A 144,179-nucleotide genomic window follows, 5' to 3' on the forward strand; every position below is an offset into this window, starting at 1 on the left:
CATTTAAATCCTACCCTAAAAATCCATTTCAAAATCTAAGCATATTTTGGGGTTGGGACCAAAAGCAAAAGTGTAGAGCTTGGCAAGTTAAGCAAAGTTTATCTTTAGAGTTTTTCAAGTTGTTTAGAAAAATTTCGAGTAATTCAAAAAGGCGTAATTCGTTAAATTTCCCGATTCAAATTCAAAAGTTCATTTCAAAATCTAGACTGAATTAGGAGATGGTTATAAAAGCAAAGTTGTACAACTTTTGATTTTGAACAACTTTTATTTTTGGAGATTTTTGAGTTGTTATGAAAATTTGGGAGTAATTTGTGAATTTTGGCGAATGGCAAACTTGTAATTACTATGAACAGTGTTCACCGCTTGCGCTACACCGCCGGCGAGCTTCGGCTTGCTTCCAGTCGTGCGCGTGGCTGTTTGGGCGTCGCGTTGGCACGCTGAAGGCTTCGTCGTGGCTTCCTTGAGCTTCCTGGCCATCCTTTTTAGCCTGAGCCGCCATCGTCGTTGCCCTTCTCCCTTGCTCTGTTTTCCCGTCGCCGCTGCTCCACTCCGGCAAGCCCGTGCCGTCGTTGTCGTGCTCCACCATCGCTGATAAGCTAGTCCCAGCTCCGCCTTAACCCTACGTGTCCAACCGACCCACCAATTCAGTTTATCTCCACTGGAAACTCGCTGTCCATGTCTTTCTTCTTCTTCACGGCCGGCGACCTTCCTGTCGCACGCGCATCTCCGTGGCCAGCGCCCTTCGGTGAGCTGCTGTCCTTGCTCTATGTTCCTATGGCTTCGTCTCGATGCTATGGTGCTTACTCCATAGTTGGTTGTTCATTTTGACCACTGCAGTCACCGGTACACCATCACCGACGACGTTTTGCTCCGCTGTGTTCGCGCTGAACGTCGAACCCCCTTGCTGTTGCTCCTCCGGCTCGGTCTTTGGCTCCAACGCGTTCGGGGTGAGCTCCTGATGCTTTCTGTGTCCTTTGTTTAATCACTACCACACTGGTGTCGCCGGCGTAGCATGGCCGTGCCATCGTGTCCGCCATGGCCGTCGTGGTGCTTGGTCCAGTTAGTGTCGAGGCTCGATTGTGCCACCAATCGACGCGTAGGGGTGTAGGGATCATTTCAGTACCTTGGTCATCGCCGTTGAGCTCGCCGTCGGCGAGTTTTCGCCGGTCAGCGCGCGTGTCGCCGTGGTCAAAGCGCGAGGTAGAAGATGACAAGTAGGACCCGTTGTCAGTGACTCAGCGTTCAAATGGATTTTTCTATTTTCAGATTTGAATGAATAGTGTTTGTTTTTGTTATTTTTGTGTAGATTTATTTAGAGCTCCAAAAATTATGAAAATTTTTGTGTGACTTCTCTATGATGTATATTATTTAAGAAAAATATGAAATAATGTTTGTAAGTAATTTTTGAATGTGATAAAAATTACTCAATTTATTAATAAATGGATTTCCATGATTTTTCTAGGCTTATTTATTTATCCAAAAATTATGAAATTTGTTTTGCCACTTAGTTAACATGTACTGAACATTTACAAAAATTTTGAGCTCAATTGGAATAAGTTGATTTATTTCATAATTTTTAATTAAATAATTAATTCATAAAAGCAAATAGTAACCTTTAATGATTTAGGTTTTGTTTGAAATTTTGGATTGAGTGATGACCTTGGATCATTTGTTGATAATGATCCTTGGCAATTAATGTATGTATTACGAAAAAGATTTAGTTTGCTTGACTTGCAACTGTACCACGAAGGAAAGTTGTATTCAAATTCTTAATTTTGTATCCATCATCGAGCATCATGTTAAACATGGCATTGTTATTACATGTAGTGAACGAAGGTGAACACGTGGTAGTTAATCAAGTGATTGAGGAAGTTAATCCGTCTGTTGAGGTCGGATCGAAATCCTTGTGTAACGTCACAGGAACCGAACTTTTCTATCAACGAAGGCAAGCCCCGGATGCATACAACCCTACCTTGTGTTTTATAAATTAATTTTGCTTTTGCTTTCCGTTACTGCATTAAGTGATTAGGAGTTAAGTAAAAGCCTAATTGGTGCATTACCATCCTTGTTATTCCATATTTACCATATTACCAGTTTTAAACTCGTATATGCCTAGTTTTGCTTAGCTATGCGTAGAACGAATGAAAGTCGGATGACTACTTGTTACCTGCAAGTTTTAAACGGAACATTGGTTAACTATGTTAGCATGTGATATGGGAATGTGGAGTAATAAATCTAGACCTGAGCGGACTCGGTGTGTGTGAGCCACAAGACATGGAGGTCTTGTGAGCGGGTTCTTTCCTGCCTGTGTCGATTAAGGCACGTCCGTTGTTGAATTGCATGAGGTGAGAATTTGTAGTACTAACCACATACTCCTGGTAAGCCTGAACTTGGCAATTCTATTACGAGAATGGCTACTCGCGCACTAGGAGTGGAGAGATGGCGGGAATAGCATGTACCCACGTGGCCATGGGCTGGAATGGTGGAGTACTGTGTTCTCGGGTGGCGTGGACCCGTTCTTGTTTTAGAGGATCCGAGGGTAGGTTGGTATATGTAGGTCGGGGACCTGCATATGTCGTGTGGTCTGGAATCCCCAGCTAGGTTTAATCGGTTCGAATCGTCGTTGCTCCTCGGTTATGGAGACTCAACTCACTATTCATCATCGTAGTATTAATAACTAGAACTTGAATAAGGCTTGTGAAAGTGTTGGATATGAAGTTTCATGATATCAGTGCGGATCATGTCAGTTTTGTATATAATTCTTAAAGAAGTCTTCTATACAAAGAATTTTATTAAAAGAGCTTTTACGCAAAAGAACTTTGATCATTGTTATAGCTATACTTTGAATCCCTAAGCCTGCATTCCTAAGTTATCAGTTAATATTTCGGTTAAGTCTTGTTGAGTACTTTTGTACTTAGGGTTCGTTGACCCTTGTTGCAGGTGAGCCTCATGAGCAGATCTGTTTTGGATCGTGCTGCATGACTATCATTCGATCTGACGATGAGAAGTAAATGTGTGATCCTTGGGCAGGATATTTATTTTGCGTGTTATATATATGTTAATTATGCCACTCCACTACTACTATGGTTTGTAATAATTATCGAAATTAGTTTGTAAGGTTTGAAACAACTAGTTTGTAAACTATGTTACCGTAAGACTTCCGCTGTTTTTACTCTGGTTTTGATATTTGAATAAATGTTGTAATACTGCAATGACTCTGTAACGTGATCCTGCTTGGAAATCGTGGATGATTCGGGGTTCCCCGAGGACACCCGACAGTCTTTTTAAGTTCATGGAAACATATGCATAGATGTCAAAGGTCGTCGGACAGTGACAGGTGCATGTGGGCCCTATAACTTAGGAGGTTCTGCCACAGAATGGTATCAGAGCGATCGTTACAAGGTTTTTGTTGTATTGTTTTACAAAAATTTCAAAATGATTTGGGATGACTAAATCTAACTCTGATAATTTGGTCTAAATTGCTTCTGACTTATCTTATTTCTTTCTCACCATTCCATATTTGATTAAAAAGGTTTTGTGTGGTGGAGTAGTAATCTTACTATGCCCTATATAAAAATAAATGCTGTTTATGTGCATTATAAACCTTGATGTTTTTGTTCGTAAGAACGATTCATGCATCATGAATAATTCACTTGTTACTTCCTTCACCTCTTAGTCTGGAGTTGAGTAGTGAGTCTGGTTTGAGTAATGTAATCCATCATAGCTGCTCTTTAGACTTTGATCAAATGGTCTTACTTGGATTAAATTGGTTTCCTACAGTATGGCTCGTGCCAAGATGATGCCCCATAAGTCCACTAGACCCAAAGGAGTTCCTCGTCACCAACTTGCCCCTAGAAATGATGGTGCTAGTAGTAGCAGTTCTAGGCCTGATCCCCAACAGAGATACTAAGGATTTCTGCAGAATTAGCACAAGCTACTAGAGATAGGGCTCTAGATGCTATACAGGTAGGAGAATTATAGGATCAATTGAGGCGTCTCACCACCACGCACAGGAACTGCGAAAGTATGTTAGTTTGTACGGTGGAGGGACGAAATGAAGCTTGGCATAGGGAAAATATAGCTAGAGCTAGAACTCATGAGCTAGAATTCTATGTAGAAGATTTAGAAGAACATAATACTTATCTGCATGAGGAAGTTCATAGGCTTAGCAATCTACTAAACCCGAATCATGAGCCTCAAGCTGATGCCATGGACCCCGGTGTCATCCTTGCGATGATGATGAATCGGGAGAGGAAGAAGAAGAAGATCCTGAAGAATTAGTAATGATCGATGAAAGTGATGAAGAAGGCGGTAATAATTCCGGAATGGATACCGAGCCTGAAGTTTGAGGAAATTGAGGAAAAGAGTAGAGTTGTATAATAGTAGCTCTAGTTAAGTTATGTAGTTCTGTTTTCGTACTCGTGGGTTTGTTTGTACATTAGTAAACTCTATGTAATGTGTCTAGAGTAAGCTTTGGTACAATTCAATAAAGACATGTGAATAAAGTTTGGTTTGTTATGAGCAGATGCGTCGTACGCGGGGTTCGTATGTTCCTGGAACTTCACAAGATGAGGATGGTATTCCAGATCCGCCACCAGTTCCAACAAATTTAGCTGATGCTATAACCGCACTTGTCAATGTGATGGCTGAAAATTCTCGTTTGCTTCATGAGATGGCTCAGAGTAATCAGAATCAGATGTATGGAAACCGTGGATGCCACCATAACCGACAGGAGGCTACATATGTTGATTTCACAGACACAAGACCCCCGGTGTTCACCAAGGCAGATGAACCATTGGAGGCTGATGACTGGCTTCGAACCATGGAGCAGAAATTTGACCTTATCCCATGCACGGAGTATCAGAAACCTACGTTTGCCGCCCAACAACTTAGAGGAGCAGCAAGTGCTTGGTGGGCAAACTTAGTGGCTATGCAACCTGCTGGCATTCCAATAACTTGGGCTGAGTTCCGTACTGCCTTCAGAGCCCATTATATCCCTGAAGGAGTGATGGCTATGAAGCTAGATGAATTCCTTGCTTTGAAACAAGGAGATCAAACCATGATGCAGTATGTGGGAAGATTTAATCATCTATCCCAATATGCATCCGAACATGTCAATACTGATGCCAAGAAGAAGAGGTGGTTTATGAGAGGCCTGAATACCAAGTTGCAGACTATGATGACCACTTGCACCAATGTTACTTACCATGAGGCCGTAAATATTGCAATTGCTTCAGAGTCAAAGTATCGGCAGCATAAGGAGCTCAAAAAGAAAAAGAGTGTGCCGTCTGGATCTTTTGGAGGAAATCAGAAGAGGCAGAGGGTGATTTATCATCTAGTACATCATAATCGTCCTCCTTATCGTCCGCCGCAGTTCCAAGCCGGAGCAACAGTCAAATGTCCATCCTGCTATAACATATCCGAGTTCACAGTCAACCAATGCTCCTGGTGGCAATGCTCCAACATCCCAGGGTCACAACTATCCGTGCTACAATTGTGGAAGGACTGGTCATTTCTCTAGGGAATGTCCATATCCTAGGCAGGCTAATCAAAATTATCAGAAGGCCCCTGCTAATCAACTACAGGGTCAGGCACCGAATAAGAACCCCAATCAGAATGCTCAGAAGGGCAAAGATGAGAGGAAGACAGGACGGGTGTTCTATATTCAAGCTAGAGAAATTCTAGAAGGGGAGCCAATGATGATGGGTATGTTTCCTGTTGCCAATTACCCTATCAGTCATACTTTTTGATTCTGGCGCATCGCATTCATTCATCAATAGAACATTTGTCGTGAAGCATGAAATTTCAATTGGGGCAACAAAGGAAAGTTTCTTTATACAGTCGCCCGGGGGACGTCTGTGTACTAAGGAAATGGTATACCAGGTACCCGTAAACCTGGGTGGGCATATTTTTCCCACTACCATGATTATCCTTAAGGATCAGGATATAGATGTAATCTTGGGAATGAATTGGATGTATTAGCATAAGGCTGTTATAGATGCTTTGAATAGGACATTAAGAGTGAGTTTGCCTGATAGTAATTCTCAACTTCTCATCCAACTTCCAATCCTAAGAAGATCAGTGGGCAAGATTTGTGCAACTGCTGTCAAGGAGATTAGAGATATTCCGGTAGTGTGTGAATTTCCGGATGTGTTTCCTGAAGATTTACCCGGTCTACCACCTGATAGGGATGTACAGTTTAACATAGAGTTACAACCTAGAACAGCTCCGATTTCTCGGAGAGCTTATAGGATGCCACCTAAGGAATTGGCCGAGTTGAAGACTCAGTTACAAGAATTGATTGAGAAAGGGTTTATCCAACCTAGTTCCTCACCTTGGGGATGTCCGACAATTTTTGTGAAAAAGAAAGATGAGACCCTAAGGTTATGTGTCGACTATCATCCATTGAATGAAGTGACCATCAAGAATAAGTATCCATTACCTTGGATAGATCTGCTTTTTGATCAATTGGCCAGAGCCAAAGTTTTCTCCAAGATAGATTTGAGATCAGGGTATCACCAAATTAAGATAAAGCCTGAAGATATTCCCAAAATGGCATTTACCACAAGATATGGATTATATGAATACTTGGTGATGTCTTTTGGTTTAACAAATGCTCCCGCTCATTTCATGTATCTGATGAATTCAGTATTCATGCCTGAGCTAGACAAGTTTGTAGTGGTGTTTATTGATGACATTCTAGTGTATTCCAAGAATAAGAAAGAACATGCAAACATCTCAGAATTGTTCTGACCCGCTTGAGAGAACATCAACTATATGCCAAGTTCAGCAAGTGTGATTTTTGGCTTAAGGAAGTGCAATTTCTTGGACATGTCTTGTCAACCGAAGGAGTTGCAGTTGATCCTAGCAAAGTGAAAGATGTGCTTGATTGGAAACTGCCAGCCACAGTTCATCAAGTTCAGAGTTTTCTGGGATTGGCAGGGTATTACTGTCGGTTTATTCTAGATTTCTCAAAAATATCAATGTCCATAACTGAATTGTTGAAGAATCAAGTTAAGTTTGTCTGGTCATCAGATTGTGAGGAGGCTTTCCAGACTTTGAAGAGACTGTTGACTACTACACTAGTGTTAGCCCAACCTGACATCGAGAAGCCGTTTGATGTTTATTGTGATGCTTTAGGTATTGGTATTGGGTGTGTGTTGATGCAAGAAGGCCGAGTCATTGCCTATGCATCCAGGCAACTTAAGCAACATGAAGAACACTATCCGACTCATGACTTGGAGTTAGCAGCTGTGGTTCATGCTCTGAAGATTTGGCGGCATTACCTGCTTGGTAATACGTGTCATATGTATACAGACCACAAAAGCTTAAAGTATATCTTTACTCAGTCAGAATTGAACATGCGACAAAGAAGATGGTTAGAACTGATTAAGGATTATGATTTGGAAGTACATTATCACCCTGGTAAAGCAAATGTAGTTGCAGATGCCCTCAGTCGCAAAAGTTATTGCAATTGTCTAACAGTGAGAACAATGGGTTTAAATTTATGTCAAGAAATGGAAAAGTTGAATGTAGAAGTAATTCAATAAGGAAGTTTGACCAACATAATTGTTGAAGCCACTATTCGAGATCAAGTTATTGCTACTCAGAAGGAAAACAAGGGTATAGCCCATATTAAGGAAAGAGTCAAGAATGGAAAGGCGGAATGCTTCCGCATAGATGATGAAGATGTGTTATGGTTCAAGGATCACCTGGTGGTACCAAAAGTTCCTGAGTTGCGGCAGTCAATTCTAGAAGAGGCACATGCTACTAGGTTATCAATCCATCTGGGAAGCAACAAGATGTACCATGACTTGAAGCAAAGATTCTGGTGGACTAAAATGAAAATAGAGATTGCTAGATACATAGCAAAGTGTGATACTTGTCAAAAGGTGAAAGCTATACATTTGAGGTCTGCTGGTAAGTTACAACCATTACCTATTCCATCTTGGAAGTGGGAGGACATAAGTATGGACTTTATTATTGGTCTACCCAAGACATCAAAGGGATTTGACTCAGTATGGGTTATTGTAGATCGACTCACTAAGTCAGCACATTTTCTTCCAGTCAAGACAATATATCCTATGATCCAATATGCCAAGATGTATTTAGCAAGAATCATGAGTCTCCATGGAGTACCCAAGACTATTGTGTCAGATAGGGGTACACAGTTTGTCTCCAACTTTTGGAAACAATTGCATTCTTCATTGGGTACCAAACTTCTGTATAGTACAGCTTATCATCCGCAGACTGATGGACAAACTGAAAGAGTTAATCAAGTACTTGAAGATATGTTAAGGTGTTGTGTCCTTAACTATTCCAATAAGTGGGATGAATGCTTACCTTTGGCCGAGTTCTCATACAACAATAGTTATCAGGAAAGCATTAGAATGGCTCCATTTGAAGCACTCTATGGTCGTAGATGCAGGACATCATTGAGTTGGTCTGAGCCTGGAGAAAGAAGATTCTTTGGAGTTGACCTTGTAAAAGAAACAGAAGACAAGGTTAGACAAATACAAAGAAATTTGAAGATAGCTCAGTCCCGTCAAAAGAGTTATGCGGATAAAAGACGGAGACCATTGGTATTTAACAAAGGAGATTTTGTATATCTAAAAGTATCACCAATGAAGGGAGTTAACCGTTTTGGTGTTAAAGGAAAGTTGGCACCCCGATACATTGGACCATATCAAATTTTGGAGAGATATGGAAAAGTGGCATATCAGTTTGAAGTTACCTGAACATCTCGCAGCTATGCATGATGTGTTCCATGTTTCTCAATTGAAGAAGTGTCTCCGAGTGCCTGAACAGAATGTTGAAGTCGAAGGAGTAGAACTAGAACCGGATTTAACTTATTCCGAATATCCTATCCGAGTGTTGGATCAAAAAGATCATGTTACTCGAAGACAGACAATCAAGTTCTATAAAATACAAAGGAATCAACATTCAGAAGAGGAAGCTACTTGGGAATCAGAAGATTACTTGTTAGAAAAGTTTCCAGAATTTCTAGCGTCAATATAGAATAGAGTAATATTAGTTGAGCTAGGTTGTATTTTGTAAAATAGGGACCTCAGCTGTTTTATGGACAGAGTTTGTATGTGTTCTTGCGACACATTTCCTTTTCCATTACTTACCCTATGGCTTTGAATCTCGGGGCGAGATTTCTTTTAGGGGGAAGGATTGTAACACCTCGGGTGTTTAAATATTAAAATCTGACATGTCATCATATGCATTGCAAAGCATTTGGCATCTGGTGAAAACTTTGATGTGCATTTACTAAAACAAGTTTACATTTGTGTAATGAGTGTTGAATTGTATTGTTTGACTCAGGTTCAAAGTTTGTCTGGGTTTTGAATTTTTCGAGAAAACCCCGCTTTTCAACATTTAAATCCCACCCTGAAAATCCATTTCAAAATCTAAGCATATTTTGGGGTTGGGCCCAAAAGAAAAAGTGTAGAGCTTGGCAAGTTAAGCAAAGTTTATCTTTGGAGTTTTTCAAGTTGTTTAGAAAAATTTCGAGTAATTCAAAAAGGCGTAATTCGTTAAATTTCCCGATTCAAATTCAAAAGTTCATTTCAAAATCTAGACTGAATTAGGAGATGGTTATAAAGCAAAGTTGTAGAACTTTTGATTTTGAACAACTTTTATTTTTGGAGATTTTTGAGTTGTTATGAAAATTTGGGAGTAATTTGTGAATTTTGGCGAATGGCAAACTTGTAATTACTGTGAACAGTGTTCACCGCTTGCGCTACACCACCGGCGAGCTTCGGCTTGCTTCCAGTCACGCGCGTGGCCGTCTGGGCATCGCGTTGGCGCGCTGAAGGCTTTGTCGTGGCTTCCTTGAGCTTCCTGGCCATCCTTTTTAGCCTGAGCCGCCATCGTCGTTGCCCTTCTCCCTTGCTCTGTTTTCTCGTCGCCGCTGCTCCACTCCGGCAAGCCCGTGCCGTCGTTGTCGTGCTCCACCATCGCTGATAAGCTAGTCCTAGCTCTGCCTTAACCTTATGCATCCAACCAACCCACCAATTCAGTTTATCTCCACTGGAAATTCGCTGTCCACGTTTTTCTTCTTCACGGCCGGCGACCTTCCTGTCGCAAGCGCATCTCCGTGGCCAGCGCCCTCCGGTGAGCTGCTGTCCTTGCTCTGTGTACCTATGGCTTCGTCTCGATGCTGTGGTGCTTACTCCATAGTTGGTTGTTCATTTTGACCACTGCAGTCGCCGGTACACCATCACCGACGATGTTTTGCTCCGCCGTGTTCGCGCTGAACGTCGAACCCCCTTGCTGTTGCTCCTCTGGCTCGGTCTTTGGCTCCAACACGTTCGGGGTGAGCTCCTGATGCTTCCTGTGTCCTTTGTTTAATCACTACCACACTGGTGTCGCCGGCGTAGCATGGCCGTGCCATCGTGTCCGCCATGGCCGTCGTGGTGCTTGGTCCAGTTAGTGTCGAGGCTCGATTGTGCCACCAATCGACGCGTAGGGGTGTAGGGATCATTTCAGTACCTTGGTCATCGCCGTTGAGCTCGCCGTCGACGAGTTTTCGCCAGTCAGCGCGCGTGTCGCCGTGGTCAAAGCACGAGGTAGAAGATGACAAGTAGGACCCGTTGTCAGTGACTCAGCGTTCAAATGGATTTTTCTATTTTCAGATTTGAATGAATAGTGTTTGTTTTTGTTATTTTTGTGTAGATTTATTTAGAGCTCCAAAAATTATGAAAATTTTTGTGTGACTTCTCTATGATGTATATTATTTAAGAAAAATATGAAATAATGTTTTTCAGTAATTTTTGAATGTGATAAAAATTGCTCAATTTATTAATAAATGGATTTCCATGATTTTTCTAGGCTTATTTATTTATCCAAAAATTATGAAATTTGTTTTGCCACTTAGTTAACATGTACTGAACATTTACAAAAATTTTGAGCTCAATTGGAATAAGTTGATTTATTTCATAATTTTTAATTAAATAATTAATTCATAAAAGCAAATAGTAACCTTTAATGATTTAGGTTTTGTTTGAAATTTTGGATTGAGTGATGACCTTGGATCATTTGTTGATAATGATCCTTGGCAATTAATGTATGTGTTATGAAAAAGATTTAGTTTGCTTGACTTGCAACTGTACCACGAAGGAAAGTTGTATTCAAATTCTTAATTTTGTATCCATCATCAAGCATCATGTTAAACATGGCATTGTTATTACATGTAGTGAACGAAGGTGAACACAGTGGTAGTTAATCAAGTGATTGAGGAAGTTAATCCGTCTGTTGAGGTCAGATCGAATCCTTGTGTAACGTCGCAGGAACCAGGACTTTTCCGTCAACTGAAGGCAAGCCCCGGATGCATACAACCCTACCTTGTGTTTTATAAATTAATTTTGCTTTTGCTTTCTGTTACTGCATTAAGTGATTAGGAGTTAAGTAAAAGCCTAATTGGTGCATTACCACCCTTGTTATTCCATATTTACCATATTACCAGTTTTAAACTCGTATATGCCTAGTTTTGCTTAGCTATGCATAGAACGATGAAAGTCGGATGACTACCTGTTACCTGCAAGTTTTAAACGGAACATTGGTTAACTATGTTAGCATGTGATATGGGAATGATGGAGTAATAAATCTAGACCGGGCGGACTCGGTGTGTGTGAGCCACAAGACATGGAGGCCTGTGTCGATTAAGGCACGTCCGTTGTTGAATTGCATGAGGTGAGAATTTATAGTACTAACCACATACTCCGGTAAGCCTAAACTTGGCAATTCTATTACGAGAATGGCTACTCGTGCACTGGAGTGGAGAGATGGCGGGAATAGTGTGTACCCACGTGGCCATGGGGTGGAATGGTGGAGTACAGTGTTCTCGGGTGGCGCGGACCCGTTCTTGTTTTAGAGGATCTGAGGGTAGGTTGGTATATGTAGGTCGGGGACCTACATATGTCGTGTGGTCTGGAATCCCTAGCTAGGTTTAATTGGTTCGAATCGTCGTTGCTCCTCGGTTATGGAGACTCAACTCACTATTCATCATCGTAGTATTAATAACTGGAACTTGAATAAGGCTTGTGAAAGTGTTGGATATGAAGTTTCATGATATCAGTGCGGATCATGTCAGTTTTGTATATAATTATTAAAGAAGTCTTCTATACAAAGAATTTTATTAAAAGAGCTTTTACGCAAAAGAACTTTGATCATTGTTATAGCTATACCTTGAATCCCTAAGCCTGCATTCCTAAGTTATCAGTTAATATTTCGGTTAAGTCTTGTTGAGTACTTTTGTACTCAGGGTTCATTGACCCTTGTTGCAGGTGAGCCTCATGAGCAGATCTGTTTTGGATCGTGCTGCATGACTATCATTCGATCTGACGATGAGAAGTAAATGTGTGATCCTTGGGTAGGATGTTTATTTTGCGTGTTATGTATATGTTAATTATACCACTCCACTACTACTATGGTTTGTAATAATTATTGAAATTAGTTTGTAAGGTTTGAAATAACTAGTTTGTAAACTATGTTACCGTAAGACTTCCGCTGTTTTTACTCTGGTTTTGATATTTGAATAAATATTGTAATACTGCAATGACTCTGTAACGTGATCCTGCTCGGAAATCGTGGATGATTCAGGGTTCCCCGAGGACACCCAACAGTCTTTTTAAGTTCATGGAAACATATGCATAGATTTCAAAGGTCGTCGGATAGTGACAGGTGCATGTGGGCCCTATAACTTAGGAGGTTCTGCCACATCAGCGTCCGGTCATGTGATACACGCCATGTGTCCCCTCTCTTTGAATACTGTTTGTCCAATCTCAACGATCAACAATCGACCAGACGCAGCAGCTAACAGTGACTGGACGCTGACCCCCCAGCGTCTGGTCATTTCCAGTAAGCTTCCAAAAATGATTTTTTCTTACCAAACGCGTTCGATCATGCTTGACCGGACACAGCCAGTGTCCGGTCATATGGTGTCTTCCTCTATGCTGCCACGTCAGCATGACCGGACGCAACCTTCCAGCGTTCCGATCACTGAGGCGACCCAGCGTCCAGTCAAGAGACCGAAATGCATGCCCTCTGCTGCCACTGACCGGATGTGTCGGTCCAATCAAGACCAGCGTCCGGTCACTTATAGTGACCTCCGTCTTTTCTGTCTAGGGCGCCGGTGGCACCGTTGGATTGTCCACACTCTACGGGCGGACACTTCGCCTGGTGAAGTTTCTAACCCTTGCTCAAATGTGCCAACCACCAAGTGTATCACCTTGTGCACATATGTTAGCATATTTTCACAAACATTTTCAAGGGTGTTAGCACTCCACTAGATCCTAAATGCATATGCAATGAGTTAGAGCATCTAGTGGCACTTTGACAACCACATTTCGATGAGTTTCACCTCTCTTAATAGTACGGCTATCAAACCTAAATGTGATCACACTCTCTAAGTGTCTTGATCACCAAAACAAAATAGCTCCTACTATTTATACCTTTGCCTTGAGCCTTTTGTTTTTCTCCTTCTTCTTTTCAAGTCCAAGCACTTGATCATCACCATGGCATCACCATCATCATGTCATGATCTTTATTTGCTTCACCACTTGGAATGTGCTACCTATCTCATGATCACTTGATAAACTAGGTTAGCACTTAGGGTTTCATCAATTCACTAAAACCAAACTAGAGCTTTCACTCTCTCTGCCACCCAAGCATGTGATGCCATTTTCCCAAGAACTCTAACTCTAGAAGCACAATTGTGTATTCCTTCATTTATTTGAACCTACAAATTCACACCACACAAGCATTATAGGTAATCAATTGATAAAACAGTGAACAATTAGAGAATCAAACAGTGAATAACATAGCCAAAAAAATGTACCCTGACACTCCCATCATGTTGTGCCCTAGCTCTAATCATCCAGGGGCAGCCAAGAGACCCATAGTGACTCCTAAACCTTTGAGTGTCTGAATGAGCTAGTAGCAAGTTCAAACTCCTTTACTATGACATGCTGCCTCACTATTAGCCTAAAATCATCCATACTAGGGTAACAAACACTAACACACATGTTAGGATTGTCCCTGTCCCACTAAAACATTGGCTCCTTAGGCACATTGTCATCAACTAGAACAGCAGATTCACCCATATCCTTTTGCATCTTAGCTATCATGGTAGGGATAGGCACTGCTTCCCTAGCTGCTTCCTCTGCCCTATCATCTACAGCCTTAAATCCCATTGCCTTAGCAGCTGCATTGGCACAACCATCATCATTGTCAATTGGTAGTATGGTCAGATTAGCCCAATCAACTGGCTCAGCTATATCAGCAGCCATAGAGGGAGGAGTACTGCAAGTATCACCAGTGCCCTCTACATTCTCAGGGGCAGCATTAGAAGCTCTACCACCTCCATTACCATGAATTCCACTGCCTTCACCAGTTATCACACCAGTGCCCTCTACATTCTCAGGGGCAGCATTAGAAGCTCTGCCACCTACATTACCATGAATTCCACTACCTTCACCAGTTGTCACACTAGAAACACACCTTCTACCAGAACTAGCATTAATAGACTCTCCATGTTTACTGACCACATCAACTACAAGAAAAGCAACCCTGTTAGCCCATCTGTCCTTTATCAACTACTGAAAATGCTCATCCATTCTGACTTTCCATTCAGAACCACTGTCAGTGTCAAAAACCCAGACTGCTAGAGTTTGTGATGGACCACAAATGATCTTTGTGGCCATCTCCTCACGAAATTTCTCTAGACTATACTGCAAGTTTCTATCCAGCCATAGTTCATGCTCTTGATCAACCATTTCTACTAGCCCATACTCCCCAACAGCGACAAACTTAGAAACCTTAACAACTAATCTAAATGCGTTGCTAGGATTAATCCTGATAGAATGTAGCCACAAAAAATAAATCGAGTTAGACAACATCCTACACGCCACTGGTTCGTACACAACATCTACCATTTCAAATGCAATGAGATGGAGTGATTGATCTTACCAAATGGGACATCCGATCCTATCCATCGTTTGAGGAACTAGGAAATAGATCACCAGCCTAAGCAGAGATGGACAAAAACCAAATCAAATCAACAAACCCTAACCCTAATCCCTAAATCAAGGCAACAATGTAGACCGTGGATAGGGTTGCAAGTAGGCACATACCTTTACACCATCGCCAAAGTGCTCAGGGAGGACATGTCTCACTGGTGGGGGGCGACGTTGTGCGCGGCGACGGCGGCGGCTGTCGAGCGTCGCGCATGGACCAGAGAAAGGAGAAAGGGTAGCGGATGGGAGAGAGTGGAGTGGGCTACGGGGTAATACAGACACTCGGGGTAGGGCGGTCATTTTACATTGGCCTACTGACTCAAATCCGAGCTAGACAGTGGACCTGGCGTGCCACGTAAGCAAAAGTGGCAAATGTGTATCATTTTCCCTCTCCTGATGCTAAAAATGTATCACCAAACCTAAAGATGCTATCTCAGGAGTTGCCATTGGTAATAATGGTAAAAAGTTAAATATCCCGCCCACTTCACCCTGTCCATCTTTCTTACGGGTTGGGGTCACCCTAAGCCACTCCCCAAATTGCTTCCCCTCACGCCAAACCCCCTCATCACACTCCTTTTCCACATGCCCAAGGTGACCACACACATAGCAAAAGTTTGGCAAGAACTCATATTTGAAACTACACCATCCCTCCCCCTTTCCTTCTCCATCCTCCAAAGTAATTCCCCTAAATAGAGGTTTACGGACATCCAACAACACTTTGATTCGAAGGAACTCTCCCACAGCCATACCATCCTCATCCATATCCACCTCCAAGAACTGACCCACTTTGTTTCCAATCCGCCACACTGTCTCCTCATTCATCAAACCCAATGGTAGATCAAAAACCCTGATCCATAACAGAACAGAGATAAACTCCAGGTCCTTCAACCTTTTGGAGTCATCAAAATCCACCACTATCAGTAAGTCACCTCCAAACTCCCATGGCCCCTCCGTGATTGCTCTATGCTTCCCTTCCGGCTACAGAAAGGTGAAGAGGAACAAGTTGTTGCCAAGCTCCTTGCACCGAATCCCCTCCCTAGGGGCACCAAATTCTCCCCAATGTTTGCACCAAACCATTTGCATACCCTAACTTTGAGGCGAAAAGCTTGCCTACCGCCTGAGGAAGTCGACCCGCCTCACTCAACGCCGTCTGCCGAGCACCCTTAACGGCCCTCTGCTCCTCCTCAGATAGCTTCAAACCTCCCAATAGTCTCTCCAAATCCTACACCCCCTTCTTCCTCCCTCTCTCCATTGGAACACAACTCTCCTCCGAAGCCTCCAACACCTTCACCACCCCTGGACCACCAAGAACCAACTGCTGACTTTACCAGCCCCTAACCACCACCTCTATCCCCTGCTGAAACACCACCATCGCACCAGGTCCACCACCCCCACCTCCACCTCCTCCACTAGCCCATGCCCTCTACTACACACCAGCCCCACCTCGCCTTAAGACCCCACCACTGCACCAGAGCACCTTCAAGCAAACCAAGGGCGGAGCACGTCACCAAGCAGCGTCAGGCCAGTCACAAATGCACCTGATGCTCACCCCTGCCGCCCCTTCAGACCCACGTAGACCACCTGTAGATCTAGTCCTCCGCCGGCCCACCCCTAGCACCTCCTCCGACAAAACCGAAGAAGTCAGTGCCGACAGCGCTGAGCACCCAGCCACCACCTCGATCGCCGGGCATGGGTCATCTGCGCCACCCCTTGCCTTTCCGCCGACTGCAACCATCCAAATAGACCTTCAAATCACCCTCCACCCCGCTGGAGCTGCAGCTGAGCACCCAGACCTGCTTCTCCAGCCTTGCGAGATTGGAGAGACGCACGAGTGTGCGTGGATCTATGGAATTTGGGGGGGGAGCTGATATGCCTGGGAGAGTCCTTGGTGGCCTCCCTGACTGCAGGCAGGGGCATCGGCAGCCAGACGTTGGAAAATGGTCGCCTAGCCTAGGCAACTGGTTTTGCCTGTACTAATTAAGTATTAAACTATTTTTATTGTTAATGGTCACTTAATTAAGTCCATAAAATAATGTTTACCATAGTAATTCAGTTTGCCTTTACCCTTTATTTCTTTTTTCCATGAACAGGATTACTGTATGGTGTAAAAACTATTCTGTATATTTTAGATTTTCGATTCTAACTCCCTTCCGTTGATCATGTTCCCGTTAAAATTAGCATCGTGTTATAATTATATTTCTTTCTCGCAGTACGTTCTTTCCTTATGACATTTTTTAAATAGCTCGGGAATCTATTAAATTTATTTGTAATTTCAAATATACTGTTATTAATAATTGAGAAAATATGTGGATGTTATTTATTTATTTATTGCTTGTACATTTAACAGTACTGTGTATGTTTTAAATATGGCATTATATCTCTTTTTAGACATAAACTCCCAACCAAACGTAGCATCTTCTAATTTGCCTAGGCCATGCAGATTCCAACAAATTTTCAGGCAACATTTTCTGCCAGGCAAACATGCCCTGGTTGCGGTACACGCCCCTGAGCTGAGATGGCAGGGTAGTGTAGGTCCAAATTAGCTAGGACGGTCTCATACAGGTGATCTTGTTTGGTTGTTCTTTGCTACATGTCTGTATGGGTTATTTGGATGCATGCAACATCAAAGTGACAAATGATATATGCAATAAACATTTAAACATGACTTTTTAGCAAAATGAAAATAGGGGGCTAGAGTGTTTAGCTACTTTCTAAATGCTCTAGATTCCTCTCCCTAAGGACTTATCAATAAGTGATCATCCGAGACTTACAGTACAACTATGAGGGCTATATGGCTCTGGCTTTAGCTAAGTATGAGGACCTTTTCTAGCTTGTTAGTGGTTACGTTTATGGCACAAGAGTGGCTCCGATAGTATGATCTTGGCCTACCAAGAGGGTGCACTTTGTTAGTCACTCCTTGGAGGGGGGTTTATGCTTATTGATGGGGAAACCTTAATGCCCCTAACTTGTTAGATGAACCTTTGAAAGGCTTCATAGTGAACCCTGCCGACCTTCCTCGGTAGTGGGTCAAGGGGCTGATCACCCTGGGCTAAAGGGTAAATCATGACTCACAGTGAAAGTGTACAACCTCTGTAGAGTGTAAAACTATTATAACAGCCGTGCTTACAGACACAAGCGGCCTTGGAACCCTTATGGAATAGAGATGATCACTAATGGTTAATTGTTTATGCTATTCACTATTCATGTTTACCTGATCATGTGTTTATAGGCTTATGATAAATTCGTTTCTACTCAACTACTTAAAAAGATGACCTATTAAAAGCTAATCACTAGTAAACCAGTGTCAACCTTTTGAGCCTCATAAACCCCATGTTATATGCTGAGTACGATATGTACTTACGCTTGCTTTACTTTTCTATACTTTGGATAAAAATCTCAGATGGGTACCAGATTGCTAGTCTAGAGAGGTTAGGCTTGTGGTCAACTAGTTAGTCATCCCTATGGATTTGGAGTCTTCACCTAAAGATCAGAGTTGTCTTTCCGCTGTCTATACTTTGAGGTTATATTCCTTATACTAATATGTTATGTAATAAGTGTTGTCTTTTGATATTACCCTTATTTGTGTCTATATATGAGATTTGACTTCCTAGGCTCACATATAGTGTGTATTTGGTTTTGTCTTTAAAACCGGGTGCTACAATATGGTATCAGAGCAATGCTGACTATAGGACATAAGCCTAGTTAGAACTGGACATCTTAGCATGCTTTCATCTCTGCTTAGTTCTTGCTTTCTCTCTAACTTTATTATTTACTAAAAGTTATGCTTACTTCGGCCTCTATTCTATTATGAAAACCTTGTCTCTATTCTAAATCCTCTATTTTCATCTAAATAGATTTGGCGTAATGAAGAAACCACTAGCATCAGAGATCAAGAGGATCAAGCTACGTTGTCCTTGACTGCATTCGAACAAGGAGAAGCTTGTAGCTATGCAACAACAAGTACTAGAAGGAATAACTCAACATAGGAGTTTTCAATAGTGCTTGTTACAAGGTCAAACCAACATACCAAAGGGACTAGTGAAGAGACAAGTGGCAGAAGCTTGGAAGAAGATGAAGTCCAATGAGGGTGTTCATAGCAAGACTCTTGGAAGTCAGGATCCATGTCAGTGTTGTAAACATTATGGTTTTCCCTGTCTTGAGGACAAGTCTAATAAGAGGGAAGTTAAGGTGAACTTGAGTTGTGAAGCTAATGTGGATAAGAAGAGAAAGGAGGTCTCAACAGAGCAAGTATTGGGAAGCAATCAACATTTAGATTTGTCATATCTAGCTCTAATCCCTAGTCAGATGAATCTAAACCATAAAGAGTTAGAAGCTTCTCAAGCTAAAACTACTTCACATGAGATATGCATAGATGGGTGGACTATCACCTATAAGGAGTTTCAACCTTGAAGGACCAAGCAAGCAAGAAAATAGACTAGTCAAATCAAGATGAATCTTCAGAGTCAGAAAGCTAACAAAACACCAAGCAACAATTCCATCGAGTATGACATCATAAAAGACCTAGCTAAGAGAAGGTGCCATCATTGCCAACAAGAAGGACATTATGCTAAATCTTGTCCACGAAAGAATCAACAATTGTACTATGGAAGTAGCCAGAGTCAGATCACTACCAGACTGCCACCAAGAAGTGTCAGTGATACCCAACCTGAAAGAAGCATTTGGTAAAATTGACGAATGAAGAAGTTGTGCTAGACTACCCAAGATCCTTAGTTAAGGAATATGAGGTTGTGCCCTTTATGTAATAAAAATGATAGTATCACAAGTTGAGTCAATGATTGAGTTGTGCATCTTTAGTGCTTTGTTGATTTGTCATCATGTTTATGCTTGTTTTGAATCTTTGTAATGATTGCAATGATCTTGTTGGGTGTTCCCACAATTTCATTTAGTTTATAGGCCTAAGGTATAAGGATCAGTGCAATAAATAGTTAGGTTATGGATTCTTTCTATTTCCTCTATCATGTCTTTTTGGAGCAGTCTGCACTCTTTTACTTATATCTCTGATTTTGAATGATCATAAATCATGAGAAAATTTTGGACAATAGTAGACTTCAATATCTTTCTCTAAGCGCAAGAGTCAGCCTGATAGCTATTTTGGTTATGCAGATATGAAAATCTCAAGGCAATGCATCTATGCTGTTTAGAACTTGGAACTGTTTCTCTTATGCACTATTTTCGACCAACTAAACTGCGAAATATAGAAAAATGTTCTACATGGAAGTTGTAGAGGAATTGATGAGATTTCCAATGGTATGAGTTAAAACTCTATTGGATTAATGGAATGAGAGTTACAACTATTTTATTGCACTACTATTTTCCTACTCTTGAGAATTCTTAGACTAGATGTCCTTGCTTATGTAGAGGAGTTTCTCTAGAATGTCAGAACATCTTTATGTTAGTTAGCTCATTTTTAAGGAAGCGCAAGCTACCCTTTTGTGTGCCCTAGTTGACTTTTCTTAAGGGGGGTAGCCAAGTTGAAGGGTTGCAAGATGAAGTTTTCTTGCGTTCTAGTGTTTCATGTGGAAGAATTGGATATCTCGATGATTGTGGTTTTCTCTAGTCTTTCATACTATCAATCCTATATTGTCATCTCTTAAAACTACAGTAAAGAATGCTATGAATGACTGAACCCTAATGCATATATGTTGGAAACAGATGGCCTCTACCAGGAGAAGTGCTTCACAAGATGTTGGAAGGAATGTTCCCTACTTCTAACCCATCGCCATCAAGTCCCCCAACTATAGAGCAAGCTTTGATGACGCAGACTCAGCTATTACAGACCATTGCTCAGAGTGTGTTGAACAATCCACAAGAAACACCACCTATTGACAAGCATGGTGAATTTCTGATAGGACACCCACCGACATTCTCTCATGCAAGTGACCCACTAGAAGCTGATGACTGGCTTAGAGCTGTTGAGCGACAACTAGACATAGCCCATTGTGATGACCAGGAGAAGGTGCTTTTTGCATCTGGACAACTTCAGGGTGCAGCACAAGACTGGTGGGAGTCCTACCAGTATAAACATCCCAACAATGCTGGATAGATCACCTGGTAGGAATTCACGGAGAATTTCGAGATGTACCACATTCCCGTAGGTGAGGTAAAACTCAAGCAAGATGAGTTTTAGGCTCTCAAGCAAGGATCCATATCAGTGTGTGAGTATTGTAATCAGTTCACTCAGTTGTCACGCTATGCTCCAGGAGAGGTAGATAGTGATGCTAAGAAACAGAAATGCTTTTTGAAAGGACTAAATGATGATTTGCAACTATGTCGAGAGAGGGAGAGAAGAAAAGAAAACACGATCTTCAATGCTAGTTAAGAGACACTCATCCTCGGTTCGCTACGCAACTAGAATATCTATCACATCCTATGAATCTACTTGCGAGTATAGATCAGAAGTAGCATCAGGAACCCGATGATGAAGTGCAACAGGTTAGCTCTCAAGAGCCATGTTTGTCATCTCCTACTATCACCTTCATGAAGACAAATACACCTACTAGTGAGAAAGGTTATGATTGTGGTGAGATTGAACATTATGAGAACAATTATCTTGAGAAGTTTGTTGAAAACAATCAAGGCCAGAATCAACCGCAACAAGAGCCAGAACAGAACGTCCATAGGAAGTAGGTGCATGGAAATAAGTTAATGTGAAATTACATCCTTAGAAGTTTGAACAATGTGGATATGATTACCACTCATGGAGCTAAGGAGGTCGTTTATGGATTGATTGCAGTAAGCTCAGCCACTGCTATGGTGATGTTTGACCCTAGCGTGTCACATTTATTTATCTCTAGTGCATACGTAAAAGATCATAAGGTAACTATGCTTCTAATGTGGAAGCCAGCGATAGTTAAGTCCCTAGGAGGACAAATGAAGGCAAACCGCATATGCCCAAGAGTTAGTCTTGACATAAAGGGGGTAAAATTTGAAGCAAACCTTATTGTATTAGAGTTAGTGGACATTGATGTTTCTTGGAATGGGATGGATGTCTACATGTAAAGGAGTGATCAAGTATGCCTAGCATTCGGTGCTTCTAACCACACCATCAGGAGAAAGAATTGAGTATGAGGGTATTCAACCTTCACCTGAGGAATATGACAATGGGAATGATCTATTAGAAGGTGTGAACACTGAAGATAGTAAAGTGGACTGTGAGTTTTTAGATGTTGGTGTAGAGGAACAAATGCCCTTGGAGGAGCTCTATCTGATAGATGATTATACTTATGATGATTATCCAGTTAGGATCTTAGAAAGAGCCAAGGAACTCTTATAGGAAGAGTGTTTAAAGTGTGTAAAGTTCAATGGAGTAACCAATTAGAGGAAAATGTAACTTAGGAAAATGAGGATCAAGTGAAGATAGATTTTCCTCATCTCTTTGAGGTGTAACACAATCACGTTAGGAGTCAAGATGGGCTTTGGACAATCAAGAAAGACTATCATATGAAGTTTGGTTATGCCCTTGAGTTTAAAGTTTCTGTATTCAAGACAGTTGTATCCCTCAACTTAAGGGGGTAGTCCATGCAGCCAAATCTTTTTGTTCTTGAGCTTTGGAGATGAGACATGTGTAACTTGTAAGCTGGTTTACAATGCAAGTTGAGATGTTGTAATGTTTATCTGAGTTCTATTCCTAGTTCTGTCTCCCTTCCTTGTCCCTAGCCTTTTTTCAAATCTTGGGACGAGATTCATCTTAAGCGGGGTAGAATTGTAACACCCTAAAATTTGAATTTCTGGAAATGGACCTAAAAAGATTCAATTTGGAATTTTTGTGCACATGAAATATAGGAAAATAAAATTTTTCATTAAATTAAAATTCATCATAAGGTAGCAACATGTTTGAGCATACATGCCATTGCATTTGATTTATTTGGTTGAGTGGTTTTGATTAAAAATTCAAAATGGTTAAAATTGCTTTTGCAAATAAAATAAAGATAGCTTTGAAATAAAAGAAAAGAAAATTAGAAAAATGAAAGAATTTAAAAAGTTATTCTCAGAAAACTTACCCAAAAATTGGTTCATTTATGTTTGAATTAAAAAAAGTATATTGTAAATCATATTTATACTCGATTCAGTTCATATTTGAATTTGTTTTGAATTAAGAAAAGAAAAAGGATTTGGAAAAATAAAAAGAAGCAAAACCTCCTCTCTCTCATTTTGGCCCGAAGGCCCATGCTTCCTCTGGCCTGCTCTGTGCCCCTTCCTGGCCTTAGCCCGCTGGAGGCCAAGTCCCGCACATGCTCTCTCCCTTCTCTCTCACTACGCTGCGGCCTCACCCGTCAGCCGCCCCCGCTCTCTTCCTTCCCCTTCCTTTATTTCCCCCACTCCCTTCCTTTCTTCACTGCCAGTGATGGCACACGCCATGCACGGCAAGCCGCCAGGCCACCGCGCCCACTTGGCAGGTGTACAAAATCACTGCGCCTCGCTCCCCTTCCATCTACCATAGCACCCACCACCTACAAAACCCGAATTGAGCATCTCCCTCTCTCCTTTTTCCTAGTCCGCGCTCAAGCTCGCCACCGCCGCTGGCAATCCACCACTCCCTGGCCTCAATCGCCGTCGCCGATGCCACCCTGGAGCTCCGCCGTGACCCGACTCAGCCATAGGTACCATCAATTCTTGGTTTTGGTCATGGATTGCTTGGATTCACCCTCACCCACGTGCCACTTCTCTCTCTAGCCACCGTCGTCGTCGACCCATGCCCTCGGAGCCCTCCTGGACGCCGCGACCACTGCCGTTGGACTCATGGTGAGCTCCCGAACCTTCTCGTCCCCTTCTTGTTGTGTTTGATGCCCTAGGAGCGCCGTACTAGCAAGCTCCCTGAGCCACCAACCATGGCACTGCCATAGGGCTGTCAGTCCCAACATGCTTACCCACCACTCCTTTGGGTTGTATTAGACTCGCATGGATGCACTCATTGTTCTCGTGTCCCTCGTCTTGGTCTAGGTGGCCAGGAATCACCCGTACCAGCGTCATCAGTGAGCTCGGGCCACCGGCACCCATGGCACCTGCCATCATGAGTTTCTTCTCTAGTGGCCTGCTGCCCCTATCATGCTAGCGCCATTGGATGCATGGTGGATGGCCGAGATCACGTACCCCTTTGGGGTTACATAATCGGTCCACCGTGGACCGTGGACATGGTGCACCACACTGATGTCAGTGAGTCCACCGCACACATGGTGCACCACGCCAACCAGCGGCTACCGTGTGGCACCTGGTCAGCCATGACGAGTCAACCCTTGGTCAGCTACATGCCTTTTTGCACTTAGGTCCCTATAGTTTTTAGAAATCATTAAAACATGGGTTATTGCATTGGGTAGTTTTTGCTAGTGCACAACCAAAACCATGATCATGTAACTAGACTAGTGGTATATGCAATAAACATTAAAACATGAGTTTTTAGCAACATGGAAATAGGGGGCTAGACTAGTTTAGCTACTTCCTAAATGCTCTAGATTCATCTCCCCAAGGACTTATATGTAAGTGATCATCTAGGACTTACAGTACAGCTGTGAGGGCTATATGGCTCTGGCTTTAGCTAAGTATGAGGACCTTTTCTAGCTTGTTAGTGGTTACCTTTTGGTGCAAGAGGGGCTCCAACAGGTATGATCTCAGCCTGCCAAGAGGGTGCACTTTGTTAGTCACTCCTTGGAGGGGGTTTATGCTTATTGATGGGGAAACCTTAGCAGCCCTAACTTGTTAGATGAACCTTTGAAAAGGCTTCATAGTGAACCCTACCGACCTTCCTTGGTAGTGGGTCAAGGGGCTGATCACCCTGGGCAAAAGGGTAAATCATGACTCACAGTGAAAGTGTACAACCTCTATAGAGTGTAAAATTGTTATAACAGCCGGGCTCATGGACACGAGCGACCTTGGAACCCTTATGGAATAGAGATAGTCACTAATGGTTAATTGTTTATGCTATTCGCTATTCATGTTTACCTAATCATGTGTTTATGGGCTTATGATAAATTTGTTGCTACTCAACTACTTAAAAAGATGACCTATTAAGAGCTAATCGTAGTAAACCAATGTCAACCTTTTGAGCCTCATGAACCCCATGTTATATTGCTGAGTACAATATGTACTTACGCTTGCTTTACTTTTCTATACTTTGGATAAAAATCCCGGATGGGTACCAGATTGCTTGTCTGAAGGAGTTAGGCTTATGGTCAACCAGTCAGTCATCCCTATGAATTTGGAGTCCTCACCTAAAGATCAGAGTTGTCTTTCCACTATCTATACTCTAAGGTTATATTCCTTATACGAATATGTTAAGTAATAAGTATTATCTTTTGATATTACCCTTATTTGTGGCTATATGTGAGATTTGACTTCCTAGGCTCACATATAATGTGTATCTAGTTTTGTCTTTAAAACTAGGTGCTACACCTTCCCCTTGTTTGCTTCATCAAATGCCTATTGGGAAAACCATAGACTTCTTTCCCACGATTTCCCAGCCACCGAGAAATGAGCATCTTTTAGTAGGCGACTTTCTTTCCCATTGTTTCCTAGTCACTGAGAAATCGGTTGGGTATATGGGCATCTTTTAAGCAGGCGGCCTTTCCTCTTCCCCTGATGTAATTTTATCAATGGAGATATGACTTGGTCCATGATGTCCTTTGGTCTTGTGGGGATCCAGACTCCCTTCAATCCAAAGAAACCCTAGTGGATTGATCATCAATCAATGTAAACCTTTTGTATCAATCTCATGATATTTTGTAATTATGGGAAGCAATAAGTCTTAATCTGTTATCCCTTCATGATTCGTCCGCTGAATTTCTAGAGTGTCGATCTGTTTCTATATCTGATTTTAATTCCACAACCCCGATGAAGCCTATCTTCTCACCTGCTGGGCTATATATAAGAGCCACGGTTGTGGATCGAAAAACAACCTGCTTCATCCCAAACCTTTCATGTCTTTGGTGTGATTCTACTTTCCCATAGGTTTGAAGTCATGGAGAATGGCAAGAGGTCTGCTGAGGAGGCCTTTAACGGGTCTGTGTCTCCATGCCAGCGTCTTCATCATCAGGAGGGTGCAACCCAGGATGCTCCCATTGCCCTAGAGCATAGGGCCGATTCCACTCAACTTCTGGGGTCATCCTCATCAACAATTTGCCGCCAGCTCCCCTGCTACCCAAGGAGGCAGATCGACAACGATGATCTAATTGCCTCCATCGATCGAGCTGGCTAGAAGCTCGCCAACTGCCTCTCCATTATGGAATCAGCTCTGGCTATGGCTCAGCAGCCGATCACCCTCTGAGGTTGACTAGGTGGAGGAGAGGTTGGCCAAGGCCGAGGCCAGAATCATGGGTGAGATGCCTACCATAGTTTTCTGTCTCTTCTTAGTTTTTGTCTTTAAGATCTTGATCATCCCTTCCTCGAATCTTTTTAGATCTACCAACCTAGCTAGAAAGCCTCCGATCAGCTGTGTAGCACGCGATAGGATTTGTCAACACCAGGGGTGCCATGCTGGTAGGATTTGTTAACACCAGGGGTGCCATGCCAGGTGGTATACTTGTATGATATCCTAAACCATGTCAGGGAGGTCGCTCTTCACAGGTGTTTGTCATGGTGCTGCTATGGTATTGGCTGCTGCGCAAGCTCATTCTGGCCATGAGCTTCGACTTCTTCCCCATGGTTTTTGAGCCATCGAACACCCTTGGGGATCATGAGCGCCTAGTCAAGGATTTCTTCGATGCTGCCAACTCTATAGCCCTTGCTACCTAGGCCAAGGACATAGTGAATAAAGTGTTCCCTAGCCTTTAGTTTGTAATAGGAGAAGCTGGCAAATATTTTCTTTGTTTTAATTGGTTTCTTATATTCATATTCCATGTACCAATCTATGTTTGTTCTTGCTCTATGGGCGATACATGTCGTACCATCTTTTACTCCTTTGGGTTTATTTTTGAACTAGAGATGATACCCTTCTGGTATCGGCTATTAGAGCCGATGACCAAACAAATTGATTGTCAAGTATTAATCCAAACGCTAGGATAATATTTCTTTAGATATTTCCCATTGATTACTCTGTCAAACTCTTCTTCTCCTCCTAGTGTTTCCAAAATATAAGCATCGCTAGGCGCACTAATGTTTAATTCGATAAGGTCCTTCCCAATTAGGTGACCATTTGGTGAACTTGATGTCTTTTGACCCGATCGACAATTTCACTTTCTAGACTAAGTCTCCTTCTGAAAATTATTTGATCTTGACCTTTTTATTGTAATACTTTACAATCCTCAGTTTATTAGCTTCGATATTCTCAAGAGGACGTAGCCAATGGCAACTCAATCCCTCTAAGTCATCGATCATAATATTCTTGTAGACTTCGGCCAACAAATCATTTTATAATGTGACATGCCTCGATCTAGTTTGAATCTCCTAAGGAAGGACTACATTATGACCATATGCATGTTCATAAGGTGACCTTTTAATCAATCCATGACATGCCATCCTATATGCCCACAGTGCCTCATTAAGCGTTGAATGCCACTTTCTTGGCTACTCTTCAATCTTTTTCTTGATCAGCTTAATCATAATCTGATTGAATGCCTCTACCTGGCCATTAGCCTGAGCATAATAAGGAGAAGAATTTAACAACTTAATTCCCATACTGGCAGCAAAATCTCCAAACTCTTCTGATGTGAACATTGTCCCTTGATCGGTAGTGATAGTCTGAGGAATCCCAAAATGATACACAATATGCTCCTTGACAAAATCAACATGTTCTTCGAGGTTACCGTCTTCAAAGGAATTGCCTCAACCCACTTAGTGAAGTAATCTATTGCTACCAATATGAACTTATGTCCTTTACTTGAAGGCGGAAAAATCTAGCCAATTAAATCAATTCCCCAACCTTGAAACGGCCATGGTTTGATTATTGGATTCATAGCCGATGCGGGCAATTTCTAAATATTACCAAAATGTTGACAATTTTGACACCCCTTATAATATTCAAAACAATCTTCTGTATTGTTGGCCAGAAATATCCAGTCCTATGAATAATCCACTTTATCTTATAAGCCGACTGATGAGCTCCACATATCCCTTCATGTACTTCATCCATCAACACCTTGGCTTCTTCTTGATTTAAGCATTTAAGCAACACCCTATCGACTGTTTTGTAATATAACTGATCATCTAGCAAAACATACTTAGTTGATTTGTACCTTATGATGAGGACATCACTACTTCATCACATACAAGCCAAGTAGAGGAGGAGGTCCAGCATGGGCATCCAATTCATCTTTTTCATGGTGGAAGCCCCAGTCCAACTCAAGTTCGAGTCCGGCTCGGGCTCCAGGACCAGTCTACCTTAAACTGGTCACCCAGGACGCATCTGGACTCCGTTTTCAACGATCCACATATGGTTGGAAAGCTAATTTGATAAGGAAGCCAATTCAAGTGGTTCCATGTCAAAAGACCTTCGGAATCAACTGGAATCATCGAAAGAAGTCAGCAGTCCAGAATCTATCAGGGTGCTGCGACACCCTCTTTTGGTCCATTGGACCGTGTATCATGTTTGGGCCCATTAAGGGGTGTGTCCAAGGGGGGGTGATGCTCAAGACTCTATAAATAGCAGCCGTTGCTCTCCTTAGGGTTTGGGTTTTGTTTAGTTCTTGATTTCCTCATAAAACAGACATCATTTTGCTACAACTATCACCGCCAAGGCCGCTTGCTGTGAACCAGGGCCCCTAGTTCTTGATCTTAGTTTGCCTGTGGTGATTAGTCCTTTCGAATAAAGACTTGAACTCCTTATTTTCATAAGCCTCATATTTATTTGCAATTTCAGATTGCGTTCATCCCGTTCTTGCTTGTGTTCTCGATTCGCTTGCAGGAAAGCCTTCTCGGCGAGGTCAATCACGTTCGCGTGGTTGATAACCAATGGAGCAGTGGTGTAACGGTTGCGGGGGTCCAAATCAGTCTTGGTTCAAAGCCTAGATTGTGAACATCGAGTCTCCACCAATCGACACTATCATACCTTTCAGAAGATCAGGCCTAGTCTACTCCACCTTAGCCTCCTGGCAACCCTCTATGATGGATTCTTAAGGTAATCGGCTATTTCACCTCTCCAATCATTATTTGAGGTCTCGCTACTTAAGATCTCTTAAAACACTTGATAACCTGATGCACTTTGAGCTAAACGATTAGCCTCTCGATTCTGTGCTCTCCACCAATCGACGCTATCATACCTTTCGGAAATGGACTAGATTTTCCTAATTATATGATTATGCTATTAAAGCTAAAAGGGAAGTATAGGGATGACAACCTAGGCGATCCACGACTCCATCTCCATCCATTCCTTCACGTCCAACCGAGGTGAGTAAATTTTCTAATGTGCAGACACCACCAGCGCCTATAAAGAAGAGTTCTCCTATCACACCTCCTTCCAGTGGATCTGCTACACCTTCCTCTAGCAGCTCTTCTAAAGTTGTGTGCCACCACTGCAAGGGCATGGGACATATTGCTAAAGAATGCCCTAGCAAACACGCATATATTGCTACTGATGATGGTGGGTATGCTAGTGCTAGTGATGAAGAGAATGAATTTGCACTTGCAACTAATCTTTATGCAGATAAATTTGCGGATAGTGCTGACGACCCTGATGAGGTAATTGATAGTGTGGCATGCACTGCAGACTATAAATCAATCCTTGTTCAGCGTGTTTTAAGTACATAAGTTGAGCTAGTAGACAAGCTACAACGCCATAATTTGTTTCAAATGTTCCTCATTGTCAATAATTTCTGTGTTCGTGCTATAACTGATGGAGGGAGCAGCAATAACTTGGTAAGTTCTGAGCTTGTCAAGACTCTTGGTTTATCTACATGTGCTCTTCCATATTCATACCATGTTCAGTGGTTCAATAATAGTGGTAAGGCAAAGGTAACACAATCTGCTTGTGTGCATTTTTCTATCGGGTCATACCATGATTATGCCGATTTTGATGTTGTGCCTATGCAAGCTTGTTCACTTTTGTTAGGCCGCCCTTGGCAATATGATAATAATGCTCTACATTATGGTAGGCAAAATAGATGTACTTTTATATTTAAGGGAAAGACCATTGCTTTACTTCCTTTAACTCCTGCTGAAATTGTGCAATATGAAAAGGAACTTGCTGAAAAGAAAAAGAAAGGCCATGATAAAGACTTTAGCAAACCAACAAATGAACCATCAAGTAACATGAAAGAAGTTTTATTTGCTCTTAAATCTGTTCTTGCTGATCATGATGAACCATGTTATGCTCTAACTTGTACATTGCCTATATGTCCCACTTGGTCCTATTCCTAGTGCTATGCCTCTTGTTGGTACTAACCTTTTGTAGGAGAAGGAGGATGAATTCCCAACAGGGAAGCCACCATGGTAGCCGCCTTTGCGAAGGATGGGGCACCAAGATGAACGTCTTCTTTCGGGACCATTGTTGCTGTCATCCAATGGAGGAGACGATCTACTTCAGTCGAGGACGACTTCAATTCAAGAAAGGGAGGATGATGAGGACATCACTACTTCATCGCATACAAGACAAGTAGAGGAGGAGGTCTAGCATGGGCGTCCAATTCATCTTTTTCATGGTGGAAGCCCAGTCCAACTCAAGTTCGAGTCCAGCTTGGGCTCTAGGACCAGTCTACCTTAAACTGGTCACCCAGGATGCATCTAGACTCTGTTTTTGACGATCCACATATGGTTGGAAAACTAATTTGATAAGGAAGCCAATCCAAGTGGTTTCATGTCAAAAGACCTTCAGAATCAATGGGAATCTTCAAAACAAGTCAGCGTCCAGAATCTGTCAGGGTGCTGCGACACCCTCTTTTGGTCCATTGGACCATGTATCGTGTTTGGGCCCATTAGGGGGCGCGTCCAGGGGGGTGATGCCTAAGACTCTATAAATAACAGCCGTCGCTCTCCTTAGGGTTTGGGTTTTATTTAGTTCTTGATTTCCTCATGAAACAGACATTGTTTTGCTGCAACTGTCACCGCCAAGGCCGCTTGCTGTGAACCAGGGCCCTAATTCTTGATCTTGTTTGCCTATGGTGATTAGTCCTTTCAAATAAAGACTTGAACTCCTTATTTTCATAAGCCTCATATTTATTTGCAATTTAGATTGCGTTCATCCCGTTCTTGCTTGTGTTCTCGATTCGCTTGTAGGAAAGCCTTCTCGGTGAGGTCAATTGCATTCGCGTGGTTGATAACCAACGGAGCAATGGTGTAACGGTTGCGGGGGTCCGAATGAGTCTTGGTTCAAAGCCTAGATTGTGAACGTTAAGTCTCCACCAATCGACGCTATCATACCTTTCGGAATTTCAGGCCTAGTCTACACCACCTTAGCCTCCTAGCAACCCTCTATGATGGATTCTTAAGGTAATCGGCTATTTCACCTCTCCAATCATTATTCGAGGTCTCGCTACTTAAGATCTCTTAAAACACTCGATAACCTAATGCACTTTGAGCTAAACGATTAGCCTCTCAATTCTGTGCTCTCAAAATATGCTAAAGGGAGACATGAGGAAATTCCTTGAGCAACCTTTGGCACTCATCATAATATCCCCTCAGAGTGTCTTCTTTGCACTCATATAGGCCTATCAACTGATTAATAATTAACTATGAATCTCTAAATACTTCAATTGCTTTGGCCTTTACTTCATGAAGAAGTTGAAGCCCCTTAAGAATAGCTTCATATTCTGCCTGATTGTTGGTAATCATTGGCTCAGTTGGAAAAGCAAACTCAAAACTTGCCCCCCTGGGGCAAAATAATAACAATACCAACACCACCACCTTGCTTGCATGATGACCCATCGAAGAATAGCGCCCAAGGTACCAGCTCTATGTAGCCAATACTAGGCTTGTGATGCTGGGTGACAAAATCAGCTATTACCTACCCTTTGACTGCTTTAGCCGATTCGTATCTCAAGTCAAATTCCGATAACGCAAGAATCCACTTTCCCATTCTTCCATTTAATATTGGCATCGATAGCATGTGCTTGATCACATCAGCCTTGGAAACAACTGTACACTCAACCAATAACAAGTAATGTCGCAACTTAGTGCAAGAGAAATATAAGCACAAGCATAACTTTTTGTTGGGAGAATATCTTATTTCTGGATCCAAAAGTCTTCTACTTAGATAGAAAACAACTCGTTCTTTTCCTTCAAACTCTTGCATCAAGGCTGATCTAATTGTTTAGTCATTGACCGATATGTACAACTTAAAAGGCTTACCTTGCTGAGGAGGGACCAGCACAGGTGGACATTTCATATATTCTTTTATTTCCTCAAACACCTTTTAACAAGGGAGAAAACGACAGAACTCTTTTCCGACAAATTTGAAATAAACCTCCTCATAAAATTAATCTTACCAAGCAAAGATTATAACTTGGTTTTCGTAGTCGGGGGCTCTGCTTCATCAATTGCTTTCATACTTTTTTGACCAATTTTAGTTCCTATCTCGTGGACCATGAAACCTAAGAATTGTCCAACGGATACCCCAAAGGCACATTTATTAGGATTCATCTTTAGACCATGTTTTCTTGTGCACTCCAAAGTCTCCCGCAAATCAGCTAGATGTTCCTTGTACCCCTTGGATTTTATCATCACATCGTCAATGTAGATTTCAACAATCCTGCCGATCAACTTATGAAAAATATAATTCATTGCCCTCTAATAAGTTGCACCAGCATTCTTCAAACCAAAGGTCATCATGACCCATTCAAATAAACCGATTGCGCCAGGGCATCTGAAAGCTGTTTTTGCTATGTCTTCCTCAACCATAAAAATTTGGTTATATCCTACATTGCCAGTCCATGAAACTAATAACCTTGTGCCCGGCTGCTGCATCCACTAACATATCGGCTGTCGGCATCGGATAACCATCCATGGGTGTAGCTTTGTTTAGATCTCTGAACTTCCCATTTTTCTTGTACACAGGAACAACATTTGATATCCATTCTAGGCACGGTTGGATAAATTTTGCTTCTAGCATCCTCTTAGTCTCCTTTTTGATATCATCAAGAATGTTTGGGTTGAATCTCCTTGGAGCTTGTTTAAACGGCCAATATCTAGGTTTGATTGGCAACCGATGTTCAACAATCGATCGGTCTAGACCAGGCATCTCATAGTATTCCTAAGCAAAACAATCTTTAAATTCCTTTAATAAATCCACTAACTCTTATTTATACTCAGGATCCAACTTGGCACTTACATACATCGGCCTAGGCCTATCTCAAGAACCAATATCTATTTCTTCTAATTCATCTACCGACGTAAAGCCATGTCCTAGTTTACCATCTGTACTATCTATTGGATTATCCATTAAAACAAATTCTCAAAGCCGACTGCTTGGATTGGCTATTGGCTTTCATCATTGACTTTAATGAAGCCTCCTTCCCATAGCTTGCTAGAAAACACTCGAAGTCTTCTAGCTCCCAATATACTGGATCGGTTGTTGTGATACTCATAGATTCATCAGTGCAAACCAGCTGGTCATCATCTCCATGCCATTGAATCAAACACTGATGCATGGTTCATGGCACACAACATTTTGCAAGAATCCAATCATGACAAAGGAGTAGACTGTATGACCCTTTTCCATCAATGACGAAGAATGTAGTGAGCAAAGGTTTACTTCCGATTGTCAATTCGATGTTCATTGCCCCCTAGTCTTAGATGCATTACCTCTGAAATCCTTAAGCATCATGTTAGTCTTAATCAATTCTCTTGGTCCCTTGCCAAGTTTACAAAAAGTGGTATAAGGCATAAGGTTGACAGAAGCACCTTCGTCCACCAACATCTTGCTCATCGGCTTCCCATCAACAAAAGCTTTTACATATAAAGCCTTTAAGTGCCGATGCTTGTCTGGCTTATCGAATATTGCCTACTATATAACTATGAACTTGGCAACTATTTCCTCATACTCTAATTCATCAAAATCTGAATAGACCTCTTGATCTGTTGGAGCCCTGAATTCTGATGGCAACAGAAAAGCCATTTGAATATTAGCCGATGGTTGTCCCCTATCGGCTGTTTGCTTAGCACGCCACACCAGATGTCTACCAGATGCCTAAGCCTGTTCCTGCTCTCCATTCCTTAGGTGTTGTACCCTTCTTTTCTGGCTTCTTGTCAAATCTCCTAGACACAATTGGCCTTCCTACCAAACGTATTCTTCTTCATTGTCTTCTTCTCTATAATCAGCCTAGTTTTGATCAACAACCCATTTTCCAAGCCGATCATGAACACTTCTATTTTTTAAGCGCCGATCCATGTTACTATGATGATACTCATCTTGAGCATGGATAGACTGGCGGTTGGCTTGAGATTGCCTAAACTCCCAATATTGCTCGCTACACTCTGGACAGTTATTTCTGGTAGGCAATTTCAAACCTTTAATCTAGCAATGTCTAAAGAAAGGACAATTCCAATGTGATTCAGCTTGCTTTCTTTCATACCTCTTTTTTTCCTATTGATGCTGGTATTCTTACTCTTCTAACCAACGCTGATAATCCTTTTCCTTCTGCCACTGCCATTTATTCAACAAAATTCGAGATGTAACACGCGGCTTTGTTGCCACATCCATCGATGTCTCTCCCTACCCATATTGGCTCTTTTGTTGGTCACGACGCCTTCTAACCTCTCTATATTCATCAACCAATATTTGCATCTCAGGATCGACTATTCTAGTTTCTCTTGCTCTGGTTGATGTCATGACCTTAGTCTTTCGTTTGAGTAGCCTAGCATCAACCATGTTCTAATCTCTTGGGAAAGGATTATCATCAACTTTCATCTTTTGAGGTGTATCGAACTTGAGCCTTCCTTGCTGAATAGCCCTCTGTATATGTTGCTAGAGAACTCTGCACTCATTAGTGGAATGAGAAGTGGCATTATGAAATTTTATAGAACTTCTTGTTCTTCAACTAATCAGGGGGCAACATAACATGATTATCGGGCAACTTGATCTGTCCCTTCTCGAGCAAGAAATCAAAGAGCTTGTTTGATTTTGTGATGTTGAAATCATAGCTCTCTTCGACTCCTCTTCCCAAGGATTTAGCACCATTACTATCTTCGTACCCCAATTCCATTCAGCCACAATAACCTCTTCTTCTTCATCATCTTTGTAGCCACCATCAATCAAATATGGATTATAGGTTTCAGCAATTGCAACATTCTTCTAGAATCGGAAATCTCTGTGCATGTTCTAAAATTGGCTATTGAGTGCTGCTACTCATTGAGCCAACTGACCCAAGTTGTCAAATTCTTGTTCTAGCAGCTTCTCTCTCCATGTTGGCAACATTCCTAGAATGGCCAAAGTAGCTAGCTGATCATCGGTTAAGTTTAATGAGAAGTATAAATTTCTAGTCTCTTAGAACCTCTAAAGAAACTTGGTGCCCGATTCATTAATTCTCTGCCTTATAGTTGTCAAATCAGTAATCTTCTTTTCTCCTATCCTAGTGTAAAAATATATATGAAACTTCTTCTCTAGGTCAGCCTAATTAGCAATGGAGTTAACTGGCAGTGATGAAAACCAAGTAAAGGCTGGCCTTGATAGAGACAAGAAGAAGAAACGAACTCGATGGGCCTCTTCAATGGATGCTTTGCCCAACTATGTAACATACCGACTAACATGTTCTATTGTGCTTGTGCTATCTTGGCCATTGAACTTAGCAAACTCTAGGAGCCTATAATTTGTAGGAAGAGCGACAAAATCATACCATTCTGGATATGGGCATTTATATGAGAAGGTCTGCCCTTTTGGCTTCAAACCAAACTGATTCTTCATCATCTTGGTCACTCTAAGCAACAATTCATCAGCATTTGAATTTGGATTTCTCTGTAACTGCTGACCCATCTGTGGATTAAAATTTCGAGTACCTTGATACCCTAGATTTGGAATCATGTGAAGGATGTTGTAATCTATGCCATAATGATAACCCTATGGAATTTCTATCTGCTGGGTCCTTTGTTGGTTTGCTGCTTGAAGTCTCTAGTTATAGATATTAGGATCTATATCTCTATGAATCCTTTGAACTAATGGCGCTATTCTTTGAGCCGACGATGGTATCTGGCCTGATGTGCCAAAATTGACCATTGGATTCTGAACTTGCCCCATCGGCCGTTGCACATGCTGTTATGACGATCCAGGATTATACTGTATCTGATTAGTAGTAGCACCCTAAACTTGCTCAGATGAGCTCTGAACCACCTGAACATCATCATTACCAGCTGGTGCTGCTTCTTGATGGGTAGTACTAGCTTGATTAGTCCCCTGAGTTAATGAATGTGGAATGTTGTAATAAGCCAGCCCAACCTGATCAATTGGATATCCATGAAACACCTCTTTCATGGTGTTGTGGAATGTGTTCAAGAAAACTTTATTCTAGTTCGACATGGAATCATGAACAAACTTGTTTACGGCCTCTATAAACAAACACCTATCTTCAGCTTCATCTGCATCTGTGTGCCTATGCAATAGAACTCTCAGTAGTGGATATTTCTAAACAATTTTGTGGTCATGTTTCATGGTGTAGAGCAACAAACATTTGTTCTAAAATTCTTCTATAGCTTTGCTGATGACATCTTTATCTTCATTAGGTAGGTCTTCATAAGGCTACATAAGGATGTCATTGTTGTTGTAGGTCGCCATGACAATTGAGGGTCCCACTAGGCATGCCACAACGTGTGTCGACATGAAAATGTCGACACATAGCAAGCCAGAGGGATCTGCTTAGGATGAGCCCATAGATCCGCTTGGCTTCAACATAGGGTCAACCGATCCTATGAATTGTTCCTGAGGCGTGCCAGTCAATTTGACCTGCAATTGACAAGGAGAGAAAGTTTATCAGTAATTTAAGGTGGAACATGCCGGTCTTTGCCCAGACAATTCCAACTATGCCGCTTTGAGAGCAGCCAGACTAGAAAATCGACTAAATAGCCGATACATGAAGAAATTGGCTGTTATGGACAGTAAAGCTTATGGATCGCGATTGATTTTATGTTGATAAGTACAATGCTCGTAGATGTAAGTGAAATAATTAGCTAGGTGGATATTACTAGTGTGAATCATTGAGCCGATGAATCTAATTGAGAAAGGATATAACATGTAAACAAATCGACTATCTAGTACAAATGGATCTACAAACGCTTTGAATCTAATCTATTACCATCAATAGTGAGGTTCGACCAGATCAATGGTAGCTATGATGATAATAACAAACTAAAACCTTAGAATTCATAAAACTATCTACACATCGACATGCTTTCCTAAATACACACTATATATGTGAAAGCTCAAAGCAGATCGACTGAAATAGCCGATTCGGGTGAAAAGGGACTACAACGTGTGAACAATAGAATATTTCACGTGGACAAACCTATGAACTCATCAGACCTAACCTGCTATCACTAACAGTGGGGTTCGATCGGATCGATGCAGGCATGATAAAGATAACAAATCAAACCTTTAAAGTAAACAGATCTATTCACGTTTAACAGAATCATAGAGACACATCGTAGGCATTAAAGCGTAGGCGATCGGCTATTTAGCCGATGCAGGCATAGCAAACAGTTAAGGTCACGCCTAATCGAGAACAAATCTATTGACTAGCATCCTCCAATCTACAGTGCCATTAGTGGGGATCGACCAGATCGTTACAGCCATAATAGCGAACTATAGACTATATTTAACTAACCAGCAAACCTCTTCAAGATCATACATGCCTTAACCGCGTACTATGCACGATCAAGATCGAAATAGAATAGCCGATGAAACATAACCCATCGCTTAGAGTAAGAAACATCATGTTGTGACAAAGTAAACGACGAACTAAAAGGATATGAGGCTGATCTAGATCGATCTCGATCGGGCTAATTGAGGTTGCTGCAAACTAATAACAATATTAACATCAACAAGATTGGTAACTTAATGAATCTACCCGAAGGATGTCACCCTTAGGTAGAGCCGATAACTTGACCTTAATCTAATTCGAGCAGTAGAGGTCGACCGGATCGATGCAACCATACTTGAACTAGACAAGTGTCGATAACTAGCTTATACTAGAGTTCACAGTGGAGGTCAAACTTAACTAATGTAGCCATACAAACAGAAGTATAAGCCATGACGATGCTTACAAACAAGCCAGAGGTCGGCCGGACCAATGTAGCCTAGCTTGTTGAAGAACTCACTGCGATCTACTCTACTCCTACTCCTAAGGCTTGGCATGGAGCCAAAAAACTAAATTGTATTTGATTGATTGGATGTCCTTTACAATAGTCGGGGTCCAATATTTATACCCAAAACCTAAGCATGAATCCTACTTAAGTACGACTCATTACAATCTTTAGCATAAGAGAAAACATTCCTAATTTAAGATAACTTGGACCCTAATCTTCCCCTTTTTATAGAGTCCGACATGTTTTTCCTGACGCTAACCATAGCTTTTTGTCTTTATCTACCGGCGTCATCTAAAGAGAGCTGATTCTAGTGTTGCATTTGAATCAATGGATATCGACTTTTATGCAATCGATTCCTTGATGACATGATCTTGGGAGTTTCAAGTTCCCACATTCTTCTTCCCAAATTTTGGTGTAAATAGATACAAATTGCAAACGGCTATGCCGATGCTAAGGAAGCCGAACGGGCTACCCATCCTGATCACCACTCATGCTGCAATGACGATCGCCACGAGGAGAGATGCTATGATGATCGTAACCACCGTCATGATGATCACGACTGCCACCATGATGATCGTGAATGCTATGAAGATGACCTCGAGCACTGGTGCGACGACCGCTTGAGGGCTCAAGAGGCAAACAAGGCTGCCGCCACCGGCCTGACAACTCCATCAATGCCATCAATGCCCGCGCTAAGCGCACTTATGACGCTGACTATGCCAAGCCCATGGATGGTCTGTGTCCTATCCAAAAGGATGCCAAGCACATAATGGGTGAGTGTAGAGGCCTAAAAAAGCATTCCACAACAAACCAGCAAAAAGGCAATGACTCAACAATGATGAGACCGAAGACGGACAGGGTAGAGATCAAGATAAGAGCAAGGGCCCTCCTTACCAGGATGCCACCAAGACTGTCACCACTATCTTTGATGGGAGAGCCATCTCCGAGGACAAGCACGAGCAGAAGCTTGTAGCTTGACATGTCATGTTGGTCGCTGCATATGACGGTCCTATTGCTGATCCCACGTACCTTGACTGGTCAGAGCACCCGATCACCTCCTCTAGGGCTAACCTATGGTCGGGCATCCCATATCAAGGGTGTTTTCCGCTCGTCTTGGATCCCATCATCAAGGACGTGCGCTTCCAGAAGGTCCTCATCGACGGAGGGAGCACCCTCAACATCCTATTCGCTAGGTCCCTAGAGGAGCTAGGGCTCAAGAAGGAAGATCTCACCCCCATGGACTCTCCATTCTAGGGGATCATTCCCAGAAAAGCATCTCTACCTCTAGGACATATTACATTATCGGTACAATTTGGCACCGCCAAGCACTTTTGCATTGACTATGTCAACTTCCTGGTTGTTGATTTCAACACGGCGTACCATGCCATCCTTGGCTGACCTGCTCTCATGAAGTTTATGGCTATGCCGCACAACATGTACTTGGTGCTAAAGATGCCGATGGAGTAGGGGGTCCTCTCCCTACGCGCTAACCTCGATTTCACCTAATTCTATGAAAAGGGAAGCTTCACGCTCGCTGAGGCTACCAACATCTCCATCCACAGGCAGGACTGCCTTGCGACTTCATAGCAGATTTCCTAGAAGACCTAGAGATCCCAACCATGGAGACCACCCGAGCATCAACCAAGTCCAAGGAGGTGAAGGAAGTGGTCCTTGTCCTCGGCAATCAGTCTAAGACTGCTCGGATCAGGGCCGACCTTGATCCTAAATAGAAAGATGTGCTCATCAACATCCTTAGGGGGCATGTTGACATGTTCACATGGAAACCTATGGACATGCTTAGCGTGCCTCAGGAGCTAATCAAGCACTCCTTTAATGTCTTGATGACCGCCAAGCCAATCAAGCAAAAGCTTCGACAATTCACATAGGACAAAAAGGAGGCCGTTAGGGTAGAAATAACCCAGCTCTTAGCTGTCGATTTTATAAAAGAGGTGTATCATCTAGAGTGGTTAGCCAACCCAGTTCATATAAGAAAAAAGAATAAAGAATGGAGAATATGCATTGATTACACCAATCTCAATAAACACTGCCCTAAAGACCCATTCGGCCAACCTTGCATTGACGAGGTCATAGATTCCATGGCTAGCTATGAGCTCCTATGCTTTTTAGATTGCTACTCTGGTTATCACCAAATCATGCTAAAGGAACAAGACCAGATCAAGACGTCATTCATCACGCCCTTCGGTGCCTACTGCTACACGACCATGTCCTTCAGGCTCAAGAACGCGGGAGCGACTTAACAAAGAGGCATCTAGCATTGCCTCAAGGACCAAATCGGGAAGAACATCGAGGCTTATGTCGATGATGTGGTGGTTAAGTCTAAGACTACCGACACCCTCATCATCGACCTCACCAAAGTTTTCAAAGCCCTAGAAGTATACCAATGGAAGCTAAATCTCACTAAGTGCATTTTCGACATTGCATCTGGTATCCTGCTAGGGAACATCATCAGTCACTATAGCATCGAAGCCAACCCAGAGAAGATCACAGTGGTGACCAACATGAAGCCGCCGTCCTGCATTAAGGACGTCTAGAAGCTAATGGGGTTCATGGCGGCTTTAAGTCATTTCATATCCCATCTAGGTGGAAAGGGACTCCCCTTCTTCTAGCTACTCAAAGCTCGAGAGAAATTTGTCTAGTCAGAGAACGCTAACAAGGCATTCACCGATCTCAAACGGTTCCTCACCACACCTCCAATCATGACCGCTCCCCAAAAGGATGAAACCTTGCTAATCTACATCACAATGACCAACCGGGTAGTCAGCACCGCCATTGTTGTCGAACAAGAAGAGACAGGACATGCATACAAAGTCTAGTGCCTAGTCTACTTCATCAGTGAGGTCCTAAATGGGTCTAAGACTCGCTACCCCTAGGTCTAGAAGCTACTATACGCCATCCTGATCACCTCTCGGAAGCTTCCCCACTACTTTGATGCCTACCACATAGCAGTGGTTACTGAGTACCCACTCGACAACATCCTCCATAACAAGGAAGTCAGTGGCCACATCATTAAATGGGCAATCGAGCTCGACACCTATACCATCAACTTTAGGCCTCACCACACGATCAAGTCATAGGCGCTCACCGATTTCATTACTAAGTGGACGGATATGCAGACTCCTATCCCGGTTGACCACCCCAAGCACTAGATCATGTACTTTGATGGGTCTCTCAACCTTGATGGTGCTAGGGTAGGCATATATTTCATCTCTCCATCAGGGGATAAGCTTTGCTACGTCCTCCACCTACACTTTCGAGCATCCAATAATACCTCTGAATACGAGGCGGCCCTTCATGGTCTCCGTATAGCTGCTAAGCTCGGCGTGAAATGCCTCTAGGTGTATGGTGATTCCTCTCTCATGATCAATCAGCTCAATAAGGATTGGAATTGCACCAACAAAAAGATGGACGCTTACTGCGCCGCGATAAGAAAGTGAGAAGATAAGTTCTACGGCATTGAGTAACACCACATGGTTTAGGCTAACAACCAAGCAGCTGATGAGCTATTAAAGTTTGGGTTGACCTGAGTTGAAGTTCTAGCTAGAGTGTTCATCCAGGACCTTGTGACACTATCTATCAAGCTGGGGCAAGAAGGCGTTGAAGAAAAGCCACCTACCGAGCAGTTAGTTGCAGTGGTCCCTAGGCCAAGCAGTGATTGGAGGGAACCCTTCATCAAATACCTCACCACTATAGATGTCCTAGCTAACAACACAGAGAGAGAATGCCTCACCCATAGGAGCAAGCATTACATCATCATTGAAGGAAAGCTATATCGCAAGAACGCAAAGGAGGAGCTACTATAGAAGTGTGTTTTCGTGGAAAAGGGCAATAAGATCCTCAAGGAGATCCACGATGACACTTGCGGCAACCATGCAGCCTCTAGAACACTAGTCAGCAAAGCTTTTTGAGCTAGTTTCTTTTGTCCTTCAGCAGTCATTGATGCGGAGGCACTCGTTCACCGGTGTGAGAACTGTTAGTTTTTTGCTACGCAAATCCACATCCCAGACGAGGCCCTACAAACAATTCCTGCATCCTAGCCCTTCGCATGACGGGGACTAGATATGATCATGCCCTTCAAGCCCACCCTAGGAGGATTCCACTGGGTCTATGTCTGCATCGACATATTTTCCAAGTGGATTGAGTACAAACCCCTAGTCCAAGCTATAACAAAGAAGGCAGCCGAGCTGCTCAATGACATCATTCATCGGTTCGCCCTTCCGAAAAGCATCATCACCGACCTAGGGTCTATGTTCACCAGCACTGATTTCTAGGACTTCTATGATGAAAGGTGCATCTTTGTCAAGTATGTCTCAGTGGCACACCCCAGGGCTAATGGCCAGGTTGAGCGCGCCAATGGTATGATCTTAGAGGCGTTGAAGAAGAGGCTCTATGAGAGGGAGCAGAAACACCTAGGCAAATGGCTCAAGGAACTGCCAGCCGTGGTCTTGGGACTAAGGACCTAGCCTAGTCACAACATTGGTGTCTCTTCGTACTTCATGGTTTTTGGCTCTAAGGCCATTCTACCTACTAACATTGCCTTCTGAGCACCCAGGGTGGAGAACTGCAATGAGGAGAACTCTGATCAAGCTCGGCTCAATGAAGTGGATAGCTTAGAAGAGGAGTGCTTGGTCTTGTGTGTTTAGATGGCAAAGTACCTACACAGCATGCAAAGATACTATAACCACAATGTCAATGATTGATTTTTCATGGTTGGAGACTTAGTACTCTACAAGAAGCAGAAGACTGATGGGATGCACAAGCTTTCCTCACCCTGGGAGGGCCCCTTTATCATCAAGGTGGTCACCTGACCAGGATCCTATAGATTATGTGACATGAATGAGAGATATATCCCAAACTCTTAGCACATCAACCTCCTTAGGTGTTTCTACCCATGAAGCTTTCATTTCAAAGATATGTACCTTTCATATTTGCGTGTTCAATAAAGTTTTTTGCCCTGATGTTTCTCCATATTGTTTTCTCAATCCATTTTCGCTAAGAGAATCTTTTTTTGTGTACAACATCTTAAAGATGACATGCAAACTATGCCTAAGGCAAATCCCTAAATAGTCATGTTGACGCTCGGATGTTTCTAGAGATGGCTCTTTCTCTGGCTTTGCCCTACACATGCACGAGCGTCTGCCCTCTATGTTATGGGTGGTCAGCAGTAGCTCCTTGGTGATGCTTTGTTCTTCCTACACACACACAAGCTCCGTGCTCCGTGTTATGGTTAACGGGCTAGCTAAAGCTAGAGGTTCAGCTACACACAAACTACTTGGATGTTTTATATTAAATATAAACACAAAACCCACCATAACACTAAGTGTTCACCAAAAGTTGCTAAGCACTTTTACACAATGTTGCAACATAAGTTTTTCCTAATCTAGTGGGTACCACTCCCTCCTTCACTGAGAAGGTCGATGTCTCAAGCCAACCTCTTCGTTGGTTCTTCTACCTTGTCCTCTAGCCTAGCGATCTTCATCACATCTGTTCCTCGGGCATAGCCAGTCACCACCCACTAGAGATCCACCACAGGGTAGTGCGACCATAGCTGGGCAAGTGCATGGATGATGGCTCCATGGGTGGCGCTGCATGTGAACTCTTTGAAGTCCGACCATGCCATACGGCACCGGTCCAGGATCGACCAAGGTGGCGGGTATCCAAGTAGTAGCTCTCTACCTTTGGATGGTTCAAAGCCAATGTAGTCAACATGGGCTTGATCCCTACTATGATTGCTTCAATGTCTTCATCCTGTACTTTCACTTGGTGTCCAAAGACCTTGAACTGCGTTTACGCCTAGTGCCGATACTCTACAAAAAATAGCCATATGCTAAGCATGTGTTCAACACTGCATAGGTAAAAATAAAGTGCCAAGCACTAATGTCAAAGATCTTCAGTGACCCTCTTGGCCTTCTCGTCTGTCTACTCCTTCCCTATAGTCAGTTGCATGATGGTCTCTCAGGAAAGGCCGAGCTCCACTTCCAGCGCTGCATATCACAGCTAGACATCAAACAACGCTGAGCATTAACAAAACAAGATCCAAAATCATACCTTTCTACTGGTCGGTACTATGGCTAATCTGCTTGGCTAGCAACTGATTATCCGTCTCCATCTACTGGCACTCCATCTCCAACACCAGGACTTTCACCTCCAAATCTTCTCTGTAGTGGTGTTCTTGGAGTAGGCACGTTTGGAGGTCATTCACCAACGCCTGAAGATTCTTATTCACCTCCAGCACCAAGGCAATCTCCTTCAATTACCGCCAGCGCTGCTCGAACACTTTCATGACATTCTATAAAGAGCAAGAGGTCAAAAGATTGTGATTTTCAAGGGATTCAATAGAAGGATTTTTTAGGCTTACCTTAATACGGCCGATCATTGCCGCCAGGTCATTTCTCAGCCTCTTCGTCTCTATGCTCGCCTCCTCCTCCTCTAGTATTTCAAACTCTTTACCTATTGAGCTAGAATTCAAGGCTCATTGGGCTATCAAATGATGGAACATGGACTTTGAAGCTGCAGGAACCAAGAGGAAGATGTAACTCTCTGAGCTTGATGAATGGCATGAAAAAGCATATCACAACGCCAAGATATACAAAGAGAGAACCAAGAGATGGCATGATAAGAGGATCAAGAAGGAGTTTGCCCAAGGAGATAAGGTATTACTTTTTAATTCCAAGGTAAAATTATTTGGGCACAGAAAACTTCGAAGCAAATGGGAAGGACCATTCAAGGTTATAAGCACCTCGTTGCATGGATCGGTAACACTTCAAAATGATGAAGGTACATTATTCAAGGTAAATGGTCATCGTCTCAAGATCTTTCTAGAACCTAAAAACCACCTGAGAATTTGGATGAGGTATATTTTATTATTTTGCCATAGATTTACACCTCTGCCCTCCACCTTACAATTCGTAATGCAGGAATATATTTTTTGGGATTAGACAAACATTAGAAATTGTCATGTGAAAAATATCTATAAGGTGATGACATTGGAGGCTAGCTAGCCCCACCTATAGGCCAGCCGACCCACTTGCCCATCACCTCACCACTGCTCGATTGTCTCATGAACATTCTAGAGATTTCTCACAAGACGATTTCTAATTTTCCAATGCCATTTGGTTTTGCCTTGTTATGTGTCGGGTATCGATATTAGGGATACCCAAAGCAAGGAAGTTAGCGCCCACACTGACTTCCTCGGATGGCTCGAGACATATTAAAAGGTCTCACTTGACCCCAAGGCCATGGGGTCTGTCTCGCCCGACCTCAAGGCCATGGGCTCCATCTTGCCCCTTGGGTGTGGACTCCATCTTGCCTGACCCCAAGGACGCGGGTTCCATCTCGCTGGACGCCTTGGGTACGAACTCCATCTTGCCCGACCGCTTTGGTGCAGGCTCCGTCTCGCTTAACCCCAAGGACACGGGTTTTGTCTCGCCCGACCCCTTGGGTACAGGCTCCGTCTCACTTGACCCCATTGACGTGGGTTCCGTCTCATCCGACGGGGACCCATACCGCTGCCAACCACTCTAGGTCCAAGCGTATGGGCCTAGGTCAAAACTCTGATGCAAGGGAACAGGGCCACAACATGGAGCTGTCCCTGTTGACATCTACAGGATCAGTGGGACCCATATGGAGGAGAAGGACTCAGTGACCCTGAAAGCCTTCTTCTCTCTCTCGTTCTTCTCCTTTTCCTCCTCTATAACCCATGCTTTCCCTTTGTTTATAAAAGGGAAAGCAGGGCATCCCATGTTGGAGGGATCAGAACACAAGAGCATGACATGAGCACACGGCTAAGCGGCAAGCGAGCTCTCAGCACCTGTTCACTCCTTCCACCAAAGACTTTGGATCCTCTCCCACTCTCACCTATTTGTAACCCCTACTGCAACCCAAGTGCTGGTAACACGAGCAATAGCGAACTGGACATAGGGGCATTCCGCTCAAACCAGTATAAACCCTTGTGTCCTCTGAGCACACCATTCGAGCCAGACATGCAAATACAAATTTACTTATCGATGGTCCAAAAACACCGACATTATGAGACCTCTAATAGATAGATCTTGACCCCTGCTGCAAGTTCCCCCCCTATATAAACAAACCCCTGCCGGCCTCCATAGCCATTCCAATAAAGCCTTCCATCTCCAGCAGCACCCAAGCTCTCCTCCTCTCAAGTTCCATTAGATGGTAGAGAGATCATCCCCTATAGAGTTGAAGAAGACATTCCACTAAGCATCATACCACCATGAGAAGTAGCACATGTCCCCTCCAACCAATCCTACTTTGCCTAAGCCATCCATCATTCGGTGATCGTTCTGTCGCCACCGCGTCTACTTCTTTAACACAAGCCACACTAGCTGGAGGTGCCAAAGATCATGGTCCCGAAGGAGATTGTCAGGTTCATAAACCCGGGGTCCCTCATGGACCGGCTTCCCAACAAAGGCTCGGTCTAGCAGGCAACATTGCAAACAACACACAACTCATGGGCCGGCCCAAGTACCTAAACAACAGGCCAGAAGGGCGATCCAATCACCGACTAGAAGGCCTAGCTAAGGAGGAATGGTGCCCGTTTCTGACTTTGGCCCACCTCTCTGACTAGAGCGCTCGCTTCGGTCTCCAGCCCACCTTCGGATGGACCCTCCGACTAGAAGGCCTGGCCAAAACACTACTTTTGACTCTGACTCGTCTCTTCGACTAGGGATGCACCAAGCCCCTGCTCACTGCTCTTCTTTGACTGGCATGATCAGAGCCGACTGGGACCAACCGACCGGGGCCGCCCGCTCGGTAAGGACCAGGGAATGAATGAAGAAAACAAGGCAGGGCGCATAAGTCAAACCACAATACCAAAGACAATACCCTATGCACCTACTAGGTGGTACCCTACAACCCTCCTAGCATGATAGAACTTAAGCAGTATTGTAGGCACTGACATTTTCCCCTATAGTGTTGTGGGTGCCATTAACTCCCATACGGTATGGCTCCCCCCACATGCCTTTGGGCATCAACAGTGTTGTGGGCACTAGCATTTACCATACCAGGCAAACATGGTAAAACCCCTCGCTTGTCTCTAGGTATCAAATAGTGTGGCAGGCGCCGACGTCTGCCATACCCAAAGAAGACAACACACCCTCCCATGTGCATCTAACATTCAATAGTGTTGTGGGCGCCTACCATCATCCTATACCCACTGGCGTGGGCAACAAGGCTTAGTAGCAAACATACTCCTTCCCTCTCACTTGTAAAGCTATCCCCTTCATCTATAAAAGGGGATGCACTCTCTCCCAAAAGACTAAGTTGATTCAGATTCATTAGATCGATCAAGTTTACTAGTACACAATAGCAGAACCACCAAGTTTAAACCACAAGCACACACTTGAACACTTAGCTCATAGCGGAGCTCCTGTCGCCCTCGGCCCTTCTGACCAGAGTCTGACTAGACCTCTTGTACCCCCATCTTTCTCCTTCTCGTTTGTAACCCCACTGCAAACTTCGAGCACCTAGGCTTAGGAATAAAGTCACCGACCGACTCAAACTGGACGTAGGGCACATTGCCTAAACTAGTATAAACCCTATGTCATTGAGTGCTAGCCCACCTCCGATCACAACGTACGGTAAAACTACAAATATTTATGTGTTGGTCACTTTCTGCACTGACAGTTGGCATCGTCCGTGGGGAAGACGCTATATGTTCAACACTTTTTGGTCATCGGATGACCCCATTTTCTGCCACCTTTGCCATGGCGGGCTCAGGCGATATGACTTGTTTTGGCTCACTAGAGTTTCCCTCACTCCCACCTATTGGGATGTGGGTTCCACCCATCTCCAAGCCATCCTAGGCCTTCCTCTTTGGAAGCCTAGACTTCATCGCTGACTGGCTTGACGTACTACACCTCCGCGAGGAGGCACTCATTCTAGCGCCCATCGGAGGGGCACCCTCCATCGGCTCCAGGACGCATGACAACTTCAACGACAAGGCATCTATGCTTCATTCCAAGCAAACTCTTTGCTCAAACCCTGCTGTGAGTAATATACATGCTGTTATTTACTTGCTATTCTCTATCTTTCGCTGATTATCTAGAGGGACCCCATTGTTCCCACTACAACCGCCATGCAACTGGTTCCCCTCCAACCTCGCATCTCCCGCGGATGCGTATGCCTGGGGGCTCCGAAGGGTGTCGGTGCCACCCCCTCTCACGTCTGAATTCATGGGGATGGCGAGCTATGCTCCCACCTATTTCCTTGACCTCTTGGATGGTGATGTTGAGAGTGATGGCTCCAGCATCGATGACATAGCGCCCAGCCACCGTCCGTCTTGAGAGTGCGCTATGGCAGATGCTCTGGGATAGCCGCCAGTGGTAATGGAGTCCTTGTAGACTCACACCCCTCTAGACCCTCATGTGGAGACCCCCATGCTCACACGGGAGCACGATGAGGAGATATGACAACAGCGGCTGAACCAGCCGCTGACTACGCTAGTGCACTCAGTGCATCACACTATGCCCCAAGCGCATAAACCTGCGAACGGCGCCCAAGGTCAGGCCCATCGGGTCCAGCGCAACACCATGGACAGGGGGAATGATCCCCCATAGTTCGTTTGGGCCAATCAGAACATTGCCGCTGCGGCAATGCTTCTGCGTGGCCTTCCCAAGCTGAACAACCCTAGGAACAGGTGATCCACCGAAACCTCCGGGCACTAGTGGAGGCCACCACCATTCAATAGGTGGAGAGCTCCACATCGCGACACCAAATCGTGGCCTCTCTCCCCACCAGGGGATTGGGGACGCACCAGACGAATCGCTCCACCCGGTCACCGCTACAGCTACCAAGCACAGCACAAGAGGCCACATCTTCACATCGTCTTGACTTGGTAACCGCTCCGCACCGACTGCCTGTACACGAGCAGCTTAGTCCAAACTAAGACGCTCACAGTAGCAGTCGGAGTCCCAACCCAGATGGCCCGAGACCACGGGCATTTGTCCAACACATCCAGCGAGCGCCACTCTCGTAGTGCTCCAATGGAAGCCAAGGCAAAGGCAAAGCTAAGCACCAGGATCAGGACGAGGGCCCCTCCATGCAGAGGGGAAAAAAGAATAGAAAAGATCACCGCCAACCGGCCAACTACGCGTTGGTCGCCACGGCTGACTGTATGGGCAAGCAGCCCCAGCAGGACCTTCCAGGCCACTTCCATGAGCTCATGGAGAGCCCGTGCACCAATGTAGCACCCGGTTTTAAAGACAAAACCAGATACACACTATATGTGAGCCTAGGAAGTCAAATCTCACATATAGCCACAAATGAGGGTAATATCAATAGACAATGCTTAAATACATAATGTATAAGTATAAAGGATATAACCTCAGAGTATAGGTAGCGAAAAGACAACTCCAATCTTTAGGTAAAGACTTCAAATCCACAGGGATGACTGACTAGTTGGCAACAAGCCTAACTCCTCCAGATTAGCAATCTAGTACCCATCCGGGATTTTCATTCTATGTGAAGCAAGTGTAAGCTCACCGTGCTTAGCAAGTATATCAAAGGGATCTATGAGGCTCAAAAGGCTTGACATTGTTTGACTATGGTTCGCAATTTTAGTTGATCAAGTTTTAGCATCCTGTATCACTACTTTAGTGAACAATCGCAATTCCTAAGTAATATTAAAGTATAGTCAAGTTCATCTCAATTCCTAGCCATCCACCATCCATAGTAACCACTAATCTTGAAGGATCCAGACCGCTCGTATCCATGAGCACGGCTGTTATAACAGGTCAAATATTTCTATAGAAATTGTACATCTTTACCCACCGAGCCGTGAATCCCAATGTCGGGGTTTGTAAGGCCCACTACACTTCTACCCAGGAAGTGTGGCAGGGTTTCACTATGAAACCCTTAGCTAGTTGCACTAACAAGTCATAGCTACTAAGGAGTGGCACACGTGGGCATCGCAACACAGTACACACATCCTAGCAGAAAAAGGAAAGATACCCTCTTACCCTTACTAGAAGCTACAAATGAGCTAGTACAATCTAGTTAATAGGTTAAAGTCAGAGCCATATGACACTCGGGGTTGTACGGAACCTCCTAGGTTGCCGCTTTAGGATTAAGTCCTTATGGAGAGGCACTAGAGTACTCAACCTCATACTCTAGCTCCTATCTATTGCTAAAAAGCTTCACGTTATCATATTGCATAATGTCTTTAGTCATGTTTAACTATTATTCTATATTCAGCGCTGCAACATCTATCCAAAATGCATACCCAAACCATAGGTAACAAGGATATGTGGTACAAGAATTCATCTAGGTAAAGTCCTTAAGGGTATATCAAATTAAACACATGCATGAATATGAATGGTAATAGTTCATAGGTAACTAGGGGCCTTTGGTACACTTGCCTTAAATACCGATCCTTCGGTAAGCTTTAATCTTCAATGTCCTTCTTCTGGATCACCACGTATATCTCACCGACTGGACGTAATCGTAGAACACCACACAACATCCATACACATACATGCATAGCATATAATTGCATCTATATCAGAACAATACACCAATCATAGAAAAATAAGTAAAAGAGTATGAAATACGATTCTACGCATCGCTATGAATACATAGTCGTAAGAGGCACGCTAATCGAAGCTACAGTTGAAAAGATACATCTATCGGAAGATTTTGTTTATAAAACGGAAAATCATAAGCTTCAAAACAATATACTAAAAGAGTGGGATCGTCGCTACAATCACGGAACGCAAGAATCAACGATAACGGGACTATCGTTAAAACGAAATGACTACCGAACCATTTTATATATATTACAAAAGAAACATTTACGAGCTTGATTCATGTTAATTAAGAAAAACTATGTGAGTAGCACCCACTCAGGTTACTCAGAACGTATTCAATTTGAAAAGTTGAGTTAAAGCTAATTATATTTTATTTATAACAATATCTCAGATCATTTAAGTCATTTAAACATTTAACTAGAAATATTAAAGGACATGTGACAAAAGCCATATGAAAGCATCATGTGTTGAAGTTAAACTAAGCATGTTATAAATTAAAAATGTATTAATGTCGACATTAATGACAGTGATTTATGAAAACTGATGCATTCACCTAAGTTGCTTTTAATTATAAACCTAGTTGCATAACTATTAAATAAATTAACATTTAACTTATAAAATTATGAACATGTGACATGATAAATGTTACTACTTAACGCGTACCTTACATTGACATGATTTAACATGACAAGAACGAAGTTAACCCTAAGTAGTTGCTTTTAATTAAAAGCTATTGAATAAATACAAATTAAATTAATACCTTATATTAAAATTGAGGGGCGCTCAGCCGACTGAGGGGCGCTCGGCTAGACAGCCAGCCGGCGACAGCGTAGTGCCGGGTGCGGTGGCTAGTCGGTGGCACGGTCTGGTGGAGCAGCGACGACTGCTGGCCTAGACGCGGGGCTATGGGCCCAGGATGCACAGCGCACCAGGGGGCGGCGGCGCCGTGGGCCGAGTGACGCATGGCGCACTAGGGGGCGGTGGCAGTGGGGCTAGGTTGGCTGAGGAAGGGCCCCAAATGACAAAGAATGCAGGGAAACGAGGTCAACCTCACCGGCAATGGAGGTTTCTCGCCGGAGATGAAACTGGGAGATTTGGAAAATGATGAGTGGATCATGTATTTGCGAAAATGAAGGCATGACGGCGTAGAGGAGATCGAGACAAACCTCATGGTGGTGATGATTTCCATGGAGGATGCCAGAGATGGCCGCAAACGCTCGCCGAAGGTTCGCCAGAAAATTTCATCGGAAACGAGATGCAGAACTTCGGGTTTAGATCTAGGACAATAGGAGTGGCGGCTGGGAAAATGGATCATACTTCTAGAACCAGTGTTTCAAGGGCTACGTCGGCATATATATATACATAGGGTTGGAAGATTTTGGAAAGTTGAGATATTTTAGGAATTATTGATTTTCAAAATTAAAATAATTACAGAAAATTGGAAAGTACTATTTAGGCTCCGAAAAATATCTCTGAGCTCCGAAAAATTCCATAAAAATTCCTAGGGATAGATGGAATGATAAGGAACCTAACTAAAGTGGTTTTAGCTCTCAGAAATGACTTTTGGATTGATCGAGGAAAAAGACAAAGCTCCAAGAAATAGGAATTTAATCCCAAAAAAGGTCGAAAAGATTCCTAGAAAGAGAGACATCGTTCTAACGCGTCTTAAAACCTTTTCCAAGCCTTTGGATTTTGAAAACAAGGCATCTTATGTCACTTTTGTTTTTGCAAGTTTTCAAATTCTTTTTAAACCACTACATGAAAATAATATTTTGAAGATGGAGATTTGAATTTATTTTCCAAACCACTCATCACAAAAGTACCAATGCAACGACATGTATGCGCAAATATGTTGCTACCCTTATGTTGGATTTTAATTTTCTGTTACCTATATTTTTATGAGCACAAACAATTAACAGAAATCATTTTACTCTTTTTAGAAAGTAGCTAATTTTAGGGTGTTACAATTCTACCCCCTTAAGATGAATCTCATCCCCGAGATTCGGAGAAGAAGAGCAAAGAAGAGAGGGATACTTCAACTTGAGATCTTCTTCACTTCCTTGAGAAACACCATCTTGATACTCACCTTGTGTTGTATGATAATTCATCACATGGTTACTCTTGCAGATTCTTATTTCATCTTATTCCAAGTCCGATCTTGTTGCTTCTCTTAATCTGTTCCAATGAATCTTATTATCCATATGTTAAGCTTCCAAAAGATCTTGCTTAGCTTGAATCAGAACTTTGAATTCTATGGTTCATTTTTTATGCACTTTGAAATGTTTTAATTTTAAAAGGAAAACTTTCAATCAAAACCGAACAAATTTTCTTTTTCAACTCCTTTTGAAATAGCTTTCAAAATATGTTTTATGTTTAGAACTCAAGAAAATATTTCAACCATGTTTTAAAACTCTTTTGAATAAATGTGTTTAAGGTTTTGAAATAAACCCAACCATTTTCAAATCATTGGAAACTCAGGTAAACATACTAAGCTCTGTCTTCCAAACTCTTTTAAAAATTCAACTTTACAATCAAATCTCAGATAAAGAGTAGACAAATCAACTCAGGTTCTTTTGAAATCTGTTTCAAACAAGGGATTTTCAAGATTTTAGAAAACAAATGAAACATTCGAACTTCATTTTCGAATCATTTTGAATGAACTCTTTTGGGATTTCTGAAATCAAACCAAATCGATTTCAAAACTACTTTAGAAATAAAGAGAGTAAGTTTTCAATTCCCATTTTCTTTTGAAGTCAAACAAAAGACTTAATACACATGTTCAAGTTCTTTTTGGAATAAAACTTTTGGGGAATCAAATCAAATAATTTTCAACCCTTTCAAACCATTTTGGAAGACTCCTTTTAGAAATACACTTTTGAAATAACTCAAACCTTTTCTTTTCAAATTTTGTTTAGAAATCAAACTTAATTCTAATTCAAAGCCAAAAGTGCTCCATTTCCAAATGCAAATTGTTGCAAACTGTTGAAGCAATTTTTTCAAACTTTTGTAAAATATCTTGAAAGCATTTTGAACACCTTTCAAATAAAATTTGAAATAAGACAACTCAAATTGTTTTTTTTCAATCGGTCTTTTCCAAACAACCCATTTAAAGAAACAGTTTAGAGTCATTTTCAAATTGTTTTAGAATAAAATGGTTCAAAAGTGTTTTTAGAATAACACTTTGAAGAGTAACCGAATACATTTTACTCTTTTTGTAATTTAGTTCAAAACAAAGTGGGTTTTCAAATCCAAATTTACTTCCAACTTTTTGAAGTTTTAGGAATAAGATACTTTCAAACTCTTTATGAATATATGTTTTTAGACTAAAACCTTGAGTGAAGCAGTTCAAATCAAATTATTTTCTTTTGAATGAGGAAAAGAGTCTTTCAAAATTCAAATCAAAACTTTTGAAATGTTTCAAATATAGTCTTTAGCAACTCTTTTTGAATCTTTTAAACTTGAATACTCTTTTCAAATCAACTCTTATTCTTTGGTGAAACACTTTTGAAATTAAGTTTCGAACGCCAACTCTTGAAAATGAGAAAACAAACTTAAACCCTTTTTGAACTTAGTTCAAATCAACTTTTGAAGAAGTTTTTCATAGTTTTTGAATCAAAAGGTTGCTAATTCATTTTCCAACATCTTTTGAAGATTTCATTTCAAGGAAAGAGCTTTAAATAGAAATCAAAACCAATCCAATTGTTTTCAAGAGTTAATCTTAGTCTTGAGCATTCTTGCAACTGTCTATATCCTAGGGACATGAAGATCGAACTCCCAACCATAGCTAGCTCGAAGATCAATCTTGACGTAGATCTAAACTCCTTGTAGTTCACCAACTCGCAACACTCTCAGCTTGGCTACCCCCCTTAAGAAGAGTTGAGATAGGGGCACCAACATCCAACATGTAACTTTCTTCAAGGTGTATTATCATCCTGTGACATCTCAGAAAGCTTGTGGACATAGATAAGAATAAGAAAAATTGATCCTCCCCATAGATAGAAAACAGCAGCATAGAAAAACATCCATATCTCGAGTTCCATTTATCCAATAAAGTTGCATCTTAAACCGTTGGAAATATTATAAAATTCCCCACATCTTTCTTTTATACCACTCCTTCAGGTTCTGCAGTTAACTTGATTGAAATGTTTGCTCAACAGAAACTATTCCAGATTCTAGACAACACAGATGTATCCCCTTGTGATTTTCATATTTCCCAAACCAGAACATATATCAAGGTGATCTTTCGAAAAAAGAAAAATCTTGAAGCATGCATTCACCTAGAATTTTCTCAGAATTTTTGGTTGCCCAGAGGTTGGAGACATAGGCCATAGAAGTTAGACTACTCCGGAAGACAAAAAGCAGGAAACAAGAGAAACAGACTATTTATTTCCTTATCCCTTATCCCTTATACCTTATACCTTAAACCTTTAATATAAATGAAATTGTGAGCATACCCCACAAATTCACTACACTCATTACAAAGATCCAACTCAACCATAACATAAATATAAACCATTCAAACATGAAATACAAGCTTGTTACTAATCGTTCCTTCTTGCTACTTGGTAGACATTTTTAGGGGAAAACTTCTTAACATGGCTTTGGAAATTTGAATAGAGGTGAGACTAGAAAGTTTGCAAGAGATCAAGAACAACAACTCAAGGAGATAAGAAAGTATAGCTCAAAGGGAGCTATCAAGGAGAGGAGACAATAGGACAAGGATTGGAAATATTCAATTCAATGAGTCAAGGAGGTGGAAAAATAATTTTATAAACAAATAGGTTTTTAGAAATGACCAGTGCTAACTAGGCTTGCGTCCTACAGCCAACATTGCTCTGATACCACCTTGTAGCACCTGATTCTAAAGACAACCAGATACACACTATATGTGAGCCCAGGAAGTCAAATCTCACATATAGCCACAAATGAGTGTAATATCAATAGACAATGCTTAAATACATAATGTATAAGTATAAAGGATATAACCTCAGAGTATACGTAGCGGAAAGACAACTCTGATCTTCAGGCGAAGACTCCAAAGCCACAGGGATGACTGACTGGTTGACAACAAGCCTAACTCCTCCAGACTAGCAATCTAGTACCCCTTCGGGATTTTCATTGGATGTGAAGCAAGTGTAAGCTCACCATGCTTAGCAAGTATATCAAAGGGATCTATGTGGCTCAAAAGGCTTGACACTGTTTGACTGTGGTTCGCAATTTTAGTTGATCAAGTTTTAGCATTCTATATCACTACTTTAGTGAACAATCCCAATTCCCAAGTGATATTAAAGTATAGTCAAGTTCATCTCAATTCCTAGCCATCCACCATCCATAGTAACCACTAATCTTGAAGGATCTAGACCGCTCGTATCCGTGAGCATGGCTGTTATAATAGGTCAAATATTTCTATAGAAATTGTACATCTTTACCCACCGAGCCATGATTCCCAATGCTGGGATTTGCAAGGCCCACTACACCCCTACCCAGGAAGTGTGGTAGGGTTTCACTATGAAACCCTTAGCTAGTTGCACTAACAAGTCGTAGCTACTAAGGAGTGGCACACGTGGGCATCGCAGCACGGTACACACATCCTAGCAGAAAAAGGAAAGATACCCTCTTACTCTTACTGGAAGCTACAAACGAGCTAGTACAATCTAGTTAACAGGTTAAAGTCAGAGTCATATGACACTTGGGGTTGTACGGAACCTCTTGGGTTGCCGCTTCAGGATTAAGTCCTTATGGATAGGCACTAGAGTACTCAACCCCATACTCTTGTCCCTATCTGTTGCTAAAAAGCTTCACGTTATCGTATTGCATGTCTTTAGTCATGTTTAACTATTATTCTATATTCAGCGCTACAACATCTATCCAAAATGCATACCCAAACCATAGGTAACAAGGATATGTGGTACAAGAATTCATCTAGGTAAAGTCCTTAAGGGTATATCAAATTAAACACATGCATGAATATGAATGGTAATAGTTCATAAGTAACAAGGGGCCTTTGGTACACTTGCCTTAAATACCAATCCTTCGGTAAGCTTTAATCTTCAACGTCCTTCGTCTTCTGGATCACCACATATATTTCACCGACTGGACGTAATCATAGAACACCACACAACATCCATTCACATACATGCATAGCATACAATTGTATCTATATCAGAATAATACACCAATCATAGAAAAATAAGTAAAAGAGTTTGAAATATGATTCTACGCATTGCTATGAATACATAGTCACGAGTGGCACGCTAATTGGAGCTATAGTTGAAAAGATACATCTACTGAAAGATTTTGCTTATAAAACAGAAAACCATAAGCTTTAAAACAATATACTAAAAGAGTGGGATCGTCGCTACAATCACAAGAACGCAAGAATCAGCCATAACGGGACTATCGTTAAAATGAATTGACTACCAAACCGTTTTATATATATTACACAAGAAACATTTACAAGCTTGATTCATGTTAATTAAGAAAAACTATGTGAGTAGCACCCACTCAGGTTACTCATAACGAATTCAATTTGAAAAGTTGAGTTAAAGCTAATTATATTTTATTTATAAAAATATCTCATATCATTTAAGTCATTTAAACATTTAACTTGAAAGATTAAAGGACATGTGACAAAAGCCATATGAAAGCATCATGTGTTGAAGTTGAACTAAGCATGTTATAAATTAAAAATGTATTAATGTCGATATTAATGATAGTGATTTATGAAAAACTGATGCATTCACCTAAGTTGCTTTTAATTATAAACCCAGTTGCATAACTATGAAATAAATTAACATTTAACTTATAAAATTATGAACATGTGACATGATAAATGTTACTACTAACGCGTACCTTACATTGGCACGATTTAACACGACAAGAACGATGTTAACCCTAAGTAGTTGCTTTTAATTAAAAGCTATTGAATAAATACAAATTAAATTAATACCTTATATTAAAATTCAGAAACATTTGTTATATTGGATGACACTGCTAACACGTATCACACACTATGATGAAACTCACGCAATCGAATTGAAATCAAAAACCTAAATCGACTTTAATTAATCAGCGATTAATTAATTATAGACACAATTAATATTTTAATAAAATAAATTCATAAACATGTGATATGAAAACTAATAGCGATACTGCATAGATCTCGACGACATGAAACTAATGCAACTAGAACGAAACAAAATGGATTTAAAACAGAGAAACGACAAAGATTACTAACCAGTGGCAGTTTCGTAACTAATTGCATTTTCAACCTTTGCATGTCGTACAGAGCACTTGCCGGCTGATTTGAAGAACGCAGTAGCTAGTAGGGAAGGGGAGGCCCTAGCCAAGCAACGCTCGGCTGGCTAAGGGGCGCTTGGCTGGACAGCCAGTCGGCGGTGGAGCAGTGCCAGGTGCGGTGGCCAGTCGGTGGTGCGGTCTGGTGGAGCAGTGACGGCTACTGGCCTGGACGCGGGGCTGTGGGCCCAGGATGCACAGCGCACCAGGGGGCGGCGGCACCATGTGCCAGTGATGCATGGTGCACCTGGGGGTGGCAGCGTGGGGCTGGGATGGCCGGGGAAAGGCCCCAAACGACGAAGAATGTAGGGAAACAAGGTCAACCTTGTCGGCAATGGAGGTTTCTCGCTGGAGATGAAACTGGGAGATTTGGAAAACGATGAGTGGATCACATATTTGTGAAAATGAAGGCATGACAGCATAGAGGAGATCGAGACAAACCTCATGGTGGTGATGGTTTCCACGGAGGACGCCGGAGATGGCCGCAAATGCTCGCCGAAGGTTCGCCGAAAAAGTTCATCGGAAACGAGATGGAGAACTTTGGCTTTAGATCTGGGACAATAGGAGTGGCGGCTGGGAAAACGGACCATACTTCTGGAACCAGTGCATCAAGGGCTACGCCAACATATATATATACGTAGGGTTGGAAGATTTTGGAAATTTGAGATATTTTAGGAATTATTGATTTTCGGAATTAAAATAATTATAGAAAATTGGAAATTACTATTTAGGCTCCGAAAAATATCTCTGAGCTCCGAAAAATTCCATAAAAATTCCTAGTGATAGATGGAAGGATAAAGAACCTAACTAAAGTGGTTTTAGCTCTCAGAAAAGACTTTTGGATTGATCAAGGAAAAAGACAAAGCTCCAAAAAATAGGAATTTAATCCCAAAAAAGGCCGGAAAGATTCCTGGAAAGAGAGGCATGGTTCTAACGTGTCTTAAAACCTTTTCCAAGCCTTTGGATTTTGAGAACAAGGCATCTCATCTCACTTTTGTTTTTGCAAGTTTTCAAATTCTTTTTAAACCACTACATGAAAATAATATTTTGAAGATTGAGATTTGAATTTATTTTCCAACCCACTCATCACAAAAGTATAAATGCAACGACATGTATGCGCAAACATGTTGTTACCCTTATGTTGGATTTTAATTTTCTTTTACCTATGTTTTTATGAGCATAAACAATTAACAGAAATCATTTTACTCTTTTTAGAATGTAGCTAATTTTAGGGTGTTACAACCAACCACGCCTACCCTGTCAAACACCTCTACAAGGACTGTGAGCTCCTCAAGCGCCTTCTGTGACAGGGTGGTGGGCCGAAGGAAGAAAAGGCGAAGAGGTAGCGACCAATAAAGGGGGCATAGCGGGCAAGGACCAAGATGACTGAAGGTCAAGGTGATCTGACTGGACACCTACCGACTAAAGGACGACAACAATGACATTCTCACCAACGCTTGGAACAGCTATGTCGTTTCTTCCCCTAAAATTCAGTCTTACCATTCTTTACTTAACGTTTGCTCCTATAAAAGCACCCCAACCCGAACACTTTCGGCCCAGGTCACTCTAGGGTCCATGAGGGTGCACTACACCTCTCTTTTTCATTTACTATCATATGGTGAAACTCCTTCCTACCCGAACAAAAGGGTAGTTCATTCCTTTAAATTGCCTTACGTAGATTTGCTTTAAAATATTCCGACCGATTGCACCCCACCTCTACCCACGGTTACGAGTAGCTGAACCTCATGGGCCATGCCCAGGCTCCTAAGGATGCAACCTATGGGACAAATGAGCAAGTATGAAAAAGAAAGAATAAAAAACAAAATTATGTTAAGGTAAAACTAAGGAACGAAAGGAACAAACTTCCCCAAACGGAGTGACTCCATCACAAAAATGAAACCAATTGTAGTCACTAAGTACACAAGAACATTTACACGGGGGGCTCCCTCACGAACTTAAACTTTTTGCATCTACTAAACTACTTATACTTTACAAGCTATTAGGGCGGCTCGGCGGCATCTGCTGTCGGTGCGACCGGTGAAGGTGCGAGCTACTCACTCCCCGATGGGACGACATTTGGCTCGATTGAAGGTAGGGCAATGTCCACTTTTGACCTAGGCTCCGTGCCATCTGCAAGTTGGGCAATGCCCTCCCAACATGCGCTTCTGGCGATGTTCTCATGGCGGGCATCCATCACCCTCTATGCAGAGACTTGCTCTGCCACCAACCTTATGTACGGCAGCAAGCTCTCCCTGAGTGATTGGATGTCCTCCGTGCTCAAGCTATCAGCATACCCGCTGTAGATAGTTGCAAAGTCCAGGTTCGGGTGGTACATCACCACCAAAGTCAACACCCCTAATGCTCCGTAGAACAACCCATGTGTGATGAGGGCCCAGACCTCATTCGGAACCTCCGCCATCTAGATGGTGGGCGTGCTAGTACTTGGCACCAACCCAAAGACTTTCAAGGCAATGAGCTAGGCAACATTGTGATTCTAGTCAAGTTCCCCCTCAAGAGCACGTCGCTCTTCAAGGGACTTGGCTAGCACCTCTGCATTCCAGCCAAAAGTTGCCTTGACCCTCTCTAGGTCCCGCTCCAATGACTTCACCTTTCCACCCAACTCTGGAAGAAGGGCGACAAGCTCAGAAACAAGCTGAAGGAAGAAACCAACATGACAAAAAATAGAAAAGGTACGTACCGATGCAGAAGTTCACAAGGGTGGAGAATTCCTCCACCTGTTGGGCCACCTACTCCCGTAGCCGAGCATTCACCTCCTTCGTCCCCATCACCCAGCCCCGAAGCGTGAGCACCTCCTAGTCTGCCTTCGATCGAGCCCTTCGCTCTGACTCCAGGGCCTTTTGCACTAACTCTAGGGTGTTCCACTCTGACTCTAGGGCATTCTACTTTGACTCTAGGGCATTCCGCTCTGACTCAAGGGTCTCTAGGGATTTCTAGAGTGCCGCCTCGGTGTCTGCTAGGGATTACCATAGCCCTGCCTCAGTCTTCACCTAGCAAGCCTTCGCCGCCTCAAGCCCCGCTCGGTGGTGGTCGCCTATTCCACCGCATGCTGCTCCTCTACCCACACCATGGTCACCTCATCCGCTCGGTCTTAGGACTCATGGTGGGCAGACTCTAGCTGACGCTCAAGCTCGACCATCCAAGCATGCTCCATCTAGAGGAAATAGGTCTTGTGGGATGACATCTCCTATAGACCCTACGAAAATGAGAACCAGGCATGCTGAGTCAACCAACAAGAGACTAAGAGGTCAAGGACAAACATGGGAAACTTACCTCTATAGCGAGCTGTAGGACGACCTTAACCAACTGCTGGGTGGACTTAACCCACTCCTGGGTGTCCATGAGCTTCACTAATAGCTTAGCGAGATTGGACTCCATGGCGAGTCCTTTCCCCCAAGGATGTCCTAGAGCTAACACTCCTAGGAATCCCAAAGGATGAACCATACCTTTGATGGGTCCTCGGGGTAGGGCCACTCTAGGTCATCCTCTGATAGCCCGTCGAAGGGCCCAGCCTCTGACCGAACCACCGCTAGCTCCTGTGACGTCGCTGACAGCTCCACCACGTCCTCTGCTTCAACATCGGAGGTGATCTCCACCACCTCGATAGCTCCACCGATGGGCATTCCAACTCCGTACTGGCCTCGTCTCCCCCTAGTGCCTTTAGCTCTGACTACAAGGGTGAGCCATGTAGCCCTCCACCCGGTGAGGCAAGGAGCTCGGTCTCCTTCTCCTCTTCCGCCACAGCTGGTGGAGGAGGGGCCACAAGGGATACCACTAGCGAAGCCTCCGCCACCACCACCGGGATCATCACCAGCACTGTCGGCACCGCTACTGCCTACTAGTGACCAACCTAGGGAGCACCACCCCTAGAAGGGAAGGGCTTGCCACCACCACCCTGTTCCCCCTACCACTCACCGTGGCACGCTATAGAGTGGGCCTCCAAACCTCCTGCACGGGAGTTAGGCGATGCTCAACCCTGTCACTGTCTAGCCGCTGATAAAAAGTATAGGTCAGTCATACTCTAAAAAAGACTCAACAGCAAGATCAAAAAGAAACAAAGAAAAACATACCGGGTGGTAAGCGGCATGACTCTTAAACCAAGACCCGACATCGATAGGCCCATATGGCGAGGACTGCTCCCAGGCTATGATCCGTGCCCCCTCACTTCAGCTAGGGGCGGAGTCATCCCAACTGGCTCCTGCCCGGCCTATGGGTCACCGTGACATTCGGCTCGAGATGCGCCGACCAGAGCAGCAGGTGGGGCATCCTCCCGCTATGAGTCATGCACTGGCACTGGTCTCAACGACGCATGGGTGCAAGCCCACTCCTCTGACTGCCTAACCTGCTCGGCCATGCCCACAGCTAGCGAGGACGAGACTAGCGATGCCACCTAGGGGTGCAGTGACCGCATCCGCTTCGCCTCCCGTTCATCGACGGTGTCTACGCTCGCCGCACGCTTCCTCGACATGGGAACCTTGGCATGCCTCTCCGCCTCCTGCTTGTCGCCAGCAGGCATCACCGCTAGGTCATGACGCTCCATTGAGGTCACAACGACTGCCCAACTTTCCTCCTCCATGGAGAAAATCATGTCATCCACCTCTATGGGATCCTCCGACTTGAGCTCTGACTTGACATAGCTCCTTCTTTCCCCAGCCTTCACGCGCCGGGTGACCTCCTTCTACTTCTCATACTTTCACCAAGACTCCTTGGCTTTGTTCTTCTTCCTGGCATCCATTGCCTCCTTTTGGGTGGCCTACCAAGCCACGCCCTTAGGCCCCTTTGGAAGGTGCGGTTGGGACTTGTAAGCTTCAAGTCCCTACAAAACAGGTGACTCAAAATAAAAAAAGTAGGAAAGCAAAGGGGAAAAGAACACAGAGTAAAGAGGGGGAGCATAACAGTCTAGACACCACCGAAGCATTGAGAGGCCCAAGCTTCCCATCGACCTTCTCTTTGGGCTTTAGTTGCAACACCTAGTCGAGGTGACTCTAGACCTCATCGTTCGGTAGCTCCTCTGGTGACACACGATCGAGGTCCGATGGGCTGCCATACTTCCACATTAGTCGCACCCTCTCTGCCAACGGAGCAACCCGATGATGGTAGAGGGTGTGGAACACCTATGCCCCATCAAGGCCGCATCGCTTGAGCTTCTAGAGCTCCACCTCAATGATCTCCACCTTCTTCTTCTCCCAATAGGAAGGGCCCCATGACCAACTATCCTGCCTCTCTGGCCTCCCACTGGTGAATACCAAGAATGGCACCTCCACTGGGTTCCTGATATAAAACTACTCCCCGTGCCACCCTCGGTTAGAGTCACAAGGGATGTACGCGGGATATAGCCCCCCACGCTCGGTTTTCTCTTCAAGATGAAGTCCCCCACCAGTGCGACCTTGGGTGGATTCCACACTAGCAAATGTTGCCTAGAGAACAACCGTTGGAAGAAGTCCACGTGCGGCTCCATCCCAAGGAAGGCCTCGCAGACAGTGATGAAGCCGACGATATGTAGCACCCCATCAGATTGAGGTGCTGCAGCTCTAGACCCCACTCTTTGAGGAGCCCATGTAGGAACCAGTGCGCGGGGTATCCTAACCCACACTCATGGAAGGCAAGAAAGGAAACCACCTCGCTGGCTCAAGGTTGCGGGAACTCCTCCCCCCTGGAGCCCTCCAGTGCGCCACCTCCTTTGGTGGTAGAAACCCCTTCATGGCGAAGGCCTTTGGCACCGACTCCCTTACAGTGGAGGACCTCTAGTCCAACATCTCGCTCTAGGTTCATGAAAGGATTTGTGAGTTTTTCTTCTCCCTTGCTCTCTCCCTTTTCTTTCCTAGGAACCACCACGGCTCTCAAAAATGCTCTCGGCAGGAAGGAAAATGAGAGGAGGCGGTAGTTGAGGAATAGGCGAAGTAACAGAGCGAAAACCTTTTCTCTTCTCCTACTTAAGGAAAAGGGCACAACAGTTGGGGAAGGTGCGCCGATCGGGAAAGTCAAAACGACGGAGCAAAAAACCCTCTCCCTTCCCCATTTAATGCAAATGGGATACAATGGGACGCGCCTTGACCGATGAGACGCGCCGTGCCTAACAAAATGGTGCCTAGTCAGACAAGACGTGGCCTGGGTATGACCCACCACTACCACATGCTAGGCGTAAGAACCAAAGCACCACCACACACAGGCGGCTCTCTGCTTCCCTAAGCGGGACATGGAAAACATGGGATCTCCATCAGGAGAGACCATCAGGCTTCCTAAAGTTGATTGGACCGCTCAGAAAAAAATATCGAGAGATAGGTAAGGAGCAAAGGGATGCCCCATGTAGGCCATGTAGACTCCATCACAAACGACAAGCATGGGTCCCGATCAGGACATTTTCGACTAGAGCTCTTCAAACCCCATTCACTCGAGTCATCAAGGTAACACTACCGACCCCCGCTATTTCTTTATGACCATTTCATACATCCATACATGCATTCATTCCATACGCCCATGCCCCCTGGATGATTCGGGCCCTAAACCACCCGGGGGCTTGGGAACTAAGCCATCACACAGTGCAGCGAAATGCATCGCAATGCTATGTGTTGTGTCATGAAGCGGCAGTTGCCTCATTTGACATGAGCAATGACTGACTGAGGTTCGAAGGCTGGCCCACGAAGGGCTCGAGGCCGCCCCACGTCAAACAGAGCCAGGGGAGAAAACACAAATGAGCCCCATGCGGCCCTCGCCTAGTCTGCCCCAAAGCAGATAGGGTCATCTCAACCTTCTCGTTCAATCCTAAACCTCTCTCCAAGCCCATAGAATCTCCATTGAGGGGAGGACAGCAGCCCACCTGGTTTGGTCTTTGGAATGACTCAGGCATCTACCAGGTTGCAGGTAAAGGAGCAGTGGAATGTCATAAGAGGGCTATGCCAACCCCATCACGAACGATGGACCTAGATTCCACTCGATCATACCCATTAGCGAGCTCACCGAGCGCGTCACTTGAGCCCGAGCAATCGAGGCAAGTGACAAAGCTCAGCCCCTCCGATTGTGAGAAACCGAGGATAGGGTAATGCATACAAACTCAAACCGACCCCTACCAAGGCCCAACAGGGCTCGGGGGCTCAAGACACCAAAGCACCAGGGTTTGTGACCCCGAACTCGCCCCATCCCTTGGCTACACTTTGACTGCACACCAAACGCCTGGGTTTGTGACCCAAACTCACCCCTTCCCTCGGCTATGCTTCAACTGCACACCAAATGCCAGGGTCTATGACCTTGAACTCAACCCATCCATCGGCTATGCCTCGACTACACACCAAAAAATGCCTAGGTCTATGACCCCAAACTCGCCCCATTAGGATCCGTGAGGTCCAGCTCGCTTAATCCCTAACTAACTAACTAACTGCCTCGGCTGCATGGGCTGAACTGATGCCAGGATCAATGACTCTGACTCGCTTGATCCCATAGCGCACACTGACGCTAGGACCCACAAGCTCCATCTCATCCGATCCCTAAACTAACTGCCTCACCTAATCCCACGACGCGCACCAATGCCAAGATCCACAAGCTCTACTAATGGGAACGGGGATCCTGATCTTCTGTCAGGTAGTGGTAACTATCGTTGTGGTGGAGAATGACACACCATCTAGGCTTCAGATCGAAAGATCGAACCATGTAATCTTAGCACCACAACTCCTCTAGTTATCAACCGAGACACAAATCCTATTGACCTCGCCAAGAAGGCTAATCCCTACCTGCGCAACAAAGAACACAAGCAAGAACAAGAAAGAAGGCAACCAAATTACAGATGGATGATTAATCTCACGAAGTTGCGGTCTCACAAACTGATGAATGATGAAACTGTTCTTGACAGGTTAATCTAAGCAAAACCCCCAAAACCTAATGAAAGTTGCAGCGTATGATTATAAAGGTCTTAGGGCCATCGCCTACCCTGGACGCACCCCCTAATGGGCCCAAACACGATACATGGTCCAACAGACCAAAAGACGGTGTCACAGCACCCTGGCAGATTCTAGACACTAACTTGTTTCGATGATTCCTGTTGATGCTGAAGGGATTTTGATGTGAGACCACTTGGATTGACTTCCTTATCAAATTAGCTTTCCAACCATATGTGGATCGTCAAAAACAGAGTCTGGATGCATCCTGGGTGACCAGTTTAAGGCAGACTAGTCCTAGAGGCCGAGGCAGACTTGAAATCATGTTGGACTGGGCCTCCGGTTTCTGTTGAACACCCTTGCTGGTCATCAATGCCTCCACCTCTTCCTCTAAGTCCCCCATGACCCTCTCCAATGTTCCTAAGCAAGATAACATCATTAAGTAGTAGTCTATTCTCAAAAGTATGAAAAGGATCACTTAAGAACGAGCTCACCTCTAAATTGAGTTGACGCATTTGAGCCCGGGTCATTGGACCTTGCCTGACGGTTGGAGGATCAGTGGGTACATCCGAAGGAGTGATGTCCTCATCATCCTCCCCCTCTTGAAACTGAGTTGTCCTCGACTCAAGCTCATCTTCTTCTCCCAAATAAGGCTTCAAATCTGCAATGTTAAAGGTGGGACTAACCCCGAACTTGGGTGGCAACTCAAGTTTGTAGGCATTATCATTTATTTTCTCAATTATCTTATAAGGACCAGCTGCATCTTGGCATTAATTTAGACTTACATAGCTCAAGAAATCTATCTTTTCTCAAATATAAACAATAGTAGAAGGCATACCATGCAAACAAACGATTTCTTGAAAGAAAAGGTCAGCAATATGAACAACATCGTCGCTCTTATGACAAGGAATAAAATATGCCATCTTAGAAAAACAATCAACCACCACAAAAATACTATCCCTCCCCCTCTTAGTCCTTGGCAACCCCAACACAAAATCCATAGATATATCAGCCCAAGGAGTAGAGGGAACAGGAAGAGGCATATACAAACCATGTGGATTCAACCGTGACTTAGCTTTTTGACATATGGTGCACCAAGCCACGTACCGTTCTACATCTCGCCTCATCCTAGGCCAAAAGAAATGTGTGGACAGCACCTCCTCTATCTTCTTGGCTCCAAAATGTCCTATCAATCTGCCTCCATGTGCCTCCTACAACAACAAAAGACGAACAGAGCCAACTGGAATGCATAGGCGATTAGCTCTAAATAAAAACCCATCATTGATCATAAACTTATTCCATATATGTCCTTCTCTACAATTTAGCAACGCGTCCTTAAAATCAGGATCAAGCGCATATTGTTCTTTTACTGATTGAAGCCCAAAAATCCGACAATCAAGTTGGGACAGCAATGTATATCGTCTAGACAAAGCATCGACAATCACATTATCCTTCCCTTTCTTGTGTTTGATAATATAAGGAAAATATTCAATAAATTCAACCCATTTAGCATGCATACGATTCAGATTATGTTGAGAGCAAAGATACTTAAGTGATTTAAGATTAGAATGAATAACAAATTCTTTAGGCCACTAAATAATGATGCCATGTCTCTAAAGAACGGACAAGTGCATACAATTCCTTATCATACAGTGGAATAATTCAAAACAGGACCATGCAATTTTTCACTAAAGTAAGCAATGGGTTTACCATCTTGCATCAAAACACCCCAATGCCAACTCCACTAGCATTACATTCTAGCTCAAAAGTCTTACCAAAGTTTGGAAGTTGCAACAATGGTGCATGTGTGAGCTTGTCCTTCAAAGTGACAAAGGACTCCTCATGTGCCTTTCCCAATGAAACACCACCCCTTTCTTTGTTAACTCATGCAATGGGACAATAATGGTGCTGAAATCTTTGATAAAGCGGTGGTAGAATCTTGTAAGACCAAGAAAACTCCTCACCTGTGTGACGGTTTGGGGAACCGGCCAGCTCTTTATGGCTTCAATTTTCATCTCATCCACCTCAATTCCATGTGGAGTTACAACATAGCCAAGAAAAGACACTTGATCCGTGCAAAAGATGCACTTCTCAAGGTTACCAAATAAACGTGCATCACGTAAAGCATTAAAAACAACACATAAGTGATCCATAAGTTCATCAAAAGACTTGCTATAAATCAATATATCATCAAAGTAAACTACCACAAAATGACCAATAAAAGCTCTCAAAACCTCATTCATTAAGTGCATGAAAGTGCTAGGTGCATTGGTCAAACCAAAAGGCATTACTAACCACTCAAACAACCTAAATTTGATTTTAAATGTAGTTTTCCATTCATCTCCAAGTTTCATTCTAATTTGATGGTAGCCACTTCACAAGTCAATCTTGGTGAAAATTATAGAACCACACAACTCATCAAGCATGTCGTCTAGCCTAGGAATAGGATGACGATACCAAATAGTAATATTATTGATGGCTCTACAATCAACACACATACGCCAAGTTCCATCTTTCTTAAGAACCAAAAGTACAGGAATGACACAAGGACTAAGGCTTTCACGTACATACCCACAGTCCAAAAGGTCTTGGACTTACCACTGAATTTCCTTAGTCTCCTTAGGATTGGTTCAATAGGCAGCATGGTTGGGTAGGGTTGCTCCCGGAATCAAGTCGATTTGATGCTCTATCCCTCTCATAGGTGGCAGCCCCAGGGGTATCTCAGCTGGAAAAATGTCCTCATACTCCTGCAAAAGGTTAGTGACAGCAGGAGGCGCCGAGCTAACAATATCATCAAGTGAAAACATAGCTCGTTTGCATACCAAAGCATAGCAAATATCATCATCAGAAATTCAGCAAAGTCACATTTTGTTGCAAGCATAACACCACCCTTCAATTTAATCCCCTCAGGCTTAGAAATAGATGTAGACTTATCCTTTTTAGGTGGGAGAATAGAATTAGAATCTTGCTGATTTTTAGATTGAACATCATTCAAGCTAGCAGCGCGTTCTCTATCAGTTTGTACAATTTGAGCAGGGGTTAAAGGTACCAAAGTAATTTTCTTTCCTTTATGCACAAAGGTGTATTTATTTCTTCTTCCATGGTGTGTAGAATCATTATCATGTTCCCAAGGATGACCCAATAAGAGTGAACAAGCTTGCATAGGTACCACATCACAATCAACAAAATTAGCATAAGAACCAATGGAGAATGAAACTCTGCAAGTTTATGTTACCTTTGCTTTTCTAGAATCATTTAGCCACTGAATATGGTATGGATGTGGGTGTGGGCGCATGGTCAAGCCAAGCTTCTGGACCAAATTAGAACTCACCATTTTATAGCAGCTAGCTCCATCAATAATGACATGTCCTCGACGGTTGCTGATGATGAAGAAAATCTAGAACAAGTTATGGCATTGTAGCTTCTCAGGTTGCTGGACTTGTGAGGTGAGCACCTGCTGTACAATGATGCTCCTATAGGCCACCGTGGCCTTGTCACCAAGGACTTCGCCATCCTCCTCATCTGCATCTTGATCTTCTTCATTCTCAATGTCAGAGGTGCTGATGTAACCATCTTCTATAGCAATATATGCCCGCTGACTTGGGCAGTCCTTCTGCACATGGCCAATGCCATGGCAGTGGTGGCACTAAATGCCCGAAGTGCGTCCCATTGATGCAACGGATGAGGCACTCTTGGTAGGCACCTGCAAAGAATTTTTACCTGAATCTAAAGGTCATGCAGGGAGGTGCCTTAGGTGTAGCGGTAACTCTAGAGGCTGTTGGTCGCTTGCTCGCTGGTGGAGGCGCCCGAAAAGTGGTTGGCTTGGTCAGCCCCAAAGATGGTGCCGAGCGTGGCGTGTATGTGGTGCTGACCTTGCTCATGCTATGCTATTCACACCCCTGCAATTCCTTTTCTACAAGCATAGAAAACTAAAACAACTGGTTGACAGTGTTAAATTCTTTATAATCAACAATGTCCTGAATCTCGCACCTCAAACCTGAATAAAAACAACAAATGGAATTTTTGTTCCCCTCGACAACAATACAATGCATCAATCCCTTTTGAAGCTCACCATAGTAATCCTATACAGATTTATCTCCTTGTTCTAAACGCATCAATTTCTTACACAAGTCTCTATGATAAGAAGGAGGTACAAAATGATCACGCATAGCTACCTTAAGTTCTTCCCATGAACCAGGTAAAGCATCCTGTGCAGCTAGCCCATTCCACCAAATAATGGCAAAATCCTTAAACTCACTAGTAGCTTGTTGAACTCTATGATGCTTAGGCACAAGGTGGGCACTAAACTTTTGTTCTACTATCATCTCCCAATCAAGATATCCCTCAGCATCATAATGACCCAAAAAATATAGTATTATGAACTTAATCTTAGCATAAGGATCATCGGGCACACGAAGATTATTACCTTGATGGTGGTGGACACCTCCCATCCCTGTCATGTTGCGGCAAAGATGTCATCGTAATCTTGCTTGTCAGAAGGTTGCTCGATCTATGTTCCCACTAGCATCATGCACCGTGTCTTCTAGCAAGAGACCATTGGTGTTGCTTCCAAAGACGTCGTTATTGCCCGCCACAAAGGTTTCTAACTCAGTAACCTTTTCGGTTAGGGTGGAAATTTGTTTATCCAATCTCTCCATGCTGTTGCCAATGTTGAGTTCAATAAGTGCGTCCGTGATGGCCTTCCTAACAGCCTCATTCATCCTTTTTTGGGCATCCTCTACAACAGCTTGCAGTTGCTCTTGGCTAACACACTCATTGAAACCCTTAGGATTGTTATCTCCAGTCTGATCATCTCCTGCCATTGTAAACACAAAAATAGGAACAAACGGTGAAAGTTATCCCTACCAAATGACTACATGGTTGCAGTTGTAGTGGTGTCACTTTTCATAGCAAGTGGAAGCGTCTTACCAAGCTCTTACAAAGTTCTTACCAACACAAGCAGTAGGTGGTACAACCGACGGCTGGTTCATGATACCTATGAGGCAATGGTACCGATATTGCGAGGCCCTTTTTCTATACTGATCTGAAGAGTTTGTGGAGCTTGGAAGGCACACAAAGAATAATATGTATATTTGGCACACAAGTCAGTAATAGAAAGTAATGCTGAATTATAGTCCAATGTACTCGTTCTCATTGCTAGTCTAAAATGTTTCAAGTACTAGGTGTGTGACAAATAAGTATGGTGGATAGCAACAGCAACACAAACAAGGAATCAGACAGCATACGCTAACACAGCTCACTTTGGCCTTCTCTATGTGCTCCTCTAGATATTGTTCCTCTTTTGCCCCTCTTTCTTCTATTTTTTGGGATGTCGTTGTTTTTTTGGGAAATTTTGACTTTTTATTTTTATTTTTTGATATTTTTTCTTCACTTAGGAACATAAAAGAAGTAACCATAGAAAATATGAGCTTAAACAAGTGAAAGACGTGGCCTGTGGAAATTTCAGAAGACGTGCTCAAAATCGACAAAAAGCTTGTGACCACGAAAAGAGGATCTTGTGACCAGTTTTTGACCAAATTAAAATTTTCCAACCCCGTTAACTTGGGGATGGACGGATCTGAAATTTTTTCTAACCAATTTTGATATATGGAATGTCGAAATCCGAGTTCGTATACGAAAACTAGACCAGTTTTAAGAATTGGCTCCGAATTAGAGGATAAAACGGGAACAATGTGCACAAAATTGGTCACGTCAGCAAAGATTTGATGGAAACAATGGGGAAAAAACACACGAACTGGACTCTAACATGACCTAACCAGCAACAAGACCTCGACTAGGACACAAACTCAACACGATGGACTCTGAAACTAAAATATGCAAAGGCTATGGCACGGAAGGTTCTAGGACAAGAAAAAAAAGTATGGCACTGAACTATGGGACGAATGCGAAACACTCCAAACTAGGGGATAAATGTGAACCTGATGGTATACCTTTTCTTTGATACCACTTAATGGGAATGGGGATCCCGATCTTCCATCAGGTAGTGGTAACTATCGTTGTGGCGGAGAATGACACACCGATCCGGCTTCAGATCAAAAGATCGAACCCTGCAATCTTAGCACCACAACTCCTCTGGTTATCAACTGAGACACAAATCTAGTTGACCTCGGCAAGAAGGCTAATCCCTGCTTGTGCAATGAAGAACATAAGCAAGAACAAGAAAGAAAGCAACCAAATTGCAGATGAATGATTAATCTTAAGAAGTTGGTGTCTCACAAACCGATGAACGGCGAAACTATTCTTGATAGATTAATCTAAGCAAAACCCTCAAAACCTAATGATGGTGGCAACATATGATTCTAAAGGTCTTAGGTTCGTCACCTACCCTAGATGCACCAACTAATGGGCCCAAACACGATACACGGTCCAAAGGACCAAAATACGGTGTCGCAGCACCATGACAGATTCTGGACGCTGACTTGTTTCGATGATTCCTGTTGATTCTAAAGGGCTTTTGATGTGAGATCACATGCATTGGCTTCCTTATCAAATTATCTTTCCAACCATATGTGGATCGTCAAAAATGGAGTTCGGATGAGTCCTGGATGTCCAGTTTAAAGTAGACTGGTCTAGAGGCTAAGGCAGACTCGAAATCATATTGGACCGGGCCTTCGGTTTCTGTTGAACGTCCTTGCTGGTCATCAACACCTCCACCTCTTCCTCTAAGTCCCTCATGACCCTCTCCAATGCTCCTAAGCAAGATAACATCATTAGGTAGTAGTCTATTCTCAAAAGTATGAAAAGGATCGCTTAAGAATGAGCTCACCTCTAAATTGAGTTGACGCATTCGAGCCCGGGTCATTGGACCTTGCATGACATTTGGAGGATCAGCGGGTACATCCAAAGGAGTGATGTCCTCATCATCTACCTCGCTCAATCCCAAAACTATGCCTTAGCTATGCAATGATGCCTTGGTTGATTACTCTGTCTCGACTAAAAACACACACGCCCGCTGAAAAAACCCCCAGACAATTCTGCTCGAATCACCCAGGGGCTCGAGGGCTACACCCACGGGTGTGCTCGCACGCACCCGCCAATGAAATGAAAACCTCCCCCACTGGTGACACGCAAAACCCCCTGAACGATTCTTCCCAAATCGTTCGGGGGCTTGGGGGCTACACCCACGGGTGCACTCGTGCGCACCCGCCATCAAGACAAAAATCCCCCAGACGATTCTACCCAAATCGCCAGGTGGCTCAGGGGCTCCTGTTGAATTCATAAACCCGAGGGTCCCTCATGGACCGGCTTCTCAACAAAGGCTTAGCCCAGCAGGCAACGTTGCAAACAACGTGCAACTCATGGGCCAGCCCAAGTACCTAAACAACAGGCTAGAAGGGCGATCCAATCACTGATCGGAAGGCCTAGACAAGGAGGAACGATGCCCATTTCTGACTCTGGCCCACCTCTCTGACTGGAGCGCTCACTTCGGTCTCTAGCCCACCTCTGGATGGCCCCTCTGACAGAAAGGCCTAGCCAAAATACTACTTCTGACTCTAACCCATGTCTCCGACTAGGGATGCACCATGCCCCTGCTCACTGCTCTTCTCCGACTAGCGTGACCAGAGCCGACTGGGACCAACCGACCGGGGATGCCCGCTCGGTAAGGACCAGGGAATGAATGGAGAAAACAAGGCAGGGTGCACAAGTTAAACCACAATACCAGGGACCATACCCTATGCACCTACCAGGCAGTACCCTACGACCCTCCTGGCATGACAGAACTTAAGCAGTATTGTAGGCGCTGACATTTTCCCCTATAGTATTGTGGGTGCCATTAACTCCCATATGGTAAGGCTCCCCCACATGCCTCTAGGCATCAACAGTGTTGTGGGCGCCAGCATTTACCATACCAAGCGAACATGGAAAACCCCTCGCATGTCTCCAGGTATCAAACAGTGTGGCTGGCGCTGACGTCTACCATACCCAAAGAAGACAACACAACCTCCCACGTGCATCTAACATTCAATAGTGTTGTGGGCACCTACCATCATCCTATACTCGCCGGCATGGGCAACAAGGCTTTGTAGCAAACATACTCCTTCCCTCTCACTTGTAAATCTATCACCTTCATCTATAAAAGGGGATGCGCTCTCTCCCAAATGACTAAGTTGATTCAGATTCATTAGATCGATCAAGTTCACTAGTACACAACAGTAGAACCACCAGGTTCAAACCATGAGCACATGCTTGAACACTTAGCTCATAGTGGAGCTCCCGTTGCCCTTGGCCCTTCTGACCGGACCTCTTGTATCCCCCATCTTTCTCCTTCTTGTTTGTAACCCCACTACAAATTTCAAGCACCTAGGCTCAGGAATAAAGTCACCGACCAACTCCAATTGGATGTAGGCCACATTGCATGAACTAGTATAAACCCTGTGTCATTGAGTGCTAGGCCACCTCCAATCACAATGTATGGCAAAACTACAAATATTTATGTGTTGGTCACTTTCTGCATCGACAGAGATCAACCTCCTTTAAGGGCGAACGAGACGCTGACCGGGGTGAAACCAGCAAGTTTGGAGACGTCAAATGCGCTAAATACAAGTTAGTCATGCCTCGCTTGACCATAGATGGTGTTCGTGCTGCTCCTGAGTAAGTCAAGGTCGTGCCACCGAAGGAGAATAATAAGAGGGTGTCACTCTCTGCCCAATGGAATGACAAGAAATGCCAACGGCCGACCGTTGCTACGCTATAAGACAAGATCAAGACCCTCACCGAGTATACCCATGCTCTGTAGCATAGGATTGATAAAGAGCACATCCATCGTGGGAACCTAGAATATGAGCTTACCATATTATGTCACTATGTTGTCAATTAGAACAAGTTTAAGAATTAATAGTTAGGTTGTGGATCAATAGGGCACAATTAGATCAATATTTAGGTCGTTTGCTTTGCTCAGTTGTTAGGTGGGTTGAAGTTTGTGCTAGCCAGTTGAAAGTTTGTGTTTAGGTTGGATTATGTAATAAAGTGCCTTATCAATGGAATCTTGTCATTACTACATGCTCTCTATTTCTTTTATATATGTGTTTGTGTACACCTATTGTGCATGAACGAAAATGGGAAACAAGTGTGGGGAAGCACATTGCGACAACGAAACAAGATCCGATCACGAAAATTATGAAATTAAGAAAGTAATGGAACAAGAACCATGCTCACCAAAGTTGGACCCAAATGGGCCCAAGAGTGGGCCACCCGACTGGCCTAGCCCAGTGCTGCCTCACCTCACACTTTGCCCATGGTCAGGTTTGAGTCTCGTATGTTTTATTTTCAATTATCGGCTTTCTATTTCGAACCAAATTGAAAATCCTTTGATGAAACAACTTTAAAACCTAAGAAAAGATTATTCCAGTCATGACTTAAGGATAGACTCACATAATACGTTTCCTGGAAGTCATGCTACTATTGCTGATAAGAGAAGAAGGCAATTAACCTTTGAAGTGGGAGATTATGTGTACTTAAAAGTTTCGCCCATGAAGGGTGTGTAGAGGTTTGGAGTAAAGAGGAAGCTTGCACCCAGGTATGTAGGACCATATTAGATTATTGAATAGAAGGGAAAGGTAGCCTACAAGGTGCAACTTCCTCCAGAGATGAATGCGATTTTAATGTTTTCCATGTTTCTTAGTTAAGAAAATGTCTTCGCGTACCTGACGAAGCCATTGAAGCCACCAATATTAAGCTCCAATCTGACTTGACTTATGAAGAGAAACCAATAAGAGTTTTAGAAGAAATGGAAAGAGTAACCTAGAACAAGGTCACCAAGTTCTACAAAGTGGTGCAGAATAACCACAATGAACAAGATGCTACATGGGAACGATAGGATTACCTATGTGAAGTTTACCCCGCCTTTTATGAAGAATGGTAGGTCATTCAAATCTTGGGATGAGATTTCTATAAGGGGAGGGGCTGTAACACCCTAGTGTTAAGCATGCATTTGGCACTTGAATCTCAGGAGCACAAGCATCATCCAAGCATTTATGAGCATGAGCATATGAAGTTTCATTTCATTCACCTTATCTATATCACATGTGATGTTGATCATATATATGCATATGCTGGTGATCATGTGTGACCATTGCAAGAGATGGTTGTGAGATCACAAAAACACCTTAGATAGGTCTAGGATGTTAAATGGAATAATATTTGTATTCGTGACATGGGCCAATTTTGATTCCAAGTCCTAGTTTACTCAAAACTTCCATTTTCATGATGCTACTTTGACTAGAGTTGAACTATAGTCTATAGTATTTGCATGATAGTGCACCCTTAATAAAAGTTGTAGTTCCTAGCATGGGTAACAAACTTTATTGAAGTGTCATGAGCTAATTCAGTGCCTAACATGGTCAAACAGGGCCCACAAGAAGCCATAATATGCTATTTGGTGACAAATTTTTTTCTAAGTGTAAAAGCTGTTTTCAGTTTCAAAGTACCTCACTTTGGAGCTCCTGTAGTTTGAAAACCATAGCGATTTCGGCAATGCTTCTTGAAGCAAAGTTGGAGTCTCACGTAGCCCTACAATTTCTATTAATGAAGTTTTTGCTAAATTGCCATGGATTAGGAGTACTAATTACCTAAAGTTGCTCAGTCAGTCGGTTTCATTGGGACTGATCTAGCTGCCGTGCGCGTCATGGGCGGCCGTGGGTGTGGAGGCCATACACCAGCGTTGGGCTTGGACGTTAGGCCAGGGTGAGGGATAGGGAGCACAACGCCGCTGCTCTCTCTCATTTCCCTTTCTCACTCAAGCTCTGTTCTCTCTCTTGCCCGCCTAAAGCAAAGCTGAGCAGCCGCGCCATCGCTGCTGAGCTCCACCGCACTCGCACGCCACTGCCACCACACCACCATCCAATCCATCACATGCACAGCTTCACCGTGACTCACTCTACCTCCCCAAGCCACAAGCACAACCATTAGAGCAAGGTAAGGCTACATTGTGAGCTCGCCATCACCACCACGGCCGCGGTGCACCATCGCGAGCAAGCTCCACCGTGGCTACCCACTCTCTCCCTTATCTAGTCATCGCCATAGGGTCTAGTTGCTAAGGCCACAACCAGCTTAACTGCTACCACTGCCATCATGCAGGAACATGCAACACCGCCATGCGCGTCTGCCATGGCTGCAAGCACACGCTCATCGCCGCTGACTTCACTAGCTGCCCTTCGCCCACTCAGGTGCCCGTTACCGAGACGTCTAGATTGTTAGCGCCTTCCTCGAAGACAAAGACCTACCTTTGACCATGAAAGGACGAAGATGCCCAAGAGGGGGGGGTGAATTGGGTTAATTCTAAATTTCTTTGCAATAATTAAACTCTATGGTTAGCCTAATTAACCCTTTGTGCCTAGAAAGTGTTTCTATTGATCTAACGCACAAAAGTTTAGCACCCTAAGTTCCAATCCTACTCTAGCATGACAATTCTAGGAATGTAAATGACAAGAATTGAATTGCTCAAAGTAAAGAGAGAAGGAGGAACGCGGTGATGTTTTGCCAAGGTATCGGACACTAGTCCTCGTTGGAGCACCCGCGCAAGGGTGTAGCTCCCCCTTGATCCATGCACGGATCAAGTGCTCTCTGTGGGTTTATTCTTCGACACTCCATCACGATGAATCACCCACAACCGCTCACAACTTGAGTTGGGTCATCCACAAGCTCCGCCAGATGATCACCAAGCTCTCCAATCACCACCAAGCCATCTAGGTGATGGCAATCACCAAGAGTAACAAGCATGAACTCTCACTTGACCACGACAAGCCTAATGAGAAGGGTGGATGCACACTTTGCTACTCTTGATCTCACTAATAAGGGCTCTCTTTGGGATTCTCAAATCTCAATCACCTCACTAGAACCTTGCTCTTCTTGGCACTCTCTATAACACCTCAGGTGTTAGCCTTGCATAAATTGATGTGCATAACATGAGCATGAGCATCAAGCATTCATAAACACGCATTTACAATTGAAACATTAGATTGAAACATCTGCAACATTTGCTTGTTATCGCATGTTTCCTTGAACATATGCAACTTTTCTCATTATTTCATGCCTCCATGTGTATATGCATATGATCATGAGTGTACACATGTACTTGGTGGATGTGAGTCACACAAACATGTAGCAACACCTAGGTTAGCAAATAGGACTTTGTTCATGGTCACCTTTCATGAACCAACACTTAAGCTTTCATGTGATTACACTAAATAGCTCTATGAGTGACTAATACATGAAATGATTGTATGACCTTGCAATTAGCCTAAACATGTTTAGAGTATCATTATGAACAACTTTGATATTCATGGTTAGGGGTAATTAGGTCATTAAGCCATAGTTTGAAGTGTATCATCATTTAAATGTGACATGTTTGACCAAATTTGAACTAGGTGTTAGAGACCTTGCATGGAGGAGATCACTAAAGCAAAGTTGTAGTATTTGCTATAAGGAACAACTTTTATTTTTGGGTCATTGAATGATTCAGCTCCTAACATATTTGAAATTGGGTCACAAAAATCAGTAAAATCAACATTTCAAGACTTAACAAAATTTTCTAAGCCTTGGTTCACTGACCGACTGACAGGCTGACCTTGGGAATGATCTAACTCGAATTCGGTTGTGAATTTGAACATGATTCCTTAGCAAGAGTTGGAGCTGGTACATAGGGTTATGATTGTTGTTAAGATAGTTTGTGCTTTGGAGCCACGGTTTAGCAGTTACATCAACATGAAAACCGACTGTCAGGCGTCCCTTTTAGTTTCTGAATCGACTAAATCAGGCTTGGTGGCCGACCGGCGTCAGTCGTCGCGTGCCACATGATGGCTGGCAACGGCTGTGCATCACCGATGCCTCGCCGCGTGTGGCCAAGGCAGGCCCGTGCATGCCTTAACATCTCCCACACCCACCCGCTCCTGTCCGCGCCTCCATTTTCGCATTTTGCCTTCTCCTTTGTCGCTGGCAGCGCCCTGCAGCAGTAGCGCCGCTCGCCGCCATCGCCGTGCCAGTCACCGGCTTGCCTAGCCGCTTCTCCATCACTGCAACAGCACCACCGCCATCCCAGCGACTCCCTGCGCCAGCCAGTGCCCACTGTTAGCAACCGGTAAGCCACCGCGCCATGCAAGTGCTCGCCGGAGCTCCGCCGCCACCCCAGTCGCCGTGGTCAGACCCAACCCGACCATTGCAGGCCACGCTAGAGCGCTAGATAGATTCACTGTAGCTCAGTTATGCTTGTCCGAGCTCTAGGTCGAGTCACCGTGGCTTCCACCGGTAAGCCACCACCCCGCCATTGACGCCGCCGTAGTGGCTAGCTCTGACGAGGTCCCACCAAGTAGTGCAACATGTGCGCGAGGTTGAGTAGATCACGTAGTGAAGATGTCACCGCCGGCGAGTTCGCCATTGGCGAGCTTTGGCCACGCCACCGTCGCGCAACGTAGCTGCTCTGTTCTTGTCTCAATGACGTGTGGGGTCCCCTATCAGCAGGTCCCACCGGTCAGCGACAGCAGTATTGAAAGCTAATTCATTTTGAATTCAGATTTCATGTGTTTTGTGATTTTTTAGATCTCTAGTTTGATAGCTTCAAAAATTGTGCAATAAATTTGGTAGTGTTCCTTAGGAAGTGTAGTATTTATGAAAAATATGATCTTGACACTTACAGTAGAAATTTTGGAAGATTTAAATGGAAGTTTGAAATATGTTTTTGAATGCATGCAAATTTGTTTATTTTATATCTAGAGTTCCTTTGCTCCAAAAATTATGAAATTTTTGTGGTAAGCTATTATGAGCTCTGGTAAAAATTTGAGGATTAGTACATATGAAGATTTATAGTGATAGATTTTTCTTTTATGAGTAGTTAATCCTTGTATGAATTTTTATAAATTATTTATGAATCCAAAATTCATGAAATTTGTTGGGGGTAATCATAGTACCATAAGGAATGCTAAGAAAAATAGGAAATCTGTTGCTTGACACTTTTCACTAGGGTTTTCTATTTATGCTAGTTTAAGCCTTTATGCTTTGTCTTTTTTGTATAGAGTGTTTTACTGAATAAAATGGCATGAAACTTTTACAGTAGTTCTTTGATAGCATTAGTAAGGCACTGTAAATTTTTAAGAATTTATGATGCACATTTGATATATATTTATTATTTAACCTATGTATCTAAATAAAATAATAAAGGCATATAAAGAAATAGTTTGGGCTTCACCATTAGGTTTTCTTGAGTGTATTTGGTATGCTTAAACTGTTGGTAGACTTTGTGTTGTCAAACTTTGAATGATTACATGAAGTAGAAGTATTGTTACTTTGTAATGGAAATTGGAAGGATTCCGGACAGATTCTGGAGTTTGATAAGTTGCATGATAAAAATGATGTTTACTGTAAAAATGGTTAATAACAAAGTTGTAGGTAATTTTATAAGCTTTCCAGAAAGTCTAGGATCACTGCATTTGGATAATTAGAACTCCAGTTATGAGTAAAATAAGTAGTTGCTGTTTGTGAAGTAGTAGATGCATTGTCGAAGTAATTAGTTACATAATCAAGAAGAGATATGCACCTACTCAGTTGAACATGATGCACTTGTTAACATATATGCATTCACGATATCTTATGCCATATTCATGCATCTAGGATCGGAGGAAGAAATAATGTTGCTAGAATTCGACTGAGGTAGAGGAAGGAGACCAGCAGGAGAATCCTCAAGTCATAGTTCCCGAAGGCGTGGAGCAGAATCCTGAAGAGCTTTCGGAGTGTCCTGACCACCGCCCACTTCCTTTCTGCAAGGCAAGCCCCGGAGCATTCTAAGTCTCCCAGTATTTTACAAATAATTACTTAATTATTTATGATTGATGCATTAGGTTATAAGAGTTGAATGGAACCACTTGATGCATATACATTCCTTGTCCAGATATTACACCTTTAACCGGTATAGGTCCAGGATCGAATATATGCTTAGCCATGCTTAGACCGGTAGAAGTCAGGTGATGTCCTATCACCTGCAAGATATAGGTGGATACCGGAGCATGGTTGGCTATATTTGCTATCATGAAATAGAACCATGGGGTAAAAGAAAATCGAGACCGGGCAGGATGTCGATAGAGAAGCAATAAGACATGGAGGTCTTGGGTGTGGATCTATCCCCGTCTGTGTCGATTAAGGACCATACCAGTTGTTGTCGCTTCTGACAAGATTGAACGCATGCCTCTCACTTAGCTGGCCAGGATAACTCGTTCCGACCGTGAAGCTGAGTAGCTCAGCTCAGGCTGGGCCCCATTCTGTTGTGCGCTCCTTGCAGGGGGCGATCAGACTGAGCCCAAGGGCAGGCTAGGCCTGAACGTCCTAGCATCTGGTGTCCCAGATTGTGCGGTGCGGTACAGACCCACGAAATGTGGACCTGAGTTGTACCAAAGGTGACTTAAGGCTGCCTTCGCACGGTATGCCTGGGTTTGTGTTAGGAATAAATTCCCAGCTGGTTGAAATCGATTCGAATCGCCGTCTCTCCCAGATAGTGAGAAACTTGGCTAGTCCCAACATCATAGTAACTGTGTTATGGAACAGAATGGTTTGGATGAATATGGAATTACAATACCTTGCTATGGTTACTATTATATGTTCTAAATTGATATACCACATGTTTGGCACAGGATAGTTGCTAATTTAGAGATGGATAGTTATAATTAATTGATAAAGGAATCCTAATTGTACAACTAAGTCAATTGCCTTTATGCAAAATGTTATCAAAGCTATCTCCACTTATACAGCCTTGCATACTCCTTAGAGTCATTTTATTTCTGGTTTATGACGGGTAAGTCTAGCTGAGTACCTTCTTGTACTCAGGGTTTTATTTCCCATTGTTGTAGATGGCACTATGTATCATGGTTATTGCAAGAGTTGCTTCTATCCCACCGTGGATGAGGAGTAAGCCTTGGGCAGGCTTCTTTATTAATCCCTATCTTTGCTTTTGTGGACCGTGATCCTACTTGGCACTGTATCAAACTATGTTGGAAACTTTATTTTCAAACTTAATTGCTTCTGCTTTATCTATCAAACTCGGTTTGTAATAACTTTTATTCGTACTCTGATGATGAAATGTATCTGTGAACTTTATGTAATATGTGACATGTATGTTGAATCATGTACGATCTTGGTTGTTGTAAATCGTTTATCGAGACCCATCGTGGTACTCGATGGACTACCAGGTTTATATGGGTTCAAGTATGACAGTGCGACCGCTTGCGGGCTGCCATTATACTTGTACTCTTGTAAATTGGTCGATTCTGCGACAGCTGGCATCAGAGCAAGATTTAACGTTAATTGTCACATGTGTATTTAAAATAAAAGTTTTTGTTTTCCAAACACCCTTCTCTAGCAACTAATAGTTATTGATAGGTATTTGAAATCTAAAGTGTGCCAATGATCACTTTCCTTATGCCCAAATTAAGGACTATTAGGTGGCTATTTAAGTACTAACATGGGGGGTTTTACTTCATCGTCCATACGGCGTGCTATTGTATGGATGACATTCACTTGAATGGTAATGTATGGATCAACTGCCTCTACGCCAAGGTAAGATGATGAGTGTATGACCGCAAGATGTGAGCGTGCGGTCGGGGAGAGTTAGCTTTGGTACGGCTATGTATGCATGCTTTCATGTGTATATGGTACGTATTTAATTGTGGGTTTAAATTATTGTCGGGTAGCTTGATACGGAAGTATATGTATGGGTATACATATATGGAAGTATTTAAAATTACATTCTGCATATTTCATTATGGGTTTGGGCTGAAATGAAATTTTATGCAGGTACAATAACAACGAAACAGTGTAGCTCGACTAGTTACGCTATACATGAGAGAACGTATGTATGCCACCGTGTCTACTGTTAGAAACAAATTTTTCCTAAGTTTGTGAGGACGTACGGAACGAGCATGCATCATGATAATTACCATTCACATAATTAAATTGTTCCTCCCTTTATAAAATTCTTACTCGGATATATAACTCTTCTCCATTATGGCCTAGTCTCTCACCAAGTGGTACATGTTAATGGTGCAGATGGCACGCACAAAGCAGACCACTCGCAAGTCCACCAGAGGCAGAGCTCCCCGCTGTCAGCTTGCTCCATGTACCCGTCAACACCACATGTTTCTTGGAGAGTTTGGTATGCCTACACTCTTGTGGAGAGTGCTCAGCTATGTAGGCTATCCTGATGGAATGGAGCCTCACTACTTTTGGGCTAATGAGCAGTTAGGGGAGGGTTTCTTGGTTACTGTGGAGGCCATTGTTCGTCCCCAAGGTGACAGTTCTGAGTGGACAGGTTGGTGTTATGAGTCAACTGGCAGGACTACTGAAGAAGCAGCTGATAGGGCAGCCTTTGGGATACTAAGGGATATCATGAATCGTTTTCCTCAAGAGCTAGTAGTCGCTTTGGTTGGAGTCTTTCTGAGGGGCAACCCCTCCACTGACTCATGGCAGTAGGCAAGAGGAAGATCTTTGGAGATTGGTGCAGCAGAAGGGCAGAACAGTGATAACCCTACCATGAGCGCCATGTTCACAGTGATGAAGGTGTTAGATGGAGTAGAAGGTAGCCTAAGACGTGTGTCTGGTGCTCTTGGTCATGCCCGCGAGGACCAATGTCAGCTTTAGAGGGAGCACGACGCTGAGATTGAGAGGCTCAATGCAGAGATGGCTCAATTAACTCACCAGAGGAATGAAGCCTGGTCCGCAGAAGATGTTCTGAGAGCTCGATAGGTTGAGCTAGAGCAGTAGCTGGCTAATGCGGAAGAGTACAACAACAACATACATGAGGAGGTTCATCAGCTGAATAACCAGCTCCACCCTTACATTTCGCCTGGAGCCACAGAGATGGATCTAGAGGAGGACGAGGAAGAGGAAGAAGTGGAACCTGAGGGAGGAGAGGATCCTATCTCTGACCTCGATAGTGATCATGATGAGGATTAGATCGCTTAGTACTTAGTGGAAGGGCTAATGTATCACCTTTATTCATGTAATGGACCTATAGTTTGAATTTGGTATTGGTAATCCGACTATCATGTAATATTGTTAATCGCACGTTTGGTTAAACATCAATGCAATTCCAGTCCTTTGTTGGTGATCACGATTTAAATTTGCATGCGATATGAGCGCGATAAGTGGTCAAATTGGTGGTGTCATGTTGCGAGAATGAATGATTATGCCTTTGTTTTGTATGAAATTAAGATTCTCCCTAGTAATTTCAGTTTGGCATGAGTACATAATTCATCTGCAATCTCTTGACATCAACCAATAATCGCTTATTGTTGCAACTTCACAGATGACGCGCACCTGTGCTGGAGCTGGTGGCAGCCTGGATGGCAATAATGATGACTTGCCACCACCACCGCCGCCATTTGCTCAGGAGTTCTTTACCCAGTTCTTGGGGAGCCAAAGGACAATGGAAGAAGCTTTGCACCTCATCGCGCAAAACACCGCTCATGGCCACCCACATCAACCAGGGGCCGAGCCAAATCAGCATAGTACATTCAAGGAATTTCTGGATACGAAGCCTCCAATCTTCAAGGTGGTGAGGAACCACTACAGGCTGACGAGTGGCTCAACACCATTGAACAGAAGTTTCAGTTTGCTAAGAGTCACCGAGCATCTGAAGGCTGAGTATGCGTCCCACCAGTTGTAGGGACCGGCAGGGATCTAGTGGACACACTTCTTGTCCTCTCTACCTACTAATGCGCGAGTGACCTAGGAATAGTTCAAGCTGGCTTTTAGGAGATATCATATTCCCCCAGGCCTAATGCACATGAAAGCGGCTGAATTTATGAGGCTCACTCAAGGAACGAAGACCCTCACAGAATATATGCACGCATTCAACAACCTGTCTAGATATGCTCTAGGTTTTGTGGATACTAAAGAAAAAAAGATAGAGAGTTTCAAGCGGGGTCTAGGGTACCAAACTGATGAAGATCATGGCCAATTCTAGGTGTGCCATGTACAATGAGTTTATTAGTGATGCCTTGACCCAAGAAAACCACAATAACATGCATGCCGTTGTTAAGGGTCGCAAGAGGGCATATGAGGCAGGTGCCTCCAGATCTTCCCAGTCAAAAGCACCTATCACAGCTAGGCCATAATTCCGTCCACCTACACCCAAGTTTAGGCCTCCACCACCTAAGGCTCAGAATGGCAGACCTCAGAAACCATTCTGTAAGGCATTCACTATTGCCTTACCAAAAGGGACTGGCATTCAGGGAAACTCCACAGGACCTAGGAATAATTAGCCATGTTTCAACTGCAACCAAATGGGTCATTAGGCCAAGGAATGCCCCCACCCCAAGAAGAATGGCAACCCAAATTAGAACAATCAGAGGCAGGAGAACGCAAGGGCACGTCCGGGATACGTGCATTATACCGCTGTTGAGGAAGTGCCCGCTAGAGAAGTTGTCACGGCTGGTATGTTTCTCATCAACAAGCATCCCGCTATTGTTTTATTTGATTTGGGAGCTTCTCATTCATTTATGAGTCAAGAATTTGCATCTAGACATTATCAAGAAATAATTGAAGTAAGCAAAGGGGGTTATAATATAAGTTCAGCACGAGGGTACTATTTCTACCAAAAAGATAGTCAAAAATGTGCTCATCTCTATACAAGGGAGGGAGTACACAACGGATTTGATAATATTGCCTGGATTATCGATAAGTGTAATCTTAGGCATGAATTGGATGAAGGATCATGGTGTTCTTATTAACACTAGCACACATACTATTATGTTGAGAGAACCCATGGGAGGGAATGCTTTTCTAGTACCACTCTCCCGCAATTTCGAACTCCAACATTTAGCTTGTGCTATCCAAACCACCACACTTTGTGATATCCTAGTAGTTTGTGAGTTTCTGGATGTATTTCTAGAGGAATTACTAGGTCTACCACCGGATAGGGATGTGGAATTTAAGATCGAGTTAGTGCCAGGTACGGCACCCATATCAAGAAGGCCCTATAGAATGCCACCCAATGAGTTAGCGGAACTTAAGGTTTAATTACAAGATCTATTGGACAAAGGTCTTATCCAACCTAGCTCATCTCCGTGGGGATGTCCAGCCTTGTTTGTGAAAAAGAAGGATAAGTCACTGAGAATGTGTGTAGATTACAGACCACTCAATGCTGTGACCATCAAGAATAAATATCCATTGCCCCAGCATAGACATCTTGGCCGACCAGCTAGCGAAGGCAAAGGTATTCTCCAAAATTGACTTGAGATCAGGCTACCATCAGATAAAGATCAGACCGGAGGACATACCTAAAACTGCTTTCTCTACTAGGTATGGCTTATACGAGTATTTGGTTATGTCTTTCGGACTAACAAATGCTCCAGCCTACTTCATGTACCTGATGAACTCGGTATTCATGCCCGAACTCAACAAGTTCGTGGTCATGTTTATTGATGATATATTGATTTATTCAGAAAATGAGTCAGATCATGAAGAGCATCTAAGGATTGTTTTATCCAGATTGAGGGAGCATAAGCTATATGCGAAATTTAGCAAGTGTGAATTTTGGTTGAGCAAAGTACCTTTCTTAGGTCACATCTTATCAAGGGATGGAATCTCTGTAGACCCCTCAAAAGTACAAGAGGTCATGGATTGGAAAGCCCCAACTTCGGTTCATGAAGTTCGGAGTTTTCTAGGGTTAGCAGGATATTATCGTTGTTTCATTCTAGATTTCTCAAAGATAGCTAAGCCTATGACCAGACTACTTTAGAAAGATGAGAAGTACAAATGGACACCAGAATGTGAAGCAGCTTTTCACACCCTCAGAACTTTGTTGACTACAGCACTTGTGCTAGCACAACCAGACATTGAAAAGCCATTTGATGTATTTTGCGATGCATCGGGAATAGGTTTGGGATGTGTGCTTATGCAAGAAGGAAGAGTTATTGCAAATGCTTCTTAGCAATTGAGAAAGCATGAAGTCAACTACCCTACACATGATTTAGAACTTGCAGCAGTTGTTCATGCATTAAAGATATGGAGACATTATTTGTTGGGCAATGTATGTCACATATATACTGACCACAAAAGTCTCAAGTATATCTTTACCCAACCAGAGCTGAACATGAGACAAAGAAGATGGTTAGAGTTAATTAAGGACTACAATTTAGAAGTGCATTACCATCTGGGTAAAGCTAATGTAGTAGTAGATGCACTCAGTCGAAAGTCTCATTGCAACACTACAGAAGCATTACTGGAAGATGGATTCAACTTATTACACCCTGCTGTACTACACAATATCACGATAAGTTGTTCACTTGAGAGCAAAATCATAGAGCTACAGCAGATGGATGTAGGAATAAGTCACATCAGGAGAAAAATGCAAGAGCAAGAAACCAAGCATTTTAGATTGGACAAAAGAGGTGTATTATGGTTTGAGGACCGACTTGTGGTACCAAAAGACCGTGAGCTGAGGAATCAAATTTTAGATGAAGCTCACTCGTCCAAATTATCTATCCATCCGGGTAGTAGTAAGATGTATCAAGATTTGAAAACCCGTTTTTGGTGGACTAAAATGAAGAAAGAGATTGCAGCCTATGTTGCTAGGTGTGATAACTATAGTAGAGTAAAAGCTGTTCATATGAAATCTGCCGGATTACTTCAGCCATTGCCTATTCCAGGTTGAAAATGGGAGGAAATCAGCATGGGCTTTATCATAGGCCTTCTAATGACACCACAAGGTCATGATTCAATATGGGTTATTGTTGATCGTCTTACCAAGTCAGCACACTTTATACCCATGAACACAAGGTATATAGTTGGGAAATACGCTGAGATATATGTTTCCTAGATCGTGAGACTACATGGAGTACCCAGGACCATAATCTCAGATCGAGGACCATAGTTCATAGCTCGTTTCTGAGAGCACTTACACTAGGCTTTGGGGACCAAGCTAATCAGAAGGTTGGCATACCATCTGCAAACTTCAGGACAGACGGAGCGAGTGAACCAAATCCTAGAAGATTTTCTTAGAGCTTGTGTTATATCTTCAAAAGGGTCATGGGAGAAATGGTTACCTTTAGCTGAGTTCTCCTATAACAACAGTTATCAAGCGAGTATCAAAATGGCTCCATTTGAAGCATTGTATGGCAGAAAATGTAGAACTCCATTGAATTGGATTGAGCCCGGTGAAAGGAGATACTTTGGTATTGACTTTGTCAATGAAGCTAAAGAGCAAGTATGTATCATCCAACAGCATATGAAGGTAGCTCAATTGAGGCAAAAGAGTTATGCCGATAGAAGAAGAAGACCACTGACTTTTGAAGTGGGTGATTATGTATACTTGAAAGTATCGCCCATGAAAGGAGTGAAGAGATTTGGGATGAAAAGAAGCTTTCACCAAGATATGTGGGGCCATACAAGATTTTGGAATGGAAAGGAAATGTTGCGTATAAGTTACAACTTCCACCAGAGATGAGTGCAATATTTGATGTGTTCCATGTTTCTCAGTTGAAGCCTTTTTCCAAGAATGGTAGGTCTTGCAAATCTCAGGATGAGATTTTTATAAGGGGGAGGGGCTGTAACACCTCAGGTGTTAGCCTTGCATAAATTGACGTGCATAACATGAGCATGAGCATCAAGCATTCATAAACACGCATTTACAATTGAAACATTAGATTGAAACATCTGCAACATTTGCTTGTTATCGCATGTTTCCTTGAACATATGCAACTTTTCTCATTATTTCATGTCTCCATGTGTATATGCATATGATCATGAGTGTACACATGTACTTGGTGGATGTGAGACACACAAACATGTAGCAACACCTAGGTTAGCAAATAGGACTTTGTTCATGGTCACCTTTCATGAACCAACACTTCAGCTTTCATGTGATTACACTAAATAGCTCTATGAGTGACTAATACATGAAATGATTATATGACCTTGCAATTAGCCTAAACATGTTTAGAGTATCATTATGAACAACTTTGATATTCATGGTTAGGGGTAATTAGGTCATTAAGCCATAGTTTGAAGTGTATCATCATTTAAATGTGACATGTTTGACCAAATTTGAACTAGGTGTTAGAGACCTTGCATGGAAGAGATCACTAAAGCAAAGTTGTAGTATTTGCTATAAGGAACAACTTTTATTTTTGGGTCATTGAATGATTCAGCTCCTAACATGTTTGAAATTGGGTCACAAAAATCAGTAAAATCAACATTTCAAGACTTAACAAAATTTTCTAAGCCTTGGTTCACTGACCGACTAACAGGCTGACCTTGGGAATGATCTAACTCGAATTTGGTTGCGAATTTGAACATGATTCCTTAATGAGAGTTGGAGCTAGTGAATAGGGTTATGATTTTTGTTAAGATAGTTTGCACTTTGGAGCCACGGTTTAGTAGTTACATCAACATGAAAACCGGCTGTCAGGCGTCCCTTTCAGTTTCTGAATCGACTGAATCAGGCTTGGTGGCCGACCAGCATCAGTCGTCGCGCACCGCATGGTGGCTGGCAACGACCGCGCGTCACCGGCGCCTCACCACGTGTGGCCAAGGTAGGCCTATGCATGCCTTAACATCACCCGCACCCGCCCGCTCCTGTCCACGCCTCCATTTTCGCATTTCGCCTTCACCTTCGTCGCTGGCAGCGCCCGCAGCAGCAGTGCCGCTCGCCGCCATCGCCGTGCCAGTCACCAGCTTGCCTAGCCGCTTCTCCATCACCGCAACAGCACCACCGCCATCCCAGTGACTCCCTGCACCAGCCAGTGCTCGCTGTTAGCAACCGGTAAGCCACCGCGCCATGCAAGTGCTCGCCGAAGCTCCGCCACCACCCCCGTCGTCATGGTCAGACCCAACCCGACCACTGTAGGCCACGCTAGAGCGCTAGATAGGTTCACCGTAGCTCAGTTATGCTCATCCAAGCTCTAGGTCAAGTCAGTCGTGGCTTCCACCGGTGCAACACCGTCGTCCCGCGCCACCACCCCGCCATTGACGCTGTCGTAGTTGCTAGCTCCGACGAGAGGTCCCACCAAGTAGTGCAACATGTGCGCGAGGTTGAGTAGATCACGTAGTGAAGATGTCACAGCCGGCGAGTTCACCGTCGATGAGCTTTGGCCACTGCCATCGTTGCGCAGCATAGTTGCTCTTTTCTTGTCTCAATGACGTGTGGGGTCCCCTATCAACGGGTCCCACCGGTCAGCGATAGCAGTATTGAAAGCTACTTCATTTTGAATTCAGATTTCATGTGTTTTGTGATTTTTTAGATCTCTAGTTTGGTAGCTTCAAAAATTGTGCAACAAATTTGGTAGTGTTCCTTAGGAAGTGTAGTATTTAAGAAAAATATGATCTTAACACTTACAGTAGAAATTTTGGAAGATTTAAATTGAAGTTTGAAATATGTTTTTGAATGCATGCAAATTTGTTTATTTTATATCTAGAGTTCCTGTGCTCCAAAAATTATGAAATTTTTGTGGTAAGCTATTCTTGTCATGTATGAGCTCTGGTAAAAATTTGAGGATCAGAGCATGTGTAGATTTATAGTGATAGATTTTTCTTTTATAAGTAGTTAATCCTTGTATGAATTTTTATAAATTATTTATGAATCCAAAATTCATGAAATTTGTTGGGGGTAATCATAGTACCATAAGGATGCTAAGAAAAATAGGAAATCTATTGCTTGACACTTTTCACTAGGGTTTTCTATTTATGCTATTTTAAGCCTTTATGCTTTGTCTTTTTTGTATAGAGTGTTTTACTAAATAAAATGGCATGAAACTTTTACAGTAGTCCTTTGATAGCATTAGTAAGGCACTGTAAATTTTTAAGAATTTATGATGCACATTTGATATATATTTATTATTTAACCTGTGTATCTAAATAAAATAATAAAGGCATATAAGGAAATAGTTTGGGCTTCACCATTAGGTTTTCTTGAGTGTATTTGGTATGCTTAAACTGTTGGTAGACTTTGTGTTGTCAAACTTTGAATGATTACATGAAGTAGAAGTATTGTTACTTTGTAATGCAAATTGGAAGGATTCCGGACAGATTCTGGAGTTTAATAAGTTGCATGATAAAAATGATGTTTACTGTAAAAATGGTTAATAACAAAGTTGTAGGTAATTTTATAGGCTTTCCAGAAAGTCCAGGATCACTGCATTTGGATAATTAGAACTCCAGTTATGAGTAAAATAAGTAGCTGCTGTTTGTGAAGTAGTAGATGCATTGTCGAAGTAATTAGTTACATAATCAAGAAGAGATATGCACCTACTCAGTTGAACATGATGCACTTGTTAACATATATGCATTCACGATATCTTATGCCATATTCATGCATCTAGGATCGGAGGAAGAAATAACGTTGCTGGAATTCGACGAGGTAGAGGAAGGAGACCAGCAGGAGAATCCTCAAGTCGCAGTTCCCGAAGGCATGGAGCAGAATCCTGAAGAGCTTCCGGAGTGTCCTGACCACCACCCCACTTCCTTTCTATGAGGCAAGCCCCGGAGCATTCTAAGTCTCCTAGTATTTTACAAATGATTACTTAAGTATTTATGATTGCTGCATTAGGTTATAAGAGTTGAAAGGAACCACTTGATGCATATATATTCCTTGTCCAGATATTACCTTTAACCGGTATAGGTCCAGGATCGAATATATGCTTAGCCAAGCTTAGACCGGTAGAAGTCGGGTGATGTCCTATGACCTGCGATATATAGGTGAATATCAGAGCACGGTTGGCTATATTTGCTATCGTGGAACAGAACCATGGGGTAAAAGAAAATTGAGATCGGGCGGGATGTCGATAGAGAAGCAACAAGACATGGAGGTCTTGGGTGTGGATCTATCCTCGTCTGTGTCGATTAAGGACCGTACCATTGTTGGCACTTCTGACAAGATTGAACACATGCCTCTCACTTAGCTGGCCGAATAACTTGTTCCGACCACGAAGCCGAGTAGCTCAACTCAGGCCAGGCCCCGTTCTGTTGTGCGCTCCTTGCGGGGGGTGATCAGACTGAGCCCAAGGGCAGGCTAGGCCTGAATGTCCTGGCATCTGGTGTCCCAGATTATGCGGCATAGTACGGACCTACGAAATGTGGACCTGAGTTGTACCAAAGGTGACCTAAGGTTGCCTTCACACGGTATGCCTAGGTTTGTGTTAGGAATAAATTTCTAGCTGGTTGAAATCGATTCGAATCGCTGTCTCTCCCGGATAGTGAGAAACTTGGCTAGTCCCAACATCATAGTAACTGTGTTATGGAATAGAGTGGTTTGGATGAATATGGAATTACAATACCTGATATGGTTACTATTGTATGTTCTAAATTGATATACCACATGTTTGGCACAGGATAGTTGCTAATTTAGAGATGGATAGTTATAATTAATTGATAAAGGAATCCTAATTGTACAACTAAGTCAATTTCCTTTATGCAAAATGTTGTCAAAGCTATCTCCACTTATATAGCCTTGCATACTCCTTGGAGTCATTTTATTTTTGGTTTATGACGGGTAAGTCTAGCTGAGTACCTTCTTGTACTCAGGGTTTTATTTCCCATTGTTGCAGATGGCACTGTGTATCATGGTTATTGCAAGAGTTGCTTCTATCTCATCGTGGATGAGGAGTAAGCCTTAGGCAGGCTTCTTTATTAATCCCTATCTTTGCTTTTGTGGACTGTGATCCTACTTGGCACTGTATCAAACTATGTTGGAAACTTTATTTTCAAACTTAATTGCTTCCGCTTTATCTATCAAACTCGGTTTGTAATAAATTTTATTCGTACTCTGATGATGAAATGTATCTATGAACTTTATGTAATATGTGACATGTATGTTGAATCATGTACGATCTTGGTTGTTGTAAATCGTTTATTGAGACCCGTCGTGGTACTCAACGGACTACCGGGTTTATATGGGTTCAAGTATGACTAGTGCGACCGCTTGTGGGCTACCATTGTACTTGTACTCTTATAAATTGGTTGGTTCTATGACACTCTCAAAGGTGTTTCTTACCTATTGGAATGAGCAAAAGTACCCCCACACACGAATAGAGGAAGTATTTATAACATGGGCTGAAAAACGAACTGTTATGTGCCTCTATGGGGTGACCGGATGCTCTGATCATGTTGACCGGACGCACCGGTCAGTTCACCCCGAACTCCAATGTTTATAGTGTGATCAGACACTGGCCAGTGTCTGGTCAGCACTGACTGGACGTGTTTGGTCATGATTTTCCCTCTCTAGAACCTTACTGGAGTTGACCAGATGCTGGCCCTCAGCGTCCAGTCACATGACCTCACAGCGTCTGGTCGCACCAGACGAAAACACCTTGGTCAAATGAACTGACCGAACCTTGAGCCAGTGTCCGGTCACACTAGAGCTAGCGTTCGGTTAGTATCTGACCCTCCATTCACTTCCAACTCTTGATCATACATGAATGAAGTTTGCACCATTAGATCTAAGGGCTATTTTGGAGCTACCTAATGCAAGATTTAGCAAGTGTGCATCACACCTAACTCACTAGACTCACCTAGGTCAAGCTACCCGTCCATACCCCCTTAATAGTGTTGCCAAAGGAAAAACAAAGTCCTAAACTACTCTAAGTGTCTCTTCAACTTTAAACGATACTTAGAACTAGTCCATCCTTAACCTTGTAGTCCATCCTTTGAAAACCGAAACGATTTCCATCGTAGGGGCATGACCACCATGATTGCCCAATTCCTTGGAGTTTTGATCTTCAAAACTTTTCTTGTGCTATCCAAGCCACTACTCTTTGTGATATTCTAGTGGTTTGTGAAGTTCCTAATGTATTTGCTAGATGAATTGTCGGGTTTACCGCCTAATAGGGATGTGGAATTTAAGATCGAGTTAGTGCTGGGTAAAGCACCTATCTCGAGAAGACCCTATAGGATGCCACTAAATGAGTTAGCCAAACTTAAAATTTAGCTATAGGAACTATTGGACAAAGGTCTCATTCGACCTAGTTCATCTCCATGGGGTTGTCTAGCCTTGTTTGTAAAGAACAAGGACAAATCCTTGTGGATGTGTGTGGCTTATAGGCTGCTTAATGCTGTAACCATTAAGAACAAGTATCCTTTGCCTCGTATCGATATTTTGTTCGATCAACTGGCAAAAGCAAAGGTATTCTCTAAGATTGACTTGAGGTCTGGTTATCATCAGATTAAGATCAGACTAGAAGATGTACCTAAAACAACTTTCTCCACTAGGTACGCCTTGTACGAGTATTTGTCATGTCTTTTGGACTAACAAATGCTCCTGCCTACTTCATGTACTTAACGAATTCGGTATTCATGCCCGAGCTCAACAAGTTCATGGTTGTGTTTATTAATGATATCTTGATTTACTCGAAGAATGAAGTAGCTCATGCAGAGCATCTGAGAGTTGTTTTGTCTAGATTGAGGGAGCATAAATTATATGCCAAATTTAGTAAATGTGAATTCTAGTTAAAGAAAGTACCTTTCTTGGGTCACATCCTATCTGAAGATGGAATTTCTATAGACCCATCTAAAGTACAAGAAGTCATGGATTTGAAGGCCCCGATTTTGGTTCATGAAGTTCAGAGTTTTCTAGGGCTAGCAGGCTACTATTGTCATTTTATTCTAGATTTCTCCAAGATAGCTAAGCCCATAACTAGACTACTCTAGAAGGATGAGAAGTTTAATTGGATGCCGAAGTGTGAAGCTGCTTTTCACACCTTACGGACTTTATTAACTATAGCTCCTATTTTAGCACAACCCGACATTGAGAAGCCTTTTGATGTGTTCTGTGATGCATTGGGTATAGGTTTGGGGTGTGTGCTCATGCAAGAAGGTTGAGTTATTACCTATGCTTCCCAACAATTGTGAAAGCATGAAGTCAACTACCCTACACATGATTTGGAGCTTTAGCAGTTGTTCATGCCTTGAAGATATGGAGACATTATTTGTTGGGAAACATATGTCACATATACACTGACCACAAAAGTCTCAAATACATCTTCACTCAACCTAAGCTAAACATGAGACAACGTAGATGGTTAGAGCTAACCAAGGACTATAATTTGGAAGTGCACTACCATCCTGGAAAAGTCAATGTTTAGCAGAAGCACTTAGTCAGAAATCTCATTATAACACCTTAGAAGCCTTGTTGGAAGATGGATTTAATTTGTTACATCCTATTGTGCTACACAATATCACTATCAGTTGTTCACTTGAAAGCAAAATCATCGAGCTACAGAAGACAGATGTAGGTGTGTTTAACATTAAGGGAAAGATGAAAGAACAGGAAACCAAACATTTTAGGTTGGATGAAAGAGGTGTGCTATGGTTTGAGGACCGAATAGTGATACCAAAAGACCGAGAACTTAGAAATCAAATTCTAGATGAGGTGCATTCATCCAAGTTGTCTATCCATTCAGGCGGTAGCAAGATGTACCAAGACTTGAAGACCTATTTTTGGTGGACCAAGATGAAGAAGGAAATTGCAGCCTATGTTGCTAGGTGTGATAATTGCAGTAGAGTCAAGGCCGTTCATTTGAAATCTGCTTGATTACTACAACCTTTATCTATTCTAGGATGGAAGTGGGAGGAAATCAACATGGATTTTATTGTTGGACTCCTGACTACTCAAAAGGGTTTTGACTCAATATGGGTAATTGTAGACCACCTAACCAAGTCGGCGCACTTCATTCCTATGAGAACCAACTATCGACTGCATCAATATACAGAAATCTTAATAGCTTAGATAGTATGCTTGCATGGGGTGCCAAGAACCATTGTATCATATAAAGGCTCTCAATTCACTGCTTAATTTTGGGAGCACTTACGCAAGCAACTAGGGACCAACCTTGTGCAAAGCTCAGTTTATCACCCTCAGACCTCCGGATAGACTGAGCGAGTAATTCAAATCTTAGAAGACATGCTGAGAGCTTGTGTTATATCCTCCAAGGGTTCATGGGAGAAATGGCTAGCTTTAGCCGAGTTCTCCTATAACAACAGTTATCAAGAGAGCATCAAGATGGCTCCTTTTGAGGCCTTGTATGGTCACAAATGTAGAACTCCTTTGAATTGGATTGAGCCCGAAGAAAGGAGGTACTATGGCATAGATTTTGTCATAGAAGCTGAAGAACAAGTATGGGTTATCCAACAACACATGAAAGTAGCTTAGTCAAGACAAAAGAGTTATGCTGATAAAAGAATATGACTAACCTTTGAAGTGGGAGACTATGTGTACTTAAAAGTTTTGTCCATGAAGGGAATGCAAAGATTTAGAGTAAAAAGGAAGCTTGTGCCTAGAAATGTAGGGTCATACCAGATTATTGAATGGAAGGGAAATGTCACCTACAAGTTACAACTTCCTCTTAAGATGAGTGCTATATTCGATGTCTTCCTTGTTTCTTAGTTAAAAAGATGTCTTCGCATACCTAAGAAAGTTATTGCACCCACCAACATTAAGCTCCAATCAGATTTGACCTATGAAGAGAAACCAATCCGAGTGCTAGAAGAAATAGAAAGAGTAACTCAGAGCAAGGTCATTAAGTTCTACAAGGTGGTGTGGAATAACCACAATGAACAAGATACCACATGGGAACGGGATGATTATTTATGTGAGGTTTATCCTGCTTTTTATGAAGAATGGTAGGCCTTGCAAATCTCGAGATGAGATTTCTATAAGGGGGAGGGGCTGTAATACCCTAGTGTTAAGCATTGCATTTGGCATTTGCATTTCATGAGCACAAGCATCATCCAAGCATTCATGAGCATGAGCATATGAAGTTTCATTTCTTCACCTTCTCTTTATCACATGTGATGTTGCTCATCTACTTAATTATGCTTGTAATCATGTGTGAGCAATGTATGAAATGGTTGTGAGGTCACAAAAATACCTTAGACACATCTAGAATGATATTTGGAATAATGTTTAGATTCATGACTTAGGCCAATTTTGCTTCTAAGTGTTGGTTTACTTTGTAGTGCTATTTTCATGATGCTAGTTTGACCAAAGTTGAATAGTAGCTTATAGTATTTGCATGGCTATGTGACCTAAATAAAAATCATAGTTCACATCATGGGTAACAAACTTTATTTAAGGGTCATAAGCTGAATTAGTGCCTAACATGGTCAAAAATAGCTCCAAAGTAGTAATGAAATCCTATTTCTAGACTTGGAAATTTTGATAAGTCCCGAATGCTAATTTTGGTTTCAAGGTACATCACTTTAGAGCTTTGTAGTTTGAAAACCATTTGGAATTAGACAAAACTCCTTTAAGCAATTTTGTAGTACTCATGTAGCTCTACAATTTTTATTAAGTTTTTGCTAAATTGCTATGGATTAGGAGGACTGATCGCTTGAAGTTGCTTTGTCAGTCGGGTTCAGTGGTGTCTGAACCGGCACCACGCGTGTGCGTCGTGGCTGACCAGCGTCAGGCCATGGCCACCACATGGAGGTCGTCTGCCGGCATCGGGTCCACGCGTCGGGCTAGGGCGGGTAGCAAAACCTGCACGACGTCGCTGATCTCTCTCACTCATGCTCACTCTCTCTACCTCTCTCTCGCTCCAACTCTCATCATGCCTGAGTGAAACCGAGCGCCGTCACCATTGCCGCCAAGCTCCACCACATTCGCTCACTACCACCACCGCACCACCATCCACTACATCTCACCCATAGCTCCACCATCATCTGCTCCACCTCCCCAAACCGCCTGCACCACCATCTAAGGTCAGGTGAGGCCACATTTTGAATTCGTCATCGCCGCGCCATCGCTAAAGCACCATCGAGCTCACGCTCGTCGTGACCATGCTCCACTGAGCCATCTTGCTCACTCTCTTCCCTCATTAGGGTTAGCATAGGGTCATGTCCTACTCACACCACTAGCCATTGAGCCAATATCGGCCTCATTAGAGCGAAACGCCACCGTGCCGCTGTTGCGCTCGCATCATCATGCTGCCATGCCTCATTAATGCCCTCACAAGCCCCAATACAAACCCTAGGTCTCCGCTCGATCCATGTAGAGGTGTAGCTGCGCTCGCTTGACCATGCCACGGTAGGAAATGATGAGTGTGCCACCGCTGAGCCACCATCACCGCCATTGAGCTAGCTCCGACGAGGCTCTAGGCTAACCAAGGGCACCCGTAGATGCGCTTGGGAATGGGGAACACAACGGTGGTGACCTCAGTCGTCGGTGACCTCGCCGTTGGCGAGTTCTCACCGATCAAAGCGCTGCCCTACCATGGTCTCACTAACATGTGGGGTCAGTTGACTTTTGGGGCCCACGTGTCAGTCATAGCGGGGTGTATAGACCGGGTGTACCTAGCATTTAGGGTTTAGTTGGTTTTTGAATTATTTTCATAGATTTTGTAGCAAACTTGCAAAAATTATATCTTGAGCTAGGAGTATCCAAATGGGGTGAACCAAATTTTGTTGGATTCATCTTGAAGTGTAATATTTGATAAAAATATGAAATCTACTATTTAGGGCATTTTTCTAGGATAATTAAATTGAGCAAGATAAGTGCTTTTAAAGTAGTTTATATCTTGTAAATTGCATATCTTGAGCTAGGGAAGTGCAAAAATTGTGATTCCAATTTTTTGGTCTTGTGTTGACATGATCTAGGTAGGAAAAATACTAAACCTACAATAGACATACTTGTAATATGGTCTTCCTTTTTAATATTAATTAATTGCTAGATTCTAGTGAAATTAATTGGGGTAAAAATACATAACATATGATCATACAAATTTTTACATTGTATTCTCATGATAGGAGGAAAGTAATAAAAATACTAAGTCTATTGCTTGACACTTTTAACTATGCTAAACTATTTTTGCTAAAATAAGCATGTGTAACTTATCATTTTTGTAGAGGTAGCTATATTTATCCAAATGGCATGACATTTGTACAGTAGACTATTAGGGTCATGTGTAGCCTATTATAATTTTCTTAGAATTTATTGAGCAATGGAAATATTTACTCTATAAATCACCTTATTATAAGGAAATTAATAAATGGATATAAATAAATTTGTTAGGCTTAACCATGATGTTATCTATGGTGTGTGTGATGCATATAATCTGTTGATACTGTTAGTGAGGCTTAGAAGTATTTGTTTAGAGGCAACTAGTTAATTATTGCTTTATAATTCTACTAGATGACTGCATGTGTAGTTTCTATTGTGGTGATGACTTCATGATGATAATGATCTTTTATGTAAAGATGGTTAATAACAAAGTTGTAGATAACTTACTTATCTACCTTGTGTTAAATTTTTATAGTCATAGGACTTATGGTTTGAGAATTATAGCTATTAGAAGTCTACTGTTAGAAATGCTTGCTGTCTAGACTGATCTAAAAGATTCAATTGTTTGACCTAGATAGCTGCTGAATCACATTAATATGATTAAAAGAAAATTGTAGTCAATTTCATAAGCTTTCCAGAATGTCCACAACCAAATTATTTTGATGTGTATAACTCTAGTTATGGTCAAAACAAGTGGCTGTTGTCTTGTAGTCCATAAAATGATTTACATAAGTATTTGTTTAAGTTACTAGAGAAGAGATATGCACCTACTCAGTACAAGAAAATGTAACTTATCATCACCTTAATGCAATGCTGCTGAGAACACTTATGAGGATGCATTCATCACATCATATCATATTATACATGTCATTATATATGCATCCATGATATCTTATTTCCTGCTCATGCATATAGGATCGTCCGAGGGGATAACTCTATTGGAATTTGACTAAGAGCTGGAGGAATAATGGAGGCACCTCGGCCCATAGCTCCAAAAGGCAAGGAGCAAGCTCTTAAGGACCTACCCGAGTGCCCAGATCATAGGCCAATTTCCTTTATCAAAGGCAAGCCCTAGAGCATTCTAAGTATTCCATGTTTTATAAAATATCACTTGAGTCTTTTATGTTTGATGCATTAGATTATAAGAGTTGGTTGGAAACACTTGATGTATCGAACTACCTTTTTCAGATATATACCTTTAACCCTATGTAGGTATAAGATTGAATATACGCTTAGCTAAGCTTAGACCGGTAGAAGTCGGGTGATTTCCTATCACCTATGAGCTATAGGTGGGCACTGAACCACGGTTGGCTATATTTGCTATCGTGTAAAAGAACCATGGATAAATCGAGGCCGAACGAAGTCTATGTTGTAGGTTGACTCATGTGATTCCATCTACGCCGATTAAGGACCGCACCATTGTTGGTCCTCGGTCATTTTGAATGCATGCCTATCACTTAGCTAGCCGGATAACTCATTCCGACCACAAAGCCAAGTAGCTCAACTTAGGCCAGGCCTTGTTATATAAGAGTGCACACTCTAGATGGTAGTAAGGATGTGCGGGGAGCCAGACGTGAGCGCAAGGGCAGGCTAGGCCTGAATGTCCTGGCAGTTGGCCATCCTTGATTATGTAGCGCTGATCAAACCCATGAAATGTGGACCTGAGTTGTACCAAGGTGACCTAAGGTGACCGTTGATCTAGTATGCCTGGGTTTGTGTTAGGAATAAAGTCTCAGCTGGTTGAAATCGATTCGAATCACCATCTCTCCTGGATAGTGAGAAACTTGACTGAGCTTCCTTCAATCATAGTGTTAATGGAAAGTGGAATGGCTCTGAGAATGAAATATTAAATGGTTATGATTATTATTGTGTTGTCATTAACAATATACTACATGTTTGGCACAGGTTAGTCGCTAATCTAGAGTTGAATAGCTATAATTAACTTGATGACCGAATTTTAAAAGGTATAGTTGAATTAGTGGATTTTTATGCAAAATGTTGTCAAGCAAGCTCCACTTATAAAGCCTTGCATTATCCTTGGAGTCACTTTATTTATGGTTTATGATGGGTAAGTCTAGCTAACTACCTTCTCGTACTTAGGGTTTATTCCCATTGTTGCAGATAATACCGTATATCATGGTTACTGTAAGAACTGCTTCTGTCCTACCGTGGACGAGGAGTAGGGCCCTGGGCAAGGCATTTCTCGTTAATCCTTCTATTATGCTTTTGTGGTGTGATCCTGAGTTGGCATAGTTTTTGAACAATGATGTGAGATGTTGGTTTCAAACTTTATTTTCTTATGTTACTACTTATTTGAACATGGTTTGTAATAACTTTTAATCACACTCTGATGTATGGAATTGTATTTGTGAACTTTATGTAACGTATGACATGTATGTTGAATCATGTACGATCTTGGTTGTATGTTGGCGGTTAATTGAGACCCTTCGTGGTACTCGATGGACTACCGGGTTTATATGGGTTCAAGTATGATAGTGGGACCACTTGTAGACTGCCATTTGTACTTGTGCTCTTATAAATTGGTTGGTTCTGCTATAGTGCCCGCATCTGCCTCAGTGCCTGCACTGTGTTAGACTGACTAGGTCCTACGTCTGGCCCACCCCCCATGTGCCCCTACGGCGGTGCCCACAACTAGTCTTCCCTGCTATCAGCATAAAAAGTGTCAAGACATAGCTAGCTAGAAGGATTTGCTTGATGGAGCAAGGCTGGAGATCCGCTTGGCTTCAATGCAGGACCAGTCGACCCTGTGAATTTCTCGAGGGTGTGCCAGTCAATTTGACCTACAATTGACAAGGAGAGAAAGTTTATCAGTAATTTAGGGTGGAACATGCTAGTTTTGCCTAGATAGTTCCAAGTGTGTCCGCTTCAGGAGCAGCCAGACGGGAAATCGACTAAATAGCCAATATGAGAAGAAATTGGCTGTTATGGACTGCGATGTTCGAGGGTCGCGATTGATTTTATGATAACAAGTACAATGTACCTAGATATAAGTAAAATCATTAGCTAGGTAGATATTACCAGTGTAAAGCATTGAGTCGATGAGTTTAACGAGAACAGATATAACATGCGAACAAAATCGACTGTCTAGTATAAATGGATCTACAAACGCTCTGAATCTAATCTGCTACCATCAATAGTGAGGTTCGACTGGATCGATGTAGCTATGATGATAACAACAAACTAAAGCCAAAGAATCCATAAAATCATCTATACATTGATAGGTTTCTGAAAGACATGCTATATGTGTGAAAGCACAAGCAATTCGGCTGAAATAGCCGATTTAGGTAGAAAAGAGATCATAGCATGAGAACAATCGACTATTTAATATGAATAGATTTATAAACTCATCAAATCTAGCCTATTATCTTTAATAGTGAGGTTCGACTAGGATTGATGGTAGCCATAATAAAGATAATAGATTAAACCTTTAAAGTAAACATATCTATTCACATTTAATAGAATCATGAAAACATACCATGAGCATTAAAGTGCGAGCGATCGGCTATTTAGCCGATGCAGGCATAACAAACAGCCAAGATCACACTTGGTCAAAAGAAAGTCTACTAGCTAGCATACTCTGATCTAAAGTACTAATAGTGGGGATCGACCAGATCGTTACATCCATAATAGCGAGCTATAGACCAGATTCAACTAGCTAGTAAACGTTCTCAAGATCAGACATGCATTAACCGTGTACTATGCATGATCAAGATTGAAGTAATAAATGTTCTCAAGATTAGACATGCATTAACCGCGTACTATGCATGATCAAGATCGAAGTAGAACAACCGATAAAACATAATCCATTGTTTAAAGTAAGAATCATCACAATGTGACAGAATAAACAATGGACTAAAAGGATGTGAGGCCGATCTAGATTGATCTCGATCGGGCAGGTTGATATTGCTGAAACTAATGACAATAAGAACATCAGCAAGATCGGTAACTTAATGAATCTACTCGAAGGATGCCACCCTTAGGTACAACCGATAACTTGACCATAGTCTAATTCGAGCAGTGGTGGTCAAACTTAACCGATGTAGCCATACTTGAACTAGATAAGGATCAATAACTAGCGTATACTAGAGCTCGTAAGAGGTCGGCTAGACTGATGCAACCTTACAAACAGAGGTATAAGCCATGATGGTACTTATAGACAAGCTAGAGGTCGGTTGGACTAATGCAGCCCTGCTTATTGAAGAACTCGCCGAGATCTACACTACTACTCCTAAGGGTTGGCGTAAAGCTAAAAAAAGTAATTGGTATCGATTGATTGGGTGTTTTTTTACAATAGCCGAGGTACAATATTTATACCCGGAACCTAAACATGAATCCTACTCCCATATGACTCATTACGATCTTTGGAATAAAAGAAAACATTCCTAACTTAAGATAACTTGGATCCTACTCTTTTCCTTTTTGTAGAGTCCAACATATTTTTCCCAATGCCAACTATAGCTTGTTGACGTTATTTGCTGATGTCATCCGAAGAGAGCTGATTCTAGTTCCGCATCTGAATTAGCTGATACTGATCCTTCCTTAATGACACAATCTTGGAAGCTTCGAGTTCCCGCGTTTTTCTTCCTAAATTTTTGTGTAAACACATGCCCCCTAATTTTTGGATAGAAATAATTTTATTCCAAAATTTCTATTAACCTCTTCACCATGTTGTAATCGTTTATTTCGAAACATACACATAACTTCTAATTTCTCAGTCTAAGTTTTATATAATATCCCAATAGTATCATTTCCAACTCACTCGGCCCATTCGCTTTCCCCTCCTTTCTCGGGCAAACCTTAATAGCCAACGCCTCCATCACCAAGGCCTCAACCCTAGCAAATCCTCTGCTTTGTCAAGCTATTTTTTCAAGCAACTTTCCTTAGATTTAGATCTATTTTGGCTATAATGGTAACTAGTGACCACGTCCCTAAGGTATGCTTTCAAGTTTCTATTTTTCCAAGAATCGGCCATTACCCCGCATTTCCTTTCTTCTCAAATTTATTTTATCTGGTTTCTAGGAAATGAGGAATGAAATTTTGATTCCATCGGCTGTTGCTCCCAATGTCTATTTTCTTGGACCTATGGGTGACCCTGATTCATCGGACTTTATCCATCAAGAAACCAACTAAATCCCCTTTAAACAATCTATAGCGAATTTGTGCTCCTAGAACACCAAAACTCCCTTTAGAAACTGGCCCAAAATGCCTAGGGGTGGAGAGATTGGTTTCGTGGGGTATCGGGGGAAAAGGCTGGAGAATGGGAGATTTATGACTTGAATCAATGCTTGACACTCTCATTGTCTAGAATGGAGAGGAATTATTCACTCCTAATTTCTGCATCTTATTTCTGGTCTAACACCCTAAATGCTTTTTTTTGTCATGGCCCAATGACCATCACTTTGGCCAATGTTTATATGTTGACCGGCCTTAGAATAACAGAATCAATGCAACCTTATGACTTCTTGAGTGCTGTATCCAAGAAATTAGCCAAAATATCAGACTATATAGGATGAGCAAGCAACATTCTGAACCATATTGGAGACGGATCAACTATTATTGAAAGGGAACATGTGGATTTCTTGAACATGTGTTTGGAGAGATTCATCTTTTGTGGATCTTCTTGTGGCCCAACTTATAATCATAAATACTTGGTAGAGCATTTAGCAGCTGGCAATGAAATCCTTCTTGGAAAATACCTGCTTGGATTGGCTTATCATCTAATGCATCAGGTAGCTATCCAGTTACTGAAGAATGAACTAGTGCACACTATTAGTGGCCCTTGGTGATTGATACAGCTATGGCTAAACCTGTATATGCACAAGATTGTAAGACCTGATCTCAAAAACCAGAGCTTCCCTTCTTCCAACTTTGCTGAAGATTATAAAGGGAAAGAAGGAAGAGTTCATCAGTGCATGAACTATGGTGAGGCTGCATCAGCCATAACAATTGCTATTAATGTAGGCCATCTCTTCAAGAAATTCTATAGAGGATTTGATGCAAATATCTTGACTTGGCTGCCCTATGATGAAGATGAAGATAATGAAATAGTTTTGACAGTCAAATTCTGGTTTGAATCAGGCTGCTCAGACAAAGTAGCTGCAGCAATCTTTAGTTGCATCATCAAACCTTGTGTACTGCCAGCTGAATTTCACCATGGCTGTGGCAAAATGGCTACTAGTTCTTTCTTCATAGAAAATCTTCCAACTTACGAATTCTATAATCCTTGTTTTGTGGCCCGTCAATTCGGCCTTGGTTAGCCGCCTCCTCAACTATTCTTCAAGAATACACTAAAGCCAAGAGAAGGTATCAGTGAAGTAATGGAAGCCTCTAGAGTCTTTCAACTAGGATCAGATATTCCTTCGTTTTGCTTGCATGACTGGACAAGAGTCAACTTCTCTTGCAACCTTTTTGACTCCTGGTTGTAAGAATGGCACTCCCATCTCTTCTGTGGGTAGTCCATCCTAGATGCATAGCTCTAGATGGAGATTTTGCTTCCAATAGTGAGGTAACTTACCATTCCTTTTAGAAAAAATTATTTAATAAATTCCCCTACCAAATGTTCTAATAGATCTTTTTAGGACACTAAATCTGATCCCCCAAGCATGGACAGGAAGGGGCATCCTATAGATTATTATCCACCATATCCAACCTCAAGAATAGGATCAACCGCACCCACACTGAAGAAATTGGTGAAAACTCAAGCTGCCTCTACAATTGTAACATATGAATCCTCAAAATGCAAGGTGGCCCAAGGGATGACCTAGAAAACCATAACTAGGAAAAGACTTCATAGAACGAGACCATCAACTACCCAGGTAAAACAATTCACCTTCTTGTCAAAATGATATTTAATTTGTGATCCTGTTCCTTTCTTTATAGTTATCAACCATTATATCCCAATCTGCTCTTGGTACTGAACTGCTATACCAGGCATTTAAATCAACACCAACTAAACCTTCATCGGTCGATCCTCAAAAAGAGCCAATTTTGGTTGAAACAACCAATGCTTCTAAGACAGCAGAAGACGATAGTACTTCCATTTCACCCCCTGATGCTGCCAAGGTATTCCCTCAAAAGTCTTGATTTTTTTATTCAATTTTGACCCTTCTCTGACCATTTACCATGCCAGACACTCGCTGAGGGAACATTCACGCAAGGGCAAAAATCTGGCAGTCTACCCATTGGAGATGATCCTGTTGATGTTGACATCTGGACTGTTGAATCTCTAGTCCAGCAAACAACTGATGGTAAGAAAGTCATATGCCTAGTTTATCTCTTTGCAACAAATATGGACAAAAAATCTTCCTTGATGTTTGTAGATACCAATGTTGAAAGTTTAGAGCCGATTCAACTAGATAACATTTGATGAGGACATGACACCCATGCGTATGACCATGTTTGGCGCATAGTATGGAGGGGTTGGAGGCCAGCAAGGGTGTCCAAGTCAATAAGGAGGCCCGAGGCTAATTCAGTTCGAGTCCCCAAGGTGGAGGCCCAAAGCAACTCAAGTTCAAGTCTAGGGATCACGATCTTCCGTTAGGTAGAGATAATTATCGTTGTGGCAGAGAATGACACATCGATCCGGCTTCAGATTGAAAGATCAAACCCTACAATCCTAGCATCACAACTCCTCTGGTTATCAACCGAGACACGGATCCAGTTGACCTCACCAAGAAGGCTAACCCCTACCTGTGCAATGAAGAACGCAAGCAAGAGTAAGAAAGAAAACAACTAAATTGTAGATGAATGATTAATCTCATGATATTGGGGTCTCACAAACCAATAAATGATAAAACTATTCTTGATAGATTAATCTAAGCAAAACCCAAAACCTAATGACGGCAGTGGCGTATGATTATAAGAGTCTTAGGGTCGTTGCCTACCCTAGACAAGCCCCCTAATGGGCCTAAACACGATACACGGTCCAACGGACCAAAAGAAGTGTCGCAGCACCTTGGCAGATTATGGACGCTGAATTGTTTCAACGATTTCCGTTGATTCTGAAGGGCTTTTGACGTGATACCACTTGGATTGGCTTACTTACAAATTAGCTTTCCAACCATATGTGGATTGTTGAAAACAGAGTTCGAATGTGTCCTGGGTGACCAATTTAAGGCAGACTGGTCCTAGAGGCCGAGGCAGACTCGAACTTGAGTTGCTTTGGGTCTCCACCTTGGGGACTCGAACCAAATTAACCTCGGGCCTCCTTCTTGACTTGGACACCCTTGTTGGCCTCCTACCCCTCCATACCATGTGCCAAACATGGTCATATGCATGGGTGTCATGTCCTCATTATCCTCCCCTTCTTGACAAAAAGTCGTCCTCGGTGTCGATTATGCTTGAAACTGATCCTGCACAACATAAAGGACAGCGGGGTAGTGAAGACAAAGGGAACTAAAATAATTATGAGAAGGAACATGACCATGTTTCCAAGTTTCTAGCATGTCATCTCGCATAAAAATTTCAGCAAGCATGTAGACTCCATGATCTAAATGCACACGATGTATGTCAACACTATCCTGCAAAAGATTAGAACTAACCAAAGACAATGCAGGAATAGATAGTCTAGCAGACATAGGTAGCAACCAACAATGCTCCCCATCTTGAAAGTGAACTTGTTTCTTTGAGGAACATGAGAAAATGTTTGTATTATTATGGCTACCCTCTAAACGATCATAATCTTGTACAACAAAAGGAAAATTCATATTACCACGAATGTATACTCGATGTATCATATATTGTCCCTTGTTATATTTGCCAATAACATGATATGTGTGTTTAGAAAACCAAGGGAAATCAGCATATTTAAAAAAGGCTCCCCTCTAAACAATCTAGGTTACACAAAACATCAAATTCAATGTAACCCAAAGTATGTAAAGAAGACAACAGTTTGAACTCATCAGTTTTAGTAGCAATATGAATAATATGTTTATTTTTAGCACAAGTGACTGGTTCCAAAATAAGTAAAACTGAAGCATCATCAACCAATTCATCTTTATCACAAGGAACTTCAAGCAAATTATCATAGGGTAGAGATAAATCAAGAAAGGGTTCTACTAACAATTGCTCTATAATAGCATGGTTTGTGGAAAAATTTAGTACATTAAAACAATTCTCACCTTCCGTGAGTGTAGAACCATGGACATTACATGTGTTCTCAGTAGGAGTAATAGCTGCAATATGAAGTGATGGTTCTGAATTTGCATATGAGGTTGTGAGCTCATTTTCTTCCATGTCATCCTCTCGCTTATGGACATTATCCTGCAGAAGGTTAGTCATAGCAAGAGGACTAACAACAAACTCTTTCTCTAAATGGTGCACCTTAGCATATGATGTCAAAATAGGAGGTGGATTAACAAAGGTTTCTCGCATAAGGAGTTTCATATAATTTCAAGTTTGAGGTTTATCAGAAGGATCTAAAGACTCCCACCAAGATAAAGCAGAATGTCACAAAACACTAGTTGCATTTTTTACCTTCCTCCTTGGACACATAAAGCGAGTAGCAAATATGTTATCTATGTTAATTTCCCACTCCATGTACTCATCTACACTTATATCATCATAAGTCAATGGATACGAATAACCTATCATTGTTAGAAGATAGCAAAAGACAACACAAAAGTATTATCCCTATCAAATAACTACATGGTTGCAGTGGTGTCACTTTTCATAGCAAGTGAAAGCGTCTTACCAAGCTCTTACAAAGTTCTTACCAACGCAAGCAGTGGGCAGTACAACTGGTGGCTGGTTCATGATACTTGTGAGGCAGTGGCGCTGAGATTGCAAGGACCTTTTTCTATACTGATCTGAAGTATATATGTGGAGCTTGGGAGGCTTAAAATATGGTAGCAAGGAATAACAATAATTTAATTTAGAAATTGTAAGATTGAAAAGTAGTCCTAAGTTAGTCTATGTCGCTGGTCTAAACTTGTCCTAGACCTAGTTCAAGCAAGCAACAACACAACTTAGCATGAAGACTTAAAAATGCAAGAACTTCTGAATTTTTTTCTCTTTTTTTGGTGTGGCTCTTTCCTTCATCTTCTTCTTTTTGCACCTCTTTGCCTTTTCCCTTCCTTTATCTTTTTTTGTTCTTATTTTTGTTTGGTGCAGTTTTTTACACCCCTTTGCCTTTTTTTAATCAGAAGTGTCGTAGGAGTAAATATCACAATATGACACAACTTAAAGCTGTCAGCCAAAACAGAGCACAAGCCATAACAAAGTTGTGGCTATTGGGTGAAACTCTGCATGTAGAAAGTTTTGGACAGCAAGATATGTCTCCTGATTTGATATAAAAATATGTAATCCAACTAAGGCAGGAGAGTAAATATAGATGCCGTATGCACAACAAGCACTTCAAGTTGGCGACAGAATAAACCAACCAGCTTAGATACGTAGCTATCAAGGTAGGTTATTGGTCGAGATAAAAGGCATATCCACGCAGTAGGACACGGGCAAAAAAGATATCCTATGAATAAGGCAATTAAAAAATAACAGATATAAAACTAAATCTATTGCCTTGCTTGTCGTGTGTAAATTATGGCAAGGTAGCACATACAATTTGCACTTTCCTTCAATGCGACTAAACAAAATTGTAGTGCACCAGAATCATAGATCGTCTTCTTCTCTCTCTTTTTTAGCAAACAAGACCAATACGGTGGGGCTAGACAAAGAAAGACCAAGATCACACAATAAAATCTAGATGCAACCAACACAATGACACGCGAGGGACGACCGTTCAATAAAGCGAACTAAAATTAAAATATTGCAACGGCACAACGGGTGATAGGATAAGGAGAAAACAAAGATTAACACAAATATTTTTCTGGGGCAATTTTCTGGATTTATAGGACAAAGACAAAACAAAACTAGGGTAATGCTAAACCTGACGGTAATACCTGAAGCTCTAATACCACTTAAAGGGGATGGGGATCCTAATCTTCCGTTAGGTAGAGGTAATTATCATTGTGGTGGAGAATGACACACCGATCCGGCTTCAGATTGAAAGATCGAATCCTACAATCTTAGCACCACAACTCCTCTGGTTATTAAATGAGACAAGGATCCGGTTGACCTCACCAAGAAGGCTAACCCCTACCTGCGCAACAAAGAACACAAGCAAGAGCAAGAAAGAAAACAACCAAATTGTAGATGAATGATTAATCTCACGATGTTGGGGTCTCACAAACCAATAAACTACAAAACTGTTCTTGACAAATTAATCTAAGCAAAACCCAAAACCTAATGATGGTAGTTGCATATGATTATAGGGGTCTTAGGGTCATTGCCTACCCTAGACGCACCCCCTAATGGGCCCAAACATGATACATGGTCCAATGGACCAAAAGGCGGTGTCATAGCACCTTGGCAGATTCTAGATGCTGAATTGTTTCGAGGATTCCCATTGATTCTTAAGGGCTTTTGATGTGAGACCACTTGTATTAGCTTCCTTATCAAATTAGCTTTCTAACCATATATGTATCGTCGAAAACTGAGTCTGGATGCATCTTAGGTGACTAGTTTAAGACAAACTGGTCCTAGAGGTCGAGGCAGACTCGAACTTGAGTTGCTTTGGGCCTCCACCTCGGGGACTCGAACCGAATTAGCCTCGGGCCTCCTTCTTGACTTGGACACCCTTGCTGGCCTCCTACCCCTCCATACCATGTGCCAAACATGGTCATATGCATGGGTGTCATGTCCTCATCAACATTGGTGCATCATCAGCTTTTCCTTCTCCTCAGATAGGGACTACCCTAGAAAAGGTACTGCATCCACTTCATCGTTTATCTCACTATAAACTAATTCAATCCTCCTAACAAGATTTTCTTATATATAGATACTTAATTCTCTAGCTCTGAGCTATTCTTTCAATCTTGAAGAGTATATAGATGAAGATGAAATTAGCTCATCAGCCACCTCTTCTAAAGAAGCCTTATCAGAAGAGACCAGAAAATCGGCTAAGGGACATATTGCCAATGCTTGAGAAGAATATAGCCGATTTGGTCCAAGATGCAGATTCAATGCAAAGAGTCTTCTTAGCCATTAAGGATAATTCATCCCTAGATCTCATCAAAGTCTTGTCACCTTTATCCATCATTGAAGATCAAGCCCCAAAGGTGAAAAAGGCTCATAGGAATCTGTTTAATCATGAGGCTTTATTGGCCAAGAAGGATTCCAACAGATAAGAGGCCAAAGAGCTAGCATAGCTGATCGATAATTTGAAGAATTCCTCCCCTAGGATCAAGCCAGAGTTGAACCAACTAGAAACCAAGCGTGCAGAACTTGAGAAGGAGCAGGAGAACATGAAGGCTGCCATCAATCGCCATAAGTCCAATCTAGCTCAAATACCCAATGCCATTAAGCAGAAGAAATAGGAACTGCTGTCCAAGATTAGAAAAGGCAAGGCCACCTATAGCAGCCTTGAGAATATTCCTGGATCAGCCAAAGAAGACAAGCAACAAATCACAGAAGTCGATGCTATCCGGTTAAAAGCATTAAAAGCAATCAAGGATGTTCTAAACTTGTAATCTACATACCAACATGTATTTTGTATGGAACCAATGATAACCATATTTTATGTTAATCTATTGTCTTTCTTGTCTTGGCTAAAGAGCCGATTTGAAAATAGCCGATCCCAGACTTCTGACCTTACTCCAATTAAGTCTAAAAACACAGCCTTCATTAAGAAAACTCCTCAATCTTCCGTTCTCAGTTATCAACACCGCATTCTCTCTGGTATTGGTGGGGCGGCATTTCACCTTCTATTAATTGCAATTACCTTTTACACATCCCAAGATATCTACTACCTCACTTCGTGTCTATAAATACTAGCCAGGGGCTCTGGCCTCAAACACATCTATGCTTGCAACCGCTCCTGTTCTTTGCACTTCTCCACCTTCACAAACCCTGTAGTGGTTTTCTTCATCCCTTCCATAGATCCAACCAAACTCTATGGCCAGCGAGGACAACTGGGCTAGAGTGCGGTGGAGGAGGTTCCAGAGGAGGACCTACCGATGAGCCAGTGCCTCCACCATATGAGGGGAGATCGATATCTTCTGCTCATGGCAATGAACTTTTCTAACTTATTTATAGGTTCTTCTTGAATGACAGCCTTCCTCCACTTCCTCCTAGGGCTAGTGAGCCCTCCAATTCTACATCTGATGCTGCCTCCACACCGGATTCATCATCGGACTCCTCTGACTCCTACAAGGACCATTATTTCAAGGCAACTCAGGAAAATGGTCAGCTAAGATCCACCTCGGGGCCTCTCAAGCTGCCCATTACGCCGCCAAGGAAGAGGCCAGCACTGCTCGGGCGTGGCTGGCCAAGTTTGATGCCATGGTGGCAGGTAAGATGGACTCCAAGAACACCTTCATTTTGATTTCCACTGTCTTTGTCTTGATATCTTCTTTATTTCTATGATCACCAGCCCTAACGGTGCAGTTGGAGTCCCTCTAGCAGGCGACGAATGTGGCTATGGTTGCCGTCAATGCTCGGGGCCCCCTAGGTGTTAGGCTTGCATAATTGCACTTGCATTTCATAAACATGAGCAACATTCATACAGGCATGAGCTTAGATCGTATGAAACATGCTTCTAAAACAGTGCAACATATTGTTATATTCCATGTGTGTTTGTTTTAGGAAATGAATAGGGTGCAACCCTCAAGTGCAATATGTGCAACACACTTTAGTGAAACATGGTTAGCTAGTACAATGCCACAAACTCATGAAACACATGAAATATGGTTTTGAAACAGAAGTAACAAAGTCACTTGTTTTTCCTTGTTTCAATACATGTGATGCTTGTTTTTGGGTGACCAATGTGTGGTGTGGCTAATTATCCTCTTAAGCAACTTAGTTATACTTAGAATGTCATTAGGAACAATGTTCATGTTGCTCATATTGTCTAATTATACTTCCAAGTAACAGTTTGACTTGTGTTGACCCCTGGAGCTCGATTGTTTGACTGTTTAAAAAGTATAGCTTAGAGTGTTTGCATGGCTGAGCAACCTAAATCAAAGTTGTAGAAAATTATATATGGAACAAACTTTGTTTAGAGTCCAAGTCATGAAAATGTGTGGAACAATCTCAAACATGGCCCACAAGTCAGTTTTGGGTGCTGATTTTACACTTAGAAATTTTCTAAGTCTAGCAAATGAGTTTCAGTTTCATGTATCATTATTTGGAGCTTTGTATCTCCCTAACTAGACCGAACCAGCTCGAGTTCCAATTGGAAAAGTTGTAGTCCTCACTTAAATCTCCAACTTTGTCAACTGCACCTAGAGCTAGATAATCACGGTTTAGGAGTTATAGACCGATGAAAACACGCTGTCAGTCAGCTTATTGGTTCTCTGACGGCCGGTTCAGGCGGGCCAGCTGGCCGACACAGGCAAGCCACGGCGGCCGTACACCGGCGTTGCCCCCACAAGTCAGCCCGTCGCTGCCACAAAGGTGCCATGCGCCCATTAGCTCGCCTACTTGCTTCATCGTGTCCCTTTTGCCTCGCCAGTCGTTCCGTAGCACAGCACCGTGCCTCCGCCGCCGTTGCCGAGCGCCTCGCCGTCGCCTATCTCCCTTGCCACCGCGTCATTGCTGCTTTCAGCTAGCCACGAGCGCTGCCTTGCTTCGCGCCACTGTATCCACCCACTCGCAACGCCGGGCAAGCCTAGGTGAGGGCCTATTGGCCATTTCCGCCGCCGCCATGGCCGAGGCTCGCCGGTGTTGGAGCTCACCGTGGCTGGCTATCGTCGGAGCTCTCTCACTCCTTTTCTTCCTTCCCTTAGCTTCCCCGTAGGCCCTTGAAGCTCATACCAAACTTAGCTGCGCCCTTTATGGCCAGACTTCACCAAAGTGCCGACGGGTCCTCACCACCGTCCGCCATTGCCCATCACCGCCCTAGTTAGGCTTCGGTAGGGGTTCAACCCTAGGCACCTCTAGGTGTGGCTTGTCTCGAGGAACACGGTGGTACCCTCCTTGCTGCCGGAGAAGCCGCCTTTGGTGAGCTCCACGATCCACGTCACTAGAGAGCCGCCTCCTCTGTTTTTCAGTCGCTGATGCATGGGCCCGTCTGAGGCGTGGACCCTGGCTGTCAGTGACTCAAACCAGAGAAGCTAGTTCATTAATTTAGTTTTTGAGTGCAACTTGTAGAATTTATATCTCGAGTTTGGTAGATCCAAATTAGGTGGTTCCAATTTTGTTAGGATCATGATGAAGTGTAGTATTTAGGAAAAATATAACATGAACACTTGTAGTGGAATTTTTGGAAGAATTAAATTGAAACTTGAAATGTGTTTTTAAATGAGTGCAAACTTATTTAATTTATGTCTTGAGTTCCTATGCTCCAAAAATTATGAAATTTTGTTGGTGAGCTCTTCTTGATGAGTAGAAGCTCTGGTAAAAATTTGAGGGCAATGCATGTATGAGTTTTGAGTTATAGATTTTCCTTTTATTATTGAATGATCCTTGTGTGAATTTTAGTAATTTATCTATGAATCCAATGACCATGCAATTTATTGGAGGATGTCCTAGTACCTTAAGGATGTAATGAAAAATATAAAATATGTTGCTTAACACTTTTCACTAGGGTTTCCTATTTATGTCATTATAAGCCTTTATGCCTTGTCATTTTTGTGTAGGATGTTATGCTTGTTGAAATGATGTGAAATTTATACAGTGGTCTATTGGAGACATGTATAAACTACTGTAAATTTTGTGGAATTTTTTATACACTTTGGATATGTGATAAAGGTGTGAAAAGAATTTATTTAGGAATGGCCACTATGTTTTCTGGTGTTCTTTCAACATGTGTGATGAGTTGGTAAAGTTGGTTTTGTCCATTTGTATGTTTACAACATAAGTTAATAATTATTTTCTTGCATTATGTCTTTCTGGACAGTTCTGGGAACTTTGCAAAGTTCACCATGATAATTTGGGTTGCTGGGAAAGTGGTGAATACAAAGGTTGTAGATAACCTATGTATCCATCTCTTGTTAAAATTTGGTGGCATTTGGCCAAGTAGTTTAGGAGTTACAATCATTTAAAGTTGGATCATAGTTTTGCTTGCTCTCTATCTTGTTTAGACCTAATTATGTGTTTATGTAAATTTGACCTGCTAAACTTGGGAATCATGCTGAGGTGATTAAAAATGAAATGTAGATAATTTCATATGCTATCCAGATTGTCTTTTTGCATGTCTTTTGGTTTAGTACAACTCAAGTTATGAGTAAAACTAGTTATTGCTATTGCAGCCTGAAAACTGTGATGTCAATGGATAACTTGTTTGCTTGATATGAGTCGATGTGATGTGTTAGATGCTAGGCTAATTAACATAACTTGTTAGTTGCAGGTGCTAGACCTATTACTGAAGATGAACAACTTTATCTTAGGTTGTTAGAGCTTAGTGAGTGTGCTGTTCTTGTTTTCTAAAAAGAGATACACACCTACTCGGTAAAATAGATGTTGATCTTGTATCATGGTGTCTTTCATGCGCTCATCTATACATGGCTGTACATTTCATCATCATCTTCCATCTCTTGTGCATGCATGATTCTTATACTATGCATATGCATGCAATAGGTGTTCCAGAGGGAGTCACGCTTCTAGAATTCGAGCAAGTACTTCCGGAGGAGCTGCAGCAAGCTTAGGAGCAAGAGGTGCAGGCCCCCGAAGAAGGAGCCAATGAAGAAGTTCTTGAGTGCCCCGATCACCAACCTTCATCTTTTCTGAAAGGCAAGCCCTAGAGCATTTTAAATCTCCTATGTTTTGAAAATGGTTATTTTGAGTATCTATATTTGTCGATGCATTAAGTGATAGGAACTGGATGCAAACACTTGTTGCATATATATATATATATATATATATATATATATTCCTTGTCCAGTATATGTACCCTAAATCCTATTTAGGTCCAGGGGCGAATCAAAGCTTAGCCTTGCTTAGACCGGTAAAGGTCAGGAGATTTCCTGTCACCTGTAAGTTAGGATGATGTCTGGTCACGGTTGGCTATATTTGCTATCGTGGAAGATAACCATGTGTTAATAACGAATTGTGACCAGGCAGGAAGTCAATAGAGAAGCAACAAGGCAAGGAGGTCTTGGGTGTGGATCCATCCCTGTCTGTGTCGATTAAGGACCGATTCGCTATACGTCCTCATGTCATGTTAAACGCATGCCTATCACTTAGTTGGTCGGATAACTCATTTCGACCGTGAAGCTGAGTAGCTCAACTCAGGCCAGAAGATCGAGAAGTGAAAGTGCGCACCCTGGCGGTAGTACGGATGTGTAGGGAGCTATTGGCTTAAGTCCTAGGTGAGATTGACCACCTAACAGAGTGGACTCCCTAAGGGTGCGGCGTTGCTTGGAGCCACGATTTCTGAGTTGTACCAAAGGTGACCTAAGGCTGCCTTCATGCGGTATGCCTGGGTTTGTGCTAGGAATACCCCTCCAGCTGGATAGGAATCGATTCGAATCACCATCTCTCCCAAATAGTGAGAACTTGACTGAGCAGCAGTAATGTAGATGCACTTAATGTAACTTGATGGTTAAATCAATAATGATGATTTTACAATAATATACTGGATATGGTTACTAATGTTTGGAGTTAATCAATTGCTTGCTCTAGTAAAGGTGCTAATCTAGTTGATAGGTTAATATTGATAACTTGTTCCTTACTCATAATTTAAATTATGCCCTTATATCATTAAAGTGTTTATGCAAAATGGTTGTCAAGCAAGATCCACTAATAAAGCCTTGCATACTCCTTGGTGTCATTTATTTTGGTTTACGACGGGTAAGTCTAGCTGAGTACATTCTCGTACTCAGGGTTTATTCCCCCTTGTTGTAGATGACGTGCTTTATAACGGCTACTGCAAGTATTGTCTCCACCCTGCAAGGGATGAAGACTAGATCATGGGCATGATCACCTAAGTTGTCTTATCTTGTTGCTTTTGCTGGATATGACTATGGAACTAGCTTGTATTTGAACTAATGGTGTGTGATGGTCTCAAAATACTTTGGTTTCGCTATTTGTGAACTCTTTTTGTAATAACTATGTGAACTCTGATGCTGAGGTACTTGTGAACTACTTGTGAAATGGATGTAACATGTGGCTTGTTATGTTGAATTACTATGATCTTGGTTGTATGCAAGTTGGTTTGAAATCCTTCATGGTTTTAGTTGACTACCGGGTTTATATGGGTTCAAGTATGACGGTTTGATCACTCCGATGATTGCTTTCATACTTGTGCTCTTATAAATTGGTTGGTTCTATTACAGCTGGCATCAGAGCTAGATTCGACATTAAACATGTCATATGTGTATTTAAAACAAAGGTTTTTGTTTGCAAAAATTAGTTTTGACAACTTATAGCTACTTATATATAGGTGGCTTCAAATCTGAAATTTTATCTAAGTGTGCCAGTGGTCATATCCTCTATGCCCAAATGAGGACTTTTAGGTGGCTTATTTAAGTAATGACTTTGGGGGCATAATTGCTTTAATTTTATTTCATCGTCCATATGGCGTGCTATTGTATGGATGCCATCCGCTTGGGTGGTAATGTATGGATCAATTGCCTCTACGTCCAGGTAAGTGTGAGTTGTGAGAGCATGACCATCCAACTGTTGGTCTAGGGTAGAGTTAGTTGTGGTTACCGAAATGTTTACATGTTGCACACATGTACATGTGAAGGTACTTAATTGTGGGTATACCTATCAGGTAGCTTTGGATACCGAAGTATATATATCTGGGGATGTATATATGAGAGTATCTTAGTTTACTGCTTTCATTGTGTGCTTATTTCTCTTTTGTTGGGATGGGCTACAATGAATTTGTCTGCAGGTACACTAACAACGCAACGTGTAGCTCAACTAGATACGTATATGAGAGAACGTATGTATGCCACCATCTATGTCGCTAGAATTTTAAATTTTTCTTAAGATTCATGAGGACATATGGAACGTGCAATGCATCATGTTCACTCATGCCATTACATTTTTGCATCACTCCCTCCCTTATCTTTAATTACTCCATTATAGATTTCTCATCCTATAAGATATTCCTCTCACACCCAAGTTGTAGTGTTACTATAGATGGCCGCACTAGCACTACCACCTAGGAGCAACGCATTCCTGCACGTGTTTGGCACTCCAACCCTATTATGGAGGGTGCTACATTTAGTGGGATATGCAGAGCCACCTTGTTATACTTGGAAACAAGGGGAGGCTGAAGGAGGGATGCCATGGTATGATGTTGAGGTGGTTGTCTCACCTCATGCAAACAGACCCTAGTGGCTTGGTTGGAGCATCAAAGTCGATGGACAAACCCCTTAGGAAGGGGCTCAGATGGCAGCTTTGGAAGTTCTACTTGATATTTGTCAGGAGTTTGGTGACGAGTTGATCGACGGACCAGTTGAGTCCATTCCTCAAGTAGCTCTGTCTGAGGTAGAGTGGCTGAATTTTGAGGATGATCCCTTGGTAATGACTGAGGCAGAAAGGGCACAGTGCTCAGGACCTGCCATGAGTGCTATGATGGCTGTTCTTAAACTATTTCAGGATCGCCAGGGCACTTATGTCGGTGCCTTGATAGCCCTTCGGTAGGCACTAAAGGAACAACTCATGTGGAAGAAGCATGCATGCAAGAGTGGTAAGGAGCTTAGGACAGCTCAAAATGATATTGGTGGTCTTATGAGTGCTTTGGAAAACCATAGGTAGCAGTTCGTAAGTGTTATTAGGGAAAGAGATGTTAACCATGATTGGATCATGCAGTTAACTCATGAGCAAGATGACGCACTATATCTGGCTCAAACTAGGGACAATGCTAGGATCATGACATGAATTCGAGCTAAAATCAGAGAGAATGAACTCCTCCGCCAAATTGAAGAGCTACAGATTGATGTTCACCGTCTTAATAATCAGCTCAATCCGATTCCTCATCCTATTCCAGTGTACCCCGTGGTGGGAGGACCACAGGTGATTTTCGCTGATGATGATGGCATGGACTTAGATGCCAATGTCATCGCAGTACCAGAAGCTGAAGAAGATGAAGAAGAGGAGGAACTCGATCTTATCGAGGATGAAGACGATAAAGGAGTGATCGATGCTGACACTGATGATGTTGTGTAGTTTAGCTGTAGCACCAAGCTAGATGCACTAGTGCTTACCTTATGCTTTCTTCTAGGTGAACATGTAACTTAATTTCAGTTAGAGACTTGGATATAATCTCTGGAACTTGCATGTTGGCTCCATGTGGATGTGAGCTTTAAATAAAAGTCCAGCTTTATTATTGGCAAATTTTGGCATGTAAGCGTATGCATCGCGAGAATGTGCAGAGTAAAGTTATTGGCGATGTTATGAGGATGAATTATTGTGCCTCTATTTATTGTATGAAATTAACCTCTCTAATAAGTTCATTTTGGAATGATTCTATAATTCATCTGCAATGTATCTGACATCGTCCATCATTACTCACAAATGCACTTCTGTAGATGTCATGCAATCTATGTTCAGGCCATGCTAGGGGTAGTGGTGATGATGATCTTCCACCGCCACCACCACCCACACCGCCTGATCTATTGGCCGTGCTCATGGAAGGTTAGCATGCATTGGGGGACACCATGCGTACCCTGGCCCAGCATCAAGCACAGGGCCACAATCAACGATAGGGACCAGAGCCCAACCAGTTTAGTGATTTCAAGGAATTCCAGGATACCAAGCCGCCAGTCTTTAAAGAAGCTAAAGAGCTGCTCCAGGCAGAAGAGTGGAGTGGATGAACACGCTTGAGCATAAGTTCCGTTTGCTTAGGTTGATAGAGCAGATGAAGGCAGAGTATGCTTCACATCAACTACAAGGACCAGCAGGTATTTGGTGGCGTCATTATAGGTCCACCTTACCAGAAAATGCCCAGACCACTTGGAATCAATTCTAGGAGGCTTTCAAGAGTCAATATATTCCTCTCGGTTTGATGGCCATAAAGCATAATGAGTTCATGAAGCTAGTGCAGCGTACCAAGACCCTCACTAAATACCTTCATGCATTCAATCATTTGGCAAGGTATGCTCTAGAATTCGTTGATTCAGAATCAAAGAGAATTGCTAGCTTTAAGAGAGGGCTTAGTCCCAAACTGATGAAGTCCATGGGAAACAACAAGAGTGTCACTTTCAATGAGTTCATAAGCAATGCTCTTACTCAAGAGAATAACAATAATGTCTATGCTGCTTCCAAAAATCGCAAGAGGGCCTTTGAGGTAGGTGCCTCTCAGGCTAAAGCTCCAGTAGCAAAGACTCAATTTCGCCTATCGGCTACAGCTGTTAGGTACCGGCCACCATAGAAGAAGAATCAGGTAAAGACGAGTTTCAAGAAGGCATTTACTGTACCCCTCCCAAAGGGCACCACCGGACCAGGGAATTCTTTTGTTCCACCAGCGAACAGGCCCTGCTAGAATTGTGGCAGGACAGGTCATTGGTCCAAGAATTGCCCATATCCTCAGAAGAACCATCAGAAGCAAGGGAATTCTGGTGCTCGTCAGGGACATGTTAACTACACCAACATGACTAAGATACCCTCCGGAGAGGTGGTTACTACGGGTAAGTTCCTTGTGAATCACCATCCGGCAGTTGTACTATTTGATTCTGGTGCTTCGCATTCATTTATGAGTCTAGCTTTTGCATTAAAATACAATCAGAAGATAATTACAGTATCCACAGGTAGTTATTGCATTGGTGCAGCTAGAAGTAATATTTCTACCAATCAAATAGTATTGGGTGTGAGTATCGAAATAGAGGGACGAGTGTTTATGGCTGATATGGTAGTTTTGCTAGGTTTAGGGATAGATGTAATCTTGGGAATGAAGTGGATGAGCGGTCATGGAGTGCTTATTGATACTTCTACTAGGGTCGTTATGTTGAGGGATCCTATCAGCAAGGAGGCTTTCCTTATGCCACTTCCTAGAGAGCTAGAACTCCACAACACTACTAATGCTATCCAGACCCCAAGCATTGAGGATGTTCTAGTAGTGTGTGAATTTCTAGATGTATTTCCTGATGATTTACCTGGTTTACCGCCTGATCGAGATATTGAGTTTAAGATCGAGTTAGTGTCGGGTACTGCACCTATTTCTAGAAGGCCTTATAGGATGTCACCTAATGAGTTAGCAGAGCTTAAAGTTCAGTTACAAGATCTATTAGAGAAAGGTCTTATCAGACCTAGTGCTTCTCCTTGGAGTTGTCCTGCTATATTTGTGAAGAAGAAGGACAAGTCATTACGCATGTGTGTGGATTATCGTCCACTCAATGCTGTGACAATCAAGAACAAGTACTCATTGCCCTGCATTGATATTTTATTTGATTAGTTGTCTAAGGCAAAGGTATTCTCCAAAATTGATTTGAGATCTGGTTATCATCAGATAAAAATTAGATCAAATGATGTGCCTAAGACCGCTTTCTCCACTAGATATGGGTTGTATGAGTATCTTGTTATGTCTTTCGGTCTGACCAACGCTCCTGCACACTTCGTATATCTGATGAATTCTGTATTCATGGAGGAACTGGACAAGTTTGTAGTTGTCTTCATTGATGACATCTTGATCTTTTCCACAAATGCCAAAGAACATGCCGAGCATCTGAGAGTTGTTTTATCCAGGCTACGAGAACATAAGCTTTATGCCAAGTTTAGTAAATGTGAGTTTTGGCTTAAGAAAGTACCTTTCTTGGGTCATGTGTTGTCCGATGAAGGGATTTTAGTTGATCCGTCTAAGGTGCAAGAAGTTATGGATTGGAAAGCACCAACTTCAGTGCATGAGGTTAGAAGTTTCCTTGGTTTGGCTGGATATTATCATTGATTCATCCTAAATTTCTCTAAGGTAGCCAAGCTTATGACCAGGTTGCTTCAAAAAGATGTAAAGTTTGTTTGGACTCTAGAGTGCGAGACTGCTTTTTGCACTTTAAGGACCTTGTTGACATCAGCTCCTATTTTGGCACAACCTGATATCGAGAAACCTTTTGATGTGTTTTGTGATGCATCAGGTACCGGTTTAGGATGTGTCCTTATGCAGGAAGGCTGGGTTATCGCCTATGCCTCACGTCAGTTAAGGAAGCATGAAGCCATTTATCCAACTCATGATCTTGAGTTAGCTGCTATTATTCATGCTTTGAAGATTTGGAGGCATTACCTGCTCGGTAACGTGTGTCATATCTATACCGATTATAAAAGTCTCAAGTATATCTTCACTCAACCAAAATTAAACATAAGATAGAGAAGATGGCTAGAGTTGACTAAAGATTATAACTTAGAAGTCCATTATCATCTAGGTAAAGCAAATGTTGTTGCCGATGCTTTGAGTAGAAAATCTCATTGCAATTCTCTCTTGGAAGCAGATTATCATTTGGTACATCTGTTACATCCTGCTATGTTGCACAGTATTACCCTTAGTTGCTCTCTAGAAAGTAAAATCATTGAGCTTCAAAAAACCGATGTGGGTGTGTTCCACATCAAAAGGAAGATGAAGGAACAAGAGAGAAAACACTTTCGTGTTGATGAGAAGGGTGTTCTATGGTTTAAGGATAGACTTGTAGTACCAAAGGATAAAGAGCTTAGAAATCAAATTTTAGAAGAATCTCACTCATCCAAGTTATCTATCCACCCGAGAAGTAACAAAATGTATCAAGATTTGAAATCTTGATTTTGGTGGACCAACATGAAGAAAGAAATCGCAGCCTATGTTGCAAGGTGCGACAATTGTTGTAGAGTCAAAGCAATTCACATGAAGCCTGCTGGACTTCTTCAACAATTGTCTATATCAGGATGGAAATGGGAAGAGATTAGTATGGATTTTATTGTTGGACTTCCCCCTACCCAAAAGAATTTTAATTCCATATGGGTAATAGTGGATCGTTTAACAAAGTCTGCTCATTTCATACCAGTTAGAGTTGACTATCGACCAAGTGACTATGCTAAATTATATTTTAATCAGATAGTATGTCTCCATGGTGTTCCTAGAACCATTGTATCTGATAGAGGACCTCAGTTCACCGCTTGTTTTTGGGAACATTTGCACAAGATGTTAGGCACCAACTTAGTTAGAAGTTCTACTTATCATCCACAAACCTCCGGACAGATAGAGCGGGTGAATCAAATATTGGAAGACATGTTGAGAGCTTGCGTCATATCATCCAAAGGTTCATGGGATAAGTGGTTACCCTTGGCTGAATTTTCCTATAATAATAGTTATCAAGAAAGTATCAAGATGGCCCCGTTCGAAGCATTGTATGGCCGCAAGTGTAGAACCCCTTTGAACTAGGTTGAATCTAGAGAAAGGAGATACTACGGTATTGATTTCAATGAAGAGGCTGAACAACAAGTCCGTACTATCTAGAAACATATGGAAGCCGCTTAAGCTAGGCAAAAAAGCTACACGGATAAGAGAAGGAAGCCCATTGAGTTTGAAGTAGGTGATCATGTTTATCTGAAAATATCATCGATGAAAGGTGTGCAGCGATTCAGAGTAAAGAGAAAGCTCGCACCTAGGTATGTAGGCCCATATCTGATCATAGAGAAGAGTGGGAATGTAGCTTACAAGATAGAGTTACCTTACGAGATGAGAGCTATCTTCAATGTTTTTCATGTCTCTCAATTGAAGAAATGTCTTTGTGTTCCCGAAGAAAGAGTTTCACTTAGAAATATCAAGTTGAAGTCAGATCTATCCTATGAAGAAAGGCCAGTGCGGGTTATCGATACAAGAGAGAGAGAGTAACCTGGAACCATGTGGTCAAGTTTTACAAGGTTATGTGGAGTAACCAGGGTAGTTAGAGCGATGCAACGTGGGAACGGGAAGATTATCTAAAGGATGTATACCCTACCTTTTATTCAAAATGGCACGCTTTTCAAATCTTGGGGCAAGATTTTTATAAGGGGGGAGGGTTGTAACACCCTAGGTGTTAGGCTTGCATAATTGCACTTGCATTTCATAAACATGAGCATCATTCATACAGGCATGAGCTTAGATTGTATGAAACATGCTTCTAAAATAGTGCAACATATTGTTATATTCCATGTGTGTTTGTTTTAGGAAATGAATAGGGTGCAACCCTCAAGTGCAACATGTGCCACACGCTTTAGTGAAACATGGTTAGCTAGTACAATGCCACAAACTCATGAAACACATGAAACACGGTTTTGAAACAGAAGTAACAAAGTCACTTGTTTTTCCTTGTTTCAATACATGTGATGCTTGTTTTTGGGTGACCAATGTGTGGTGTGGCTAATTATCCTCTTAAGCAACTTAGTTATACTTAGAATGTCATTAGGAACAATGTTCATGTTGCTCATATTGTCTAATTATACTTCCAAGTAATAGTTTGACTTGTGTTGACCCCTGGAGCTCGGTTGTTTGACTGTTTAAAAAGTACAGCTTAGAGTGTTTGCATGGCTGAGCAACCTAAAGCAAAGTTGTAGCAAATTATATATGGAACAAACTTTGTTTAGAGTCCAAGTAATGAAAATGTGTGGAACAATCTCAAACATGGCCCACAAGTCAGTTTTGGGTGCTGATTTTACACTTAGAAATTTTCTAAGTCTGGCAAATGATTTTCAGTTTCATGTATCATTGTTTGGAGCTTTGTATCTCCCTAACTAGACCGAACCAGCTCAAGTTCCGATTGGAAAAGTTGTAGTCCTCATTTAAATCTCCAACTTTGTCAACTACACCTAGAGCTAGATCATCACGGTTTAGGAGTTATAAATGATGAAAATGCTTTGTCAGTCGGCTTATTGGTTCTCTGACGGCCGGTTCAGGCGGGCCAGCTGGCCGACATAGGCAGGCCACGGCGGCCAAGTGGTGGCTGTACGTCGGCGTTGCCCACATAGGTCAGCCCATCGCTGCCATGAAGGTGCCATGGCATGTTAGCTCGCCTACTTGCTTCGCCGTGTCCCTTTCGCCTCGCCAGTCATCCCGTAGCACAGCACCGTGCCTCCGCCGTCGTTGCTGAGCGCCTCACCGTCGCCTATCTCCCTCGCCACTGCGTCATTGCCGCTTTCAGCTAGCCATGAGCGCCGCCTTGCTTCATGCCACCGTATCCACCCACTCGCAATGCCGGGCAAGCCTAGGTGAGGGCCTATTGGCCATTTCCGCCACCGCCATGGCCGAGGCTTGCCGGTGTTGGAGCTCACCGTGGCTGGCTATCGCTGGAGCTCTCTCACTCCTTTTCTTCCTTCCCTTAGCTTCCCCATGGGCCCTTGAAGCTTATACCGAGCTTAGCCACACCCTTTATGGCCAGACTTCACCGGAGTGCCGACGGGTCCTCGCCGCCATCCGCCATTGCCCGACGCCGCCCTGGTTAGGCTTCGGCAGGGGTTCAACCCTAGGCACCTCGAGTTGTGGCTTGTCGTGAGGAACACGGTGGTACCCTCCTCGCCGCCAGAGAAGCCACCATCGGCGAGCTCCATGATCCACGTCGCTGAAGAGCCGCCTCCTCTGTTTTTTAGTCGCTGACGCATGGGCCCATCTGAGGCGTGGACCCTGGCTGTCAGTGACTCAAACCTGAGAAGCTAGTTCATTAATTCAGTTTTTGAGTGCAACTTGTAGAATTTATATCTTGAGTTTCATAGTTCCAAATTAGGTGGTTCCAATTTTGTTAGGATTATGATGAAGTGTAGTATTTAGGAAAAATATAACATGAACACTTGTAGTGGAATTTTTGGAAGAATTAAATTGAAACTTCAAATGTGTTTTTAAATGAATGCAAACTTGTTTAATTTATATCTTGAGTTCCTATGCTCCAAAAATTATGAAATTTTGTTGGTGAGCTCTTCTTGATGAGTAGAAGCTCTGGTAAAAATGTGAGGGCAATGCATGTATGAGTTTTGAGTTATAGATTTTCCTTTTATTATTGAATGATCCTTGTGTGAATTTTAGTAATTTATCTATGAATCCAATGACCATGAAATTTATTGGAGGATGTCCTAGTACCTTAAGGATGTTATGAAAAATATAAAATATGTTGCTTGACACTTTTCACTAGGGTTTCCTATTTATGTCATTTTAAGCCTTTATGCCTTGTCATTTTTGTGTAAGATGTTATACTTGTTGAAATGATGTGAAATTTATACAGTGGTCTATTGGAGACATGTATAAACTATTGTAATTTTTGTGGAATTTTTTATACACATTGGATATGTGATAAAGGTGTGAAAAGAATTTATTTAGGAATTGCCACTATGTTTTCTGGTGTTCTTTCAACATGTGTGATGAGTTGGTAAAGTTGGTTTTGTCCATTTGTATGTTTACAACGTAAGTTAATAATTATTTTCTTGCATTATATCTTTCTGGACAGTTCTGGGAACTTTGCAAAGTTCACCATGATAATTTGGGTTGCTGGGAAAGTGGTGAATACAAATGTTGTAGATAACCTATGTATCTATCTCCTGTTAAAATTTGGTGGCATTTGGCCTAGTAGTTTAGGAGTTACAGTCGTTCAAAGTTGGATCACAGTTTTGCTTGCTCTCTGTCTTGTTTAGACCTGATTATTTATTTATGTAAATTTGACCTGCTAAACTTGGGAGTCATGCTGAGGTGATTAAAAATGAAATGTAGATAATTTCATAAGCTATCCATATTGTCTTTTTGCATGTCTTTTGGTTTAGTACAACTCTAGTTATGAGTAAAACTAGTTACTACTATTTGCAGCCTAAAAACTATGATTTCAATGGATAACTTGTTTGCTTGATATGAGTCGATGTGATGCGGTAGATGCTAGGCTAATTAACATAACTTGTTAGTTACAGGTGCTAGACCTCTTACTGAAGATGAACAACTTTATCTTAGGTTGTTAGAGCTTGGTGAGTGTGTTGTTCTTGTTTTCTAAAAAGAGATATGCACCTACTCGGTAAAATAGATATTGATCTTGTATTATAGTGTCTTTCATGCGCTCATCTATACATGGCTATACATTTCATCATCATTTTCCATCTCTTGTGCCATGCATGATTCTTATACTATGCATATGCATGCAATAGGTGTTCCGGAGGGAGTCACGCTTCTAGAATTCGAGCAAGTACTTCCGAAGGAGCAGCAGCATGCTCAGGAGCAGGAGGTGCAGGCCCCCGAAGAAGGAGCCAATGATGAAGTTCTTGAGTGCCCCAATCACCAACCTTCATCTTTTCTGAAAGGCAAGCCTCGGAGCATTTTAAATCTCCTATGTTTTGAAAATGGTTATTTTGAGTATCTTTATTTGTCGATGCATTAAGTGATAGGAACTGGATGCAAACACTTATTGCATATATATCTATTCCTTGTCCAGTATAGTACCCTGAATCCTATTTAGGTCTAGGAGCGAATCAAAGCTTAGCCTTGCTTAGACCGGTAAAGGTCAAGTGATTTCCTGTCACCTGCAAGTTAGGATGATGTCTGGTAATGGTTGGCTATATTTGCTGTCGTGGAAGATAACCACGTGTTAATAATGAATTGTGACCGAGCAGGAAGTTGATAGAGAAGCAACAAGGCAAGGCGGTCTTGGGTGTGGATCCATCCCTGTCTGTGTCGGTTAAGGACCAATTCGCTATATGTCCTCATGTCATGTTGAATGCATGCCTATCACTTAGTTGGCCGAATAACTCATTCTGACCGTGAAGCCAAGTAGCTCAACTCAGGCCGGAAGATCGAGAAGTGAAAGTGCACACCCTGGCGTAGTACGGATGTGCGGGGAGCTATTGGCGTAAGTCCTAGGTGAGATTGACCACCTGGTAGAGTGGACTCCCTGAGGGTGCGGCGCTGCTCGAAGCCACGATTCCTGAGTTGTACCAAAGGTGACCTAAGGCTGCCTTCACGTGGTATGCTTGGGTTTGTGCTAGGAATACCCCTCCAGCTGGATAGGAATCGATTCGAATTATAGTCTCTCCCGGATAGTGAGAACTTGACTGAGCAGCGGCAACGTAGATGCACTTAATGTAACTTGATGGTTAAATTGATAATGATGATGTTACAACAATATACTGGATATGGTTACTAATGTTTGGAGTTAATCAATGGCTTGCTCTAGTACAGGTGCTAATCTAGTTGACAGGTTAATATTGATAACTTATTGCTTACTCATAATTTAAATTATGCCCTTATATCATTAAAGCGTTTATGCAAAATGGTTGTCAAGCAAGATCCACCGATAAAGCCTTGCATACTCCTTGGTGTCATTTATTTTGGTTTACGATGGGTAAGTCTAGCTGAGTATATTCTTGTACTCAGGGTTTATTCCCCCTTGTTGTAGATGACGTGCTTTATAATGGCTACTGCAAGTATTGTCTCCACCCTGTAGGGGATGAAGACTAGATCATGGGCATGATCACCTATGTTGTCTTATCTTGTTGCTTTTGCTGGATATGACTATGGAACTGGCTTGTATTTGAACTAAGGTTGTGTGATGGTCTCAAAATACTTTGCTTCCGCTATTTGTGAACTCGTTTTGTAATAACTATGTGAACTCTAATGCTGAGGTACTTGTGAACTACTTGTGAAATGGATGTAACATGTGGCTTGTTATGTTGAATTACTATGATCTTGGTTGTATGCAAGTTGGTTTGAAATCCTTCGTGGTTTTAGTTGACTACCGGGTTTATATGGGTTCAAGTATGATAGTTTGATCACTCCGGTGATTGCTTTCATACTTGTGCTCTTATAAATTGGTCGGTTCTATTACAATCAACGCCCACCTCCACAACGTCCTAGCCCATGTTTAGGAGATCGCCCTTCATGGTGTCTATCATGGCACATCAGTGGCGCTGGCCGCGGTGTAGGTCCAGACCGGGTACGAGCTCCATACCATGGAGACTGGTTTCCTGATGGGCGACCGCCCTGAGGAGCACGAAGAGTTGATTGAAGACTTTGTTAATGTAGCAGAGGTCATCGTGGACATCACATCCGCTCAAGATGTGATAAACAATGTCTTTGATTAGTTTGTATTTAGGGCAAACTAATCACTGAATAAAATCTCTATTTTTCTATGATTATGTCTCAGTGTATTCTCTACAATGCCTTGTGTATACCATAATCATTTTTATGTTGGTTTTTTGCTCTATAGGCGATACATATCATATCGGCTTTTCCCCCTTTTGGGGTAGTTTTTGAGCTTAAGGCGATACCCTTTTGGTACCGGCTATTAGAGCCGATGACTGAATAAATCGGCTGTCAAGTGTTGATCCAAACATTAGGATGATTTCCCTTCAGACATTTTCCATTGATCGCTTCTTGATTGGTTGCACCAGAACTCTTCAGACCAAAGATCAAACAATTGATCGATCTATGCCAGGCATCTCATTGTATTCCTAAGCAAAAAAATCTTTAAATTCCTTTAATAAACGAACTCTTGCTTATACTCAGGATCCAACTTAGCATTCACATACGTCATCCTAGGTCTATCTCTAGGACCAATATCTATCTCCTCTAATTCGTCGGCCGACATAAAGCCATGTCCTGGTCCACCATCTGTACCATCTATTGGATTGTTCATTAAAACAAACTCTCAGAGCTGAATGCTTGGATTGGTTGTTGGCTTTCATCATTGATTTTAATGAAGCCTCCTTCCCATAGTTTGTTAGAAAAACATTCAATGTCTTCCTATTCCCAATATACTAGATCAGCTGTTGCTATACTCACGGAATCATCAGCATGAACCAGCTCAACATCATCTCCATGCCACTGAATCAAGCACTATTGCATAGTTGATGGTACACAACAATTCGCATGAATCCAATCACGACCAAGGAGTAAACTATATGAACCTTTTCCATCAATGACAAAGAACATGGTGAGCAAAGTGTTACTTCCGATTGTCAATTTGGCATTCATTGTCCCCTTGGTCTTGGATGCATTACCTCCAAAATTCTTAAGCATCATGTCGGTCTCAATCAAATCTCCTGGTCCTTTGCCAAGTTTACGAAAAGTAGTATAAGGCATAAGATTAACAGAAGCACCTCCATCCACCAACATTTTGCTCATCGGCTTTCCATCAACAAAACCTTTTACATATAAAGCTTTTAAGTGCCGATGCTTGATTGGCTTATCGAATATAGCTTGATGTACAACTGTCAACTTGGCAACTATCTCCTCATATTCTAATTCATCAAAATCTAAATAGATTTCTTGATCTACTGGAGCTCTGAATTCTGATGGCAATAGAAAAGTCATTTGAATATTAGCCAATGATTGACCCCTATCGGCTATTTGTTTAGCATGCCACGCTTGAGGTCTACCAGATGCCTGAGCCTGTTCTAGCTCTCTGTTCCTTAGGTGTTGCACCCTTTTTTCTAGCTTCTTGTCAAACCTCCTAGATACCATTGCTCTTCCTGCCAAACATAGTCTTCCTTATAACCCACTTCTCCATAATCAGCCTAGTTTTTATCAACAACTTGCTTCCCGAGCTAATCATGAACACTTCTATTTTTTAAGCGCCGATCCATATTATGATGATACTCATCTTGAGCATGGATAGACCGGCGGTTGGTCTAAGATTGCCTAAACTCCCAATATTGCTCACTACATCTAGGCAATTATTTCTAGTAGGCAATTTCAAACCCTCATTCCAGCAATGTCTGAAGAAAGGACTATTCCAATGTGATTTGGCTAGTTTTCTCTCATACCTCTCTTTCTCCTGTTGACACTGGTATTCTTTCTCTTCTAACCAACACTGATAATCCCTTTCCTTTCGTTGTTGCCATTTATTCAACAAAATTCGAGATGTGATACATGGCCTTATCGCCCCATCCCTTGATGTCTCTCCCTGCTCATGTTAGCTCTTCTGTTGGTCACGATACCTTCTAATCTCTCTATATTCATCAGTCGATATTTGCATCTCAGGATCGATTGTTCTAGTTTCTTTTGCTCTGGTTAATGTTAGGACCTTAGTCTTCCCTTTGAGCAACTTTGTATCAACCATATTCTAATCTCTTGGGAAAGGATTATCATCAACTTTCATCTTCCGAGGTGTATCAAATTTAAGCTTCCCTTGCTGAATAGCCCTCTGTATATGTTTTTGAAAAATTCTGCACTCATTAGTAGAATGAGAAGTAGTGTTATGAAACTTGCAGAACTTCTTACTCTTCAACTGATCAGGTGGTAACATAACATGATTGGCGAGCAATTTGATATGTCCTCTTTCAAGCAAGAAATCAAAGAGCTTGTCTAATTTTGTGATGTCGAAATCATAGCTCTCCTCAACTCCTTTTCCCCAAGGATTTGGCACCATTACTGTCTTCTTACCCTAATTCCATTCAGTCATAGCAATCTCCTTTTCTTCATCATCCTCATCACCATCATTAACTGGACATGGATTATAAGCCTCGGTGATTGCGACATTCTTCTAGAATCTGGTATCTCTACGCATACTCTAGAATTGGCTATTGAGTGATGCCACTTGTTGAGCCAACTGACTATAGATTCTTTGGTGTCAGCCATGTCAAATTTCACCATACTAAGCTAACATGTAGCGCTGATGTGAACTTTTCCACTACCTATAGATTGATTTATCACTATCGTCACTTTCATTGCCATAACGATAGAAGCGAAGGTGTGATACTTGCAGCATCGGTTGGAATGATAGCGAGGCCTCCTAGGACTAAAACTGGCAGTTCAGACTTTTACCACCGATGGGTTAATGATAGATGCGGCAGTGTTATTGGGGTTGCATTTTCTCTATCGCGTGAAAAGCTAGGCCAACTGGAATATGCATTTTGCCCGCCGGCCCTAAAGTAGCATTTAGTTAACCGGCGATAAATTCAACGTGAGTGTTGAATTGCCTCAACTTCCAAGGCCGTCAAATCACCATTACTTCCGCCGCCTGAAGCCTAAGAGCCGCATACCCACTGCTCTACATATACTTCATGCCCGATGCCCTATGAAACAACCCCTCTTCTTCATCCATCATCCCCTTCTTTCCAATCTACAAAGAAAATATTGGACAACCCCATCAAGTTTACAAGCAGCCCATCGTCCAGTAAGGATGAATTGCCTTTCCACCACTCCTCCGAGGAGAACATCTCCTCCGATGATGGGATGTCTGATTATAGTCCTCTGTGGAGCTCTGAGAAGGAGGACCCAGAGGAGGAGGACAAAGACGAGGATGACACCGACGTCGACGCTGACCCCGACGACTCTGACTCTGACGACAACTCTGACTCCGACTTTGCCTCGCCTCCTCCCATCATATATTTAGATTAAGTAGTTTATAGTTAGTATAAATAGTTTTAATAGTTTAGGTTAGTTATTATGCTTCTAGACGAGTAAAATTATATACTCGTCCAAATTATATTTATATGTTATATATATATAATCAATCAATGAAAAAAATTCTATTCACGCAGATTTGATCTCTTCAATGCCACCTTTTTTATATGAAATGCAAAGCAGATTCTTTCCAATACAACTACCAAAATGCCAATGCACGGATTTGATCTCTCGACGAATGTTTTTTAATTTTTCTATATATTTGTGAATGAAAAGGGAAAAAATGTCATGTATGGTTATGGTTGTTTCTAGGAGAATCTAAAAGCAGTTTAACCGCTGACAATCGACGTATTATAGCGTTGGAATAGCTTGGCAATGGTCAGCTTAATATGAACACTATTTAACTTATCCTATGTTGTCCGTTCTCGCTGCTAATCAATTTGGACCGTCTGTTTGGCAACAAGCCTAGAAGCGCCCAAACCGTTCCCAACTCCTCTCGGGTCCTATCGGTGCCTTGGTGCCGGTTCGACCAGCTAAAAACCCCAATACAAATCCATTAGTTCTCCTCACCCATTGTTGCTTCATCTTCATTCTCCCTACACGTTGCTTCATCTTAATTTTAACCCAGTTGCCTATACTTACCCTGCCTCAAGCACCTTGCATTGTCGTCGTGGACAATGCCCCCATGAAGGTTAGATGGATTTGATCACCCCCTCTATTTACATTTGGTTCCAATTGGTTTTGGGTTCAGTATCAGTTTTGTTCATATTAGTAATTTCTTCATTACAACAGATGTCTTACTTCGGAAGAAGCCATTTCAATGCGAGCAACCTTGCATTTTGGTGGCTAGGGGCGGCACCAGGACCACAGATGATGTTGTTTGCTACTTGGGGATGAAGCATTCATCTGGACTGACTATTGATTGTTGAAGTCACTGTTCATCACCTTCTCGGGCCACAAAATTTGACAAGAATGGTTTAAGACCCTGTTTGTGGAGAGATTTTTGTGCTCTGCAGGACTAGATAGGAAGTAGACATACTTTATAGATACAATGTGTCTGTGAATGGAGATGATGTCATCTTTGCTACAGTTCACTACCTCTGGCTTTTGGGACCGCATCAACCAATTGAGTACCTTAGCAACTGCCTACCCATCTGATATTAAATCTTAGAATTTGTGAAACTTTTATGTTAATGAAGTTTATATGTACTGATGAAACCTCTGTATTAGTATGTATGAGTACTGCATAATTGTTGAACTATTACTTTGGTTCAACTATTAATTAAATTAGTTGGTCTTGATTGTGGTCCATGTGTACACCTCTATGTAAGCATAGAGGATCCAAAATAGGCCTTCTTCTATAGGTGGATAGTACCTTGAACCACCTGTGACACAACATGTCATCTTGGTGGGAGTGCGAGGGTTTTCAAGGATGTTTTAGCTCCTTGGCGGGAGGCAAAAGCGTAGACGAAAGACCTAGGCCGACCTCTTCACTTAGAATGTGCAACACTTTGAACCCTAACTGCTCCATGGCTGCATCTAGCTCCTACTCCTCCCAGTGGTTGGCACCATCCTAGGGCACCGTCGTGAGAAGAACATCGGCTTCCAGCGGAGGAGGCTACAACGGGAGGGGGTCGCCCATCTCGTGCCATGTCGAGAACCACCCCTATGCATACCAGCCACCACTTTTGTGTCGCTGTAGCTTGAAGATGCCTTGATGGATTTCATCGAGTGATGGAAACCTAGGATGTCGGTACCACAGATACTGCAAGGCAAATAATGTAACTCGATTTCTTTCTTGTTCATTCTGTTTTCACAATGCAAATGCTAAAATTCCGCTGTACTTATGATAATTTGGTTTTTTCATAGCCCAACTTAGATTGCAGGTTCTTTAAGTGGCACGATCCACCATATGGAAATTTTCTGAGGACTTTGATTTTGCATTTACATAACAAGATTTGGGAGCTGAAGGTGGAGGAGGAGATTATGCCACAGATTGAAGAAATGGCTAGGGTTCTAATGAAGATAATAGAAAATTTCATACCTTTGAGAAAGAAATGTGCTTCCTATTTTTGTTTCACCTATTTTGTACTTATTGTTTACACCAAAATTTGGAAAGAAGAATGTGAAAACTCAAAGCTTCTAGGATTGTGTCAAGGAATCGATTAGATGTGAATCGGTATCATCTATTTAGATGCTATGTCAGAATCAGCTATTTTATAGATGATGTCAGCATACGGCGTCAATGGGCTATGCTTGAATGGCACCAGGAAGATATGTCGGACTCCACAAATAAGGAAAATTAGGGTCCAACTTATTATTAAGTTAGAAAGTTTTCTTTTATTCCAAGAATTGTAATGAGTTGTATTTGAGTAGGATTCATATTTAGGTTCCGGGTATAAATATTAAACCCTGGTTATTGTACAAAAAATAAACACTCAATCAATACAATCTTTCTGGCTTTCGCCGTCGCATTAGGAGTAGGAGTACTGTAGATCTCGGCGAGTTCTTGAGCAAATATGGCTGCATTGACTGATCGACCTCTAACTTGCTTGTGAGTACCGTAACGACTTGTATTGTGCTTGTAAAGTTGCATCAGTTGATTAATCTTTTATGAGCCATAATATAAGTTAGTTATCGATCTGTATCATAGTTTGTAAGGCTGCATTAGCTGATTGATCTCTTATGAATCATAATATAGATTAAAGTTATCGATCTTGTGTTAAATAACTTGTTTAATACAATATCACTAGTTATCAAATCTTCTAAGATTAGTAAGATTTTTCTTGCTGTTTTTGGTTGATTCACCAGTTATTGATCTTGTTATAATTAATATTTTATTAATTATAATAAATCACCTCATTGAGATAGAGATAGATCGGCATCATATCATCTTAATTGGTCGTCCTTTAATCTGGTCACGCTTTAAATCTTATAATTGATGGCTTAATTCCACTAGATCGGCTATTTTATCTCTATTCCAATCAAACATAGTATGCATCCAAAGATATAATCTTGAATAAACTCACTAGTTAATGAGATCTAATCTAATGACACTACCATAGCTGCATCGATCCTATCGAACCTCACTAGTAAGACTTTAGATTAGAAATTATCAATTAGTGGTCTTGTTCAATATCAAGATATGTACTCTATTTGTTTGCTATGACTGTATCGGCTATTTTAGTCAATTTGCCTATACTCTCATGCATATAGCATGTTTTCATGAATCTGTCAACATATAGATAATTTTATAGATTCTTTGGCTTTAGTTTGTTATCATTATCATAGCTGCATCGATCCGATCGAATCTCACTATTGTTGATAATAGATTAGATTCAAACTGTTTGTAGATTCATTTATATTAGATAGTCGATTTGTTCACATGTTATACTCTTTTCATCAAACTTATCGACTCGATGCTTTATATCGATCATGTTCCATTTAGCCGATGATGCATTCTGATGTTCCATGAGCATCGGTTATTTTGATTCATATTATTATCATTTAATATTAGCCAATAATCCATTATTTAAAGATCTTTATTTCATGGATATGCCAGATATCGACTATTTAGTCGATAGCCTTATTGAATTGGCCATCTAGGCATACATTGGAACTGTCTGGTGCAACACCGACACGTTCCATCTTAAATTACTGATAAAATTTTCTCTCCTTGTCAATTGCAGGTTAAATTGACTGGCACATCATTGGGTTTTCAGAATTGACTAGTTCTATGTTGAATCCAAGCAGATCTCTAGACTTGTTCCACTCAGATCATCTGACTTGCTGTCTGTTGATCACATCGCCATATTTTTTGTGTCACACACTTTTTGGCATGCCTGGTGGGACCACAATCATCATTGTGGTTCACAACAACAAGGACATTCTTATGGTACCTTATGAAGACCTACTTGATGAAGATAAAGATATCATTGGTAAGGCTATCGAGGAGTTTCAGAACAAGTGCTTGTTGTCATACACCAAAACACGTGATAATAAAGTTATTCAGAAATATCTACTGCCAAGTGTTTTGATGCTTGGACAGTTAGATATAGATGAAGCTGATGATAGGTGTAATAGAACCATCTAATTTATAAGAGCACAAGTATAATAGCAATCACCGAAGCGATCAAACCATCATATTTGAGCCCATATAAACCCGGTAGTCCGATGAAATCACGAAGGATCTCAAACAAACCAACATACAAACCAAGATCATACATAATTCAACACAACCAGTCACATGTTACATCACAGTTCACAAATAGTTCACAAGTATCTCACATACAACAGAGTTCACATAGTTATTATAAACCAAGTTCAAATAGCGGAAGCAAAGTAGTTTGACATCAACATCACACTTAGTTCAAATACATGCCAGTAACACGGTCATTTCCAGCAAAAGCATAATAGAGGGGATAACTCAAGAGTACCATGCCCCATGGTTTAGTCCTCATCCACGGTAGGATGAAGGCAGTTCTTACAGTACCCATGATACATTATGTCATTTGCAACAAGAGGGAATAAACCCAGAGTATAAGAATATACTCAGCTAGACTTACCTGTGCTAAACCAGAAATAATATGACACCAAGGAGTATGCAAGGCTTTATCGGTGGAGTTAGCTTGACAACATTTTGCATAAAAGCTTAAGTAACATAACTTGGAGATTTAGTACCTCTAGCAACAATTTGAATACCAATTCAATTAGGCACCTCTAGATTGGCACCTATACTAGAGAAATCACTTGATTAAGCTAACAAGCATTAGTAACCATATCTGGTGTAATAATTTGAGCATCATCATAACCATCAAGTTCCATCAATAAATACTACATTGCCACAGCTCAGTCAAGTTCTCACTATCCGAGAGAGATGGTGATTCGAATCGATTCCTACCTAGCTGAGAATTATTCCTAACATAAACCCATACTTCCCCCATCGGGGTCACATCGGGTCACCTTTGGTACAACTCAGGAACCAACTTCGCGGGTGCGATCACCACCGCACCCTTAAAGATTCTACCAGTCTGCTAGGAAGTTTAGGCCTAACCTACCCTTGGACTCACCTGAAAGAGATGAGATGATATGATAAATTGTGTATGCATGAGCATGGTTATCTACCTATATCTTTTAGGTGACAGAAAATCACCTAACTTCTATTGGACTAAGCAAGGCTAAGCATATATTCGGTCCTATACCTACAAAGGATTCAAGATATATTTGTCTGGACAAGGAGAATATATGCATTCAAGTGTTTCCAATCAACTCCTATAACTTAATGCATCAAACATAAAGGACGCGAGTGATATTTGTAAAAATATAGGAGGCTTATAATGCTCTGGGGCTTGTCTTTCAAGAACAAGGAAGGTTGGTGGTTAGGACACTCAGGGAGATCTTCCATATTGACTCCTCCTTCCACCTCAACTAACTACTCCTAGAGTGCCTGCTGCTCCTCCTGATGCTCGGGTTCAAACTCAAGTAGAGTCACTCCTTCCGAGGAACCTATTACATGCATATGCACAAATGAGTATCATGAATACATAAGAGATGAGATGATATGATAAATTGTATATGCATGAGCATAGTTATCCATAAGGTGTATGATAAGTTTAACATTCGTTGGCAAGGTAGATGTATAACTTTCTTCTAATTGATCTTTACAGAGTAGGTGCATATCTCTTCTATAATACAAGAAACATACACTCACCAAGTTGTAGTAACCTAAGGTACAGTTGTTCATCATCAGTAAGAGGCTTAGAACCTGCAGCTAACAACTAATCTCAATTAGCATAAGCATCTACACAAGCATCACATAAGACAAACAACTACAATTGACTTAGTCATTTCCTGCCGTAAACAGCAGCTACTATTTTGGCCATAACCGGAGTTCTAATCAACCAAATACTCTGATCTTGGACTTTATGGAAATCTTATAAAACTTCCTACAACTTTCTTATAGTCATCTCAAGATGATTCAATGGTTATCAAGGTCAAACAAAGTAATTTCCCAGATCTATCCAGAAATTCCAGAGAATAAGCACTTTTGGAGACCAACTTCTAACAGCTATAACTCTCAAACCATTTAGCCTATTTCATAAGCATTTGACACAAGCAAAATAAGTAAGTTATCTACAACTTTGTAATTGACAAGATTCACAACAAACATCATCTTACCCATGCAATTTACTTAACAACCAAAACTGTCCAAACAGTCACTAAAATTGAATTATAGAGCAATTAATATTTCAATGCATACAAGCAATCAAATTTGGGCACAACTAATGGTACCAACAGTTCATAGGCATCATACACACTCTAGAAAACATGATGGTCAAGCCCAAATAAATTATTTAAATGCATTTATTAATTTATTCGGACACTAAGGTGAAATAAGGAAAATATTTCAAAAGTGCACAATAAATTCTGAGAAAATTACAGTAGCCTAAATATGTCCCCAAAAGTCTATTGTACAAATTTCATGCCATTTGGATAAGTATAGCCATCTCTACAAAAATAACAAGTTGCATAGGCTCATTTTAGCAAAAATAGTTTAGCCTAGTTAAAAGTGTCAAACAACAGATTTCATATTTTTCTTACATTCATCCTAGCACCATAACACTGTGTAAACATTGGCATGATCATTAGTTATGTATCTTTACCCAATTTATTTTCACTAGAAACTAGCAATTATTTAAGATTCAATAGGAAGATCATATTCCAAGTATGCTTACTGTAGGTTTAGTATTTTTCATACCTAGAGTGTGTCAACACAAGATCATCAAAATTATAATCATAATTTTATTACTTTCCTAGCTCAAGTTATGCATTTTACAAGATTGAAAACTAATTTAAAAGCACTTATCTAGCTCAATTTAATTCTCCTAGAAAAACATCCTAAACAGTAGGTTCCATATTTTTATCAAATAGTACACTTCATGCTGAATCCAACAAAATTTGGTTCACTCACTTTGGACATCTACAACTCTACTTATGAATTTTCAAAGTTTGCCTATATTTCTGAAAAAGAATAAATTCAAATTCATACTGCAGCCACTGATAGCTGGGACCCGCTGGTCAGTAGGACCCACACGTCAGTGATACTAGGGGTAGGGGAGGTGCTCCGGCTGGCCCTATCTCATCGATGGCGAGATCACTGGTGATGAGGGTGACACCAACATGTTCCCCCCATCAAGCCGCGTCGGTTGGTGGTGAAGACATGACCTAGGGTTCACTGAAGATGGCTCGCCAGCGGCAATGGCAAATGGTGGAGGTAGCGCAGCGGTATGTAGTGTTCTTCGGCCATCACATGCTCTGGTGAGGTGTGCTATGGCTTCATGGAATCCTAACGAATCTATCTAGGGTGGGTTAGGGTTCCAGGTGAGGCGGCGGTGAGCTCTGACCGCGTGCATGGCCATGCATCAACGCACAGAGCATGGTGGTGCTCCCACCATTCTGGCTAGATGGTGGTGAAAAGTAGGTCTCTGTCATGCCATCCTCTAGGTCTTAGGGTTACTCAACCTAAGGCATCGTGAGATAGGAGGGAGGCGATGGGTCAGCTCGGCAATAGTGAGCTCGAGTGCCACGATAGACATGGTGGCCGCATGCAGAGCGGCGACATGTTCCTACTGCAACTAGGCAGTAGCATCTACCCTAGATCTGACCTGAGCATCTAGAGCCTAGCATTGTGCTAGACTAGAGAAGAGGAAGGCTAGGGAATGTAGTGGAGCGGCTGGGCCATGGTGAGCCGAGAGCATGGCGACGCTCCGGTGGCGATGGCAGCTATGGCAAAGCAGAACACTGCTTTACCTTGGGTCCAGAGGTGGTGTGGGTGGCTCAAGGAGGTGGAGGTGATGGCAGAGCAGTTGTGGCCAAGATGAATCAATCGGTGGAGCTACGATGGTGACGCAGCAAGCTCGGAGCTCTGCTTTGACAAGGTAGAGAGAGGGAGGAAGTGAGAGCAGTCGAGTGGAGTGAGCAGCAGGGGTGCGGTGCCTTTGTGCACGCTCTAGCCTGACCAGCTGGTCCATCAGTCGGTGTATGGCCACCAAGCGGTGGCCACGGACCTGTGGTCGGTCGGCCCCTGATGCGCGCACGGACGCGGCCATCAAAGCCGATGACAGTGCTTGACATTGCTACTTTGTGATCGTCTAACTCCAAATTCTTAGCAATTTGTTGAGAGGAGTATTAACAAAAGTTGTAGAGCTACATATGATCTACAATTTTGCTTAAAGGACTTTGGCCTAAATCCTAATGGTTTGCAAGTTATATCATCCCAAAGTGCAGCACTTGAAACTATAATTCACTCCCAGACAGAAAATTTTCAAAGTGCTAGAACAGTATTTTCTTGCTACTTATGAGCTATTTTTGAGCATGCTATGCACCGAATTAGGTCTTGACCCAAAAATAAAAGTTGTTACCCTAGTCAAGTACTACAACTTTGCTTAAGGGTGCACTGCCATGCAAGCAATCTAGGGTAAAGTTCAACTTAAGTCAAACATGCAACATGAAAATGGTAACTTACACTATAATCATGACTTAGAGGCCAATTTGGTCCAAGTCATGAATACCAAAGTTGTTCCATGTGACATTCTAAGCATGTTTAAGGTACTCCTAGGGTCCCACAAGCATTTCACACATTAATCACATGTAAACCCTAGCCTAGGTATAAATTTAAGAGGCATCACATGTGATATAAGCAAGGTAGTGAAGATAGAATTTGACATGCTCATGCTCATGACTGCTCAATGATGTTTATGCTCATGCAATGCCAATGACAAATGCATGCTTAACACCATGGTGTTACAATAGGCGTTTCTTTGTAGAAGCTATCAACAAATATGTTCATGATGCAATGCTGAATCATAATACAACTTTCTTGAATACATTCCACAATACCATGAAGGAGGTGTTTCATGGATTTCCACTTGATCAGGTTAGACCGACTTTTTACAATATTCTGCATCCGTCGACTCAGGGGACTAATTAAGCTGGTACTAGCCATCAAGAAGCAGCACTAGCTAAGAGTGATGATGCCTAGGTAATTCAGAATTCATCTATGCAAATTCAGGGTGCAATTACTAATCAAATGCAATATAATCCAGGATAATCAGTGCAGCATATGCAACAGTTGACTAGGGCAAGTTTAGAATCAGATAGTTAATTTTGGTACATCAAACCAAATACCACCATCGGCTCAAAAAATAGCACCATTTGTTTAAAGCATTCGTAGAGATATAGATCCTAATATTTTCAATCAGAGATTTCAAACATTAAATCATCAAGGGGCCCGACAGATAGATATTCCACAAGGATATCATTATGGTTTAGATTATAATACCCTCAATATGATTCTAAATCCAGGATATTAAGGCACTTAGAATTTCAATCTATAGATGGGTCAGTAATTGCTAAGAAATCCAAACTCAAATGCTGATGAATTGTTGCTCAGAGTAACCAAAATGATGAAAAATTAGTTTGGTTTAAAACCAAAAGGGCGGACCTTTTCGTACAAACGTCCATATCCAGAGTGGTATGATTTGGTGGCCCTTCCTATGAACTACAGGCTTTTAGAATTTGCTAAGTTCACTGGTCAAGATAGCACAAGTATATTAGAATATGTCAGTCGATATCTTACTTAGTTGGGTGAAGCCTCTATTGAAGAAGCACATCGAGTTCATTTCTTCTCTTTGTCCCTATCAGGACCAGCTTTCATTTGGTTTTCATCACTAGTGGTTAATTCTATTGCCAATTGGAATGATCTTGAAAAGAAATTATATATATATTTCTACACTGATATAGGGGAAAGAAAGATCACAAATTTGACAACTATATAGCAAAGAGCTAATGAATCAAGTGTTGAGTTCCTTTAGAGGTTCTGAGAAACAAGAAACTTATGCTTTTTGTTGAATTTGACTTATGATCAGCTAGTTGCATTGGCCGTTCAAGGAATGTTGCCAACATAGAGAGAAAAGCTGCTTGGGCAAGAATTTGATAATTTAGGTCAATTGGCTCAATGGGTGGCAGCACTTAATAGCTAGTTTCAGAATATACGTAGAGATACCCGATTCTAGAAGAATGCTGCAATCGCTAAAGCTTATAATCCATATTTAGTCAATGATGATGATGAAGAAGAGGAAATTATCGTAGCTAAATGGAATTGGGGTAAAAAGATAGTAATGGTTCTAAATCCTTGGGGAAAAGAAGAAAGTTATGATTTTGATGTTACAAAAGCAAACAAACTTTTTTATTTCTTGCTTGAGAAGGGACAGATTAAACTGCCTACAATCATGTTATATTATCTCCCGATCAGTTGAAGAATAAGAAGTTCTACAAGTACCATAACACTACTTCTCATACTACTAATGATTGTAGGATTTTTCGAAGCATATTCAGAGGGCTATTCAACAAGGGAAGCTTAAATTTGATACAACTCGAAAAATGAAAGTTGATGATAATCCTTTCACAAAGGATCAGAACATGGTTGATGCTAAGTTGTTCAAAGAGAAAACTAAAGTTTTGACATCAGCTAGGGCAAGAGAAACTAGAATAGTTGATCTAAAGATGCAAATATTGGCTAATGAATATAGAGAAATTAAAAGGTGTCATGACGAATAAAAGAGCTGATATGAGCAGGGAGAAATGTCGAGAGATGGTGCAATGAGACCACATGTTACATCTTGAATTCTATTGAATAAATGGCAATGGTAGAAGAAGAAAGATTGTAAGCATTGGTTAGAAGAGAAGGAATATCAACGTCAATAAGAAGAAGAGAGATATGAAAGAGAACAAGCTGAGTCATATTGGAATTGTCTTTTCTTCAGACATTATTGGAACGAAGGTTTGAGATTGCCTACTAGAAGTAATTGCCCAGAATATAGCAAACAATATTGGTAGTTTAGGCAATCTTAAGTCAACCATCGGTCTATCCATGATCCAATTGAATATCAACATAATGATGTGGATCGGCGCTTAAAAAATAGAAGCATTCATGATCGGCTTGGAAAGCGAGTTGTTGATCAGAACTGGACTGATTATGAAGAAGAAGATGATGAAGAGTATGTTTGGTAGGAAGGACAGTGGTGTCTAGGAGGTTTAACTAGAAGTCAGAAGAGAAGAGTACAATGCCTAAGGAGCAGAGAATAAGAATAGTCTCAGAAATCTGGTAAACCACAAGTATGGCAGTGCTAAACAAATAGTCGATAAAGGATTAACCATCGGCTAATATTTAAATGGCTTTTCTTTTACCATCTAAGTTTAAAGCTCCAGCAGATCAAGAAGTCTATTCAAATTTTGATGAATCAAAGTATAAAGAGATGGCAACCCAGTTGACATTGATACAACAAGCTATATTTGATAAACCAGTTAAGCATCGGCATTTGAAGGCTTTATATGTGAAAGGTTTTGTCGATAGAAAGCCGATGAGTAAAATGTTGGTTGATGTAGGTGCCTCTATTCATCTGATGCCTTATAGTACTTTTCACTAACTTGTTAAAGGACTAGAAGATCTGATTGAGACTGACATGATGCTTAAGGATTTTAGGGGTAATGCGTCCAAGACCAGGGGGCAATAAATGTTGAATTGACAATGGAAGCAACACTTTGCTCACTAAATTCTTTGTCATTGATGGAAAGGATTCATATAGTTTACTCCTTGGTCATGATTAGATTCATGCCAATTATTTTGTACCATTGACTATGCATCAATGCTTGATTCAGTGGCATGGAGACAATGTTGAGCTAGTTCATGCTGATGATTCTGTGAGTATAGCAACAATTGATCCAATGTATTGGGAACTAGAAGATTTTGAATGTTTTTTGGCAAGTGATGGGAAGGAGGCTTCATTAGAATTAATGATGAAGGCCAACAGCCGATCTGAGCAGTTGGCCCTAAAAGTTTGTTTTAATGGATAATCCAATAGACGGCATAGATGGTAAACTAGGACATGGCTTTACGTCGGCCAATGAGTTAGCAAAAATAGATATTGGTCCTAGAGATAGGCCTAGGCCGATGTATGTAAGTGCTAAATTGGATCCTAAGTATAAACAAGAATTAATAGATTTGTTAAAGAAATTTAAAGATTATTTTGCTTGGGAATATTATAAAATGCCTGGCTTAGATCAATCAATTGTTGAACACTGGTTGTCAATCAAACCTGGATATCGGTCATTTAAACAAGCTCCAAGGATATTTAATCCAAATGTTCTTGATGATATTAAGGAGACTGAAAGACTACTAGAAGCAAAATTTATCCAACCTTG

The sequence above is a fragment of the Miscanthus floridulus genome, chromosome 4 (genome assembly GCF_019320115.1).
Source record: "Miscanthus floridulus cultivar M001 chromosome 4, ASM1932011v1, whole genome shotgun sequence".
Lineage (NCBI taxonomy): Eukaryota > Viridiplantae > Streptophyta > Magnoliopsida > Poales > Poaceae > Miscanthus > Miscanthus floridulus.